Source organism: Pocillopora verrucosa, chromosome 13, assembly GCF_036669915.1.
Source record: "Pocillopora verrucosa isolate sample1 chromosome 13, ASM3666991v2, whole genome shotgun sequence".
NCBI lineage: Eukaryota > Metazoa > Cnidaria > Anthozoa > Scleractinia > Pocilloporidae > Pocillopora > Pocillopora verrucosa.
In genome coordinates, this window is record NC_089324.1 from 3,473,607 (window position 1) to 3,601,699 (window position 128,093).

General features: G+C 38.0%; 9 protein-coding genes across 14 annotated transcripts; 5 read left to right on the forward strand and 4 right to left on the reverse strand.

The window, feature by feature from the left end:
- Nucleotides 1-32,186: 32,186 nt before the first annotated feature.
- Nucleotides 32,187-46,092, reverse strand: LOC131768406 (ATP-binding cassette sub-family C member 4). 3 transcript variants are annotated; one of them, XM_066160515.1, is made up of 8 exons: nucleotides 45,838-46,092; nucleotides 43,897-44,159; nucleotides 39,503-40,075; nucleotides 38,520-38,902; nucleotides 36,867-38,191; nucleotides 36,156-36,726; nucleotides 35,430-35,566; nucleotides 32,187-35,075 (listed from the first exon to the last, which is right to left on the reverse strand). In XM_066160515.1, exons 3-8 carry the CDS (start codon nucleotides 40,043-40,045, stop codon nucleotides 34,219-34,221), a joined length of 3,816 nt encoding a protein of 1,271 aa, XP_066016612.1. In that variant the 5' UTR covers nucleotides 40,046-40,075; nucleotides 43,897-44,159; nucleotides 45,838-46,092; the 3' UTR covers nucleotides 32,187-34,218. The 3 variants fall into 3 exon arrangements, with proteins under 3 accessions (XP_066016612.1, XP_058940125.2, XP_066016613.1); XM_059084142.2 differs by lacking the exons at nucleotides 43,897-44,159; nucleotides 45,838-46,092 and adding an exon at nucleotides 42,181-42,324; XM_066160516.1 differs by lacking the exons at nucleotides 43,897-44,159; nucleotides 45,838-46,092 and adding an exon at nucleotides 42,185-42,315.
- A 157-nt stretch (nucleotides 46,093-46,249) lies between these two features.
- LOC131768404 (uncharacterized) lies at nucleotides 46,250-47,524 on the forward strand. The gene has a single exon (XM_059084140.2). It carries the CDS (start codon nucleotides 46,471-46,473, stop codon nucleotides 47,107-47,109), a length of 639 nt encoding a protein of 212 aa, XP_058940123.2. The 5' UTR covers nucleotides 46,250-46,470; the 3' UTR covers nucleotides 47,110-47,524.
- Nucleotides 47,525-47,779: 255 nt separating this feature from the next.
- Nucleotides 47,780-51,854, reverse strand: LOC131768405 (uncharacterized). Its single transcript, XM_059084141.2, has 2 exons — nucleotides 51,734-51,854; nucleotides 47,780-49,113 (listed from the first exon to the last, which is right to left on the reverse strand). Exons 1-2 carry the CDS (start codon nucleotides 51,816-51,818, stop codon nucleotides 48,749-48,751), a joined length of 450 nt encoding a protein of 149 aa, XP_058940124.1. The 5' UTR covers nucleotides 51,819-51,854; the 3' UTR covers nucleotides 47,780-48,748.
- A 41-nt stretch (nucleotides 51,855-51,895) lies between these two features.
- Nucleotides 51,896-71,744, forward strand: LOC131768393 (ankyrin repeat and IBR domain-containing protein 1). 2 transcript variants are annotated; one of them, XM_059084130.2, is made up of 25 exons: nucleotides 51,896-52,660; nucleotides 54,588-54,644; nucleotides 55,577-55,702; nucleotides 57,250-57,309; nucleotides 58,103-58,183; nucleotides 58,556-58,595; nucleotides 58,793-58,876; nucleotides 59,601-59,671; nucleotides 60,079-60,173; nucleotides 61,230-61,311; nucleotides 61,760-61,822; nucleotides 62,435-62,607; nucleotides 62,921-63,021; nucleotides 63,651-63,732; nucleotides 64,635-64,683; nucleotides 64,943-65,016; nucleotides 65,629-65,689; nucleotides 66,345-66,431; nucleotides 66,640-66,709; nucleotides 66,824-66,975; nucleotides 67,258-67,448; nucleotides 67,540-67,579; nucleotides 68,161-68,413; nucleotides 68,985-69,254; nucleotides 70,294-71,744. In XM_059084130.2, the coding sequence occupies exons 1-25, from the start codon at nucleotides 52,277-52,279 to the stop codon at nucleotides 70,470-70,472; spliced, it is 2,925 nt and encodes a 974-aa protein (XP_058940113.2). In that variant the 5' UTR covers nucleotides 51,896-52,276; the 3' UTR covers nucleotides 70,473-71,744. The 2 variants fall into 2 exon arrangements, with proteins under 2 accessions (XP_058940113.2, XP_066016614.1); XM_066160517.1 differs by having other exon boundaries at nucleotides 67,543-67,579.
- A 1,331-nt stretch (nucleotides 71,745-73,075) lies between these two features.
- On the reverse strand, nucleotides 73,076-78,721 carry LOC131768356 (uncharacterized). Its single transcript, XM_059084093.2, has 2 exons — nucleotides 78,450-78,721; nucleotides 73,076-75,243 (listed from the first exon to the last, which is right to left on the reverse strand). The coding sequence occupies exons 1-2, from the start codon at nucleotides 78,639-78,641 to the stop codon at nucleotides 74,776-74,778; spliced, it is 660 nt and encodes a 219-aa protein (XP_058940076.2). The 5' UTR covers nucleotides 78,642-78,721; the 3' UTR covers nucleotides 73,076-74,775.
- A 302-nt stretch (nucleotides 78,722-79,023) lies between these two features.
- LOC131768372 (la-related protein 7) lies at nucleotides 79,024-97,759 on the forward strand. Of its 2 annotated transcripts, none has more exons than XM_059084112.2 (13): nucleotides 79,024-79,061; nucleotides 79,562-79,711; nucleotides 80,880-80,958; nucleotides 81,319-81,419; nucleotides 81,625-81,705; nucleotides 83,147-83,223; nucleotides 83,739-83,826; nucleotides 84,289-84,929; nucleotides 85,304-85,583; nucleotides 86,108-86,167; nucleotides 86,494-86,587; nucleotides 87,121-87,212; nucleotides 96,425-97,759. In XM_059084112.2, exons 2-13 carry the CDS (start codon nucleotides 79,613-79,615, stop codon nucleotides 96,506-96,508), a joined length of 1,776 nt encoding a protein of 591 aa, XP_058940095.2. In that variant the 5' UTR covers nucleotides 79,024-79,061; nucleotides 79,562-79,612; the 3' UTR covers nucleotides 96,509-97,759. The 2 variants fall into 2 exon arrangements, with proteins under 2 accessions (XP_058940095.2, XP_066016384.1); XM_066160287.1 differs by having other exon boundaries at nucleotides 79,027-79,061; nucleotides 79,577-79,711.
- Nucleotides 89,910-93,814, forward strand: LOC131768369 (protein NLRC3-like). The gene has a single exon (XM_059084106.2). The coding sequence runs from the start codon at nucleotides 90,000-90,002 to the stop codon at nucleotides 93,531-93,533; it is 3,534 nt and encodes a 1,177-aa protein (XP_058940089.2). The 5' UTR covers nucleotides 89,910-89,999; the 3' UTR covers nucleotides 93,534-93,814.
- Nucleotides 97,359-99,560, reverse strand: LOC131768371 (pituitary tumor-transforming gene 1 protein-interacting protein-like). The gene is made up of 2 exons (XM_059084111.2): nucleotides 99,257-99,560; nucleotides 97,359-97,570 (listed from the first exon to the last, which is right to left on the reverse strand). The coding sequence occupies exons 1-2, from the start codon at nucleotides 99,558-99,560 to the stop codon at nucleotides 97,359-97,361; spliced, it is 516 nt and encodes a 171-aa protein (XP_058940094.2).
- A 2,401-nt stretch (nucleotides 99,561-101,961) lies between these two features.
- On the forward strand, nucleotides 101,962-111,090 carry LOC131768370 (NF-kappa-B essential modulator-like). 2 transcript variants are annotated; one of them, XM_059084107.2, is made up of 7 exons: nucleotides 101,962-102,057; nucleotides 102,304-102,597; nucleotides 107,017-107,411; nucleotides 107,881-107,992; nucleotides 108,359-108,493; nucleotides 109,013-109,168; nucleotides 109,934-111,090. In XM_059084107.2, exons 2-7 carry the CDS (start codon nucleotides 102,385-102,387, stop codon nucleotides 110,054-110,056), a joined length of 1,134 nt encoding a protein of 377 aa, XP_058940090.1. In that variant the 5' UTR covers nucleotides 101,962-102,057; nucleotides 102,304-102,384; the 3' UTR covers nucleotides 110,057-111,090. The 2 variants fall into 2 exon arrangements, with proteins under 2 accessions (XP_058940090.1, XP_058940091.1); XM_059084108.2 differs by lacking the exons at nucleotides 101,962-102,057; nucleotides 102,304-102,597 and adding an exon at nucleotides 105,639-105,793.
- The last annotated feature ends 17,003 nt before the right edge of the window (nucleotides 111,091-128,093 follow it).

Here is a 128,093-nt window from a genome sequence, read left to right on the forward strand (position 1 = left end):
GGCGTTACCATATCAACATTCCTCTGTGTCAGTGGAATTGCTCTGTGTGCAGTCTTAATCACGTTCGTCGTTCTACATGAAGAGTGCCCAAGCTGTCCTTCCTTCGTTTCTGAAGATCCGAAGTCGGTTTGGATTTTCACGGGAGTTGCTTCCTCTTTGTTAATATCTGGAGGATGTATCATTGTGATACTAACTTTCCAAGATCGGCGAATAAACAGCCCCGACAGTTCATTTCCAGAAGAAGTTGAAATCCCTTCTACGATTCTGGCACAAGATCCTGAAAATTCCTCCGCATTTGTTTTGCCCCACCCTCTGATCTGGCCAGTAGTTTTACCCGATTACTTTACTGCTGTTCAAAATGACATTGAAACTGTCCCATCGGCATACTGTGTAAACTGTCCTGAATCACAGCCACCAAGCTACGAAGAAGCAGTTTCATTGGTAAATTTCCGTACCATATGATTGTCGCCTCTTGGATGTTCGAATTCACTGTCTCAGACGTAACATTTAGCTACCATCTATGGATTTTCAAACTCTGCAGACTTCTTCGAAACCGGATAAATCGTAATCCCAGACTACATAAATGCAAACACTCTATATTGTTTTGTATGGTTAAACTGGCCTTGATGTATATAATTTGAAGCAAACAATATTATCGCAATTAAAACGTTTCTAAAACCAGTGAATTGTTATCACGACAGATTTTTAAAACTATCGTTGTTTGATTAAAAAGTCGTCAAAAACCGATTTACAAGACAAAGGATAAATTCTCACTCGTAAGATTGTTATTTCAATTTCGTTTCTGTGGCTTAAAAATGAGCAAGCGTCAAAGCTGAAAATGAAGGTGAAAAAAATTCCTCCACGAGGTTCATATTACGGAATGTAAGTAAACTTTCATAATGACACAAATTTTGAACTGTATTTTCTTGACAGTCAAGATTGCAACCTCGAGGAAGACGTTGATTGAAAAATGAATTTAAATTTTTCTTGTGAGTTTTGTGTATGTCTGGATGTGTTTACCGACTCTTACCGCTCCACGCCTCAACTTCAGGATAACGAATGCGAGCAGCGCTGAGTTCCAAATGGAAGTTTAAATATTTTGCCTTCAGGATTCTGTTCTCGAACCACGTAAAGTTTAGTGATTCCACGTTTTTTTCTCGCAGAGGATTGCTTAGAAATTTTCGAAGCTTTAAACCACTCGAGCTGAACTTATTGATCTGCTTAATAGATCTTTTGTTTTGCGGCGTCCTCATTGTTATGGCCGTCGCTAATAGAAGTTCCTAGCTTGTAACAAACAGATTTCATGGTGCCGTGCTTCTCTTCAGTAATATATCACAGATGACTTAAATATGTGGTAAGAGCAAAAAAGTGGCGCAGCCAAGTGAGTCAATGATGTTTTTACCATATTTTGACATCTTCTGTGAGCTATTAATGAACAGCGCTACGGCAACATTAAACCTATTTGTTTTGTCTTATGAATAAGCAAAATGTAGTTGATGGTGGCGTTATCTATGCGTCTGCTTCCAATAGATCTGAAATAGGAACAATCACAATGCCTGCTTAATTTAGCGTGTAACCATCATGCTGTAAATATAAATATGGAACAAGATATTTAGAGCGAGTTGGCGCAGGAGGTTTAAGTTTTCTTTAAATCTTAAGTTGTGAGAAATTACGGAATTTTGTTTGATTCAAACGCACAAATTTTTTTGAAGTGAGTGATATGAAAGCACTGGATTACCACAAATTACCACGTTCTTCGATCTTTAGGAAGTTGGAACCACAACTGTCACGGCAAAAGAAAAACCTCACGACAAAAAGAATAACATTACGGCAAAAGTGAAAGACTCACGGCAAAAAAAATAACATTGTCCTCACGGCATAAAAGAGAGCATGGGGGGCTGGGACGAGTTGCCGAGGTGCACCATGGAATAAGAAAATGCAGCAAAGGGTTCAGCGGCTGATCATCACTTCCCGCCATCTTGGAACATTTGAAGGGGGTCAGCAGAAAGATGTTTTGCTGTAACTGTGGGCAAAAAGTTTCAGATGACGTCAACTACTGTTCAAGCTTTGGAAAAGGTAAGGTTTTTATAATGTACTATATTTTCTTCTACTTTTTTACAGACAAAAAAGCAGTCTAACTGAGGCCCACAACTGTCACGGCAAAATAAATAACCTCGCGGTAAAGGAAAAAAGACTCGCGGCAAAAGAAAAAACCTCAAAGTGATTCCAGTTTTAAAGTCCAGATAATCAAGAGTAAAGAGAATCTAAAATCAATTAAAGCTACTGAGAAGAAACAAGTTCAAGTGGTGATACTTGAAATTTAATCAGCTGCACGAAGGACACTTTATTTTACTCGCGCACTCAAAAAGTACGTGCCGTTCAGTTGATGAACGTGACCTCAGTAATATTCCAAATATAATTTCTTACGTAAGTAAAACCAAACAAAGTAGCAAAAATATCGTTTAGATGGCCGGGAATGTTCTTTAACGTCTGGTATACGGAGAAATTTACTTTGCCCTGAATGCAGTTCTCCAAACTTCTTCGTGGCATTCATTTACTGGGGTGCCGCCAATTTTTTTGCTTTCCATTGGAGTGGCAACACTTATGATGTTAATTCATTTAAGAAAGACAGGAACCATTTCTAATTTTCAAGCTGTAACATCTCGGGTTCCTACGGCAGACTTGAATCAGAATCATATTCTGCAACGTCCAAATAACATGTGAGCTGTACCTCATTATAAGGTAAGCAACTAGTTCGGTTTATCATCCTCTTCGCCAATGAGGGCAAAACAGTTTCGTTTTACGTCAGTACCGGCTTATTCCAACCTATCAACCGATTATGACAAAGAAAAGTCAAGATGCGTCGTTGTTTTCAAAGTGTAATGAAAAGTTCCTGTTAACAGCAACGGTTGGTTTGGTAATTTTCTGTTTCAAGGCGACTATCACCGCTCTGGTTCCTGTCTTTCAGGTTGTTTTACTTTGCCCTGACCGCAGTTCGCCAGACTCCTTGGTAACATCCATTTACTAGGGTGCCGCAATTTTTTTGCTTTCCACTGGAGTGGCAACACTCTTGATGTTAGTTTATTTAAGAAAGACAGGAACCATTTCTAATCTTCACGCTGTAACATCTCGGGCCCCAACTGCTGACTAAGAAAAATCTCCGTCTCCAGTCTTGATAATAATAATCATATTCCGCAACGTCGGCCGCGTGATGGTCCTTCCCCGTCAATAGATTTGCCGGATTATTTCACCGCTATTCAAGTTAATTGCGAGATCAATTCAACCGTAGACGTGGACGATGCGTTGCTGGAAGAATTCCCCAGAACGCTACCATATTGTTACGAAAAGGCGCTCGAACTAGCGGCCTTGGCTCAAAGCCAACCATCTGCAAGTAACACACAAGACATTTAAACAGCTTGGAGACGATCAGTGTTCATAAGCCGACGAATTATTCGTGAAACACTGAACACTAATAATCAAGAAGAAGCCTGAAAACGCGACTGAAAGACAGCATGTACAGAATACAAATGAGCTGAGTTTCGAAATAAATCCGGGATTGCGTTGATATGGTTTTGCTTTATTGACACCTTGCGCAGACCTATGGATTATCATCCAATCATGGTCAATAGATTCTCAAGGTGAACCAAACAAGCCAAATAACAAAAATTAGTAGAAAAACCGCATGAATCAGCAAAACCACAAGAACTTCACTTCACAACAATTGGTCAAGAAAATTGGCGCCACCTTCTCAACCAATCAGATTATATTTTGGTCGCCTGCGTTTTCCCGCGCTTGACACAAGTAGTATGCTTGTTTCCATTGAAATTATATTTTCATCGTTCTGATTTCATGGCCGCTGTGATAACTATGGTTTTGTATTTTTTTTTTTACATGGGGAAATTGCTAGAGAACTCAACAAGAAATAGTGAAAAACCCCACATATTGCCTTTGTTATCGAATCGCTTCCTGTGGGCATAATAACAGATTTGAGCACAGACGAGGCTTTCTTATTCAGAAAGTGTTCCGTATCTACATAGCGCCACTTCTGCTCAATGAGCATATGGAGCCTTATTCTTCATTTGTAACCCTTTAAACCCTAACATCAGTATGCATATTCTCTATACTGTTCTCTTTACATTTCCTAAGGTGCTGACAAGGAGAATTTGTTTAACAATCAAGAGCTTCATCAGTTGACGATCATTTTTTTTATTCTCATGACCTTCATGTGTGATTCTGGCGTGATATTGTAAGGAGAAATTTCATGCTAATCACTTTTGGGGGCCAAAGGGTTAGGAGAATTTCTACAAGTGAATGAATCAATAAATAACTTTTGACGGTAAATGTCAGCGCAGGGTTAAATTCAGTTAAATGAACAAATAATTTCATGTGCTGATCACATACGGTGGTATCTGGAAGTCGCATGTTTAAGGGAAAGGAATGTTTCACGAACACAACATCCGCTATTTGTCAAGTAAAGGTAACAAAAGTATAGTCATTAACATACATCACATGGTTTCTTTTTTCACTTGATTATATTTTGTTACAAAATTGATTTATCCAACCGGTGCTGCTGGTAATCCTAGATGGGCGAGCGTTCGTCCAGATGCAGGCCATCACATCTGAAATAGAATTGCAATTATTTGTTGTATCTTCAAAAATCATCGTAAATCCAAAGGTAAACTTTACGTACAATAAAGCAGGGTCAACAAACATTTAAGAAGAGAGAATTACCTAGGAAGTGTAGATAAAAAGATGACACCAACTGCATGAGTGACCAAGACAGAATTTCTCCTAACAATATCAATACAACGTCAAGCAGACAAGTGATGAGAATAAAGAAAAAAATAATTTTGGGGATTATTAGTTGATCCAATGCAAATTCTCCGAACTAACATCATAAGAACTGGGACAGTATGGTAGAAAGTAAGGAGAATTGCAGATGAGATCTTGTGATGAAAGGATTAAAGAGGTTTTTGCTTTTGTGCCTCTTGGTACGCGATGGGCACATAACATCATTGATCGACGTATTCATCTGATGATTTGATATGAACTTTAAACCCTACAATGAGTCATATGATTTGATATGCGTTCATAACGACATTTGCCCCGACGAAGGCGAACGCTTGAAACGCCAGCTATAAAAACTCTCTTCTGTTGCCAATTGACATCATTAACTCAGTTAGTAAAACCAAATAATCTTGACAAACCCCTAGCGACGCAGCACTACAGTTTCAGTCTTAAGAGACAGAGCCGCGTTTATTTTCCTGAACTGAACTGAACCCTTAAATAAAGCAAGGATTTTGTCTTCAAGTGAATCGCTTGCCTTGGCGTTATTGTTTTTTTTAAGACTTGTAAAATAATATAGGAATTAAACAGCACACACACTTTTTGCTGGCGAGCCTTAGTGATTTGTTTGATCTGCAAATTCCACCCTGTACGCACTTCACACAGCACGTGTTGCTCGCAGTTCGAGATCGATCTTGGCAGTGTTACTGGCGGTTCGAGTTATTGTTCTCTATTCTTGATTGCCTTGCATCGTATTTCACATTCACACAGAAGGATACGCTGTAATCTCCAGGATCACGAAGGCAACATTTACGCTGATCATCACTTCTTGATGTATATGCAAATCGGAAAAGTGTGACCTTTCATTTGAGACTTTAAACCTGAATTTTGTAGAATTTGCCATTAAGTTCAAAGTAATGAATAGAAGACAGTCCCCTAAAGGACATGAGCTTACTGGTCAGTAATGAATAGCAAACCGAGTTACAGTGTTCGCCATTAACCATGGTGGAAGAAGTTCAAAATATTTTGCCTTATTGCTCTCTTCGATCGTAACGCGTAGTGGAATCAAGAGTTTGTTTACATTTGCTTGTCCTCCAGTTCGCAAAGTCATGTGATGTGACGTAACGCTTGAAATGGGTCTCTTGTTGAAATGTTATTTGTAGTGTTTTAAAAGAAATCGAAATTAAATACTGTGATTACCTTTGGGACTTTTCAAAACAAATAGGCAGTTTTTGTTAGGGTGCCGATATTTAGGGAAAGGGTGTAAGATATCTGGAAGGTATTTTTCAGAAATAAGTTGTAGTTGTCTGTAAGTGCCAACAAGAGCCGAATCGTGCGTTTGCTATCTGACGCCATTAGAGGCCCATCATGGAAAATCGCGCCAGGGCGCAACATTATTGTGTGTCATGCATTTGGTAGAAAAAAAAGGTGAAAAAAGAAACGTTCGAAGTAAAAAAGAAACTCGAAATGGGTCAGCTAGAGGTATGGAACCAGCGACCTTCAGCTTCAATTTACAATGACCGGCGCAGTTCGTGGGACCTTATTCACTTAATTACTTACTAAGCTCTGCTGGCTTTAAACCACTAAGTGAGCGAACAAAATGCAAAGGCAACGTAATTAACCTGCGAAAGTTGTTCCTAAAATATTTTCAACTTATTTAAGTATTCCCTTGTAAACCATTAAGACTTATTGCAATAACATACCAAATAATTATTGCCCAATTTTCGTCCCTTGAAACCTTACATGAGAATGCATTCGTTTTCAGCCTCTAAGAAGCGCGTAATATTTTCATGTACATTGTGAACTCAATTATTGTGAACTAAGTAGGTCATCGAATGAAGACCAAAAATGCTATTCGCCGGTTTTCACGACAGTGGGACATAGAAAATACATAAATCCCTAAGGAGGAAACGAAACTCAAACCTTTGAGACATTGTTATCTTAAGAATGCGGAAATTACGGGTATGTTGCCCAAGGGTTAAAAAAAGAAAAGGCTGATACGGGAACTCTCGGAAAGTGAAAGAAAGCATAACATTCCCACGGCATAAAAGTTCCATCAGTCATTAAGAGAAACTGTGAAGATGATTGCTAATAGTAAAGAGCAAAAAGGTTCACGATCATCGAGGCGTATTGGACGCCGAACTTGCCTAGCTGGCGTAACCATATCGTTATTTCTGTGTATCAGTGGAATTGCTCTGTGTGCAGTCTTAATCACGTTCGTCGCTCTACGCAGAGAGTGCCCAAGCTGTCCTTCCTTCGTTTCTGAAGATCTGAAGTCGGTATGGATTTTCATGGGAGTTGCTTACTTGTTATTAATTTCTGGAGGATTTACTATTATGATATTAACGTTCCGAGATAGGCGAATAAACAGTCCCGACGGTTCATTTCCGGAAGAAGTTGAAATCCCTTCTACGATTCTGGCACAAGATCCAGAAAGTTCCTCCGCACTTGTTTTGCCACCTCCACCAATCTGGCCAGTAGTTTTACCCGATTTCTTTACTGCTTTAATGACATTGAAGCTGTCCCATCGTCATACTGTGTAAACTGTCCTGAATCACAGCCGCCAAGCTACGAAGAAGGAGTTTCATTGGCAAATTTCCGTACCATATGATTGTCGCCTCTTGGATGTTCAAATTCATTGTCTCAGACGTAACATTTAGCTACCATCCATGGATTTTCAAACTCTGCAGACTTCTTCGAAACCGGATCAATCGTAATCCCAGACTACATAAATGCAAACTCTGTATACTGTTTTGTATGGTTAAACTGGACCTGATATATATTGAAGCAAACAATATAATTACAATTAAAACTTTACTAAAAACCAGTGAATTGTTATCACCACAAATGTTTTAAACTATCGTGTTTTACTAAAAATATAGTCGTCAAAAACCAATTTACAAGACATAGGATAAATTCTTAGTCGTACGATTATCATTTCAGCCGACTATCACTTTCATTGCTGTGGCTTAAAAATGAGCAAGTTTCAAAGCTGAAAATAAAGGTGAAAAAAATTCCTGTACATGGTTCATCATACAGAATGTAAACTTCCATAACGACACAAATCTTAAACTGTATTTTCTTGGCCGTCAGGACAGCAACCTCGAGGAAGAGTTTAAAATGAATTTGCATTTTTCTTTTGAGTTTCGTAAATGTCTGGATGTGTTTACCGACTCTTACCGCGCCACGCCTCAACTTCAGGATAACGAATGTGAGTAGCGTTAAGTTCCAAATGGAAAGTTAAATAATTTGCCGTCGGGATTCTGTTCTCGAGCCACGCAAAGTTTAGTGATTCCACTTTTTTTTCTCGCAGAGGATTGCCTAGAAATTTTCGAAGTTTTAAAACGCTCGAGCTGAACTTATTGATCTGCTTAATTGATCTTTTATTTTGCGGCGTCTTCATTGTTATGGCCGTCGCTTATAGAAGTTCCTAGCTTGTAACAAACAGATTTCATGGTGCCGTGCTTCTCTTCAGTAATATATCACAGATGACTTAAATATGTGGTAATAGCAAAAAAGTGGCGCAGCCAAGTGAGTCACTGATGTTTTTGCCATATTTTAACATCTTCTGTAAGCTATTAATGAACAGCCCTACGGCAACATGGAATCTATTTGCTTTGTCTGATGAATAAGCAAAATGTAGTTGATGGTGGCGTTATCTATGCATCTTCTTCCAATAGATCTGAAATAGAGGCAAAGCGTGCTTAATTTAGCGTGTAACCATATCCGTATAAATAGAAACATGGAACAAGACATTTAGGGCGAGTTGGGGCAGGAGTGATCGAAAGGTGTAGGAAATTACAGAATTTTGTTTAATTCGAACCCCCATTTTTTTGGAGAGAGTGGTAAAGCATTGAAGCGCGAAATCCGAAGATCTTCGGTTGGAGTCTTCTAGAAGACTCAAATTTTTCCTCTGTTGCATGTTTGCGACAAACAGATTACCAAGTTCTTTGACCTTTAGAAAGTTGGAACATTCTATAACAGCATCCAAAGTGATGCTAGTTTTAAAGTCCGCATAATCAAGAGTAAAGAGCATCTAAAAGTTGAATCAATTAAAGCTACTGAGAAGAAACAAGTTTAAGTGGCGATACTTGAAATTTAATCAGCTGCATAACGGACACTTAAATTTCCACGCGCACTCAAGAATCACGTGCCGTTCATTTGATGAACGTGACTTCAGTAATTTTCCAAATATAATTTCTTACGTAGGTAAAACCAAACAGAGCAGCAAAAATATCGTTTAGATGGCCGGGAATGTTCTTTAACGTCTGGTATACAGAGCAATATAATAATTTTTGGTGTATAGTGCCCGAAAATTTGCCAAAACTTTTAATGAGCCCCATGCGCGTAACGTTCACAGTGGAGGTCTGCAAACAGCCCACGAGAGTCCGTCAAATAACAAGAACAAAATAGAGGCATATGTAATATCGAAAAGTAGTGAACAATACCGTTTCAAAATGGCAGATGATCCACAGGTAGCGAATGAAGCACAGGAATCCACGAGAGAATCGATCACAGCAAAGAAGGGATCCTTGACTCTCGCGTTCCTCGCTCTTCTTTGTTTTGGAGCTGGGGTGTTCATCTTTGGAGCAGTGATTTTCCTAATCATTCGAGAAAGGTGTAATGATTGCAAGCAGAGCTCATTGGGAAAAATTTTGTCTATTGTTGCCTTTTCGTTGATTGTCTTCGGTTTTGGCTTCCTGGGAGGTTATTGCAAGAGATCCAAAAAGTACTTCACCCGTCCAGTTGCTGAGTTAGTTGTTGTCTCTGCGATTCCAGCAGAAAATCTGGAAAAATCGCCTGCTCCTGTTCTGCAAGATAACCATGTTTCCCCACGTCATTTGAACATGAGTTCAGCCTCAGATTTGCCTGATTATTTTACTGTTATCAGAAATATTGATGGTTTATATTCAACTGCAGAAGCCGAAGTTTCGTCGGAAGATATCCCCAAAACCCCGCCACCGTGTTATGAAGAAGCGCTTAAAATGCCTGCTTCAGCTAATACGACAATCTAAAAGGATACGAGCAATTTCAAAGAAGGAGTCATCGAAAGTGAAGAAATAAGCCTGGGATAACTCTTATCTCTTCATTTCACCTCTTCATATTATATTTTGACCGTCCTACTTTGTAGATTTTTATCAATTTTCGCGTGACTTATGTTTTTTTTTATTTGCGTACCAAACATGCTAGGTCAAAGGTTAGCAAAAAAAGGTTAAAAAAAATCAAGTATTGACAAAAAGGTGATTGAATAGGCTTGCGGTTAGCACGCGCACAAAGGTGCACTTACTAATGATTATTTTTTTAATTCCAAAGAACGGTTCGCGCGTTTAAAAACGTGGAACTTGTCTCTTTGTAAATGGTCCGAACTGTTCCCTGACGTACTGGAACCAAGCACCAGGATAAAGTCGATGAGGGACTATGGATACAGAGATACTTCGCAACGAAGCAATGATATCCATTTTCTATTAATTTATCATCCACGTTAGGATAACTGAGTAACATGCACTCTTCTGTTTTAAGATGAACGCATGTTAAGTTGTGTCTCAGCACAGGTAACCCACACTCGCACAATGAGCCTCTTTAAATATGTAAATATATCTTAGGATTTGTATCCGAATGAACGGCCCCATTATCAAGCCAAAAACTGAACTTATTTTGAATATAAACGAGGTAGCCTCCTTTTTGTGCATTTTGTAAGTTTTGGGCTGATTTACGACAGTTTACCTCGAGAGTTTTAAGTCCCCGTTTTTTTCTCTATACATAAAACTTTGATATTTTCATTTTCATATTTTTCGGAGGCTCAAAGTGCAAGCATGGGCTTGCTGTGGTCGCACGAAGTTGAAACTATTAATAAAGTTTAAACTCGAAGTCTTTCTTTCTTGACGTGACGTCACACTTTGATTCACGGATGACTTCCTGTTTGATTTCAAAGCAAACAAAGTCTCAATTAAATGAAATAAATTTTATTTGGACCTTACGATAATTTAAAAAAAAACCCATTGAAATGATCCCGACAGGATCAATTAAACTTCTTGCAGAATAAAAAGCCAAAACGAAAAAAAAAAAAAAAGCAAAACAAAAAAGGCCTAGACGATGTTTTGGCCTGTACCGGATCAATGTCAATATCTAAACAACTGTGTACCTACCTTCCCTTAATACAACAACGTCAACTGGAAATAAGTTATGGTTACTGTTGGCCGTTATGGGAGGGGCAGGCGTGCAGTTGCTCCCGCAACTCCGATCCTAAGTATTAGTTTGGTGCTAATACGAGCTAAGTTTCGAAGCCACAGACGTAGAGTGGTGCCAATTGCCCCCCCCCCACCCCCCCCAAAAAAAATAAAAAATGGCTCGTCCACTTCCGGCTAGATATTTTTTTTTTAGCTGCAAGCACAAGAATATCGATACATTTTACATCGGAATACATTTAGAGAAATTTCAATGGAGTGTCGTAAAACCCAAACCAAATTTATCTTAACACTTAAACTCCCATGAGCGACCAAGACAGAATTTCTCCTTACAATATCATTACAACATCAAGCAGACAAGTGATGAGAATAAAGAAAAATATTGATTAGGGGATTATAAGTTGATCTGATCCTAAATTCTCCAAACTAACATCCCAAGAACTGTATGGCAGACAGTAAGGAGAATTACTAATGAGATCTGGGGAGTTAAAGGTTAACGACCAATCAGAAGAAAGTACCCGTAAGAGCCAATAAAAAATCAAATTAAAAACAAGAAATATTACGTAAATCACGGGCGATCAATTCGTCATTGGTTTTCGTTGGACATTTGATTGGTTGAGAAAGGGGTGCAAGTTTTCTGGATCAATCTCATGTCTGATTAAAGCAAAACCATGCAGAGCCCAAACGTATTACTATTGTGGGTAAACCCATCACTGTAGTGTAATATCTGTTATATAATTCATTATAATATATTCAAATGGCTTCCTAGCTTGAACGGAGGAAAATCGTTTAAAACGTTTCCCCTAGAAACGACCCAACTTAACGTGAGGTAATATTAAAACAAGTTTCAGATCTCTTAAACCTTCAAAACGTTTCAGTGGTTTAAACTATTACTAGCAGTAGCATGTGAGATTCGTAGTGACAAACTGCTTCATGAGCTTGATAAAAGTCTGACCCTGTCTGATATGTAGTCTTGCTCGGAACTTTTGACATGCTAATTAGATATATGCGTTGTGGTTAAATTTCTACGAAGAAAATTTATCAGAGTGTTGTTTCCTCTCCAGCTCTAAATTCTACTAAAGACATCGGCGAGCTTTCCTCACCGGTTATAAAAGCCAGTTTGAGAGCATCATCGTAACATGGTGGTGGAGTTTCTGGAAACCTTTTTATCCAAACTGCATCTTCCTCGGATAAATATATTCCATCAATATTCTGGACAGCAGTAAAATAATCTGGCAAGTCCATCGAAGAGGCCCTAACAGACAGAAGACGGCGAGGAATATGGCTGTGAGGAAGAATAGGAGCCGGAGAAGTCGCCAAAACTTCCACAGGAATCGTCGAGATCGTAGCCTGAGAATCATTTGATAGTCTCTTGGGTCGTACCAACACTATCAATGCTAATCCAACAACCAGGAGTACTGAGGCAATGATTGCAAATCTAACAGTTGAGTTTTTATAGGACAGATCGGAAATGGCGAATACGAACAGAATAAGGCTTCCAGCGAAACAAACAAGAGTGAGAACTGTAACCACGAAAGAAACTTTTTTCCTGTTCCTTGATAACCTCGCGTTTTCTCGTCCCACAGAATCATTTGTACTTGTCATTTTCGAAGAATTGGAATGACAAAGTAAAACTGATGATATCTTCAAAGCGTAAATTCAGCAATCGTTGAATAAAAGGGAGATGCGCTTTATGAAAAGCCGTTGCTTCTGCAAATATAGGTTGATCCCTCGTCAACAGAAGTGTAACTACAGGCAGTAGTAGCAATGTGCCTTAGGCGCTGGAAAATGCAAATCGCATGCCACATCCTCCAGCATCCTGAATCATGTTATCAAAATAACTTATTGACGCAAATTATACTATCGTTTTCACTTCCAAGTGGCTTTCGGAAACTTCCACATAACAGTTGACTTATGTTGAAATGAGGATGTAACAGTAACTTTCAGATCAGTCCTTATACAAAGTAAAAGGAGATAGTCGTACAAATGAATACATTTACAGTTTCGATAGAAAACCTGCGTCTATTTTTTTAAAAAATCGGTTCCCACAGGAAGTTAACTGCACGCAGATACGACTGTCAGTAGGAGGTCCAGTATACCTTCCTCTAGGCCTCTGAAGTTATAAACGGTACAGACAAAAAATGTACGTATAGCAAGCGCCAGGGGAAAAGAAAAAAGCTTATTTCAGTATTTTACGTTTTATCGTTTTTATTTGCCATTACATATAAAAATATTTCTACAACTTAGAACAATTTGTAAATAAATCAAACAAACAGGAGGGGGGGAGGGGGGACTTGCTGAAAACCATTAAGGTTTTTAGGCTTAGGTCCCCTTAAAAGTACTACAAGAGAAGCAAATCTAAACAACAGATATAGCAAATAACGTGCTGACAAGCCATATAACAGTTCAGTTGTTGAGGAAAGATATTTTAAGATTTTTCCAAAAGGATGCTAGAGCCGGAAGAGCCAGTGATCTCAGAGGAAAGAGAGTTGAAAAACTCTCAACTTCTGGCCGCCTTGCACGTCTCGAAAACGTCTGCACTTAGGGTTCTTTTTCGAATTAAATATTCGTTGCTGTGGAGATGACACTAAACAGCGTCCATTTTACTGTTTCTGTGGACGTAACCAGGAAGAGTCAATGTATAAAACATGCTTTCGTGTGATAAATAGAAAATATTCTGAGGAGCTTCGATTCTTCGTTCTTGATATTCAACTTTTCCCGGAAGCCGTTAGAAGTTGAGGATAGCTTTTGTCTTCAGTTTTTCCAAAAAGGTAAAAGCACGACCAGAAAGTCACGTTTTGAACTGAAGAATAAAATGATTCAAAAGTGACGTTCAACCGCTATTTACAAAACAATGAAAATCACGGCATAAATCATCCATGCATGGTAATTATCATTACTTGAAGTTGTTTTTACTAATTTTAATTTAATTGCCATATTTTCAAACACTCTACTTCAACAAATTTGCAGAAGCAAATTAATTAATAATAATGGTTCTATTTACAATAAGAACGCATGAAGATTCAAACGGATCACGTTCTCAGTTTTCCACGCTGTTAGGTATATTACCGACCTCGTGAAGCCACGTCTGAGCTGCCAAAGATACGAGTGCGATTGAGATCCATGCTGGACGCCCTTGCTCTCCAGCACGAGCGAAGACGGCCTAATCTCGTGACATTCCTCTGAAGTTTTCCTTTTCTTCTAATTCCTCTTTGCTCTCACGAAACGCCAACGCGGCACTCGAAAGGTCAGCTTTGAAACCCCTTACGTGATCAGTTTACATTATCATTTCAGTTGACAAAACCAAATTACTTTGTCAGTAATACCTCCCACCGATGCAGAAACCACAGTTTATGCAGAAACTTACCCTCTTTTTGTAAACATTGTATTTGTCTACGTTCACAAATATATTGTGTTGCCATAAATAATATTAAGATAAATTATTTCATTGTTTTAAATACTATCATTGTCCAAATTATTTTTATTGTCATTATCAATATCATTATGATCCTACACCATGTTATGTTGCTAAAAATGAACTCAAGAAGAATAGCAATAAATACGGTGATATTGGTGTTGCGTCGATTTTTCTTGCGATTTGGCGGTGTTTTAATACTTTTGTGCTTTATTATTTTTGCGATATCGTGATATTCAGAGCCCCTTAATGCCCCTTTCATATGTGCAACCTTGATGAGTGATCCCGATTTACCTAAAAACGTGATGTGCTCTTCATGAACACGTGGCCATTTGAACGTGAACTTGGCTCTTAAGAAAAACACGTGTTTTTGGACGATGACCGCCACCAGTCTCATTGTAATATTATTTTGCTCACGTAAGACCATTGAAGCAACATAGCTCTTAAAAGCCAAGTGGACAAAGCAATGGAATAATTTATTGCTCTGATGGTGTCCTGACCAAAAGGTACAAAGCGGAGGTTTGCAAAAAGCCCATGACAATTCTGACGAGAACTTCCGTTAAGATAACAAGTACAGGCGACGCACAAGAGAGTCGCACTATACGAAGAAAGAGCGGCCGCAAAAACACCGTATTACTATGGCAGATGATGTTCAAGTAACAAACCAAACTCAGGAATCCATGAGAGTGTTAAGCACATCGCGTAAGTGTTCCCTAGTCCTATTGATCTTCGCTCTCCTCTGTTTTGGAGCTGGTGTGTTTAACTTTGGAATTGTGATTGTACTAATGGCTCAGGCAAGTTGTAGTGACTGCAAGCAGAGTTCAGTGAGTAAAAGTGACCCAAACACATTAATACAGATTTTGTCGACTGTTGGTCTTTCATTGTTTGTTCTCGGTTTTGGCTTGCTGGGAGGATATTTTAGAAGATCAAAAAAGTGCTGCGCCCGTCAAGTTGCAGAGTCAGTCGTTATTTCTACGATCCCAGCAGAAGATTTGGAAAAATCGCCTGCTCCTGATCTTCAACATAATGACATTTCTTCGAGTCATCTGTTTTTTAGTACAACCTCAGATTTGCCTGATTACTTTACTGCTGTTGCGAACGCTGACAATCTTTATTCAACTGTGGACGCCGGAGTCTGGACGGAAGATGTCCCCAATCTTCCACCACCGAGTTATGAAAGAGCTCTCGAAATGGCTGCTTTAGCTTTTACGACAAACGAGGCACATACAAACAATTTTAAGGAAGAAGATAGTGTCAGTAGGATTACAGTGGTGTAACAGCTGTAGGTTTTTTCGTTTTCCCGCGTGTTCATTCATGCTAAGACATTTTAACAATCCTTGTAAAATTGGCAAATTTAAGTAACATTTTGATCATTTATTTCGCTGTCCCTTTTCTCGTTCGTGCAATTTGCGTGTTGGATATTCCGCAAGTTAAGTGGTATACGAAAATAATTTAACCAAACTAAAAAATAAACGTGATCAGACTTCCGGTTGTACGCATGAAGGGTTTTTTTGTAAATAAAAATAAATTTATTAAGAAATTGTGTAAGGTTTGTTAGGGATTTGCATCAAGAGCATACGAAAGATAATGGACGAGGAACTATCAACACAGCTATAGGACGCATTTCTACTTATTTATTTATTTATTTTTTTTTTTGCGAGTTGGAGTTTGCAGATGCGCGTTCGTTAATTATAGTCGCAGGAAGTCGAAACTGTTAGATTATTCTCAAGAAGTCCCTCTATAGGCGTGACGTCAAGGTTTAATCGACGACTTCTTGTAAGGATTTCTGGCCGGTGTCACCCTTAGGCGCTACTACTAACCAAAACGTGAAGACCACATGAATCTGTGCGACAAATATTTGAGTCAAGTGTTTAAATGCCTTCGAAAGGTATGTTGCAGTGTTTTTGTCAAAGTTCTACAAATGTAGCTGCAAAGATATACTTTTAATGATTTCAGAAGACTTTAAGAAACGCTCCAGCCGAATCAGTAGAGTTTCAGACGACTTTTGAATTATTGAAGCGATAACGAGCGATGACGTTAGTATTTTTGGAAAGTTCTGTTTTTCAATTAGTTTCGCGTCCACAAGAGATCATAATGCTAGCTTTCATCCACTCTGTAAAACATTTTGAAAAGCTCTGTTTTGGGCAGAAATTTATTTAAATTTGTATGAATGAAAAGCCAAAGCACATTTCTGATAGCAAAGTGACATTTTCAACTTGATCCGTTGGACTGCTTAGGCCTTACGTCAGAGTATCTGAATTTATTCCTGCCTGATATAATGACGTCAAAAAAAATCCTAAACTTGGTCTTCAGTATTTTAACTCCCTTGTACAAGTTGCGCCACAATATCGAGCTTTAGGCGAATTCTCTGATAAAAGCGTTGTTACCACGAGTTGCTCACGTATTAACCAACAAAGCGCGGAGATCATTTGTTGATCCAATACCGAATTCTCCGAACTAACATCATAATTATTTCATGGCAGACAGTAAAGAAAATTGCTAATGAGATCTGGGAGTTAAAAGGGTTATGAGTGTAATTCAAGACGTGATCAGAGGGAACTAAATGATAACACGAAACAAGGCCTGAGGAAATAAAGGTTTCATGTGCAAGTATTTAAGTCTTCAATATTAGTCTTGTGACGTACAGAGCTTCAATCAAATAGCATTACATCATTTGAAAATGATAGAGGAGCTCAAAAAGAAACTTTTTCCTACGGGATATCCAAAAAGCGAACGCGTAATATCGTGTTCTGTTGCTTCGAACCGCTAATACAGATCCTAAACATCGCAAATTTTTCAATGCAAATGTGGTCACGCTGAATTCAATCCTAATAAGCTCAAATACCCCCAGGTGCTTTAAACACATTACATAAGGATAAAATGACTTTTAATAACCGCGGGGGTTAAAATTCTATTCAGTGTTGTTGTGTTATCTATCATAACAATGTAAAACGTGATTCCTATAGCAGTTGTTTTCATCCTATATTTTTTATCAGCAAAGCCTTCGTTTTAACTTTCATCTTGTTTGGAAAATTGCTGAAGATTACTGAGCAATAAAATTAGTTGTACCGCAAACCATTTGACGAAGAACTTTCGCGCTGTCCAAACGTGTCTATGCATGTCCTTAACTTATAACTCGCGCGGTAGCATGTGGTTCGTAGTTACAGAATAGTTCATAAGTTTGATCATTGATCTTCAGAGTTTTGCGTTTTATCCTTCTCCCGATAGCGAAAAAGAATGTGACTTGTTTTCTTGACTAGTTATGGAGGCCATTTTAAGTGCCTCTTCGTAGCTTGGTGGTGGAGCGTCATCCGTATCAAATGCAGCATCCACAGATGAATAAACTTCATTTAAATCCTGGACAGCAGTAAAATAATCCGGCAAATCTATCGAAGAGGCCCCAACGAATGGCTGACGGCGAGGAGCAGAAATCGCAAATATTTCAACTTGGACGGCGGAAAATTTTGATCCTTTTTTGAGTTGCACACGTACTAACAATACCAAAGTCACTCCAAATATCATCATCACCGTGGCACTGGTTCCTTTGCTAATGGCTGAGTTTAAGTTTTTAGTAAACAACTCAAAAATGGTGAATATGAAGAGAAGGAGGCTTGTTACGATTAAAATATAACCAAGGGCTGCAATCAGTAAACAAACGCCCGCTTTGCTCCTTGACAACCTTGAGTTTTCTTGCTCCTCCGAATGATTCGTCATGTTCGAAGCCGTAGAATGCCTGAATAAAACAAGTGATATCTTCAGGGCGTAAAGAAGAGTTATTTGAAGAGCTTGCGGAAGGAAAGGAAACAACTATTATAATGTCTCCCCTTCTAGAGCTATTAATAAGTATTGCCTGTTAATGTTTACCCGCGTTAATAGGCTAAAATAGACGTTGGTTTACGAAAGCGAAACTGCGCGGCATTTTGTGGCAACACACCTCAGGCGCGTTCCGTAATTGAATACTTGTTGACGTAAGTTGCATCCTCGTTAACACTGATCAGCGGCCTTTACGTCCTTCTGGAAAAACAGTTATTTTCAGGGAAATTTAGCTGTAATAACAGCACCATGGCTCCTGATACTAGCTAGAAACTGAAAGAGTGACGTTTTTAAGAAGGAAGTTTAAGTAGCAATACCTTTTTATTTCGCTCACAAAGACGAAAAAACGGCTGAGAGAGCATTGTTGTGATTTGAAGTATGTTTTAAAAGTGGTTAGCTGCTACTCAAATCACGTCAAAAATCAAAACAAAATCCTCCGTGCATGAGTAAGTCTAAATAATGGCCATTATTTGGAGTGGTTATTGACTGATGTGAATCTAATTTCCTTATTTTTCAATGCTACGCCTCGACGAATACGAATAACCTCTTAAGCGCGATAGTCTGTAACTTTCGAACTTTCGTCGGCCACTTCGTTCCATCGATTTGGCTGAGATTTGGCATAAAGTCTTCCTTTAGGGTCCTAATCACGAAGTGAATATTAAAAAGCTCCAGTTATTTTTGCTTGGCAAAAAAACGGGAAAGTGCACTTGGTCTGCCCATACTTGCCCGCCAATATGACGGATCGAAAGTGATCTTTTGAATTCAACTCGAGTCCTATCGTAAATATTTCTCAAGCTCTCGTGCTATCCGTGAAACGATCTTCCCCTTCCTCTTAACATTAATTTACAAAAATATAGAAAATATCTGGTTTTTACAATATATGATCCCAACGTTCAAATGTCGCTTCAGGGCGCCTTGAACAGAGAAAAATTTACCCCAACTTAGAAACCGAATATCTCCGGTGTTACCTCGATCCAGAAGTTGCCATTTACTGTGAATAACGTTTATTCGTAGATGAAGAGATTTTCTAAATTAAAAAATGGGGGAATTGAAACGGTCAAGGAAAAAAAATTATCAACCCGTACCTGGTCCTAGAAGCTCTTATATCAATTCACGATCAGAAGAAAACGGTTAAAGTATATTTATCATCCAGAAAGTTTCTTAATGGTATGGAAATATCTTTCCATTTAACATAAACGTGATGATATTCAAGCAAAATTGTTGCAACGGGATAATTTTAGGTAACTAATTGAATTTAAACAATCCACGCGCAACAGATCACCTTCTTTTAAATTTATTTACAATTAGAATATGATCTTAATTCTACCTAAGGTCACTTTTCGGGACGTAAAGCTAAATTCATTATTCAAACCCTTGTGACAACTAGTTACAACTGTTACACGACACAACAAACCACCTACACGGCCTTAGATGAGCCCTTTGTTCCCAGAGTTTCCAAATAGGAAACTTGGAAGATCTGTGGATGGACTTATTCCTTTGTGCCAAGAGTCAAAATTCTACCTAGAACATTCAGTAAAAGAAAGTTAAAACTTAGATTTACCTTTGAAAAGTTCTTTCATCGAGAAAACAATTTGATTCTTACAAAAGTAAGGTTGTATCACGTCGGCAGGCAACTGAAACGCTTAGTTTCTAAACAATGAAACTTATCCGATTTTTATTTTGAACTTAAGAACATGGATGCTGGAAACCAAGTTAACAGATGGGTCATAGTCACGCATTGAGCTCTCTATTGGTCCAGATAAAACCCAACCCATCCTTGTATGTAAAGCTGTTGGACCACTTTCTCCTCTTCTTACTTCCCCTGTTACGTTTGCCAGTATTAATCTGATCCAATTAGTATGTCCCCTTCTGCTGCCTCTGCTCCTTTTGAGTAATCGGCAAGGTGAATTCCATTGAGGTGCTTGTACATGTGCCTCGCCAGGGCTACTGACTGACCAGTAAATGGCTCACAGATAAGTGGTACAGAGTAGGCTGACAACTTCATATCTGTTCTATTAGGTAGTTCAACACCAAAGTAAACAGCATCACAAGTCTGCACCTTCTCGTCTTGTGACCCAAAGGTTTTGATTAGAATTGTCTCTTGACATTCAGCTGGTAAACTTAGCTCATCATATCATCTTTGACATGTGAGTGCTGGCTTCTATTTTTGGAGAAATGGCGGCCAGCGTTTTATCTAATCCGGCAAGAACCAATTCTACGTGACTGCAGAATTGATCAGTTTCTTCAATTTCGCTGTCAATTTCTTCCTCCGTTGATAAATCGAGAATCTTTTTATCCAGTCCCTGGATAACGCCCAACATTTCCTTTAGAGAGGACTTGTAGAAGATTAGTGTTGCCCTTGTTTTGAAACACTCGACGCGTCATCACCCAAAGAATTAAGAATTTCATTCGTACTCTCCAATTTCCTTTCGGCGGAATTTCGATGTCCAGCTCTCAAGCCTTTTTTCTTTGTCAGTTCCCAAGAAATTGTTGAGGTTTCGTCGCTTGTAGACTTGACGTTGCTTAAAGACTTGACAGACACTTGTGATGTACTCTTCCTTCCGTTCTTTTTCCCGCCCGCCGAGAGTAATCGAGAGCAGAATATCTCCCCTTTGAAGGTTTTCAGGATTTCAAGATTTCAGGATTTCATCTAGTTCGCATCCGGCTCGAAGGACCAATGTTAGAAAGTTATTTTAGGTCCATTCAAGGTTCCAATATGAACATTTTAATCTTACAACTCGGGACTGTACTTACAAACACAACAAAAGCCAAGATTCCTTTCAAAGAAGACGGAAGCGCGAGATCGCACAGCCCATAAGGCTAGGCGCGCGTACATCAGTGCGTCACGCCTAGTCACGCTTAGTCACGCTCACAAATTCTAACAGAAATCATTCTGGCCCGTGCCATCCTTAGGCGCTACTACTAAACAAAACGTAAAGAGCACATGAATCTGTGCGGAAAATATTTAAGTCAAGTGCTTGAGTGCCTTCGAAAAGTATGTTGCAGTGTTTCTGTCAAAGTTCTACAAATGTAGCTGCAAAGGTATACTTTTAATGATTTTAGAAGACTTTAAGAAATGCTCTGGCCGAATCATCAGAGTTTCAGAACACTTCCGAAGTATTGAAGCTATAACGTGCGGTGACGTTAGCATTTTTAGAAACTTGAAGTTTTGTTCTCAATTAGTTTCTCATCCACAAGAAATCATAAAGCCACCTTTTATCCACTCTGTTAGAAAGCTCTGTTTTGGGCAGAAATTTATTTAAATTTGTATGAATGAATGAATGAAAAGTCAAAGCACATATCTGATAGTAAAGTGACATTTTTAACTTGATCCGTTTGACTGTTTAGGCCTTACGTCGAAGTATCTGAATTTATTCCTGCCTGATATAATGACGTCAAAAAAATCCTTATACTGGTCTTCAGTATCTTATTTAGGAGAATTCTCTGATAAAAGCTTTGTTACCACGAGTTGCACACGCGTACTGACCAATAAAACGCGGTTCGCAAACACCATGCCTTTTAGTGTAATTTTATCCTAATTGAAATGGGAAAGAGAGAAGCAAGACTTCGTTGGGACGAGAGCATGGCCTTATTGAATCTTGTATAACCGCTAGGCGGCTAGGCGGCTAAGCAAGATTCAATATAGCGCTGTCCGTAGTCGAATTTTTCACGCATGTGAGGAGGATTTTTGAAAGGCTTCATCAATTACTCTTTGGAATCTTAAATGCAGTCACATCATGTATACTCTTTAATGGTAGAGATTTTGTTTCTGAAACATATATAATTATCCTTTAAACTTATACTCCCGTGCGTGACCAAGACAGAAGTTCTTGTTACAATACCAACACAATACCAGACAGACAAGTGATAAGAATAAAGAAAAATATCAATAAGGGGATCATTTGTTGATCCAATACCGAATTCTTCGGACTAACATCATAATTATCTCATGCATGGCAGACAGTAAAGAGAATTACTAACGAGATCTGAGACTGGCTGACTACAAATAAATTGACTTTGAATACAAAAAAATCAAATCTCGTAATTCTTCGCCCAGACAAAAGAATATCCGTTATCTTCCACAAATAAGTATATCTGCTAGTAAAAAAATAGAAGAGTCAGCTTGGAGTTGCATCAAATATTTAGGTGTTTTGATCGATGAAAATCTTTCTTGGAAAAACCATCTGGACTGTGTTATCACTAGAATAAATAAGACCATAGGAATGATTGCTAAGCTGAGACACTTTGTTCCATCATCTGCACTCACAAATATTTATAAATCCTTAATTTTGCCTTATTTAACTTATGGACTCGTTGCTTGGGGTAATACGTCTAAAAACTATCTAAACAAAATTGTTGTTCTCCAAAAGCGAGTATTACGCCTAATCTACTTTGTTGATAGAAAAGAACATGCAATCCCCTTGTTTGAAAATGCGAAAATTCTGCCTTTTACCTTCTTATATTATGAAGCTGTATGTAAATGAATGCTCGATGTTCATAACGACAGTGCACCTTCTGATATCATGAAACCTTTTGCGAGAACTTCAAACATCTATACATGCACTACTCGCTCCTCAACGTCACAACTCTATGGCGTTTAGTACTCTAGGCTTAAAATGCAAAAAAAAAGCCTTTTCGTGCGTTGGTGTCAAAGTCTGGAATGAAAAAGTTAATGAATACTAAAATTTGTCAAAGAAATCCTTCAAAAAAGAAACAAAAAGAGCTCTTCTCAATATTCTAGAAACCGAAGATTTTTATAGGGAGCCTGATGAGATAATGCTAAAATTCAAACACAGCAAAATTGAATCAAATTCAACCCTTTCTTCAATATTTTTCGTACACTTAGAAACGCTGGGACTTTTTCTCCTTTACAATCAACATCTGTCATTTTCCTTTTTTTCTTTTTTGCGTATCTTTTTGCCCTTTTATGTTATATTTCTTAATTTCCGTTTCATTTTCCAGTGTAATTAAATTAAGTCAGTAAAGAAAAAAAATTTTATCAATTTTATAAACAAATTTGACCCGCCTCGATTAGCATTTGCTATCTGCGGGTTAAAGAAATATCTGGTAAATATGAAAGAAAATGAAAAAAAAAGTGTGAAGTGAAAAGTGTGAAGTGTGAAGTGTGAAAGGGTTAAGAGCATAATTCAAGACGTGATCAGAGGGAACTAAATGATCATAGCAAACAAGGCCTGAGGAAATAAAGGTTTCACGTGCAAAAAATTATCTAAGTCTTCAATATTAGTCAATATATTGTGACGTATAGAGCTTCAATCAAATAGAATTACATCATTTGAAAATGCTGGAGGAAGCTCTAAAAGAAACTTTTTCCTACGGGATACCCAAAAAGCAAACGCGCAACATCGTGTTATGTTGCTTCGAACAGCTAATACAGATCCTAAACATCGAAAATATTTCAATGCAAATGTTGTCACGCTGAACTCAATCCTAATAAGCTCAGATACCCCCAGGTGCTTTAAACACATTAAATAAGGATAAAATGACTTTTAATGACCTCGGGGTTAAACTTCTATTCAGTGTTCTTGTGATCATAACAATGCAAAACGTTATGCCTATAGCAGTTGTTTTCAATCTATATTTTTTATCAGCAAAGCTTTCGTTTTAACTCTTATCTTGTTTGGAAAATTGCTGAAAATTACTGAGCAATAAAAATTAGATATACCGCAAACCATTTCACGAAGAACTTTCGCGCTGTCCAAACGTGTCTATGCATGTTTTTAAATTATAACTCGCGCGGTAGCATGTGGTGTTTCGTAGTTACAGAATAGTTTATAAGTTTGATGACAGCTTTTTTCCTGTCTCACATCGTCTAGCGTGGTAGTTCCGGGTGTAACTCTTCCAAATTGTTTACTTGAAAAATCTTCAGAGTTTTGTGTTTTCTCCGTCTCCAGATTGCGACAAGGAATGTGGCTTGTTTTCTTGACTAGTTATGGAGGCCATTTTAAGTGCTTCTTCGTAACTTGGTGGTGGAGCGAACGGCTCCGAAAAATCATCTGTACAAACTCCAGCGTTCACAGATGAATAAACTTCATTTGAATCCTGGACAGCAGTAAAATAATCCGGCAAATCTAACGAAGAGGCCCCAACGAATGGCTGACGGCGAGGAGTATGGTAATACGAAAGTGTAGGGACCGGAGATTTTGTCAAATCTTCCGCAGGAATCGTAGATATTACAACTTGGACGGCAGAAGTTTTTGATCCTCTTTTGAGGCGTATATGTACTAACAATACCAAAATCATTCCAAAAATCAACATCACTGTGGCAGTGGTTGCACTTCTAATGGCTAAGTTTGAGTTTTCAGTAAACAACACAAAAATAGCGAAAGTGAAGAGAACGAGGCTTGTTACGATTAAAATATAACCAAGGGCTGCAACCAGGAAACAAACAATTTCTCTGCTCCTTGACAACCTTGCGTTTTCTTGCTCCTCAGAATGATTCGTCATTTTCGAAGCCGTAGAATGCCTGAGTAAAATAAGCGATATCTTCAGGGCGTCAAGAAGAGTTCTTTGAAGAGCTTGCCTCTGTGGAAGGAAGTGAAACAACTGTTATCTTGTTTCGCCTTCTAGAGCTATTAATAAGTATTGTCTGTTAAATTTTTACGCACGTTAATAGGCCAATACATGCGTCGGTTAACGGAAGTGAAACTACTGGGCATTTTGTAGCAATACACCTCAGGTGCGCGTGATTCCAAATTGCACGATTCATATCCAAGTCACGTTCCGTAATTGAATACTTATTGACCTTAGTTGCATCGTCGTTTATACTGATCGGCAGCCTTTACGTTCTTCTGGAAAAACAATTATTTTCAGGGAAATTTGGCAGTAATAAACGCACTCGTTGATGATCGACTTAAGGAAACCTTTTCAATTGGAACTCTGTTTTTGCAAGAAGTTTCCAGATAATAGCTAGAAACCGAAAGAGTGACGTTTTTAAGAAGGAAGTTTAAGTATCAATACCTTTTTATTTCGCTCACAAAGACGAAAAAACGGCTAAGAAGGCATTGTTGTGATTTGAAAGATGTTTTTAAAGTGGCTTTCAGCTGTTACTCAAATCACGTCAAAAATCATAACAAAATCCTCCGTGCGTGAGGAAGTCTGAATAAGGCCGATTATTTGGAGTTGTTATTGACTGATGTGAATCTAATCTCCTTATTTTTTATGCTACGCCTCGGTGAATAACCACGTGCTTTTCACGATAGGACTAATTCACGATAAAAAAAAGATCAGAAAACAGATGGAGCGTAGAAGTGGAAGGGGGGGGGCATTTTCTTTACAGAATTTCGAGTAGGGCTGTGTCGCCAAAAGCCTTAAACCCTAATTCTCTCTAAAACAAACGGACATTTTGAAATCGATTTACACATCGATGTCTGAAGCGAATCACACAAATGTCTGGGACTGTCGAAAAAATTTGAAAAAATATCGCTCCGTTTCTACGGGTGAAGTTCCGTGCGCTTTCCGAAGATTTTTCAACCCCAAGCCCCCGCGTAACTCGCTCCAGTTCTCACCGTTTTCAAAATGGCCGTCACAAGAACAAACTCACGACGTGCGAAGTAAGAATCTTTTTTTCGAGTAAAAAAAATAAATAAATAAATAATCAGGTTTGAGAGCTTACCTTTTCCAGATTAAAGTATAATGTCTTCGTTTCGGTAGCTCGATATTGACGTGGCTGATCTCTACAGTTTTGACCTCTGATCGCTACACTAGCAAGGCAAGACTGGAGTCGGAGATTTTTCTGGTGTTTGGTGTCTGGTGTTGGAACCCGAGATATTACTGCTTGAAGATTAGAAATGGTTCCTGTCTTTCTTAAATAAACTAAAATTACCAGTGTTGTCACTCCAATACAAAGCAGAAAACGGCGGCACCCCAGTAAATGGATGCAACAAAGGAGTCTGGCGAACTGCATTCAGGGCAAGGTAACACAAATATAATAAACACAGCGGTGGTAGTCGCTGTGAAACAGAAAATTACCAAACCAACCGTAGCTGTTAACAGGAACTTTCCGTGACACGTTGAAAACACTGACGCATCTTGACTTCTTCCTGTCATAATCGTTCGGTAGGTTGAAATAAGCCGGTACTGACCTCGAATGAAAATATTCTGCTTTCAGAAGGTCAGTGAATGATAAACTGATTTGCTTGAATGGGATACAGCTCATCTACTATTGAGGACTTCTTTTACTATTGTACTTCCGACCCCATGAAGAGGTTCACGTGTAGGTCGAATTGAAACACATCAATCTTTTTGTTGGCGCCCTAAAACCCATGGCCAAGGGAACTGATCATTATTTGTCGCCAAGTGGGGTGGGGGTGGGGGGGTGTCGGATTTTGGTTGTGTTGCTATATAGCTAATATATAATTATAAATTTTGAAATAACAAAAGAAGACAAGAGTATAATTTAACGTGAATGGAGTCGACCGTTACACTGTAATATTTGTACTTTTTGTCTGCATGACAATGTCAAAAATATAATGAGAGGGACATTTGTTTTTTTGTTGAGAAGGTGTAATTAAATTTGACGAGCCTCTGACAGTTGGAATTACAATCATAGAATGAGAATGGAATTTACACAAACAGTGGGCCTGGAAATGGCATTTGGGAAACATTTGGCCAGAGACTGGGACTTACATCCCTCCCCCATAAAGGCTGCAAAGCGGTGAGGTAAAATCCACCGCTGACCACTGATACTGAGGTAAATAGCTGTTTTCGTACATGCTTAAACAGCGAGAAAATATAGCACAAAAAGATGATTTTAACTCATTTATTCCAGCAAAGATTACAACACTTTCTGGCGCAAAACCCGAGCGAGCTTATCAGAGGTGAATACCAAAGGATGTTCGGAGTTTGAATAGCTAATCAGAGTGCACTATCAACGTCAGAGGGATTGACGAAGGACTAACGCTCGAAACGTCAGCCTTTTAACTCTTTACGATGGCCAATTTACGTTATCAACTCAGTTGATATAACTAAATTGCCCTATTATATTCTCCCACCGACGCAGCGCCACAGTTTCTTTAGAAACTTATCCCTTTATTCATTTATCTTATAGTCGTGTTCCTCGATCATCGCAAACCTTCGGGTTCTCAGAGGTATATTCCTGACTAATTTGCGGTTATTCAACCTATTGATAAAAACTTTTCATTTTATTTGTGGACGTTATGAGCTGGACAGGATATTTCACCGAACAACACTACCTTCCTAAGTTAAGGCGGTTGAAATAACGAGCGGTTATCGCATTAAGCTTTTGGTAAAAACTGAACGAATATAGACCAGGACACAGGGGACGCGTTCAAACCTCAGGCGGACGCGTTCAAACCTCAATAGGACGCGTTTGTTACAGCTCCGAAGTAGAGTGTCTACAATAATACTTAGAAATGGCTGTGCCATTTTTCTCTTTCTCAAAAACACTTTATGAATATCGACACAAGTATCTTTGAGAAGAGGTGGTATTTGAAAGCAGATTCTCGTTAATGAATTGAACAATTTCCATTTGTCTAAGAAAAGATGCTCGATCTTTCAGAAGACACAAAAACTTAGCGAGAGCTTGTGCTGAGAGCTAGGAATGTCTAATATTGAATTGAACAACAGATCACCTTCTTTTAAATTTATTTACAATTAGAATACGATCTTAATTCCACCTATGGTGACTTTTCGGGACGTACAGCTAAATTGACTGTTCAAACCCTCGTGACAAAATAAAAATAAAACTTATTTATTTTTATTTTTAACTTAAGACAATCGACCAATCGCCGAAGTTAAGGATGATGGGAGAAAAACATTGAAAAGTTCAAACTGCAGCGCTTTGTCGGAGCAAAATACACGCACGATCAACCGTTCTTTCGAAATTGACTACTTTGCTTGATCAAAAAAAGTTTTATTTACGATTGTCACTCATGTTTAATGCACACACGAGTTAATGATTTACGCCTTGTAGCCTTGTTTGTGTCTGGAGAAGACAAAAGATTGCACATGTATTTGCGTAACCTTGCAGGTCATCACTTTCATTCGCTGCAAAGGAAACAGTTCAGGCTTTTTTCAATCTCGTTCCGTTCGAGAAACTTTATACAAAAGCCCTTTATTTTTTGTGTCTTCAGCTTCAGTAATGGGATCCGGTGCGGTTTGTGATTGTTTCCTTGTTTCCGCGTAAATAGTTCGGATCTACGTGCACCTGCGGAAATAAGTCGACTGACGATCACGTTTCGTTGTATCAACCGAGTTAATGATTGTATTCAGTGGACATCGTAAAGAAATTCTAATGCTGACGTTAACCGAGTTAATGATTGTATTCAGTGGACATCGTAAAGAAATTCTAATGCTGACGTTAACCGAGTTAATGATTGTATTCAGTGGACATCGTAAAGAAATTCTAAAGCTGACTTTTCGAACGTTAGCCCTTCGTCGGGATTTTTTCACATTACCAGTTCAGTTGTTAAATTCCAAATTATCTCGTAGTACACGCGCTGACGCAGCGCCACACTTTCTTGGAAATTGACGTCACGACTTCGACATTGACTTCCTCTCATTCAAGACTCGTACGACATCAGTCTTTTCAGGAGTTCCCTCGACGAACGATTTCTCCTTTCGACTACGACAATTTCTAGAAATTATTTCTCATAAGGAAAATAATGAGAACGCACTACGAAGAAGAAAATTCCACCATATCATCAAAGTGCACCGGACACCTTGTTAGTGTATTCGGCATTGGGGTGTCATCGCTTTTTTGCCTTTCTGGCATTTCTCTGAGTGCAGTTTTGGTCACATTTGTGATTTTGACTGAAGCATGCTCTAGCTGTCGATCCTTTCTCACCGATGGCCCGGATTCAGTCTGGATTTTTGCAATTACTGCAACGGCACTGTTAATAGTTGGCGGCTGTATAATTGTGGCATTAGTGTTCCGCGGGCGGAGACTGAAGACTCGACACATTCCATTTTCCAGAGAAGCTGTAATCTCAGAGAATCTTGCGGATGATCTGGAAAATTCCTCCATTCCTATCCTAGCTTATAATCATGTGCCTCACCAGATTTGGAGCGGTTTGCCAGACTACTTCACTGCTGTTCAAAATATTACCGCAGTTTGTTCATCTTCAGACACAGCCGCAATCCAGACGGACAGTTTCCCCGAAACTCCTCCACCTTCTTACGAGCAAGCGCTTGAAATGATGAACAGGCATTAAGGTGACTGCGTAAAAGGCAGATCGCATCCATAGAGCGTACCGCGAAAGACTACCAGACTCTGAAACTGCCGTAGTTATCCATTTCGCGCTTCAAGACTTGCAAAATGAAAGACTCCTAGCGCACATAGGTACACTACTCAAATTAATCCCTAGAAATATTTGTATTGGTAATAACATGATTTTGAGAGAGCAATTTGGTGTTAATAAGCACAAGTCAATTTTTCAAAGACAACGCAATTGGACGAGCCCATTGGGCAAGTACACTTTGTAGTCTCTACAAGTGCTTAATTTCGGCTAATCAAATGCGCGTAATTTTTTCATGCACATTATTAAGTTAATTAACTAAATAAGCTCTTGGACTGCGTCTACTCGAAGAAATAGGCCTTTCCAGCGGTTCTACCATCGGTGATGGTTACATTTTTAAATTTATCTCTCTCACTGGATTCAAGGAACTGGAACATATTATAGAAAATTTCGCTGGCTGACAAGTGAATTCTACGTTAAATTTCACGCGAAAAACCGATATCGCACAAATCGCGAAGCGATGAGTGCGATATCGGTTTTTCAAGTAAAATTTAACGCGGAATTCACTCGTCAGCCAGTGAATTTTTCTTGAATCGCGTAAATGAATAAAAATAAGAAAAAAAGAAAACAGTAATAAAATTGTTTGTTTTTATCCTGAGTGCTTCTTAGAAAGCCGTTCTAAAGTCAACTGTCAGAACTGTCATTGCGTTAGCGAATAGGCCAAGGTCAGTCGTGCACGACGTCGAAAACTTTATTTGGACCTTATGCTTGTTTTTACATTTGTTTTCAAACTTTTCAAACGAGCTTCACACTATCTTAAAGGACAAAAGTGGTATTTCACTGAATTCACAAGCCGTTTCTCTTTAACATCTTTTTTCAAATTTCCAAATCATTTGCTCGAGAAGGAAAATAATTTACACCTTTTACCTCTTTGGTGGCAAAACGGAAAGACATGAAGTGTCCAAGTGAAAGCAATGAAAGTTTAATATAGTGATTAAAGGTATTTATTTCTTCTTCTGTATATATGACAATCGACCCTGGCACTTCTTTCGTTGTTGCTTCTTCGTCTTGTTTGGTTGAACTTTCGCTTGCCATTTCCTGGGCCGTGTTCACAGGATTTTCTCGCTTTGATACGGAACTTGAGCACAAACGTTGTTGAGTCGCGGAAGGCAGCCGGAAGCTGGAAAGTTTGGTTTGAAATGCTAAGAAAAAGACCTTCCAGCTTATCCACTGGCGTTAAAGCGAGCCAGAATTAATTCATTTAATCTTCCTGTGGCTATCCGTGTCTCAAAAAGGTCACTGCTTCAAGTTAATGGTAGGTTCGAGTGGATGACTTCGAAATATAGTTAGCTGTTTCCGAAAGGATTCATTTTGCTGGTACTTGCGCGCGCATCGCTGACATAGCTGCACGAACGAATTGTATCGAACACTGAAATGATTTTAAACCATTGTTTCGCGTCCCTATGCGACGTGTACAACTGCATTTAGGCCATAGTAACGTTAAATGTAAATCCGCGAATCTGCGAGGTTTTCTGTTGCTATCGTTTAGTGTAACTAGAAGAACTTACATTCAACGGAAAGGTTTATTATCCTTTGGTTATTAACAACTTGTAGCATTACATCGTGTAGCAAAAAGTGAGTTTGTCTTTTTTAACCTTGGGTTCAAACTACTTTGAAAATTTCCAAAGTCAGACGTCTTGTTACATTTTTTAGTATCTCAGGATGAAATCTCTACTGCAGCCAAACTCGTGATCACACTTTGCACTGTATTTGGCTTTTCACTTTGTTCTGCAGAGGGTATGTCTTTTTCGTGAAAACAAGCTCTTGTTTGGTAGTTCGAAAAATGAGCCCTCAGCCATAATTCTACTTTTTCCGAGGATCGGAGAGTGGTGGACAAATCTCGTTCGATGTAAGGTGCAAGCCACCCTTGATGATATCTTTTTCCGGCTTGATCGATGAATGGCTTTGAGGCCTCATTGATATCTGCGTTTGGCCATAGTTCGACTTTTTCCGAAGATCTTAGAAGCAAAGGGATGTCGTGTCCAATTTTATATTCTTGCAGTAGCTGACAATTTTCAGGTTCTTCGGTCGAGAGTTTTCCGTTTCCGTTGATTCCCGTAGCATCTTCGTAAATAGCCGAGCCCTGAGGGTCACTCATATTCTGCGGCGATTTTCAGTTGGCAAGTAATTTTTCATTTCATCAACGAGACTATACTTCGAGCACTTTTAAATGGAAATACAGCATAGAGTTACCGAGCCAGTTTTTGTGGTGCTTCGTCACAATAATCAAACAAAGATCGTTACATGCGTGAGCATTGCAAGTGTCGTAATAATCATTCGTGACTACATGACAGCGAAGTAAGAACATAACGACTAAACACGACGTAATTCCTTGGATCTTGCTGTGTGGTCTTAAGATTGAGGGGACGTATTTCGTAAGATAGTACGGCATTTGAACGGAAGTCTTATTCAGAGGCAATTAACTCAGTCCAAAATTGTCACTCGGCACTGATGGAATACTTTGGCCCGGCGTGTCGGTGGCTAGTGTTGGATATTTATTAAACCGTGAGGCTCCACATCGGTGAAAAGTTGTTAAATATTGCAAAATTTATCTGATAGCTTCGGTCCTTACGTGTTTACTGCTCTTCTGATAACATACCCTAATCTTTAATGTTTTTATTTAAATAATTATTTGCCTAAGGCGAAGGAAGTCGGGACTGAAAGAGTTATGCTTCATAACATTTAATCAATCACACACCAAGGTTTCCCACAAGGACAAAGGTCAAACAACCTTGCACGGCTTTAAAACGATTTTTACAACATAATACTGCTTTGTGATATTATGGTCTGGCTCACTGTAGAGTCTGTGGCTCAGTGAGAGCATCGGAGCACAGAACCCGAAAGACTGACGTTCAATTTCTTAACCCTTTAACTCCCAGATCAATTTCTTAATTGTCCTTGCTGTCAACCATACAATTCTTATAGTGATAGATCAGAGAATTAGTATTGGATCAACTAATTATCCCCAAATTGATATTTTTCTTTATTCTCATCGCTTATCTGGTTGATATTGTATTGATCTTGTAAGGAGAAATTCTGTCTTGGTCACTCATGGGAGTTAAAGAGTTAAGGGAACTCAGCTTTTTTTTGTCCTACGTTCGTGAAGAGACGAACAAAATACATCTTTCTTAAAGATTCGTTCTGTCAGCCGGGAAATGTCTTTGCAACTCTTTGAATACTTGTTGATTTACTCATGACACGCCTCAAAGTCAACATCGCGTGATTTCTGGCGTTTGGTCTTTTTTCGATTATTTTCAGCATTTTATTTTAGTTTTGCCGGTCAACAGCTTTGTTTCATTCGTGGAATAGTTCAAATTTGAAATGGAACCGGAAATGTGCGAGAGAAACACGCCGTTTTATCTAAAAGAGCGCAAACTTACGCTAATATTCAATCATATCAAAGCATAAACATGTTTTAAAGCTCTTTTGTTAAACTCGATTTGAAATTGTTTTCTACATGGAAGCTGCTTAAAACCGATATTTGTCGACATTAAATTTAACACACTTAAAATACAAGTTAGTGACTACTTGAAACCTATGGAAAATTCAGTTTTTAAGTTCTCTGTTTCTCATTTTCACTGGGTAAAACCCGTTTTAACTAAATTTGTTTTGCTGGTGTGAATGGGGTACAAGATTAAATTTTAAAAAAAATGTAGTCAAGGTATGGAGTTTCTCATCCACCCTAAAAAGCTTTTCTTTACTCGATTGCTTTACTTGGACTCCACTAAAGATGTCCATCGGTCAAACACAATCTCTTTCCATAACGTGGATCAGGGAGAAGCGTGTCATGGCTCCGATAGAATCCTTATTTCCCTGCTTCTTTCGAATTCGCGTGTGTAGTTGAAACGGTTCATTGCTTCCGTCAAATTGAATTGAAAAAAAAGAAAAGAAAAAAACCCGATCTACAGAGGTGAAAGCGAACACTCGATATTTTTTTCTCATCCACGATATTTTCATCTCATCCACAAAATCAAGAGCGCAAACTTCAGCCAAAACTTGATTTACTGTAGTTTATAATGGTAGTATGACCGAGTGGAGCACAATTCGGTCTGTAATCATACGAGTGATTTACAAAATCGGACGACCGCGAAGAGGGAGTCCGATTTGTTTATCACGAGTATGATTTCCGACAGAATTGGACGACAAGAAATCCTGTTACCAATTAATCGTAACCATTTCAATTTCCGAAAAGACAAATACACCTAGAACAAATATATCCAGTAAGAACAATGTCTTTAGTTAAATATTCCTCCATTTTGGAAATTGCCTTGTTTTTCTTTGGATAGATGGTTGTTGCTATGGTTATTGTGATCAATTCTGCGATTGGTGGATTTAGCTGAGTGGACGTAGAATGATTGGCTACTTCAACTGTCCGATTACAGGTGTCCGATTACAGCAAACTGTCTGATTACAACTGTAAAGAGTGATTAGTGAAAAATGAAGCAGCTGATGCACCAATAACATTTGAGGAAATTGTAATGGTTATGATTAACGATGAAAAAAATACTAGCATCTAAAAGTTATACTCGCAGTGAAAAAAGTGGCCAAACGTTCGCGGTTTTAATCCACCTAAGAAAACGGTCGTGGAAAATTGATTTTAATGATTTGCACTCGAGGAAAAAATAAAATCAAGAGCTGTATCATAAGGAAAACAGTTCCTTGCGAAGAAATCCTTCATTTACTAATTTTTAATCAAGTTTTTCAAACTCGTACTAGTTTGTCCAATGTATACCTTCCTTTAGGTTCACAGCGACTCAAATTTATCAAATCCATCAACCTCTCCATCTTTGAAAACCAAAATCTTTTCACAGTCTCTAATGGTGTTCAAACGGTGTGCTATAGTAATGACAGTGAAGTCCTTCAGTTTATCGCGCACTACTTTCCAGATGGTTTGTTCCGTTTCTGGATCCACATGGGCAGTAGGTTCGTCTAATATGACGATCCTGCTTTTCTGCAGCAACACACGAGCCAAGCAAATCAACTGCCGCTCCCCAACACTGACATTTGCTCCATCTTCCATCAACTCGTGCTCCAACTGTCCTTTCAAATTTTCTACAAAATCTTTCAGCTGCACATCCTCTAGAGCTTGCAAAAGATCAGCGTCTTGATAATGCTCCAACACATCCAGATTACTTCTCAACGATCCACTGAAAAGGACAGGATTTTGGCCAAGAACAGAGATGCATCGCCGGGCCTCTTGGATGTTCATCTCGTTTATTGGGACATTATCAATCATGATTTCTCCATCAGCATCAGGCATGCGCAAAAGAGCTGCTACAAACGATGACTTTCCTGCACCTGTGCGGCCAGCAACGCCGATTTTTTCTCCCCCTTTGATGCTTAAATTTATATTCTTTAGCACTTGAGGTCCCCCTGGATAGTAAATCAATGATACATCTCTAAATGTGATACTCCCTTCATTTGGCCAGTCTTCCCGGGGGAGTCGCTTCACTTCGTATCCAGGCTCAGAGTCAAGCCTGGTGTAGGTGATGATTCTTTCAACTGAGGTCATATAATTCTCCACATCAGAGGTTGTTCTGACACAGTATTGAAGCCAGGTCAGCGACTGAATGGCGTAAACAAAGGAAAGCCCAGCAAAAGCTATAAAGGAAACATTAACCCTTTAACTCCCAAGATCTCATTAGTAATTCTCCTTACTGTCTGCCATACAATTCTTGTAATGTTGGTTCAGAGAATTTGGTATCGGATCAACTAATAATTCCTTAATTGATATTTGTCTCTATTCTCATCACTTATCTGCTTGATATTGTATTGATCTTGTATAGAGAAATTCTTTCTTGATCACTGGGCGTTAAAAGGTTAAGAAAGTAAAGAAAAAGAAGTAAAGAAGCATTTAAAGTTGAAAATATGAAATAATTGATCCCAGGGAAAACATAATTCAAGTTGATTAATCGAGAACTACGTGTAGAAAGCAATAATATTTGTTTAGCTTACCGGCATTTTGAGCTGTTAACGCGCCTGCTACAGTGGCTGCACCAACCAAACAGGTAGCCATAAGATCAAGGCGTACACCGAGCCATCTGCCGCTCGCCTTCACCAAAATATATGACTGGTTATGAATATCTTGATATCTGCGGAGGACAATACGAATATTTCACTCAGTTCTGATCAGCTGCAGGCCTGAGTCAATTTGGAACGTGATTCGGGTAATCAAACTTTAGATCGAAGTGGTGTTCCCAGTGGTACTTGGCTTTCAAATACATATTCAGAAAACAGAAATGAGAAAGGAAGACGTCCAAGTAAATGGGTAAATGGGATAATAATAATTAATTAATAATTAATTAATTATAATAATAAATGGGATAAATTTAAAGCCAGGGTAAATGGAAGAGAAGAAATAGCCTGCTTTCAAGCTTTTGTTTTACACTGGGTACAAAGCAAGCCACGAGGGATTTAGGAAAAAACATCACGCATCCTGTTCTGAAGACGTTAGCTCTATCCTTCTTTCTTATATCAAGGCTTGCTCGCAAAGAGGACCGAGCAAAAAGCTGAATGTTCGGCAAGGACTCCAATAAAGAAAATTTTAATCTCCCTTTTTCCTTTAACTTTCCTTAACACAAAGGCGTCCTCTTGCATTTAAATCTAATTTTTAACTAGCACTCTCTTCACTGACCCTCCTACAAGCAACATTGCCTACAACAAAACCCAGTCACCAAATACCTGTAAAATGTATCAATAAAATCACTCTGTCTTCCTCTTGTCCGAATTGTGCTCAGTCCTCTCACTGTCTCTGAGAAATGAGAAAAGACTGGACTGCGGCATATTGACTCCAAACGTTTCAGTTCTCTGGCACTCTTCATGTAATACTTCGAAATGTACACGAATAACACGGTCAGCGGAATAGCAACTAACAGAAGCCAGGGATTTGACGCAATTGGTATGAGTACAGCAGCACACATCAGCAAGAGAATTTCCACCGCCAACAGAAATGTTTTGGGTAACAGTTCGTCCGCACAGCCTATGTCATTAGAAAAGCGATTTAGGATTCTTCCGGCGGGATTTGAATCAAAGAACAGAACCGGAGCTTGTAAAATTGCCACAACCATTTTGTCGTGAAGACGATCAGCGCATCTCAGACACACCATAAGGAATCCGTATGCTCGAACGACAGCAAATATAAAGCATGCAGCCACCAGCATTCCATAGATAGCCAGATTTGTCTCATCTCTCTGCTCATCTGGGGTTTGCTTTATGAGAAAAGGAAGCCACAGATCAGGAGCAGCTATCACAACTAAAATAGATGCAAAACAGAAGGATGTTAGAGGATGAGTTACCTTTAACAGATGGAACCCAAGCCATTGCGATCACCATGAGGTAACAAACACGTAATAACAAAGTTTTTGGTAGTTGATCAATATCATCACGACTTACCTTGCGTGATAATACAGAAACAGAGCACTACAATAATAACTAAGGGATGTAGTCCACTTCTTAAGTAGTCCCAGTAGAGCTTGAATGTCACCACTCCAACTGCACGATCTTCTTTGGACATTTGGAGACACTTTCCTTCATTGAAAAGAGGTGCTCTTCTTCCACGCTTTCCAGTATTTACCGAACTTGAATCACTATCCCAGCCAAGGCTCTCGTTCAAGTCACTATTGTCATTTAGGGATGTTTTATGGAGCGGGTTGATGGTTGAACTAATAATGCCTTTTTCTTGCAGCTCATTGAAACGTCCCTTTCCCAGCAAGCGCCCTTTGTATATCACAATCACTTCATCGGCATCTTTCATGTGTTGTTCATGATGAGAAGTCAATAAACGGGTTTTGTCCCTTAGCAGCTCTTTGATGCATTTGTCAAAAATATGTTGTCCTACTTTCGAGTCAACAGCACTCAGCGGATCATCTAATAGATAAAGATCTCCGTCAGCGTAAACTGCACGAGCTAAACTCACTCTCGCCTGCTGCCCTCCACTCAGTACCTCGCCACGTTCTCCTACAACTGTTAGGTCACCGTCAGGAAAGTGCTGAATGTCTTTCCTGAGAGCGCAGGCCTCGAGTACGCAGGCGTACTTGGTTTCTACGTATGGCTGGCCAAATAAAATGTTTTCTCGTATAGTTCCAGAAAAAATCCATGCGGTCTGTGGCAAATAGACGATCTTTGCTCGATTGGTTATCGTTCCACTTGTTTCTGAGATTTCTCCGGCGATCACTGACAGAAGAGTGGACTTTCCACTACCCACTGGCCCGGTGATAACTGTTAAACTTTTTGACGGTGTGATGAACTCGATGTCCTGGAGAATGAATTTATGTTCACGATCAGTTCCTTTGTATGTTAAGTCTGATACTAAAAGTGGTGATGGCCTTTCCATATCTTTTAATTCGACAGCAGAGAAATCAAGGTCCGTATTCTCTTTTCGTTTGACAGAGTTAATCTCGGGGTCATATCTGTCCTCTTCATGTTCATCTTCGGAATTTCCAGGCAGTTGGTCTAAAAGAAGAAAGTCTTCGATTCTGCCTAAAGAAACATAGGCATCGTTTGCTAAGAGGAAACCAATAGCCATCTCATTGCAAGTACTTCGCCTGAGAATACCGACATAAGAAAGGAGCACAAAAACATTCACAGGTGTGATGGTCTGACCAGTCAGCATCATAGTGAGGACTGATACCAAGGTTGCCATAGCCTGTACACTGAACAGCAAGCCATCAACAGTTGACTGAAGAGCATTCTTCAGATGAATGGCGCTAATCTCACGCCTAAAAATAATAATTATATAATGGTTAGTCCAAGTTAGTAGGAGCTTAAAGTTTATGTCTGGGCTTTGGGACCCCTTAGTACCCGGTACAAATTTTGATGCACACTGTAACATATAAGGCGCAGAGATCAAAATTTTCGTAGGACGCCTTAAAAAAAATGAAGCCCATTTCCAAAAGAAAATGTAGAAGGCTTATATGTCAATACCTTGTTACTCTAATTCAGTCACCACGTAAATAAGCTGAAAATCTCGATAGTACAACCACTAACTTAGTTTAAGAGATTCAACGAAGGAAAGGCTTTTTTTTTCTTTCAGTGCTCTGCCCTTACTTTCGTATGTCGCGAATTTTTTCTTGGAATTTATCCTCCCACGCATGCGTTTTTATGGCACGTATCCCTGCAACCACCTGACTCATCAGCGAAATGCGTCGATCGGACACAGCCGCTGTACGCAGACGCACTGCAGCGCTGGCATAGGATAACTCAGCGAAATATGGAACAAGTAAGAGGAGGAAAATGGCTGCCACGATGGCTTGCCAGCCAATCATGAAACCAAGAAGAGGCACTACCACCACAATTTCGAGGACGTTGAACGGTAATCCAAAAAAATGTGGGAAAGTTTGATTCTCCATTCTTTTAACATCATTAGATATCAGGTCTAGGACGTGCCCTGTCGTAAATTTCTGAAGTGTTTCTTTGTTTAGAAGAAGGCTCTGCAAGAAAAGAAAGAAACCCAACATTTTAATAAACTGAAAATGACTCTGGCAAGCTAAGCTAGTGGTTTTGGCGAAAATGAGGTCACTTAGTTTCCTTCACCTAGTATCAATGAATTTTGGAATACCCCGCGTTTATAAAAATTTTATGTTTTTCACATCAACGCACTGAAGCTCAGTTTATATTGTCGAATATTAGGTTTTTTCTTTCGAAATATGGTATTTTGAATACATTTGTGCTACTTCCAATTGACCCAAAATGTCACTGACAACAGGGAAAAGTCTATGATATAAATTACTGTTGGACAGGAGAAAAAGCTGATAAAGCGTACCACATCTTTCCCTCTTTATTATCTGTGATCAAACAATCACCACAGCTACATGCCAACTCTGCTAAATTTTAATAACAACAGAGATAACTCTCTCCCTTCTTTGCTCTAGAATTTCTTCAAGCTCTGGATTTGCCTTTTTCATCTAAGCCTCTTAATCTAGTGTATGCTAGTAAATACTCTGTTGGTAAGTGTGTGTGATACGAGTGACTAACCTAAGTTGTCATAGTGAAAACGAAATTGAACAGAATGTTTGCCGGAGTGTACTTACCGTACGGTACACCAAACCTCTTAAGGCACTGCTAATTCGGATCCCAAACAGCTCAGACCTGTAACCTTTATGATGTAAACCGAAAGTTCCAACCAAAGAAATGAAACATAAACCCAATGCGCAGATATAGTAAAGAGGATTTTTTTCTGTTTCAGGTGACATTAAACTGGAAACAAGATATCCAAGAAACAATGGATAAAGTAGAAGATAAGTTGAACATAAGCCTTGCCCGAACACAATAACCAAGAGATCGTCAACGGAGAGCATCTTGAATAAGCATTTCCAAAGCTTAGGTCTTTTTCCATTTTTCTTGCTTTTATCTCTCTCCTCGTTCCAAATTGCCTGAAGTTTGTTGGTCAAGAAGAAGGCCGAGTCATCCTTCGTCAAGGGTAAAAAGTCCTCCTGATATAAAGGTCGTTGAGCACCTGTCTTGAAGATACTGTTCATCCATTGATAGAGAAGAGCGGACAGATAGCCGGCTTCTTGGGATTTTTCTTCATTTTCGACTCTGGAGTTTTTCCTGTATCCACTTCTCTGTGTCATTGGGATCTAATCACCACAAAATCCAACCACCTAAAAGATAGGAGTGTCTAACGTCACTTCCGGTTTGCGACATCATCTTTATATATCGAACATGCATCTTTACATCGCACATTGTGTGATGAATCACACATGTTTCAGCAAAACGGAAAGTTCTTTCGTTTTAAATGTCTTTCAGGCCCAGATCAGACGTCGTGCTACTGCGGTGTCGAAGTTGATTCAGAAATGAAGTTCAAGAAAAGCACGGCGTCTGTTTTAACCTCATCGGCAAGCTCTGCCGTGTTACACGACTCTGGCGCGACAGCGATTCAAACGTCCTGCCTTGTAAAACCACGCCGTGAAGAGAAAAACGCTTACTCAATATTTGTCACGCAATATACGGCTTCGTCTAACTGCGTTGGCCTTTAGTTTCAATTTTCAGCAATCGTCAAGAGTGACTTTTGACCAAAAGATAATCTGCGGCAGGTATAGTAAAGCACCCAGTGATTCTGTGTGATAATTGAGTTGAAAATCCGCCTGGCTTAATTACAATTGGCCATTTTTTGTCCCCGTTGCACGTAACAACGTTATCTGTTCCAAATATTTTTATTATCTCTCCCTTGAAAGCTTATTTCGATTACATTACAAAGCCATTTGTTACAGTAAATAAAATTTTCTTTATAGGACCTCATTGCTGTCCTTATTCTGTTAGAAAAATTGTCGCTGCCTAAATTTAAATAACGCTACCTGAGTAAGAATTTAGAGACCCACAGTACAGTACTAAGTTTACGCAACGTTACACTTGGGGATGTAAGCGTCTTGTGGGCTGTTTTGACTTTTTGTAAAATGAGTAGGATAAAGGTTAGATAAGAATCTAGCACCAAACAAAGTATGTCACTGTAAGGACAACGTTCACAGTGAGAGCAATTCGATGAAGCCGTATCTTGCGTGACAAATTCTGAGTAACTACGGGCGCTTAATTTGCATAAATGTATGACGTCAGCTGCAAACCAGCAATTGCATAAAGTCATAATTTATGCATCGTGTTTTATTCGGCATTTTACATGCCTCTGCCATGGCTAATAAAATTCATAAGTTATGTTTATATATTTTAGCGGTATTTCGTTCTTACGGGAAATTACGGGTTGCGTTTTCAGTACGACAATTTTGGCTAGATAAAGTTGGAAAAGTCCGGAAATTCAGTGAAAACAGTTCGTCTTGAGTTTTGCGAGTTAAGAATACACGCTGTTTTCATCAGAGAAAACAAGCGATTGTTATCTAGACTATATGACCGGAAATTCACGCCAAGTTATAATACCACGTTACATACCTATAACTTGTCCTGGTAAATGCCGCAACCGATCGCATCGCGCGTAGTGACAGACGCCTGCCATGTTACTTACCAGACGCTCTTGTCGTGGCTCAGTTTGCCTCGTGGTTTATTAAAGTTCGGAAAATGGCTGACGACTTCAATAATGCTTCCCGTTTTTACCGATTTACCATCCCTACGCATCGGTGAGGACCACACTTATTTCATGACACTGGCGTACAGAACCGGTTCAGCCAATACAGCCAATTAATCGCCACTGCATTTTATGCCGCATGTTTCTCCCGTGCCAAGTTCCGAGGCGCGCACAGGTGAAAGCAGCTCAACATTAATCGGTGACCAGATTGGTCCGAAAATCAGCACAAGAGAGGTCATCAAGAACGCTTCGTCTCCCACAATTTTTGAAATGTGCGCGCTTTTGTAATTTGAATTGTCTGAGTCAGCGGGTTAAATTTTGGGTCAAATTTTCTGGTGAAAACAGATGCAAATATTGGTCTGTAAACAAACGCCTATAAAGAATGTTCAGCCAGTTAATCGGCCTAGTGAAAAACGCAATCACGAAAACAAATCCCGAATTTTGAACGACTCCGGCTCGTCTGAATTAGAGTCCTGCCTCTACCGTGCCAAGGTCGAAGCTAATTCCAATAAGTCCGGTTTGGCAAAAGCACTTGGTCTGAACTGGGCCTCAGTTTTACTGAACATCTTTAGTTTTATAGATGTCTTCAGCTTCATCAGACATATTGAACTGTATCCTCGAAATACGCGCATTTTATATTTGTCCAAAAAGGGCCTCCATATTGATCAGTGCCGCGTAAAGATATAGTTTACCTACCTACATTTTAACTTGAGGACAGACAACAAGCAATTGCAGCTGAACAAATTGCGTCGAAACGATTGTGCATGATAGATGTTCAGGCCAGCAAGATTTGTATCATAATTAGGTCACCCTTAGCCTCACTCCTGTTCAAAGGCTTGGCAACCAAGCACACGACTGCAAAATGGACTATTGTGCATTAATTAATTTATTAATCACGCACTACTTTCCAGATGGTTTGTTCCATGTCTAGATCTACATGCGCAGTGCGTTCGTCTGATATGACGATTTTACTTTTCTGCAACAACACACGACCTAACTCGAGTTGGTTTCTTTATTTCCACTTGCTCTAGGTTGGTATCTGGAACAACCTCAGAAAATAAATTATGAAATATAGGGTTAAAACAGCTTGCGTCAGACCAAATGGTCAGCAACTGCATGACAGTTTTAAGTGAGTGAAAATGAAGTGTATATATTTTTTCCACTGCCGGTTGTTTTCAGTTTGCGTGTATAGTTCAAACGTTTGATTGCTTGTGTGGCGCCAAGCAATATAAGCTATAAAAACAGATCTGATGAAGAGAAACTGAAAATTCGATATTCATGCCCCATTCGCGCTCTTTTAATTACTAAGCGAAATCGCGCACTTGAACTTTACTGTAATTATGATAATTATGTAATTATGATAATAATAATTCATAATGATCAAACCCCAGTACGTAAAGCAAACAGGGATAAAAATAGCCATTATTAGCGTTTTCAATCCACATCAGCATAGTCTGATGGGGACAATTCGCAGAAAACCTTTTTTGACGCGAAGTTGTAGGACACAACGCTTTAATCCAGATCAACTCGTGATTGTGTACAACATTCAGATTACAAACATGTCCACCCTTCCACCATGTGTTGTCTCAAATTGATTTACGCACAGGCGCCCAAGCTCCAGCTGTGAGATGATCATCTTGCGAAATAAAAGTGATGGCGAAATTATAAGAGTTTGTGTGGGAATATTTACGACCGCTCTTATGAATAAAAAAGAGAAGCTTCTCTTATGTAAATTTAGAAATAGTAACTCGCTAAAATGGGCTCTATTCAACATAGTAAGCGGTCAGATAGCAAGTGATAAACTGTGGAAGTAAGGTGAGGTATTTTTATTGAGAATTTGACATTTTTTTAATTCTTAAGAGCGGTCTTGAATATTCCCATATAGACTCATAATTTCGCCATGACTCCTATTTCGCAAGATGATCATCCCACAGCTGGAGCTTGGGCCGCCTGTGATCTACGCCTACGGTAAAAACTGAACAAAGAAAACCTACATTGACAACACATCGGGGTAAAAGGAAATTGCAAACCTCACACTTACACATTCTGTGCGATAAACGTGAGAAAAGTAACAAAAACTGTAACAAACAAACATAGAAATCGCAGTCCCCGACACGAAACTACTTCTTAGACAAAAACCATGTACTATTGAGCCACGTGACCTAATCAATATCAGTTCGTTCATTCGGCCGCTTGTCGGCCCCAACATAGTTAATTATCTATTCTACTAACTTTGATCCAGCAACGTCTCTAGAAAAGTAAATAGAACAGTGTGCATCTACTAAAAATTAAATGAAGAGTCTACCGAGGAAATAACAATTCCTTGCTAACATTTTCTTTTTTTCTGCGATGTTCATAGTCCTGTTACCCAGATTTTGAAACTAGAGCTATTTAATAAGAAGAATCTAATACCTCTCCATCTTTGAAAACCAAAATTATTTCACAGTCTCTAACGATACATCTCTGAATGTGATACTTTCATCGTCTGACCAGTTTTCCGGGGGAAGTACGTCATTCCACTTTGTATCCAGGCTCAGAGTCAAGCTTAGTGTGGGTGATAACTCTTTCAACTGACTTCATGTATTTCTCCACATCAGACAGCGACACTTTTCTGACGGAGTACTGAAGTATGGTCGCAGACTGAATGACATAAACAAGTGACAGTCGAGCAAAAACTGAAAAGAAAACATTTGAAACAATATTTCCTATTGATTAGGAAGATGCTGAAGACCAGAAGTACAAAAACCGCCAAAGATATAACTTTTAATCATTATGGAAGGTTGCTGTTTTAGAATTGTGATCGGTTATCAGCTGATTTACTTTGCACTTTCAAGGCAGCTTACTCGTCGTTCCTGTGTTATTGGACGAGTCCTTTGCATGCAATGTTGGATGCACTGACTTGACATCCATAAGCTGAATGGAAATCAAACCCGTTTATTTGAGCACAGTCAAAGCAGTTGGGCTGAAATTACAAAAACATTGATGCGGAAGTAAACTGAATTCGTTGTCGGTTGTTGTACGGATCTAGAAAGAGTGTTTTAGAGTTGAAGGATTTTAAAGTATCAAGTCTCGTGAGCCTAGTGTCTCATAAGCGCGAACGAAGGCGGGACGAAGGCTTCGTCGTGGTGGTGCTAGTCTCTCGCGACACTGTGACCGTGCATCTTTCTAATTTTAGTCCATACATTGAAAAATAAATATTGCCTCCGAATCTCTTCCTGTCAAACGGTTTTACTGAAAGATGAATTTTCACAAGAATTTGAATATTTTTTACAGAAAAACAGCCCAAGGGGTACTGCTAAGATTTTCCGGTGGGGTGGAGGAGAGAGATCGCAGTTTATAGAGTTTCTGCGCACCCTCCATGGATTTTTTTACATCGCTGCTCTAAATGACTCTCCCCTCTATCCCCTCTGTCTCCCGCCCCCCTCCCCCCTCCCCCCCATGGTCCTACCACCTATGAGGAAAATAAGCTTTCAAAGGGCTCTCAAACTTCATTTTAATGTCGTGGCTCTTCTTTCAAATCTTTATTGTTGTTGCCACTTTCTCTTTAACGTATGCAGTTAGACAGCATTTCATTATGGTATTAGTGCAAGTTTTGATCAAAGGATTTGACTTACTTAGTGGCAGTATTTCCCTAATCGAACTCGTGATCAAAAGTATTTTGCGGAACCAGTTCTTTGTCTGACTAAACTATTGCACTAATAAAACTAATTACAAAAAATTGAATCGATGATTGTACCATATACAAAGCCTTAATACCTTGCGCTCTCAGGAAGTTAACAAAAATAACAGGAATAGGATGTCAGCGTTGTGTTTGATAAGCCTTTTGTGATCGTCTCAAAAGAAAACAGTTAATCTTTTCAAATTAAATGACACGAGTCGGGTTTAGCACGAAATATGATGCTGGTTAAAATCGAATTTAACCGCAATTAACCTCATACGTGATCCTTTTCTGAGGAAATAAAAACATTTTGAAATAAATCTTAGAATATGTAGTGAGATAAAATTCAAGTACTGAAGCCTTATGGTATCCTCAATATGAACATATCCACCGTCATGATATGTTTTGTTCTTCCCTCCCCTTTCATAGAACTTCGCTCACGCTGGAGAAGATTGCCCTCAGACAGCGAAGTAAGTCAGCTGGGTTAGACCATATTTCAAAGGATACCGATATCATTTAGTCTTTCCTGAATAAGTCAAAATTCCGATAAACTATCTGCAGGAAATCTATTTTCGGTAAAAGTCAGTTTCTTCTGGAAATTTCTAACGAGTTCCTTTCCTCAAATTTTCGCTTGTAATGAGTGTAAGTGGTGCTTGACTTTTTTCAGCAACGACGAACAGCAAAAACAAACTTACGTATTGTTCTTGGTTTCCCTAAAATCCTTCATTCAACCAAGCAGAAAAATTACAGTTGCCATTTCCCAATCATTGCAAATATTATAGTTGGGCGTGAAACCTGCTTACAGTCGACAGCAGTAATATCATTTTTAGCCGTTTCCTGTAAATGTCTAATCCTATCTTCTTCTAAAACGTGCAATTATGTAGCCACTAAAACTAAACTCATAGATAAACAACCTCGTGCTCGTTCAAGATGAGTGATCAACTTTGTTCACATCAGTTCGAGATTGACAGCACAGTAAGTGGAATTAGGAAAAAAAAAATAAGTTAGTCAGTCTGAGAGAACGGTTAATTCCTCGAAGCTATTACATCCATGTTTTCTAACATATGCAATTCGTTTTATCATTTGCGGTATGAGTTAATTGTGGGCCTTTATTGAGTACTCAAGGTATTTCGCAAGTTCTACGTGAGGACGCGCATGAGTGGGTTTTACGTCAATGACAGGATTACCTGACACTTCCGACAACGGTTCACTTCAGAATTTGTTTATGATCACGTAACGTCAATGCGAACAAATTTTGGCCATAAAATTTTTCCAAGAAGGAAAGAACACAAGGACAATACAGTTCTGTTAACTATTAGCCTCAAGTCATGTCTGAGACAAGTCCGAGTCGACGATCGAGACTTCTACAGGTTTTTCGTAAGCCAAAATTCTTAAAAGGACTTCACATCTTGGCAATAGTTCTCGGTTTTCTATGCATTGGCGGCTGTTTTGTGCTTGCAAGTCTCACGTACATTTTATTTGGAGACTGTGATGGCTGTGAGATGGAATCAGACGATAAAGCTATGGTAAAAGTGTTGAGGATTCTAGCTACCGCTTCTTTCCTATTAGGAATTCTCTCAATTGCTTTGTCACTGTGCTGTAAAGGAACACCTAGTAACAGTCTTACTCCTCAAGTTGTGGTTTCGCAGATACCCGAAGCAGATTTAGAGAAATCGCCAGCTCCTGTGCTAGCTTATAATCACATTCCTCATCGGCAAGCGTTTGATGCCGAAGATTCGGCGATGAGTTACAATTTGACTGAATTTGTAGCAAATACGGATAATATAGACGAACAAGGTGCGTATAATTCAGCAAATGCGGGATTTTGGACGGAAGAAATTGATGGACCTGTTACACCGCCGCCAACTTACGAGGAAGCTCTTGTTATGAAATGGCCGGTTGTAACTGTTAAGGAAAACAGTTCACAGAACTCAGAGGAAACGGTCTCTTTCAACACGGGATTGTAGAGGAAAATATTCAAATTTACAGACATGAGAGAACAAAAGCTCGCAAACCAAAGCTCATTAATCTCAACACATTGACAGTTTGATAAAGGTTACTCACGATGGTTTCACGCGATAAATATAATTGTTCCCTTTGTCATCTATTTTTTATGTTCTTTGTAAATATTATAACTCTATTTAATTATCATCTAGCAGTCGATGTTAAAATACCGCGTGAATTTCTTGTACAGTTTGAAAATATAATTATTTTTGTTAAGGTCGCAATTTTGCTTCGTTCACACACATACAAAAATGTATATATACATATTACCTTATGCTATTGCGTGGCTAATATCATGCTTTTGATATTGTGTATACATACTTAGTATGAATCGCGAAAATTGTTCAACAAAGAAATAAATGTTATATAATAATTCGACATTTCTTGGTTTATTTCATCACAGACAGAGCTCACGAAACTGCAACTCAAACAATTCAACAAGACAGCTTTCATATAATTTTTCAGAAATCAATAGAGCAATACCAGATAAGTAGAAACTGAAACTGAAAGAGCTCTTCAGATAAAAAAAATCAACAGAGCAGCAGAGACTAGATAAAGTACAAAGTACATTATTTTCATTTGGGAGTGGAAACCACAACATCACTGAGTGAAACAATACAACTCCTTTTACCATCAATTAGAACCTTTTCAGTTGTAATGCAAACAATCCTCACCATTACACCTTACCTAAATTGGACTTTTACGTATCCATATAAGAAATATTGGTCTTAATAGCAAGCCAGTATGTTGGACCGCAAATAAGTTACGAACAATAAAATATAAATGATGAATTGAACTGTCCACCACATCCTAAACACCAATTAATAGACAGACTACACAAGACACTAGAATGTCTGATGAACAGTTAATGAAGGAACACTTCTTGTAAAATCCAGATGTGTCAAATTTTAGGATTACTTTGAATTTATTAAACCCTTATGCTCTAACAGGGAGAATTGGTTCAACAATCAAGAGCTTGTTTAGTTGGTGGTCAATTTCTTTATTCTCATGATCTAAGTATATGATTTACAGGAGACAAATTAAGGAGAAATTAGAAGCTAATCACTATTAGGGATTGCAGGGTCAAAGTTTGAAAACCATTGCCTGGAAAACAAGAGTACTGTTTCTCATATCATAACTCAAAAACAACACAGGAGTAAAAACAGAAAATATCAGACCTATGCATTGTGATTTTCAAGCCACTGGCAAAATATGCAGAAAAAAAGATGAAATCATCAGTTTCCAAGGAAACCTTTGAATCTTACACGCCCCTTAAAATTTTTTTTCCAATATAAGGGGAATTTGGCTGAATCTTTTCAATTTTTACGCACTCAGGATGTTATGTATGCCCTTGACTGGATAAGTACTAATTCACCCAGTATATGATGTTGGCATGTAACAGGAAATAATCATTACGTATACAGAAACGCATTTGAAAGGCACTTGAGATTACAAACCCTTATACCACTAGCCCTTCTGCAATACCTTTACAAACAAAGAAACAATTCTTAAGTTTCACTCCTTCTCACCACACAAAAAAAAAAAAATCTTGCTGTTACTAGGCAACACTAGGGTCTCCCATAACAGCGACAAAGAGTCAATTTACCATGTTGCCTTCTGCACACTAGCCATCAAACCTTTGTCAGCATAGTGACGGAACATCATTCTTGAAACACGATATCGTCCAACAAGAGCCCTCCCTCTATCAGTCAAAACACAACGATTGCGAACTCTTGAGATTGAGCTGTCCCTTGGCAGTTTTTTCAGATCTTCAGCAGCTTTCTTGCGAATAACAGAAGGTAAAATATCATTTTTCTTTATATATCTCAAGTTGGTGCGTTCCATCTCATACTCTGCGTACAACTCTCTTCTCCTCATGTCTCTCCTTCCCCATTTCTTGAGGTAGTTTGGTTTCAAATAAAATTTATCCAGAGGTGTTGAAGTCTTGAATGACCTTGCCCAAAGACCTTCAGAAAAGAGCCAGATAACAAAAAAGAGAAGTTAGTCCTGCTTTTAACCCTTTAACTCCTAAGATCTGATTGTTAATTCTCCCTTCTAGCTGCTAGACATTTCCTTGTAAGTAAGTTGCAAGAGTTTGGTGTAAGATCAAGATAACAACTTTAACCTGATAAGTTTGAATATTCTCATGACCTGTTTGCTGGATAATGTTTAGATATTATAGGGAGAAGTTACATAGTAATCAATTTTGGTAGTTAAAGGGTTTATCAACAAAAATCAATACTATTTTATTGAAGGATATTGATAAGTGAAACTTAACAATGAAAAAAAAACACTGACCCACTGATATGCTCTAATCGTATTCATCATTATAAACCCTTTAACTCATAGCATGTACATTCTCCCAAAAAATATCCATATAGTATCCAGCAAACAGATAATGAGAATACTCAAAGGTAGAAGTTGTAAAAATTGATCTTACATGAAATTCTTGTCACTGGTTGACAAGATAATGTGTAGCAGTTAGAGGGGAATCAACAATTATATCTTGGGAGTTAAAGATTGAAATCTATAGATAATCAAAAGCAGATTGTGAAAAAGTAAAACTCAGGCATTCATTAGATTTGATTCTAGCAGACACCAATGGTGCTAAGTCAAAACAGAATGCGATAATTTCACTTTTCTGCATCAAAGAATATCACCACTATCCCCTTTCTGTTTAATCTTTCCACAACAAACAGATCCTTTCCAATTGAAAAGAAATAGTGAAGAGCTATGTGTGTCCAAGGAAAAAGGAGAATCAAGGAATCCATTAACTTTTCACACCCTATAATCAGTATGCATATTCTCCATACTGTTCTCTATATATTTCCTAGGGTGCAGACAAGGAGAATTTCTTTCTGAATCCAGGGCTTCTTTAGCTGGTGATCATTTCCTTTATTCTTGTAACTTTAATGTTTGACTCTGGGGTGGTAATGTGAGGAGAAATTAGATGCTATTCACTCTTAGGAGTCCAACAGTTAACCCTTTCACTCCCAAAATCTAATCATCAATTCTTTGCACTGTCTAATGTAAATTCCCTGTAATAATATACATGAAAAAAATTATGCACTTCTGATTGACTGAAAATTAGTGCATTCTCATGTAACACAAGTGCAAATTACGAATAGTGTTTGGGCATTTTAAAAATTGTCTATCTTGGCCTACTGTAATTATTTTTTTGTGTACATTATTGACAAATAATAAAATGATTTTGAATGCAATTTGGTGTAATAAGCACTTGTAAATTTTTCAAAGACTACAAATTGCACTCATCTGACAGGCTCATGCAGTTTTGTTGTCTTTGAAAAATTTACTATAGCTAACTAACACCAAATTGCACTCAAAATCATGTTATTACCTATAACTATTCTGACACTTAAATCTAATGAGTTGCCAGTACCATATCTACCCTTGTTTTTAACCAAATTTTTCAGAAAGAAAGTTTTCACCACAAAAAAGACAAGTCAAATCTTTGTACAATTATTTATTAAGACAACAAGAACAAGAAATATACTATACCATTAACACTGATATCTTTTGCTACTTAGTTATTTATAACCAATATCGAAGCTCAGCAAAAATCTACATTGTATTTACAAAAAATCTAGTCTGCTCTGCAAACTGGATAATTCTGAGCTTTTCAGAAATGGTGTAGCTTCGACATATAACCATGATAAGTTTTGTTGCCATATCAAATTTATAATTGCTTGTGATTACAATAATATGGTGTGATTGTGATGTCTATCTACATAGCTGTTTGTTATACTCTACTAGATTTTTTTCATGGATTGAAATTGCAAATTTTTCATAGGTAGATTATTTGAATCAAGCTAAAAAAGACCGGTTCCTATGAAACTTTTGTTACTTTCTTTGTTGTCCTTTTAACATATACAAATTAGGATGCACCTGACAAATAACAGAATCCATGTATAACAAGCACCACAATGTTGATGGTTATTTTTATAGAAATAAAGTGCGTATTATACACAGGTAAATACAGTAATCAGACCTTTGTGTTGTGTGCAGAAGGGGCAAACATTGCAAGTTGCTATAGGGAAAATATATGGCAAAAGAGTTGTTTTAACATCCAAAAAATTAAACATTTTGATGAGAGATCAACACTTTTCCACTGCTGCTTTATCAGAAATGGAATTAAGCAATGTTGATATGAGGGAATTGGAGGTAAATATCCACCACTTTTACTGAAACCAGGGTGAATAATTGTTTTAGTATATACCACCAAAAAATTAGTTTATTTCTGGCAATATACCAAAAAAGTGGTTGGATATTAAACATTTGACTCGCAATTTTTCTCTTTGGCTGCTCGGAAGTGAATAGCATTTGCTAATTACTTCCGAACTGACCAATCAGCTCATGCAAAAGGCATTATTTACCTGTGTGGTATATACTTAATTTTTAAACCGGTAAAGCAATACTTTTACATGTTGAATTTTCAAGAATTCCAAGCAATGTTAACCGGTAATAAGAGGTACTACAGGCGGTAAATGTTACCGGTTATTGCCTGAAAAGGAAAACACTGGTTAAAGTTGTCTTTGTTATTAGGGTCTTAAATGGATATTTACTTACCTCCAGAAAGGACCGATTGACATACTTTAGGAAAACTGTACAAATTTCCAACCAAATTCAAGCGACTACACAAAAACGCCGCCATTTTGATTTCAAGAAGAGTGGACTAGTGAAATCGAGGCTGTTATTGCATATTCATTTTGTATCAGCGGTAGCCTTTTAAAGAGAAGACACGAGTCTTCCAAAACAAGACAGTGTTCCGTGTTATGTTGACGAAATGTTATAGTTGTTGTGACTGAGTTATCTCGATAACTAGACAAAAGTTTTCTTAGAAAGAGACAAGGATCATTTTTTTTCCAAAAGAAAGTGGACAAGGAGGGTTGGAGAAGAAAATGAGAACGCTAAATCGAACGATTTGCTTCGTTTACGCGGCCGGAGATGCCATGATTTTTTCATGCTGACCGTGGTCTGAAGGGTTTCGCTTTGTTAATAATTTTACTCTTGATATCCTAAAGAAACCCGCTTAGCTTGTGTACAAGGCTTGGAAACTTTTGAATTTTATTTTATTGTTTGTTTGTTTTCCTTCGCTGTTTTAATTTATCCATGGGAAGTTCTACTTCAAAGTTCCGCAAAGCTCTTCAACGTGGTGAAGGAGTCGAGGCTATGCACATTTACCTCAAGAACCCTGAAATTAAAAGAAATCTTGATCCGAACTGCAGCTTCGGAGTGAATCATGGCCGAAACACTGCACTGCATTATGCCGCAATGCATGCGATGAAAGCTTTTATACGCGAGTTCCTGGAGGAAAAAGCTGACCCGAACATTACGAACGCGATAGGGCAAAATGCCTTGCACTGTGTTAGCTTGAGTTTCCGAGGAGTCGAATCGTCCGTCGATAAAGCGCGAGCCGACTGCATGTCGATACTTCTAGGATGGAGTTCAAATCTTCCGGAGGGAACAGGGCTTGAGATCGATGCACGCGATCAGGTAGGAAAAACAACCGTGTGTTAAATAAATGTGTAAATATTTCTGCGGAAATGTATCTAACCTCTTTCACCACTACCATTTTACCCATGAACAATTTCGTATCATAATCTCTAAAGCAAGTACGTCTTTTGTTTTTTTTTCTTGCAGTAATGAAAAGTAAATGAAAAACCATTTCTTTCAGACACATTAATTCTTCAGTTCTGACCTAACATGTATTACTAAAAGCTGGCAACGTCTTAATTACGAGACGCGACACAATTTTAACAGATAAACGAAAATGCCATGAACCCTTAATATTGTGATTAGCATTTCTTCTCTGACTGTTTTTTTTGAAACCGTTAGAAAACCCGTTAGTTGTTTAGGCTGTTAGATAATACGAAATTTTTAATCCTATGCGAAACAGAGTACTTCGAATTCACTTCCAACTTGTTGTCGTGACAAATGAATGGAAACCGAGGCGTACAGGTGTTCTGAATGAAACTGAAAAAAAAAAATAAAATAAGCAAAAGCTTGCTGTTCTTGAAAAGCTGAAATATATTTTCCCCAGAAACAATCTATTTTAAGGTACTGGAAACCTTTCTTTTTTTACTCTTGGTCTTTTGATATTAAAATGTTTTTGAAGACAGCGAAGTAAAGTAATACAAACCATTGTGGTTCATAAGACACTGCTTCCGACTGTTTTTCTCAGCGTTTCTAATTATGTCAAAAATAGGAGTGCATTCAAAGAGCTTAAGGTGGCAAATTATGATGAATGTGATAAATTATTAAACTGTACGCAAAAAAACCTTTTTGTCAGACAAATGACATGCAATTCCTTTAATATTCCAATTGTAATTTAAAATATTGCTATCACTATAATGAAAAATCGTTTTCATAATTTTTTCGTCTTCCCTCAGCAGACATGCCTTCTAGTCAAACTCAAATGTAGTTGACAAAAATCTTATTAAAATTTTGTTTTTTGTTAGAGCTGAGGTCAAGGGTTTGATTAAATGTTTTAAATAATTTGGCACCACAAACTTATATGATGAAATTTTTAATTGAAACTTAGATATTACAGACAGCTGTCTCCCACATTAAAATTATTAATTTTTTAAATTAAAAATTTATTTTAGGTTTCACATATTAAAAAATATCCAGAGATGCATCGTGTCAATGTTCTGTACACATCTGCCCTAACATCTTCTTTTAATTGTTTTAGTATTACACTTATTCTTAATAATTAATATAAATGGACAATTTGATTGGTAATTGCTAAGTGTACTTAACCCTCAAACTCCCATGAGTGATCAAGACAGACTTTCTCCTTACAATTTAAATACAATGTCAAGCAGACAAGTGATGAGAATAAAGAAAAATGTCAATTGGGAGATTATTAGATGATCATGATCTAATACCAAATTCTCAGAACAAACATCATAAGAATTGTGTGGCAGACAGTAAGGAGAATTTCTAAAGAGATCTTGAGAGTGAAAGGTTTAAGTAACCATATGGACAGGGGAAGGGCTGGCAAATTGTCACTTTAATGAAACAGAAGATTCCTATACTAAGATTCCTATACTAATTATTTTAAAATTCAAATCTTGCAAGGTGGAATGGATTGCATTACAATGTACCTATAAGAAATTTTGAATTCTCTCATAAATTCAGGACTTTTTTCCTTTTATAATGGAAGTCACTCATTTTTCTTTTTCTTTTCTTGTATACATTTTAATGTGTTTATTTCCTTATCATTTCTGTATTATTTCTGAATTCTGTCTGCAATATTGATTTTTAGCATAGTTTAACTGGTAAGTTGATAAGTGATACCCTTTGACTAACATCTCCTACCTGCAGGTCAATTAAATGTTTATGATTAAAATGAGAAAAATCAAGTGTTAAGTGTAAGTTTGTAATGTGACCTTCTCACCCTGATGAATGAATGTTTTAGACTGGAAATACTCCGCTGCACTATGCTGCAAGCTCAGGACTATATCAATGTGTTCAGGTATGTACTCTGTCAAAAAAAACTTTTATAAACTACCTGAGATACAAAGGGTCCTGACTGGGAAACAACCTATTGTTTATTGCACTGGTAAATGCATAGAAAATGGAAACATCCTGTGTTTTTACAACAGGTTTTATCAACATGATGCTAATGACATTGCTGTCACCCTAGCAGTGAACAAGACACATGCCTTACATGAACTTTGTGATGGGCCTCACTCATTATGAAGTCTCTGTGGCCAAGTCCCCAATTCTTCATGGGGACTTAGAATTTGTTCTTTGTCCTGTGCCCTCCGATATTCTTTTTACAAAATCCTGTGTTTTTTTAAGTTTATTTTATAAATTAAAGCAATAGACCCCTAGCTACTCTCTATTGGTTTCTTGGTGTTATAACCCACATGAGATGTTCAGAGAACAAGAGAAAAGTTTGTAAATCATGCGCTGGAGGACAGTGATTTCCACGTTTTTGATTGGAAAGTGCTATATAAAGTGCAGACTATTGCTTAAATAAGTTTTGACTTCTCTTGTAAGCCACTTGGTCTTTCACCCCTGGAGTTGAATAACTCCCAAAAGTCATCAAAATTTTACTTAAATGTAGCTCTTCCACCGCAAAAAACCAGCATATTTTTCCTTTTCCTGAATAGCAAACTTGGGACTATTTAGGATACTAAGTTTAAACAACTTCAAGTTTACTCTTAACCCTTTAACTATAGAAATCTGATTGACAATTCTCCCCTCTAGCTGCTACACATCTCCATGAGAATAACTGAAAGAATTTGGTGTTAGATCAAGATAAAAACTTTTACCTGATCGGTTCAAGTATTCTCATTATTTGTTTGTTGGACAATATGTGGGTCTTATAGGGAGATGTTACATGTTAATCACTTCTGGGAGTTAAAGAGTTAATCTTAATCTTATTCTTTTATTCTTAAGTTGTTGGTTGCTAATGGAGCATCACTTTATGAAGAAAACAAAAATGGGGAAACTGCATGTGACTTTGCCATCAAAAGTGGATTTAACTCCATTGCAGCTTTTCTGGAATCAAGGATGGTTTTCTCTGTAAGTACAGCATATGTTATGGTTGAACCCCTAAAAACCCTTAGAGTGACCAGCATCTAATTTCTCCATACAGTTATACTGCTGAAGCATTCATTAAGGTTATGAGTATATAGTTATTGATCACCAACCAAGGAAGGTTTGATTGTTAAGCAAATTCTCCTTGTCAGTATTAAAGGAGATGTATAGAGAAGAGTATGAAGAATCTAGATACTGATGTTGTGGTGTAAAAAGTTAAAGGAGAAGATTTCATGGTTGGAGTAATAGTTGATTGTGTGATGTGGTTAACCCTTTAACTCTCAAGATCTTATTGTTAATTCTCCCCTCTAGCTGCTACACACATCCTTGTAAATTAGGTATGAGAATTTGGTATAAGATCAAGATAACAACTTCTACAGTTGAACCTCGATTATCCGGACCCCGATTATCCGGACTATTCAATAATCCGGACTTTCTTCTCTGGTCCCAAGTTTCCCATGAATATTAATTAGTTTTGATCTTGAAAACTCAAAGTCGCAAAAAGCCCAATAATCCTTTCAAAAGACTGTTGAAACAGCGTGTTATCCTATGCGCTTTTCAAAATTCGAAAGTGTGACAAGTCAAAGAAGTATTCTGATGCGTTCAGCTGATATATGGTTAGCTCAATTGTTTTGTTGCCAAGGGAATTTCATGCTTGATTAGTTCCTTCTGCGTGGGTTATGTAAACACACGAGCGATTGATCGTAAACTCAAATCAAGAACATGCCCACGAAGCGAAAGCTTGCCGTTCTATTGATTAAAGATAAGCAGATAATTATTTCACATTTCTATCTCATTAATATTCATATTTTCGATTATCCGGACTCTCGATTATCCGGACTATTTACCGAGGTCCCGATGAGTCAGGATAATCGAGGTTTGACTGTACCTGATAATTTTGAATATTCTCATTAGCTGTTTGCTGGATAATGTAAGGATATTTATAAGGAGAAGTTTTCATGTTGATCACTTCTGGGAGTTAAAGGGCTAAGGTTTTTATCAAGGTATGAAGTAGTGGTCAGGGTTGTAGCTAAGAAATTACATTGGGCTGCTGGCTGAAATTTTGAACGTGATGGCTCATAGATAGTGTTAGATTTTTAAGCATTGTAAGTGTGTAACCTCAGAATTACTAGCTTTTTCTTCTGGCAAATTTCACAAAAAGCCTGAGTGCGAGAAAGAAACATGAGACTGACTGATAAAACAGCTTGCCTGAGCTGCGTCAAAAATTATTCAGAAGTGATCGTGATTTTGCAAGAGAATTATAGATAGAGGCTGGAGAATTCTCCAATCTCCAATATCCATAAATGTGCTGGGTGATTCAACAGATGAGGATACACTACCTCCTGTTTCCATGTTTTTGGAGTCAGTGACAATTTTCTTAACAAGAATGTGAGTGGTCTTTTGCTGCTTGCAGGGCACTCCAACAGGTTCAAGGGTACAGATCTGTGAATTTGCAGGAGACTTGATGTCCACTGAATAATTTTTCATGCTCTTTACTTTTCTGAAACTTTCCAATCTTTTTTCTTTATCAGCAAGAATCTCCAAGTGCCAATGCAGTTGAGGAGCCTGTTTTTATTGACAGAGATGACCAGGTATGCATTGCATAGAATTGAATTTGTTTATATCCTTCATGTGCTTATGCAATATCCTCAAATGCAGAAAAAGTTGTTTGGAAATATTTTTTAGAAGTTTTCCTTTAAAATGGCAAGTACATGCTACAACCTCAGTTAAGTTTTGTTAATTTTTTGGTTACTGACATTAAGGAGGATTATTTCAACAATACAATAGTTGTAACACTTAAGAATTAGATGTACCTTGTGCAGAAAAAAAAATATTTACACCATTGTGTCAGTTACTGCATTGTTCAACTTGAAGACAGATGCAAAATATTGGTTCAGAAAGATAGAAAACACAGTGATAATCCAAGAAACAACAATTAACTCGTTAACTTCCAAGATCTGATTGTTAATTCTCCCCTCCAGTTGCTACATATTTCGCTGTAACTTAGTTATGAGAATTTGGTGTCAGATCAAGACAACAACCTGTACCTGATAAGTTTGAGAATTCTTATTATCTCTTTGCAGGATAAGGATTGGATATTATAGGGAGAATTTATGTGTTAATCTCTCCTGGGAGTTAAAGGGTTAAAATTAAGCATAGAGAGAATTGGTGTAAAAAAAAGATTGCAAATGATGAACTTGAAAACTTTAGGCTTGAGTTTTAGAGATTTAAATTTATTTTGATATTTGAGTGAACGTGACCTCACATATTGAAGGGCTATGTTTAGAGAGTTTTAAAATTTAGAACCAGGACATAATTATGCAATATTAAGTGACTTTACCATGTTAAATCACTGTGCAAATTGGCTTCTTTTCTGAATGCTAGAAGCAATACAGAGGTCTTTGTGCGCAAGATCTTCAAGAAGCAAAGGATCAGATGCTTGTAGAAACCGCAGATATGCTCAGGGTAAGCTTAATGTCCACTCAATTTTCGGAATGGTTAGACACTTTTTATTTTCCTTTTACACTTTCCAGATTGGTCACAATGGCCAGCCAGAGTAATCATAAGGGATCATAAGCAAACCATGATGGTGACGGCAATGAGGACGTGGCAAAATAAAATATAAAATGGGCAGCACTATAGCACAACATGAGTATTTTAAAACTTTGAGCTGTCTTCCTACAAAACAGCATTATGAAATGACCAAAATTTGTGTGGTACGAGAACAAAACTCTGATGGCAAATTATCTAAGTTTCCATTTGGAACTCAATGCTGCTCCTACATTTGTTATTATATTTTTTCGATTTGTAAATCTAATGCATGTGTTTGTGACGTAGGTTCCCTTATTCACTGCTGAAGGTCTGCTTCGGAATCACGGTTAGTCACCTAAAACATATTTACAATAAAATTTGTTGAAGAAGTAACTTGATATGTTACTGTACTTTTAATTAATAATTGTAAATTAGTTTTCATCACACTTCATTTTTCATGGAATTTTGCTCTGTGGGGGTAAGTCAACAAGCAATATTTAATAATTGGTTTGTAATAGTTACCCAACTGTCTTGTTACTACAGAGTGGTCTAAAGAATCTCTGATTGAAGCATGGATGGAAGATCCTGTTGCAGCTTGTGAGAAAGCTGGAGTTACTCTCCCAGAGAGTGAGTTTTAAACTGTACACACAGTATTATTCTTAAGTTTCTTGTTTGTTTTGTTTTGTTTTGTTTTTTTTTATTACCTTCACGTTGTTTTTGTTTTTAAGTTCCTAACTAAAAATTGAGAAAGTCAGTTAGGAAGTCTGAACTGAAAACTCAGAATTGATTTCTTTCACTCATGGTTGAAGAATTTTGACCAAATGTCAGTGCTAAATTGTTAAATTTGTTAAATTTCTAAGAAAGTTGGAAAACAGTTAGATGTTTTGAACAGGCAAAAAAATTTCCTAAAAATGTGCCTTTACAACTTTTACGTAATGTCTTACTTCACTTACTGTTCTGCTATTTGGCACAATAATTGTACTGACTGATAATTTTTTGTGATTTTCTTATACTTTTCCTCATCAACCTGAGTTGAAGTAAAGTTACTTACTAACTTACTTAACCCTTTAACTCCTAAGATCTGATTGTTAATTCTCCCCTCTAGCTGCCTTACCTTTCCTTGTAAACTAGTTATAAGAATTTAGAGTTAGATCAAGACATTCTATTGGACAATTTTGATTATTCTCCTTAACTGTTTTATTGATAATGTATGGATGCTTTAGGGAGAAATTACTTGTTAATCACTTCTGGGAGTTAAAAGGTTAAATGCATCCTGACTTGATGAAATTTCTTGATTTCTTTCATTGCAATATCCTTAGGACTAACAGTTTTCTATATTTTCATCCACTAGATCACACCACAGGCAATGTAGAACTTGAAGAGAAAACTAAACTTGCAATAAAAAGCAACTATGGAGCATCTGTAAGTATCTGGCTAAAAAAAAACTTTGTCACTCCTAGTGGTAAATGACATGAAAACTTATTGGAAAGCAATTGATTACGATACACTTCATTATTTATATTAATGTTCTCCATACTGTTCCCTCAATATTTCCTTTAGGACTGATAAGCAGAATTTTTTTTTTTTTAAATTGGGCAGTTTAGGAATTTCTGAAGATTTTCTTTAGATTTATGACCTTGTTATTTGACAGTTTGAAAGGGGTGGGGAGGGTGTTAATGTAAGGAGGAATGAGAAGCCAATCACTCTCAAGTGTAAGGGTGAAATGGTGTGATAAGTACACTAGGTAGCTGGTAGCTGTTGACAAGCCTTCCTATGGTTTTGGTATTATAATCTTTTAACATCTTGGTCCTCATATATTTTAATTTCAGGAAGTTTGTTCTATCTGTGAAGATCAAATAGTGTATGAAGATGTTCCTCTGTCTCTTTCTTGTAACCATGAATTCTGTCGCTCTTGCTGGGAAAGGTAAATTTAGGAGCCTTGTATATTGAGTATTAAACAATTATTTACCTAAGCGGGGATAAATATCCACCACTTACAGTTGCGCTGAGGTTAATAATTGTTTTTAGTGTATACTACACAGAAACCAAAAGATCATTTTATTTCTGTCACTACTCTGAAAATGGTCAGAGGTTAAACTCCAGGCCCCGGTTGTTTAAAGATTGGATAACACTATCCACTGGATAAATCTCTATCCAGTAGATAACACTATATCTTTTGCTATCACTTATTCACTGGATAGCAATTTATTCATTGGATAGTGTTATCCACCCTTTATATAACTGGGCCCTCATGCACAATTTTGCCTCTTTGGCTGGTGTAAGGTGAATAGCACTTGCTAATCACTTCCAAACTGGCCAATCATTGAATGCAAATAGCATTATTTACTTATTATGTGGTATATACTTACTGATGATGTTGTTGTATTGGGTAAGGGGCTAAGCAATTAGTGCCAGACTCTGATGTAACATGTTCTTGGGCAAGACAACTTACTCTTAAAGAGTATATCTCTGATTAGAAGGACAGAGGGACACTAAAGAACTCTCTGAAATCCTGACAGCTTGCAAGGTGTTAGCTGCCACAACCAAATGCCCTATCCAGTAAAAGTAGTTATACTCCTTTTGGTTTTGTGGGATCTGGAAATGAGAAAAAACTGACCATGGGCTATGTGGCTTGTAAGACTCTATTGTATGTTGTTACTCGTTAGTTGCAAGGCAAGTGTCTGTCTGGATTCTCAATTATGGAGGCAGCACGGTCAAGTGGTGGGGGTGTTGGACTTGTAATCTGATGGTCCTGGGCCCAAGTCCTCTACCTTGCCATTCGATGGATTTGTTCTCAGTTGCTTCACTGCGCGGTGTAAATAGCCAATAGGTCTGCCTCCAGTCAGTTTGGAATTTTCAAGTGCTTTGTGTTTATTTCAGTCATTGTAAAGCACAATTGGATAGCAATATAAACAGCACTATATAAATAAAGTATTGTTAATATTAATTCATTGTCACTCTCTGATTCGTGTTTACTCAGTTACCTGAATGTGAAGATCAAAGAAGGCAAGGCTCATAACATACAGTGTCCTGCATTTGATTGCAGTGCTCTTGTGCCTGTGGTAAGTAAGCTTTAAACACTTAACACCTTGAGACTCTCTGAAAATGAACAAAGAAGCATCTTACATGGATGAAGACACTTCCTGAGCAAAAGTCTCTCTAGATTTATTTCCTAGAAGCTCAAAGTTAATGGTAGCTATGAAATTTTCCACTCCAAATATTATGACTAATTCACTCAAACTCCAGTTATTAGCTCACCTTGTGAGGTAATGCATTTTGCTAATGGTTGCAGAGCTCAAAATGCTCCAAGTATTTAGAAAAAACTAAGATTAATAATGATGATATTGTTTAGCATTTAAAATGGCAATGAATTTTATATTCAATATGTAGTACACAGTCACTATAAGTATTATTATTTGTGTCTACTTTAGACACTGCTTCTTCAACAAATGCCTTCTCCATCTTGTTGTTAACTCATCTGGTCTATGTTCAATGTTTTTTTTCTTCCAGGAAACTATTGAAAGTCTTGTATCAAGAGAAATGGCAAGAAGATATCTTCAGTTTGATATAAAGGTAAGGACTTTAGAAACTGGCCAGTCATCTCAAAAGGATCCTAGGCGACCATACCCCTGTTTTTGATTACTGATATAGGAAAGCATGAAAATCCTCTGATGATGAATGACACAAATCAGTTAAAAATGTGAGTCAAAACAAAGCAATGATGAGGCTAAAAGGCAAATGCAATGATGAAAATTAAAATAGAAGATAAGATGGACAGCTAAAGATTTAGAACCGCTGGTAATAAAGTCCAAACATTCTGGCTATAAATAAGGTAGAGTCCTGGTAAAGCAGCGGTTTCCATAAAAGGTTGGTATCATTGTTAGTCTTCTTCTTATAAAACCTCTCACTGCTGTCTGTTTAGCCTGCAAGCAGGCTCAAGATTGTGTTAGGGTTTTACCCAACCACCCCTTTTCTGGGAACACCCAATTATGGAAAAAGTTATTTAAACCACTGGGTAAAGGCACTTAGTTCATCAGATTGTGGCCACAAAGTACTCATGGTAAGGAAGGTGTCACTTAAACTCATGGTGGATGTTAAGAAAGAGTTGATTGTATGTTACAAAGTTTTCCACTTACGCAAGTGTTTGTAAGGAAAAAGCCTTATCTTCTTACAAATATTTTTCAGGCTTTTGTAGAGAGTAATCCTACTTTGAAATGGTGTCCGTCACCTGGATGTGGCCGAGCAGTGAGGCTGCCATCAAGCATGCTACCCTCACTGAATGTTTCTGTAGAAGCAAGCTCTTTAGGGGAGACAGAGCCAATGACTGTAGATTGTGGCAGTGGTCATTTCTTTTGTTGGTGAGTACACAGTAGGTAGATCATAGTAAGCAGAGGTGATTGGTTCATAATGCCAACAGATTTCTTGGTTATTGGGTTTTATTAGTTGTTTTGGACCTCACAATGCACAACTTTTAAACACGCGGTTTGCATGCGACAGGTTTCACTGTCAGGAATTATAATTTTTGTCAGCACTGCATACACACTAAAATGATAAAGAGGGTTGTGTGCCAAAGTCTCTAAAATTTCTTTTTTGTCATAGATTGGGCAAATTTAATGTGCATTTCATTAATTACACTTCAAATGTCAATATTACTGTACATCTGATCCACAGGCATTGTTTAAAGGAAGCTCATCTGCCCTGTACATGTGAACTTTGGAGTAGATGGATGGAAAAAATAGCTGAAATGTTACCAAAGATTCCTACAACAGAAGGTTGTTAAAATTTGATTCATGGTAGACCCAGTAGCTTATTTTATAGTACGCTATTGGTAAGGTTACGTCCGTACTGAAGCCTATTGGCCCGCCCAAGCAGAACTTATCCTGGTTTCCAAGTAGCATGAAGCAACTAGGAGTATTACCACTCCCCCCTGATGGTCAGTGCTATGAACTCCGGGTTGAGAGGTCCTGGGTCGAGAGGTCTGGCACATTGACCTCGCCGGGTCAATGTGTTGTGCTCTTGGACAAGACACTACTCTCATTGCACTGGCCGTCAGGCCACTGCATCTCATACCTTAGCCTATGGCTGGTTACCACCACCCATCCACCCACACACCCACACCCCCTCCCCCCCCCCTCGCATTTTGTTAAGTTTACTTGAATCCATCCAAGTGAACAAATACGTACTGGTGAACTGCTGACGTGTTATATTATATATAATTACATTGTATATATTTTATATATTGTGATACCCCACCGACGCAGCACCACAGTTTCTGTAGAAACTTACGTCCCCCTCCTCCGCCTTAATACCAAAAGGATTACCGGTCTTCTAAGTTTTTATTTTCAAAGTCTTGTTGAAGGTTTGAAAATTAAAAGCTCTAAATCTTCCTCTCTTTTGACAGACATTTCTGAGTGTCCTGAAACAGAAGCAGTCGCCAACACTCTTTGGCTCGTGACAAACTCGAAATCCTGCCCCAACTGCAAGTAAGTGGTCGATCTATACAAGACATATATGTGTGCGTTACGTTTTGCATAACTGAGTACCTGGTTTGTGTTACATGCAATCATGCCTGTAATCCATCCCACAACAACACTAAAAGAACGTGTTAATGGTATAAAAACTGTAAGATCTACCAATTATGCCAAGGTCCAACGTCACTACTTGCGTATCTGAAAATATTCAGTCTAAGTCCTTCATTATCAAGCAGTCTTAGAGATCCAGTGTATAGAAATAGGATACGCTTCCTCTCTTACTATGTTGCCTTGGCTCTCTGCCAAAAAATGAAAATTGGAATCAGTAACTTTTTGTTTAGAGGAATTTTCAATTAAGTGTCGAGAGAAATCTGGGATTGTTTTGATTTTGCTATACTTCGCTCAATGATTGGTTCAGAAAACTCGCGCCTCTCTCTTAACCAATCAGATGCAAAACTTTAACCAATCACGACTTGGTCGCCCGCTTTTTCCCGCGCTTTAAACAGTTTGTTTGTTTTTGCTGTGAGTTCTCATTGGTTCTTAAAGGTATTTTTCTTCTTTTTGATTGGCCGTTGTGATAACTTCGGTCTTGGTTTTACGACACTCACCATAGGTGAAGTGTTAACGCAATAGAACATACAGCTTATTACTGATCTGTTATAGTGAATAAATTGACTTAACCCTCGAAGAAACTCTTAAAATCTTTGTTCAAAACTAGAAAGAAAAAAACCGGGAGGTTGTACATATTACATATTACGGCAAAATATTAGCGATTGGTAGGATTAGATTTGATGGAAAAGCTTGATCGACCGTCTCACTTTCTACAAAGTGCCACAAAAGCGCGTTGAAATTAAGAATTTGTAACGATTGTCAATGTTTCTCGAATGAATCTAATGGGAGATTTTACTCTTCAGATCACCCATTCAGAAAAATGAGGGATGCAACCACATGAAGTGTACAAAGGTGTTTATAAAGCTTATTTACTTGTTATGAGTTTTAGAAGGAACGGCACGAAAGATACACACTTGTACAGTTGTAAAACTTCTTTGTAATACTTGCGGTTCTCGTTTGTACAATACTTCGTAAAACAAAAAAATATATATATAAAAGAGTGAGTCACTACGTGTGAATTTTGTTGAGTGTATTCCTGCACATGAAGAAGTCCCGTAATGAAATTCTACGGACATTTATTATCATTGTCTTTTTAATGTTTCTTTTACAGTGTAAACACGAGTTCTGCTGGGTTTGTCTGGAACAGTGGAAAAAACACAGTTCTGCTACAGGAGGATATTTTAGGTTAGTGGAACTGAGTTGAAAATTGTCATGAATACTTGTCCTTTGTGACTAAAATACTATTAGTAGGGAGAGATTTCATAGAGCTGTACACAAATTTGCTACGCACGCGTTCACAGCCTTTGTTATATTTGGGCTGAGTGGAGTCCAATTCGGTTTGTAATCATACAAATGATAAGAAAATTGGAAGACTGTGAAGCGGGAATGTTATTCACAAGTATAATTATAGACAGAGTTGGAAGACACGAAGTCCTGTTACCAATTACTCATAACCAATACAATTTCCAAAAAAAAAATTCATCTAGGACAAATGTCTTCACAGGAGACAATATCTAAAGTTGAAAATTCCTACATTTGGAAATTTACCAGTGTTTCTTAAGATGATTGGTTGCTGCTATGGTTATTGTGATCAATTCTGTGATTGGTGGATTTAGCTGAGTGGACAGTACGATTGGCTGCTTCAATTGTCCAATTACAGGTGTCCAATTACAGCCAACTATCCTATTACACGGTCCGATTACAACTCTACAAAATAATTAGTGAAAAAGGAAATAGTTAGTGCACCAACCACATGTAAGGAAATTGTAATGGCTATGATTAAATCTCTTTTTCCAGGTGTAATCGATTTGAGATTGTTCAAAAAGTTGAATCAGAGTCAGCCAAGATAGTAACAGAGGTAAGGTGAAGCCTGTTTACGAAACTGACTCGATTAGCTGCTTGAATTCCATCAAATGAAGCGATTGAAAGTGTTTCTGCTCCCCTTGGCTGGTATGCCGGTCCGATGCAGTTAAACACCACACCCCCATGTCAGTATTTTGTCCGGCTTCCTTAACGGTTCACTAATACTCATTTCTACTCCTGGGTGAAGAGCAGCTTTTATGAGCGTGAAGTGTCTTACTCAGGAACAATGCACAAAGCATGAAGCACCAGGACCCCCCTTGGAATTGAAAATTTACCATCACTGGGTAAAGGTCAAACTACCAGCATGATGTTTTAACCCTCTGACTAGCATCTAATTTCTCCTTACAGTATTACTCCTGAATGAAACATTATAGTCACGAGAATAAAGGAAATGATCACCAACTTAAGAAGCTCTTGATTGTTATACAACAATAGCGTCTTATGGAAATGTACAGAGAACAGTATGGAGAATATGCATTCTGATGTTAGGGTGTAAAGGGTTAAATGAAACTCGGTGCTATTAATAGCTCTGACCGATTGAAAGTTGAAAAGGACTCTAATGAGGGGAAAGTCGTTTTCAAGTGTATTTTATGAAATTTTATGTTCGTTTTTAATGCTCGATTTTTTTTTTCCGAATTTTTTTTTACCAGATTAACACAAAGAATGACGAAATCACGCAGTTAAATTGTTTTCTACATTATTACTCACGCTTTAAGAACCATGAAAATAGTTACAAGGTAAGAACATAAGATTTTTAAAGAGAAAGTAGGAAGTTATCTTAACAGATGATTGGAACGTTCGGTATTGTGGGCAGTATGAGGGGGAAATGCGTTTTTCTTGCGATTACGTACAAAAGGAGAAGCACACAGTGCGAATTTTCTTTGCTGATGAGGAATAATGATCCATAAAGTAAAGTTTGATCAAAATTTTTTTTATCTTTAATAGTTTGAAGAACCTTTATTAAGTACAGCTAAGGATAAAATGTCTGCACTGGCTGTTGCAGCCATGGAAACAGGTCAGTTCTCCCTTTTCCTATCAGCTATACGACCGATATCACTAAAACGGATTTTTTTCCTTTATATCTAAGTGTGAGTCTGTACTGTGTACTGAAGATTGTTTCTGTGTTCAGCTGCAACTTCAGTGGAAAATGCTGACACATCATTCATCGAAGACGCCGTTCACGGACTACTTAATTCAAGAAGAGTTCTCCGAGCCTCATATGCTTATGGCTTCTTTCTCACTGGTAACAAAGACAAGAGAGTAATCTTTGAATCAATGCAGGCGAGTGTTAAAGCAATTTTTAACTGCGTGTCTAAAGTAATCCAGGGTTAACTTTGCTCTCTGATTGGTTCTGAAAACGCCACTCTATCAACCAATCAAATGCAAAATTAAAACAAATTTTCACTTGTTCACCCGCGTTTTCCCGCGCTTCAGCAGTTTGCTTGTTTAGTTAATTTTCCATAGCCGGTATTCCCCTTTTTTTACTTTGATGTAGGTCTTATCAAACTTAATAAAAAAATGACTCTGACACGAACAGTTGCACCATCTGTGTTTTCTCTCCAGACCGAAGTTGAAGAAGCAACAGAGACACTATCACAGATGGTAGCCCGACCTTACTTGAGGACACCGCGGGCTCAGATCATCCAAACCACACAGCTGTTACACCGGAAGCGAGATGACTTCCTGTTGGCTCTGTCACGTGGTCTTATACCGGATGACGACGAACTTCCGGAACCTAACAGCCTCATGCCAAGGTAAGTGTTGTTAGTAATGTTATTTCAAAGTTCTGTTTCGTAACTTTTGCTTCTAAGGATTTCTTTTCTTAATAGCTTTTTCATTTTATAGCAGGTTCCTCTCTTCATCCAGAGGAAGTCAAGATAGCGAGGTACCATTGAAATTCTATAAATGACCGTATAGTGTTATCATGTATCAGTAGCTCGCGATATACAGTTAAATATCTTCCTATGCATTGAAAGACCGGTTGGTTCCTCTTTAACGGCATTCTATCTCAGATCCAACTGTTATGGAGCCAGCCTGGTTGGGATTTTTGTGTTTTAATCCTTTAACCCTTAAGAGTGACTAGCATCTAATTTCTCCATACGATATCACTACTGAATCACAAATTGATGCCGTGAGAATAAAGGAAATGATCACCAACTAAAAAATCTCTTGATTGTTCGACAAATTCTCCTTGTCAGCACCTTAGTAAATGTACAGAGAACTGTATGGAGAATATGGTTACTGATGTTAGGGTGTAAAGGGTTAAAAGCTCTCATGCAAGACAAGCAACACTCTCAGTGTCTCCAAGTAGTAGCATTGAATCGTCAGTTATCATATGTTGTAGCCTGGTATTTTTTGTCTGTATCTGAGCAGAACCACAGCAGCCCGAAGCTGCCAAGTTCCCAATTCCTTAACAGAGCGAATATTCATACTACAATCGAAAAATTAATTTTTTGTGTTTTGTAGTCTGACGAAGATGAAGACAATTATGACGAAGTTCGCAGCGCAATTGAACACTCCATCATCAAGGAACGTTTGAATCGGCTGGCAGCGTTTGGATCTACTGATTCATGCCCACTTAGTGAAGATGTCTTTGAAGAACAAGCCGCTGCCAAGGAAAAAGTAACCTGTGAGGCGATTCACAAGAGATTTAACCTTTCCTCTTGTTACTTGTGCAAATATGGAAAAACGAAAGAAAAAGGGGCGGGAAGGAGAAGAAGTATGTAACAAAGTGGTCTTATTCATGCATCATAGCTCTGAACGACAAAGTTCTTGATAGCGAAACCCTTCTTGTGGACGTATAGAGAAGTGAAAGAAAAATGGCTGGAAGGAAAGATATCTATGTAGCGAAATGGTTCTTGTTCATGTTTCATAGCTCGGGACAATTAACGATAAATTTAGCACTACTTGTGCTAGCCTGCGTAAAGGCCTGGTTATTAGCGCTGAAAGACGTGCGTTTCTCCGCCCCGGGAACTTTAGAGACGAGTCGGGTAAAGGTTTATCGGGAGTCTGGCACTAAAAGTCAGTGCCAGACCCCTTGCAGACCTCTTCTCAAGGCCTCATACTTTCCTGCGGCGAAAAGACACTCGTGCTCAAGCTATAATGATCAGGGCCCGCTCACAGGCTATGAAGGTGCAAAAGATGGAAAACGCAAAAGAAAAGGGGGCGGATAACCAAGGTCATTTGTTACAAGTCTGTACGATAAAGCCCTTAACACTGAAAGTTATGTCTAAAAAAAAATTTTTAAAGCAAAAATAACAACAAAATAATGGTGGAATCTTTTTGTTAAGGGCGCCAGCGACGAAGCAAACCAGCGGAGACTGAAGACGAAATAGATGTTGATGTGATGCGAGCGATACATTTGTCACTGATGCAACGTAGTACACAAACCAATCAGAGAAGCCGACAATCAAGCTCATCCAGCAGTTCGACCAGCTCTTACAGAGACCAAGCACATGGGGTGCAGGCGCCCCAGGACATGTCTTACCTCTCTGCCGTGGATGGGGCTTCTCTTCAGAAAGCTATAGAGCTGTCACTTCGAGATTCTGCTGTTGGAGGAGGTAATATTCGGTTGTTTTTATTAGTAAAGCTTAAAACACAAGGGTGTCATTTTTTAAGTAAAAAGTGAACCGGGTATCACGTGAAAGTACTCCTTACAATACAATACAATACAATTTATTTTATGTCGGTAACGTAGGGGGTGGTTACCCAATCCCCCGAGCCTAATGGCTCATGTTGAAAACGCTCAACAGTTAAAATACAGATGTGTATATAAATATATGTACCAGTTAAATATATGTATATATGACGAAAAAAAGAAACGCAAAAATATCACTTAGCCCCCTACCCCTACCCCTAGTCCTAATCCTGAACCTCCCCTGAAACCCTACCAGCCCTAATCACCTAACTTGTAGCCCTAACCCTGAAGCCTAATTACCAATTCATAACCCTACCCCTACAATTGTATACTAATACATTTATTACACTAACCTTGAAAGCAAGGGTTTTGTCCATGAACTTACACACCCTGTACAGCAAAATAAACAGTACCATTTGAAAGTACTGCTCATTAGCTTTTATATGAACGGTCACATGCCAGGGTTTTAACCACAGACTGAAAATTTAGAACCACTTTGTACAGTGTGGTTAACAGAACTTCTTGGAAGTGCTGCTCCGTAGCCATCACTTTAATGGCCATAGACTAACAAATCAGAACCACATTATACAGCACCACGAACAGTACCACTGAAAATACTGCCCCGTAGCTTTCACTTTTGATGGTCGCATACCGATGTTTCATCCACAGACCAGCAGTGAGAACCACTTTGTACAGCACAATGAATAGTGCTGCATGAAAGTACTACTCAGTAGCTTCCCTCTGAATGGTCAAACACAAGGGTTTATCAACCAACTTAAAAGTTAGAACCTGACCATCTTTTACATCATAATAAACGATATTCAATGATTATTACACATATGCATGTTTAACAGCAAATACTGCACAAACAGCCAAACAATTGTTTTTTTTAAAGACACACATAACTTTTCTGTAGATTTGCTTTTGCTGAAAAGTGATAGACATGTGTTTTATATTTTCAGAACTGTCCTCTTCTCCCGATGATGACCTTAAACAAGCCATCAAACTATCTCTGCAGGACAGTGGTCTTCCCCAGGAGGGAACTGATGGCATTGGATGCGCAGACAGTTCACCACAACACCCACAAACGAAAGAACAAGACGACGCTGACAGTGATATTGAATTCGATATTTGTCTTTAAATTGTAATAGCTCAATTAAAATTTTAAATTGTAAACATTTTTATACGGCATAATTCCAAGTGTGTGTGTGTGTGTGTCATAGACAAACTAAAAAATTAGAATCACCCTGGACAGCTTCATAAATTGTGGTACATGAATGTACTGCTCAGAAGCTTTCATTCGAATGGTCATTCATTAGGTTCTGAACCACAAACTCGAATGTTAAAACCAACGTTTGCAATGTAGTGAACGGTACCCAAAGTGGTACTCAAGAGGCTCACAAAGTAAATTCAGCGGTCAAACATCTGCGCATGTGCGAACGTTTTAATACCTAGGAGGCGTGTTTTCAGGCTGTCGATTTTTTTCTCAAGTTTTGGGCGGGAAATTGGCGCGAGGCTGTCAATAATTGTTCCCCATGCACATTTCCGACGTTTGACCACTGTGTTCACATCGTAGGGTTTTCATTATCAGTAGTCTTGAAAGCTAGAAAAAACCTCTTAAAGCGTAATAAACATTGCCACGTAAAAAAAGCGACCTTAAAGCTCTCGTTTGAATGGTCATACACTATGGTTTCATTCACAGGATTCAGTAGTTAGAACCGCTTGGTATTTTTCAATTGATGGTCAAATTCACTCGGTAATAATCCCTAGACTCGAAGTCAAGATTACCGTGTACAGTATAGGAAACAATAACACGTTAGGGTATTGTTAACTAGCTAAATTATGTAAAAATGGTAAGTTCTTAATGTTATTTTGTGCAGGGGTAGTTTTATGCTTCATTTTAATTTAAGCGTGCTATACCAGTGCACAATAATAAAAGTGGTATTCGTAGGATATAGTTGCAGTTTTCTATGTATTTTTATGTAAGAATGAGTGATGAAGACAGTAGCTGAGGTTTTAATTTAATACATGCATTTTAATGGTGCAAATCGTAACATTTTATTCCATCAGTAATGTATTTTGCACAATGCATAAAATGATGCAAACTGTTAACCTTTTGGCGTTGAAGGGTGACCAGCATCTAATTTCTCCTTACAATATCACCCCTGAATCAAACATTAAGGTCACGAGAATAGTGGAAACGATCACTAATCAAATAAGCTCCTGATTGTTAGCCAAATTCTCCTCTTCAGGATCGGTGGAAATGTCTAGAGAGCAGTGTAGAGAATATGAATGCTTATGTTAGGGTGTGAAGAGTTAAAATGACAATTTAGTCATCAGTTTAGATAGTTTGTAGAAATACTCGTTATTTAGAAGCTTACTTGTAAAATAAAATATAAATAAGTTGTTATTAGTTTGTTTGTGTTGATTGTTTATGTAAGGCGGATCACATAAGCTTTCCCTTTAAAGGGCAAACGTTAGGCCTTAATACTGTGGCATTTGCTAGGTGAAATACCGTTGTGCTGGAAATTTTTGACAAACTACTGTCATATTGAAGACATGAAAATCTGAAATGTCAAGGGTTTTCCTTTGGAATAGCGGTCTACATTTCACACATCGCTAGTTAGCCAGTTTGGTTCCCTGAAATCATATACTCTTGCCAATACTAAAAAGATTGTGGTACCTTTCTATTACTTGTTATTTACGTTTGAAAGCACTCCAGATTACTTTATTAAACTTCTATTTCCGTTTAGATTTCGAGTGAAAGAGAAAGGCATCGTTAGTTAACATCGTCATCGTTCGCGTCATTAATGCTCCAAGAGTACTTTGCACGTCATGCTTTCCTACTTCATTTCCATTGCGTGACCCTGCAAGATATGAACATGTTTTTGTTCGAGGTCGCTATGTGAGCTTGGACCATAATTTGATGATTAAAAACGGGAAACTTATCCTGAAACGGCTATTGAACAGAAAAATATAGAAACCTTGATTAAAATTTAATCCTGGGTTAACACTAACTGGCCTTAAAACAACTGGGCCTGGGTTTTAATCCTCATGGGTTGTAGGAGATTCAACATCATCACTCATTATGCCAGTTGGTGCATAAGGCCATCACATTGTCTGCCCAACCTCCCTGTCACATGCCACCATCTTGGCCACATTCCAGCTCTTCCACCCTGCTTTGCCTCTGTCTCTTTTGACAGTCCTTCCCCAAGTGGTCTTTGGTCTCCCTCCTACCCCTCCATCTTCTGGTGTCCACCCTAATACCATAAAACAGTTGTTCACACCCTCTCTCCTGAGTTCATGTCCTAACCAGTTCCACTTTCTTCTTTGCATCTTGAAGCATTGATCTCTACCATTTCTGCCATTGCAAGAGTTTCCCACTAAACACATAAATAGGTGCATTAATACACTACTCTCATCACATAAAGTGGAAAACCTATTTTTAATTTGCTCATATTACAGTCTAGGACTGAATATCAACTTGAATGTTTTCTGTTTAGTTTTGTTGTTTTTTTTTCTGTCATTGTTGTTTTTTCCTTTCTTGTTTTCTTTTGTATCTTGTCTTTAATTCCTCCAATTAAACTAAGAAAACCATGAACACAGGAAACTAATTTCAGGAATGTGCTTGGGTTGAAAAGAAGCAGCAAATAAATTATGATCATAACAATTAATAATAATATAATAATTTTATACACTCCAAGTGATGATCAGTTTTAGATTAGTCAAATGTTCACAGAAGTCCAGATTTGACAGTAATATTTTATTTTCAAAATTGTTTACTAGAGATGAACTACTATCATAATTAGAATGGATGGAGAACAAAAACAAAGAGGATTACTAACATCCTCTAGAAATCTACCCCATACAAAATAATGATCTGCCTCCCATTGTTTTAAGGGTGGATAATGCTATCCACTAGATTAAATCTCTTTCCATTGGATTGCACAGTATATTCTGTTAGCACTTATCCACTGGATGGAGATTTATTTGGAGGGTGGGTATCCCCCTTTGGAATAACTGAGCCTAGAATTCAGGAGTGATTGTAGCAACTGGGGCTTACAAGACATTCAACATTCCACAAAAAGTGAACTACAAGTAAATTTGGTTGTAAGTTTTGTCTTCAGCCAAGTAATTGCAACAAAATTTAGTCTAACATACCAAAAAAGTTTCTTCATTATTCCTTCTTTTTCCATATTAAACAATTCTTCACCAATGGGGTACGATTGTCTGGTCAAATAATCCTTAGGACGAATTTGGAGGGATTCTATTCACTGGGCCTGAGGACAGTATGACAATACAATCACCCAAGTTACTATTAGAGAAAAACTTTTGTCCATGATTTCATCTGTCTCCTTCATAGAAATATTGAGAAATCATACATCACCCAGTTTGAAAATTAGTGCTTCTGAATCCTGGTCACCAATGTTGTAAAGGGTAATTTAACCCTTTCACTCCCACAAGTGACCAAGACAGAATTTCTCCTTACAATATCAACACAATATCAAGCAGGTAGGTGATGAGAATAGAGAAGAATATCAATTATGGGATTATTAGTTGATCCAATACCAAATTCTCTGAACTAACATCATAAGAATTATATGGCAGATAGTAAGGAGAATTACTAATTAGACCTTGGGAGTAAAAGGGTTAAAGAAGATATGAACCCAGTCTTTAACCAATAAGAATGTAAAAACCTTAAGCAAGACAAGACCATAATAGATCCGAGACAAATTTTTATCCACGACCCTCACTGTATTTCCGTTTTTGTTTGTTGGTGGTAGGCAACAGAAACCTTCTAACTTTCAGACCATTTTGTGCTGGCTACTTTGTGAATTGCAGATATATAGTTAGTTTTTTCAGCTCTAAACCAAACAAGATATATTATTCTAGCTGTTTTGATCTGAAATGGTTTGGATCAAGATGATCAAGCATAAAACCCAACCAAAAACTCAGAGGATCATCTTTTCTTAACTCTTTACACCCTAACATCAGTATGCATATTCTCCATACTGTTCTTTATACATTTCCTAAGGTGCTGAAAAGGAGAATTTGTTTACCGATCAAAAGCTTCTTTCATTGGTGACCATTTCCTTTATTCTCATGACCTCAATGTGCAATGCAGGGCTGATATTGTGGGGAGAAATTAGATGCTGATCACTCTAAGGGTTTATATTTTTAGCCAATTGTCAATAATCTGTGATTAGAATTTCCAAATAAAGATTTCAATGCGAGAAATATCCAAATATTAGGATCTACTCCTAGAAAATATAATACAAGTTGAATTATTTGCAATTAAAATAATTTCTATTTATAATCTTTATAATAATTATGATCATCTAAATTGTTGCTTTATGTTGAAATCAATTGCCAACTTTGATACAAAAAAAAAAAACCAGACATTTCAGTAATTCCCCAGAATTTTGTGATAAGTGTCCACATTCTCAAAAAAGAACACAACAGTTTCTTTCTCCTGCTTGTGAGGCTTCATTTACTTCGACCACCTTTCCTTTTCCTTCTGAAGTTCCAGAGTTCTGTCCTGGCATGTCAAGTTCTTTTCTTATTTTTGCCAATTGCACTTCATGAACTTTTGTAATTGTTTGTGTAAAGGCTTCTTCGACATTTGTAGCATCCAAAGCTGATGCCTCAATGAATGACAATCCTGCGTCATTGGCATATTTCTTGGCATCTTCTGTAAGAACTGCTCGCAGGTGTTTCAAATCACATTTGTTTCCAACAAGCATGGTGACAATGGAGGACTCTGCATGTTCACGTACTTCCAAAAGCCAGCGTGCCACATTCTCAAAAGTTTTCTGTTTTGATAAATCATAGACCAATACAGCACCAACAGCTCCGCGGTAATAGGCACTTGTAATTGCACGGTAACGTTCCTGGCCAGCTGTATCCCAAACCTTACATGGCAAAATAGAATATTAAACAACAAGAAGTCAAACAGAGAAAGACATTTTTTATCTTCCCACAAGTAAGGAACAAAGAACAAATTCTAATTCCCCATAAGGAATTGAACCCCAGACCTTTGGATTCCATGCTCCAATGCTCTACCACTGAGCCACAGAGACTCTATAGCGAGCAAGGCCCATTATGAAGTTCATGCACGACAAGCGTCCTGCATACTGTTAGGATTGAACATTCTGAAATTCCTGATACCTAATTTTTTGGTTTTGTATTCTCCAATAAATCTCTCCAGTGCACTTCCCCCTCACTTTTTCACAGTCATGTTTTTTCGAGGTGTTTCCAAGAACAAAGGAAGTACTTCCTTGTATATCAGTCACAACTCAAAATTTAACCCTTTCACTTCCAAGGGAGACCAAAAAATAGAGTTCCTCTAAGCAATTTAAATGTATTTTTAACACAGAGGAAGGAATATATGATGACTATGAAATTTTGTATGATTTACCACCAAATAAATCTCAGTGATAAAATAATAATTATAAATATACAAGGTCAAAGGAAGACTGTCACAGTAATAAATACTGAGGAAAAAAATAATAAATAAAAAGAGTTCTTCACCCTTTAACTCCCAAGATGGGATTGTCAATTCTCCCCTCTAGCTTCTTACATTTTCTTGTAAATTAGTTATGAGAATTTGGTGTTAGATCAAGATAAAGGGCTTACATGTGTCAGAAACATTGTGCCCTTACCAAAAACAATATGCACTAAAAAATGTTTACCGGATAAGGGTAAATTTTACCTGAATTGACCAATCAAAAGACCTTTGTTTCCTTACATTTCCTGCTGGATAAAGTTTACCCGAATGGAGTAAATTTTTTACCGCATGCAATTCCCTAAATAGAACACTTAGAAATAGTTTTCTAGTAGACTTCTCCTGTAGAAGTACGAAAAATATTATTCCATAGGAAGTGACCAATAACTGTTGGACTGAATCTTCAAATACTCGTTCTGAAGGGACTAAGCTTCAGGTCCTGCAAAGATTTACTTCTAGTGGCACGATCATGGTTCCCAGAAACAGAAGACAGTGCAAAAGAAGATGATTTTTTCATTGTTGTTTAAGGTGCAATTCCTCTTCTCCTCTCTTACACTTATATTATTTTGTATTGTTTTTGTTTTCCTGTATGTAATTTTTAACTTAAAGGACATCTTAACCCTTTAACTCCCATGAGTGACCAAGACAGAGTTTCTCCTTACAATATCAATGAAATATTAAGCAGACAAGTGATGAGAATAAAGGAAGATATTCATTAGGGCATTATTAATTGATTCAATACCAAATTCTCCCAACTAATATCACAAGAACAGGGCCGGAAATTGCGCCTAATACAGGCGCCAATGCGACTAAATTTTTTACTTTGGCGACCAAATCCTGAAAATTAGACGCCAAATTGGCGACTAGAACGTTTCATCATAACCTTACTTAGAGATATAGTAAATTAAAAAGATTTGCAAAGATAAATCCAAAGCAAACTTCCTTGTTAAGTTTGTTTCCAAAACACAGCACAGGCATCAAGATCGATAACTAGACGCCATCTTGGATTTAGGTGAGCTTGAACGTTGCATATCATCCATCTTAGTGTCTACTTTATAGCACGTTAAAGATCTTTTCCCTAACTTAATTTCTAGAACAATGACAGCGTAAATAAAAAGGGTTTGTTTGTCTTTGAAAATGGCAACCAACTTCTTTTGAATTGGCTACCACTTTGAAGAATTTAGGAGCCAAGTGGCTATCAGGAAAAAAAATTAATTTCACGCCCTGAAGAACTATATGGCAGACAGTAAGGAGAATTACTAATGAGATCTTGGGAGTTAAAGGCTTAATAGCTTGCCATGTTATTCCCTTCTCCATTTTCTTTCTCTTCTTGGTAATTGTTCAAAAGGTTGTTGAAATCGAGGAAATAAAAAATATGAATACAAATAAATAAGAAACGTATGGTAGATAGTATTGTAAATAACTTTTTGGACCTTGCGAATGAAAGGGTTAATGATTATTTCCTCTTGTTTATCCTACTGAAAGGATGTTGTACTGTAATTATTTTGCTTTAGCACCCAGGGTGCTTATTTTTTTATGGTACCTTTGGGGGGTGGGGAGTGCTTGTTCAAAACAGAGTGCTTATTTCTTTCATGGGAAACAGCAGAATGTGGTAAAAAAAAAGCTTTAATGCTTATTTGAAAAGGAACGATATCAAAAACTGTAAAAGTAAAAAAAATACAGTGAACATTCACATAATAATGGTAGGGAGAGTACTCTAGCTGTGCTATCTCTGAACCAAAATAGGGAAGCTTATTGGAATGAGGGTGCTTACATCCTCTAAACAAACAACTATTTTGAAAGGGGGCGCTTACTAGAGAGGGGGTGCTTTTTAGAAGGAGGATGCTAAATTGAACCCTTTTGTAAGGTTCATTTAGCACCATGTTGCATAAGGTTATCTTGCAAGGATATCATAATTAACATTTAACATAACAAGATTGCATCATTTCACCATACCTCTCTGTATTATATCAGAGATAATGTCTCTTGGCAAGAAAACAGATGATTTCAGCCAGGAAAAAAACAAAAATATTCCTGACAAAATTCATGGCGAACTTTGGTCAAATCACGCTCTTAAGACAAGCCCCACAAAGCAAATGGCATGTGAAGATTATGGAAAGACATCAAATCTTTTCCGTTTTGTAAGCGTTTCTTTGCATTTTCAAAATTCCCCGTTGTTCTAAATCAAGACATCGTTAACTCGAAGAATACAAGCCTCTGATCGATATGGACACTCGACATGATCAATCATTCATGCAGCGATTGTACTTTAAACTAAAAGGGATCATGCCAAAATGTATTGTTAATGAACAAAGGATTAACAATATGTTAATATTTCAGTTTAAACTTTAACGACTTAACTCCTTGTTAATCTAGCAACCTCGCATGGAGGAATTTTATTTATTCCTGAATTATCAAATTAAGCTTATTTCCGCTTTTAAGCCCTACTAGCGCAAAGAAAAATTTAGACAAAATAATCGAATGTAATATTTTTAAACAGCTTGATACTCACCTACATTTCAACACAAAACATGCAGAGCATTTAACACTCCTCTTCACTCAAACGCAAGAAGGGATTTTTTTCATCTGAAAATAGAGCCAAGTACGACATACCTGTGCTTTGATCACTTTGCCATCTACTTGAATACTTCGTGTGGCAAATTCAACACCGATGGTTGATTTCGACTCAAGGTCGAATTCGTTTCGCGTGAAACGAGATAGAAGGGAAGATTTTCCAACGCCAGAATCGCCAATCAAGACAATCTTGTAGAGATAGTCATAATGATCGTATCTTCCGCCGGCCATGCCTTTAGTACAAAAACCCGAGAGGGCCGCAAAATTAGGAGATCAAACTCACTGGGCGAGCATCCACCTCTATAGCTATGCAGGGTATGTACCACGTGACTATCCGCGGGAATGCTAGTGAGGGTCGTCACGCAACGATTCTTCTTAGCGTTGCGTGACGAGTTGTCTAGCTGGACTAAAATGTACTCTGCTCAGATGTTCAGGCATTTCGCCCCAGATCTCTGGTTTATTCAAAATTAAATTAGTGCTTATTTATTTATCCTTATTTTTCGACAGTTCAAGTTACGATTTTTGAACAGTTAGCATATCCATATACCAAATAAAGGTCCAATCGTTGTCCGCGAGAGACCATGGGGTACTGGACATGACAACATAGTAGCCCGGCCTCCAATGGTGGACATTCGAGAAGCCCTTATCCAGGTAAATTTTTCTAAATTATTATTTGTATTTAAACCTGGTAAGTTCAGAAAATTTTTGAACATTATAAATCGAGGGGTTTTCAAACTTTTATATGGTTTTTTTTAGCTTAAAATTATCCCTCTATTGAGTCTCGCAAGGAGTCTGAAAAATTAAACAGCCGAAATCTGCAAACTTAACGGTCGTAGGAAGAGGTCTAGAGAATTTTTCTGAACATCCTTCAGTAATTACTTAATTGGCGGGTGAAATGTTCGCCAGAAAGTCGAGTTTTATTTCCTGCTCTTTTCAAAATTTTTGATAGATTTTAATGACTCCTTTCGTTCTCACAGTACAACTCGCTTGAAGTGAAATTTCTAATGGCGGTTTCAATTAACTTTAACTAGACCCTGTGAGCAGGGTAACTGGGATAACTGGATGGTACTGGATCCTTGGAATCAAGTGTAGTATTTGTCCGCTGTTTTTTAAAATAGCATCATAATGATTGATTTTTCTGTAATTTTTAGCCATCCCTTTTGCAGCAGTAAACTTAACGAAAGGTTAGTTGCACAGCAACCATGGATTCTCAAGATCCGCTAAGGATCTCAGCTGACAATGAAACACACAAGAAACAGAGGAAAAGAACCAAGAAAATTATTGGGCAACTTCAAGAACAGGTTGAAAATATTTGTTTCACAGAACAATAGCAAGCGATTAGAGATGAAGCCCTTTCACTCCCAAAAAGGCAGCCAAAAGGAATTTCTTTTTTCAACAGCTATACAATTTTAAGTAAAGTGACAAGGCAGAGGAAAAAATTGGTGTTGATTTCACACCGAATTCCCAGAACTGAATTTAAAAGATTTGTGTGGTGATCAATGAGGAGAATTAAAGGGTTAATCATGCTTGTAGAGCTCCTTCATCTCATGCACGAGTCTCACAGATACAAATTCATCTTATACTCTCATGCTGGAGTTTTTATTTCTCATGCATTTCATGCATCTTGTTTTAAATTTGTTTTTTAGTATGCAAACTGTACCTATAAAATGATTTATCCTTTTAAGTATAATTTGATTACTTCTTGTTCTCTTTATACCCAAACACTTTCCAACTGTTCAAATTTTCATGCACTCATACCCATATATCTGCCCATAAAGGTGATGCCAGGGACATCACAGTCAAGGCTATGCAGTCAAAAGTCTCACTCTTTGCCAGCAAATTAAGTTGAGAGCTCTGTGCTTGGAAGTGACAAATTCTATCAGAATGCACTCTTTTGACCCGAAAAAAAAGCCAGTGTATTAAATAAAAATAATCTGATTTCCAAGTGAATACCCACCCCTGGGTAATTTTCTTGTTATGAGAAACAGAGCATTTCTTTTGTTTTAACCCTTTACACCCTAACATCAGAATGCATATTCTCCATACTGTTCTCTATACATTTCCTTACAATAAATAGGTGCTGATGAGGAGAATTTGTTTAACAATCAAGAACTCCTGTAGTTGATGATCATTTTCTCTATTCTTGTGACCTAAATGGTTTGATTCAGGGGGATAATGTAAGGAGAAATTGGATGCTGGTCACTCTTAGGGGTCAAGGTTAAACACTATCATTATAAGAATCACAAAGAAAACATCTATTTGATATATTTTTTTGATTTGGGTATTTTTCAAAAGCCAAACTCAAGCTTGTTTAAGAGAATTAAAATAAATTATTTTTAAATTAAGTTATAGTTCACCTACAAAAAACTACACAAAATCATCAGAGTCCAAGAAAACTGTCTTCAAAATGTGCTTAAGCTGGTTATGTGCAATGCTCTTTAAGTGAAACATTTGTTTGCTTATAAACAGATTGAGTTTTACTTTGGAGATTCTAACCTCCAAAAGGACCGTTTTATGAAACAGGAGATAAACAAACACCCAGAAGGATGTGAGTATTTTGTTTTAAGTTTAAATTAAAAGAGTCATGTTTTCTTATAATCACAGATAACATCTAATCTCCATCCTTTTGGTTTTCTCCAAAGTTGTTGAAGTTTATTGTAGGAAATGTCAATGTTGTTGTTTGGCACCCTAAAGCATTGTTATAATAAAGTGAGGTAAATAGAGAAAAATGTGTTTTGTCTTGTCACGAGCATGGGACAAATAAAAAACTTCTGAGTCTCCATGAGGAATTGGACCTCAGGCCTTCACATTCTGCACTCTGATGCTCTACCACTGAGCCACAGAGACTCTACGGTGGTTGAGGCTTATTACCCTTCTCTAAGAACCTCTCATGATTGTTTTCTTTCAGATCTCAATATCTCAACCATTGCCAGTTTCAACAGAATGAAACAGATTACAAATGATTTAAACCTTGTGGTTAAAGCAATGAAAACATCTTCAATGCTTGAGGTTGGTTTTACAAACTGTTTTAAAAAAAATATATTGTAGGCTTGCACTGTTGAAAGTATTTTTCAATGTGATTTGTAGCAGATACAAAATGAATTGAGGTCAAACCAAAGGAAAATACCTCTTGAAAGGGCTCTTGATATCATTGGAAAAAAATTCTTGCTGAAATTGAGGGTTTTTTCTGTTATTTATTTTTAATGGATTTTAGGTCAGTGGTGATGACTCAATGGTCAGGCGAAAGACTCCTGTTCCTGAACCACGGAATGTAGATAAAGAGACTATTTATGTTGTAAGTATTTTAACACTGGCAAAAAAAACAAGATCACTAATGCCATTATTTTTTCAACTGGTACAAGAAAGGTGCAATTTTACATAATGTGCTCAAACATGACTCAACAAAATTACAAGTTGCAATCAAATTTAAGTCAATGAAACAATCCTTACCCACTGATTTAGAACCACTAGATCTTGATTTTAAAATCTTGCAATATATACCGCTTACTACCAGAGTTTGAGGTCTGTAGTAAAAGTTACAGCCAGATTTAATCCTTTAACTCCCAGAAGTGATAAAACTGTAACTTCACCCTATTATATCCATTCATTATCCAGCAAACAGGTAACGAGAATACTCAAACATATCAGGAAGAAGTTGTTGTCTTTCAAGATCTAACACCAAATTCTCAAAACTAATTTAAAAAGAAATGGGTAACATCTGGGAGGGGAGAATTAACACTGGGATTTTGGGAGTGAAAGGGTTAAGGCCTGAGCGGGACAGGAGTGGGCCATATATTCAATTATAAAATAAAGGTTTGGGCTGGAAAAATAAGGTTAGTAAGATATTTATTATATCTTTGGGTTCAATCAGAGGGGGAGGATTTCCATTCAAACATATTTTTTTTAATTTAGCAGGCTGTACAGTGAAATATGGCCTGCTAAATTGACCAATCATCACGCATGTACTGACTAAGAAATACAATAAGACTGTAAACTCAGAATGAGCTAAGAAAAAATGCTTTTTTTTTAATTTGTAAACCAGGCAAATTAACATATGATTCTAGGCAAAAGCTGTTTAGAAAATGAAGGTCTGTCCTAGGCATCATTAATTCTCCTGCTACACTAGGAGATGACAGGAAGGGCTGTTTTTCTGTGACTTTGTTGGCATGATCTTGTGGAAAAGGTTCCTGGGAACTCCACCTTTTATTATAATTCTTTACACCCTAACATCAGTAAGGATATTCTCCATACTGTTCTCTATACATTTTCAATGTTATTGACAAGGAGAATTTGTTTAACAATCAAGAGCTTCTTTAGTTGGTGATCATTTTATTTATTCTCATGACCTAAAATATTTTATTCTGGGGGTGATATTGTCAGGAGAAATTAGATCTTAGTCACTTTTAAGGGTAAAGGGTTATTGCCCATGAGTGATTTATGGTTTGTAAGAAATGATTTTATTAATAGCTTGAGAAAGATGGTTACATTTTGAGCTTGTTGATGGAGAAGAGAAAGATGTCTTTTTGTCCTGTTATGAGTGTGGGACAATGGAAAAAGTTTCAGTCCTCATGAGGATTCAAACCAAAGACCTTGGGATCATCAGAGTGCAGAATCTGAAGATCTAAGGTTCGATTCCTTAAGGTGACTTAGAATTTTTTTCTCTGTTCCAAGCTCATGAGAAGACAAAGAAACATCTTTTTCCAGTTATAATGCTCTTTATCATTATCTTAATGTAGGAAAGACTTCCTCCATATGCTGATCATGACTGGGTCAAAGAAATTTTCAGCAAGTATGGAAAAGTAGTTTACATTAGGTAGGTGCTGAGATCTTATTAGAAATTCTCATTACTGTCAGCCATACAATTCTTATGATGCTAGTGGGGAGAATTTGACATCTGATCAACTTATGATCCTTAATTGGTATTTTTCTTTATTGTCTTTTGTTGCTTAATGTTGTACTGGTTTTGTAAGGGGAAATTCTGTCTTGGTCAGGATTAACGACAGTTGAGTTGGCCAAACTTTTTTAAAAGCCTGGCTTGCAGTCTGGATTGCTTATCAGGTAGAAATTGTTATCTTGATCTCTAACCAAATTCTTTTAACTAATTTGCAAGGAAATGTGTAGCAGCTAGAGGAGAAAATTAACTATCACGTCAGGAGTCATGATAATTTTGCTATTCGATCAACAATTTCCCCTTACCGTAATTGATATTTTTCTTTATTCTTGTCAGTTGTCTGCGTGATATTGTATTAATATTCTGAGTAGAAATTCTGTCTCAGTCACTAATGGAGGGTAATGTGTTAATTTTTTTTTCTGTCAATGATCTTTTAGCATCCCAAGATTCAAACAGACTGGAGACATTAAAGGATTTGCCTTTGTAGAATTTGAATCTGCTAAGGTGGCTCAAGAAGCAGTTGAGGTACTTGTTTTTTTTTTTCCTCCAATAATTGAACATGATTTATTTCATTCAGTCGAGTTTTCCCGCGCTTTCTGGTAGTACAATTTTGAATCCTCATTGTTTCCTTGTCATATTTTTCTTTGGTCTGCAGTGTTCTCCTTTTCAGGCAGTAACCGGTAACATTTACCGCCTGTAGTACCTCTTAATACCGTTTAAAATTGTTTGGAATTCTTGAAAATTCGACAAGTAAAAGGATTGCTTTACCTGTTTGAAAACTTTTTTTGACCTGTCATGCTTAAAATAAGGGAGAACCCTGGGTCTGATTGGCTGTTATGATACTTTTTCTTTCGATGTTTAAAGCGCTTGAAAACAGGTTTCCTGTATTCAAGTCTTAAGATTAGCTAAAACTGGAATTTATGATCACCTGTTGGGATAAATGGTTTATAGATAAGAAGATTTTAAGGTTGGAATAACATTTTGCAGGTTTTTAACAAAGAAGGAAGAATCAAACAAAGTAGTGAACCAGAAAAGAGTGAAAATGGTGTCAATGCCGAACAGTCAAATGAACAACACAAGGTGACGAAACCAAAACGAAAACGCTCTCATAGCGAGTCAGAAGTGGACGGACAAAAAACCAGCCGTGAAAGGAAGAGGAAGAGAACTACAAGTGAATCTTCGGTAGACTCTGAGGCCAACGAGCCGCTGATAGATGTGAGGCCGAGTGATGGAGGCAAAAGAAAAGGTAAAGAATATAAGACGACTGAACAAGATGGCGGTAAGGGGACAGAAAATGGGGAGAAGGGAGGGAAAGACGCGGACGGAAAGGACAAAAAGGGAAAGAAGTTTGTTCGGTGGCAGGAAGGTGATGAACAACGGAGCAGCGATAAAACTGAGAGCGGAGAAAAATCTCGTAAAAGATCCCATGATGATTCTACAAGCGGCGAAGAGAGCGTGGAGCAGAAACGACAGAAGATGATTGACAAGTCGGATATGACCTCGAAAAAGGCTTCTGAGGAGAGTGGCGAAGATGAAACTGTTGAGGGAGACAAGAAACACAAGAAAAGGAAGAGGAAAAAGAAGGAGAAGAAAGAAAATAAATTACCACACTTAAGAGTAATCTCTAAGTAAGTTAGTTTACATTCTGTTCTGTTCATAACATAAATTCTCTTTAGTTTTTTTCGGCTGATTTCATGTGATATATTTGGGAGAGTTGAATGTTGACCACGACACTTTTTATGCTGTTCTAATCAAACTTTTTCCTTTTACAAAGAAAAATCAAGGGAATGATTAATCATTCCGAATTAAGTGAATTCGCAAAGTTTTTTGGGAATAATTTATGAGGATTTAGAACAGAGTTCCATGACATTTGGCATATTTACCTGATTCGAGAAAGTTCGAAGGAAAAACTCTCTAATGACTGAAATTGTCAATTTTTTGCTGAATGCTGAGTGGCACTGAGTGGAATTAAGAGTTCATTATTTTTTTGTTTGTTCTGAAGGTTAGAATGGCTCGAGCTGAAAAAGGAGTATAAAACCCTGCAACGCGAAGCCATGAAGAACTTGAAAAAACAACTGCAAGAAAAAATTCCCGTCAACTCCAGTCAAGCTGGAAACAAACCTCTAAAGTCAACACAAAACAGAGCTGATGCGTCATATAAGGAGACCGAAGAAAAATCCTCACAAGATGGTGGCGCAACTGTAAAGACGCTATCGTACACTCCAGGAGTTTTGTTAAAGTTCCATTGTCAAGGTCGTGGAATGACCAAAAAAGAGTTGAGGGTGAGAGGAAATAAGATTGCCTAGCGAAACGCAGCGGTCAAACTTCTGTGCATGTGCGACATTGTAATGACTAGGTGGCGTGCTTTCAGGCTTCCAGAGCCAAGTTGTTTCACACGAGTTTCAAACAGCCGCATAAGCTAGTAAGTCACGGTGTTCTAAAAGTGTGTTACTTTTTTGATAAAGCTCAAAACACGATGGGGGGTTTTGCTTGAAAAGCAGTTGTTTCTTATGCTTCCCATTGAAAGTTTGCGCGGGAAATCAGCGTGCGGCCGGTAAAAGTTTATCTCCTTGCACATGCCTCTCTCGTTTGACCGCTGTGTTCATTTAATCAGACCTGGATGACTTGATACAGTACCTGTGCGGATATCGCACATGTCGCTGGTTCAAATATAAGCGGAGCACTTTGTTATAAATATTTAGGGCGAAAAATGCATGTTGTTTTTCTTTTTTGTACTCGCTTCTCCTAAACACACAAGGTCATGGATAAATTATGAGCGTTTCCTTTTTCCAATTTGTAATCGTAGGAGAAAATTTCATGGTCTGCTCCCGTGGCGTATTTAGATCTAGAAGAAGGCAGTGTTGAGGTAAGGTAAATCTTTCCTAAATAACCGTGACATGATTATATTGACATGGTTTACACAATTCCCTCTAACATCATCACTTTTTGACATTTCTTTTTTATTTCCTTGGTTTGCTGCTGGGCCGAGCATTCATGCAGTATGTAAGAGGGAAGGCGCAAAATTTCAAATTACGTCATGCCATGTACAATAGCGCGACTGCTCTTCCAGTTAGGTTCTTTAAGTAACCGCTGTTTGGGAGCCCGCGCTCCCTCCCACCCCAGCATATTTCTAGCCAAGAATCTGTTTAATGTAAGATCATTATTGAAACACATTTTTTTTAATTTTCGCAGGGTTATGTTCGTTTTCATACGGCAGAAAATTGTAACTTGGTGCTGAAAAAAATGTCATCTGCAAACGATGAACTGCAGCTCAACAAACTGACGGGTAATTTTAATTAGCTTCCTAGAGGTCTGGAGAAATAAAACCTTCAAGTTTCGATGGAAAGTTGGGGAAAATGAAAATTTGAAAGCACCCGCGTGTGTTCTCGCACGCGCGCGTTAGTCCTGCTCTCGCCGCGCGCCTACTATACGTCTCGCGCGTCTCGCGTAGTTCAGACTACGGTATGAAAGGCCTGAAAAGCTTTTTTCGGGAAATTGAACGAAAAAGACTGTTTGCTGGTAGAATGGACGGCTGTAAGGTGATATCAGACGCCACTCGTACATGTTCAATGAACAATTTTGATTAATTATGCGAGAGAAACTTTATCTCTATAAGGAAAAGTCAAGGAACTTTGAAACCGAAGTATGTGGTAACAAGATGATTACATAATGACAGATTGAAGAGAAAAAGGGTTTACCTCATATTATAGAATTCTCTCAGTTATTGCAAGCAGACTCTCAAATGTTTCCATCTTGTATTTACGCTTATTAAAGGCAATTCTAGCCTTTTTATTTTACTTTTTATCTTTGAATTTGCAGAGAAGGAAGAAATATCATATTGGGAAAAGATAAATGCTGACCGTATGAGTAGATATAATTCTAAGAGGGAGAAAAAACGAGGGACCGAAAAGGTAAGAATTCTTGATTTAACAGGTTCTATCATGACTAGGGCGTTCGTATTCCTTTCTTTGCCCTCTATATGGGAATTTCAAATTCTAATGCAAGAACTTTATAAATTCAGCAGGGCTGAAAATTAACTCCAGTGCTTGGTGGCCAGTCGGGCAAGTTTCCTTGAATTCTTAGTGGCCAATCCCAAAATGAAGTAGCCCTTGATTTCCCATGGCTTTTAACGGAGCGTTAACTAAAAGGAAAGAACAAGCTCGTGAAATCATTGTTAAAACGGCTCGGAATTTCCACTTCAGAACTAAAAAATTCGCTAAAATTGGATGATCTTAGAGTCCAGGATAAAAACAAAGAGAAACGTAGTCCAATTAAATTACATATTGAGTTTTATTTTAACTTTGTACTTCGCATAATCTACATTACAACTTTTCGAAATTCTGTAGCATAGTTGCACATCGGGCGTTCAAAACTTAACTTTTGGTGGCCCTGGTCAGTTTAACTCGCCACTGGCGACCGTGCAACCGCCAATTATTTGCCCCGAATTTAGTGCAAGTACTTTAAGGCGCTAAGAAAAACATGCTACTTGAAGCTTCATTTTCTTTCTGTAGAGCAGCCTCTCGCAGAGGAAGATTATGCCAATGTAAACATCATAAGATCATAAGAGGTTAAGAGTTAATTATGAGATTCAATCGCTCCGACGAAGGGCTAACGCTCGAAACGTCAGCTTCTTCACTCTTTACGGTGGCCAATTTACGTTTTCAACTCAGTTGTTAACACTAAATTACCAGCTATACTCTCCCACTGACGCAGCACCACAGTTTCTTTAGAAACTTACCTCCTTTATTCATTATATATTGTTTGGCCAACCTTCTTTGCGCGACTAACTTGAAAACAGAAATCAAACATAATGAACTTTTTTGAGGTGTTGAACGGGTTCTTTCATTTTGCCTGTCAAAAAAAGTTTATGTCAAATATCCCAGCTACATGCAGCTTTCCGATGACCTTGGTAGGTCTTTTTCGTGGAAACCAAAGCCATTTTGCCCTGAGCTGCAGGAAGAACATCATCCTGTGCGTTTTTTAAATCTTCTATCGTAGCATTGTTTTCTGAAATTGCTGCTTTGCGTGAAGTGGAAACTTCATGCATCGTTTGGTCGTAGACACGTGGACTTTTTTAACCCTTTAAATCCCATGACTGACCAAAACAGAATTTCTCCTTACAATATCAATACAATATCAAACAGACAAGTGATGGGAATAAAGACAAATATTAATTATGGGATCATTAGTTGATCCAATACCTAATTCTTTAAACCAACGTAATAAGAATTGTATGACAGACAGTAGGGAGAATTACCAATGAGATCTGGAGAGTGTTAAGGTTAATGACTCAGATGTAAAGGTTGAAGTTTTTAAGATTGTTTCTATAAAAATAGCGTGACTCTAAGACTCGTCACTTTTGCTTGCCGCTCGGTTAAAAAATTAGGTAGCGAGAGAATTTGAAATGCAGACTGAACTGATATAAGTTAATGGTTTTCTGTGGTTCTATAAACTTATGAATTTTCGTAACTTACGGAGTTGTTTAGACGAGATTCATTTATAGTTGCCAATGTTTCTGTCGTTTATTTGATGGATTAATCTCGTTTGGTCTCGCCTTTTGGTCAGTGCTGAAACCCAAACAGGGTTACAAAACTGTGTAATAACAACAAATTCAACGAAGCGCTTTTGATTTGGCGGTAATTGTTGGATCACGCAGGCGGCAGCGCTTTGAGTTGGAATACAAAGCCAGCCAATCAAAACTAACCGCTGTGAGAAGCTCATTTAATTCCAAGTGACGTCAAGTCAAGTCAAAGATACATTGCTAGCACTCTGCTGATGAACAGCATCGACATGAAAGAGGGCAACCAGAATTTATTCTCACCAATGTCAAACGTAGCAGAGTCGTAACGTAATGAAAAAAGTCAGTCCAGACCCATTCCGTTCACCAGATATATTTTCTACTAACACACAGACATAATGTTTTTCTAGAAAACCCTCCGACTGACTGGGGTCACTTGTCATTGTGTCATTTAGCTTTATTTACAGGCTAAGTACACGAACATAACATAACATGTGTTATGACGAAATCTTGTGTACCTCTAGGAAAGGAACGATTCGAAGAAACATTAGTCAGGATGCTACTAGATACATTTCGCTAGAATGAGCGCAGGTCACTACAATAATAGTATCTTAACTTTCTCTTGGTCAGTCGAGCGCTAAGTTAATGCGGTTGCCGGAGGGACCCCGACAAACCCACGCATTATTTCCTAATGGTTATAAAAATAAAAAAACAATGCTGTTCTGTGATGCGTTACACTGTAACTGTGCATACGACAGCTGTGTTGATTGATTATCAGAACCAACAAAACTATGCAAATTTCAAAGGGAAATAAAGCATACTCAAGTTTCCTCTACAAATTTAGAGAAGGATTGAAGTTCTAAAACATGTTTTTAATTTCGTATTTACCGACAGTCGCTTGAATCCAAGGCTTTTGCTGATTATTCTGTGGCTTTCGAAAAATATGTAACCACTGTTATCAATGATGTAGCTGACTTTTCTTTTCTGCTATGTGAGGTGTTCTTCAGTGGTATTGGAGCAGTGGTATCTGAAATTTATCTTCATCTACGAACATGTTGGCTGAGAAGTTCCAGTCTTGTGATTACAATTTTAACATCGTCAAACTTCTTCTCGCTCGCAATTCAACGCTCTGTTACTTACGGCGGGGAGAACAACGAGGTAATTTCCATGAATAACTTGAATGGAATCGCTGAAAGATTTGGCGGTAAAGAAAAATTTGAGCAAACTCAGCTTTTTGAAATTTCTTATTTGGATCGTAGCCTGCGTTCTTCTATTTACAATCTTCATTTTAATCGAAACCGCCGACTCGAAGTCTGACATCCGCTGTGATGCAGAATTCAAAGACAAGGATGAGAAGGACCTCATCCGTGAGAAGTGTTTTGATAAATACCAGGAGGAATACAACAAATTCCCCGTGTATGGCTTCGTCCTTATTAATTGCTTCATTCTCGCAATTGTCCCTATTATTTACTCGCTTTGCCTCAAATCGAGGGTTGACGGGCTCGAAACCCCTAACCGAAATGTCGAGGGACAGCTCCAGCAAAGTAGAGTTCTTTTTACCGCGTACTGTTGTCAACTAGCCGCCACAATTGTTTTGGCGACTGTTTTTATCATCGTATTGCAGATTCACGGTTTTCGTGCGAGTACCAATTTTCCGTCGAATTTTGAATGTAATCCTTTGAAACAAGGTTCCAATTCCTCGGTATTTTCATCTTCAAACGGCTCACGGGCAAACACCGATATTTACCCGTGTCGCAATACACGAGCAAACAAGAAATTCGGTGGAAGTTTTGCCCTGACTGTTTTCAATGGAATCTGGGCCTTTCTCGCATTTATTGAACTTGTTTGGATCTTATCACGGGCTAGGAATGGTACTCAGTTCATGGATGACTCTCAATTTTATGCTGATCATTTAAGATCCAACCGTGGGCAAGAGCAGAGTGAAGAGGCAGTACCTCTTTCCTCTCTTCGATTCAGCCAAGACTCCGAGGAGGATAGCGCGAGTTCATTACCTGAACAACACCCGGTAATCGAGCCTGAACAACAAACGGAACTGCAAGCGGAATTGACACGTTTGAAGGATTGTATAAAAGAACGCACAGAGCGACTTGAAGATCTGAATCAACCTATTCGACCTCGACCAGGAGAAGGCTCAAAACCTAAAGATCAAGAGCTCGATCCAATTTTTGTTAAGTTGGTAATCCATGATCGTATAGCGAACTATGGCTTTCCTGAAGATAGACAGGAACAACTCAGAGTATTCCCGAAACCGAAATCGAATCAGTCTGAATATGTACCTTGGCAAGATATCATTGATAGTAATAACAAACATATTCTTCTTGTTGGACGTCCAGGCATTGGTAAAACAATCTTATCCACTAAGCTGCTTCGAGGGTCTGCATTCAATGAGTTCAAGTACCAGCATTTTGATGTTGCATTCCTTGTGAAATTTAGGCACTATAACTCTAGAGGAGAGGACCTTGATCTTCGTAAATTGCTGTCTTGCTCAGAAACAGTAAGCCAAGATCTGGATGATGAGGTCTGGAACTACATTATCACTAACCCAACCAAAGTTCTGTTAATTTTTGATGGAATTGACGAGTTTAATGCCAGGTCAGCGATCTCCAATGATGACTCGCGTTTCAATGACTCAGAGGAAGAGAAAATGCCTCTCCATTGTCTCTACAAAAAAATAGCCTCTGGAAAACTTCTTAAGGGTGCCACTGTTATTACCACATCACGACCAACTGCTTCCTCATGTGTTAGACAGCTGAGATTTGACAAAGTATTGGAAATTCTTGGCTTTACATCTGAAGAAATTGAAGACTATGTGACGAGGTTTACCAAAGAAGACCAGAATCCCGAAACCGAAAAGAAAGCAATATGGCAACACATCAGCACCAACTTCATTCTCTTTACTTTGTGCTATGTTCCGGTGAACTGTTTTATCATTTGTTCCTGCTTGTCATGGTGGCGTTCCCGTAGCAAAAGTTTACCTACAAAGCTTACTAAGATATACAGTACAGCGCTTAAGATTTTCTACTTCAGACATAATGATAAATATCGCATGAGTGAAGAAGCCCGTGATCAGCTTTTTTTAAAACCATTTCACGAGTTACCCACTGGATGTAAAGAGGAATTTCAAAGACTAGGAAAAATTGCTTTTGATGGAATTAAAGAAGAGAGACTGCTTTTTACTTCAGAAGAAGTTAAAGGACTAGAGGATTGTGGATTGCTCCATCGTTTACCTGACCTGCCTACCCAGGAGGGACTTGATGAGGACAAAGCTCAATACTGCTTCATTCACCTTACATTTCAGGAATTCCTTGCTGCTAAGCATGTGGTTGATACCATGACAGAAGCCCAAGCATTGGAACAATTTATCACTGATCACATCAATGAAGGTTCATGGCAATTAGTGGTACAATTTGTGGCTGGATTATTAGTTGACACTGATGAAGTTAAACAACTGCAATTTAGCAAAATTTTGATGAAGCTTCTTCCCATGTCAACTTCTAAAGTAGGAGGTCAACTGGGACTGCTAGATACAGAGTGCTTGATGACCGAAAAACCAACTGTATCAATTCGTTGGCCGCATGGTGAAAGTGAAACAAATTTAGCTGTGACCATATGTAAATGTTTATACGAGCTAGACATAAAGCAGGAATCTTCCATAACAAGTAAAATGGAAGAAATGTCTTTTGATGAGGTGTGGTTTGGTCAATGCAAACTAGCACCTGCCGACTGTACAGCAATTTTACATTTGCTTAAAAATCGTGATGAAAAATTCATGCTGTATTTGGGATTTAACCTCATGGGTGATTTAGGTTGCATGGAAATTAAAAAATGGATTGTTAAAAGTAATTGCGTGGGGTTGGACTTGACTCATAACAATATAGGAGAAAAAGGAGTAGAATACTTATGTGATACACTGAAACTTGAAAATTGTAATCTCACTGTGCTAATCCTGGATGGTAATCACATTGGAGACAAAGCAGCAGAACTCCTGAGTACTGCAATTAAAGATGGAAATTGTAAACTAACTAGGCTCAACCTGAACGGAACCAAAATTGGAGTCAAAGGAGTAGAACACCTGAAAGATGCACTAAAATGTATAAATAATAATCTCACCGAGTTAAAGTTGGCTTTTAATGACATAGGAGACGAAGGAGCAAAATACTTAAGTGACTCACTGAAATGTGAAAATTGTAAACTCACTGTGCTAAAGCTAAGACAGGATTATTTGGGAGACAAAGGAGCAGAACACCTTAGTAATGCACTAAAAGATGTAAAGTGCAAACTCTCTGCACTGAACTTAAGAGGAAACATTATAGGAGCAAAAGGAGCAGAAGTCCTGAGTGATGCACTGAAAGACAAAAATTGTTACCTCACCATGCTAGACCTGGGAGATAATAATGTAGGAGACAAAGGAGCAGAACTCTTGAAAGATTCACTAAAATGTGCAAAATGTGAACTCACTGTGTTATACCTGGATTTTAACAAGATAGGGGACATTGGAGCTAAACACCTGAGTGATGCAATTAAAGATGGAAATTGTAAACTAACTTGGCTGAACCTGGGCCAAAACAACATAGGAGACCAAGGAGTAGAATACCTGAGTAATGCACTAAAAGATAGGAATCGCAAACTCCCTAGGCTGAGGGTGAGACTGGGAGGTAACCGACTGGGTGTTGCATTTATAGACCTAGGTTGAGTTATTTTTGAAACATTAAGCATTTAGCCTCCCTTTATCTCTGTATCAGCGGCAACATCTTTACTATTTATAATTGTAGGAAATAAAAGAGGAAGATGTTGGAAACTTTACGCTTTGTTTCTTGTAACAAGAAGGAAAAGATATCTGATGGGTTTCTGTACATAGGATACACAATTTGATCAAATTCAATTACAATACAGCATAATTGGGTGAAAATATTACATTGTGTAGCAGCAAAGCCGCTGAAATTATAATGAATTGTGGTCAATGCACCCAGAACCAGCAAAACCTGAACAGACTATACCTTTTTGGATTAAAAAAAAAAAGCCACGGAATACACAGCTGCTTTGAAATAATTCAATGTTTATGCCATAAGTACAGTTTGCTTTTTACTGACTTGTCAAGTATCAAAAAACACAGTTTGTGTTATGAAGACAGATTATTAAGAAAATGCCATGAAGGGAAATGAATACTTGTTCAACATATTGGGATGTACAAGTTACTGACAGTAAAATCCCAATAAATGTATGATACCCATCCAGAGAGTTTTTGGTTCTCAATAGTGAGGATTCAAGGCATTAGAAATGACTTGGAGGAGCTGAACAACATTAGTGCATGTCACAAGTTTGGGCATGTATCCATAGCAACAGTGTATATTGATTGTGTTAAAAGTGATGATATCCTTTACCATTTAAAACTCTATGGAGCAAAAATAATTTGGTAGCTATTGATGATGAATGGCAAGAAGACATATTGACATGGTTGCAGCTTAAGCCACATAAAATGGGTGTTTGCAATTAAATAATAACAACTTACAGTTAAATTTTGACAAATGTGCAACAATAAAGCTATTGTGAGCATAGGAAATTTTGTGTCCTTGTTGAAGGACAATCTGTAATGCAAGTCTTATGCTGCACCTATCCACTTTTATCGTGAGCTGGGTAAAAGACTGCGAGTGACTGTATCAAGTGGCTGTAGATCCTCATTAAATTCCAGAGTGTACTGGGTGTTTGGTCATGGGTTGGTCTCCTGTTGGACCTGGGGTCTATTGCAAAAATCTCTCTCTGTAATGGCTGTTCATGGAAGTTGAATTAAAACTTACAATTTGGTGGATATGCTTTTACAAGACAGGAGGACAAAAAATTGGCATAAGTAACTTGGCGGATATGAAATTTGAAAAAAACTGGATGCATATTTGCATTTATTCAGGCTTTCTGTTGGAAAGAAACTTTGTTTTGAATGCCTGCAGTTACCTAATTTTTTTATGCAATTGTTTTATCCTGTAACTGTTTGTCTTGTTATGCCAGAGATGCAGGTTTCTCACATATGTATACAGAGAGTAGAAAACAGCATTTGTTATGTAGTGTGTAGAATCTTTTCTGGGATGGGGTGGGGGGAGGTAGTGCCATATATTATTGGCTGTTATTTCAATACTTATTACTAAGGATTATTTCCTTTTTTTTTCTTGTTAGTTTTGACTTGATTAAATTTTGTTTTGTGGGTTGAGGGGTTGTAGCAGGGTGAGTCATTTGCCAAATAGGCTGTCTTCTTATGTTTTCATTTTCTTGGTTAACAAAAGATTCTAGGCTGAGATAGCTTTTAATTATAAACAGCCTCAACTGTTAGGGTGATGACATTGAACCCATGCAAGAAAACCAATTGCTTATTTTTCGTATCACCAAAAGAAAACAAAAAGTTACCACTATAGCTTATTAGCAGATGAACTTTTAATTTAATGGGGTTGTTAGAATGGTTCTCATGAACCTATGAAATATACTTTGGCATATTTTGTATTATTACCCTCCAATTTGTTTGTTTCCATTTGGAGTTACAAGGCTAGTATACTTTAGCTAATACATTTTGGTTTATTGGTTAGAATAATTTTATTAAACCTGGTGAGTACTAAGTAACTGTTCGTGTTTAGGTTGATTTCCATTTTCCGTGAAACAATTTGCTACATGAGCTGATCACTCTTGCAAGAACACATCAGTTTGTAACTAGAAAACAATGTTAAATATCAGCTGGCACGATATTTTATCTTTCTTATGCTTTGATGAATTCTTTCACGACAGTTAAACTAAAATGTCGTTTTATTTAATAGTTCTTTTGCATTTACATGACAGAACTATGTAGGTGACATGGGTATACATGAAAGAATACGTGCATAGACAAATTCTCTAACCTTTCTTCTCTTGTTCCTTAAACTTTTCAAACTTCGTATTGGTATTCTGCTTGGTTCGCGATCGCGTCTACAAACACGATGCTATTTGCGTTTTTGCTTCGATTAACATTAGATAGCTCAGTTAATATAGCATGTTTCTAGATGAAAGATTCACTCACAAATGTTCGCTTATAAAGAAATCTCTCGTAAAGTTCATGAAATATTTTAGTGTGGGTCTACCGCGAACGCTGTGTGCATATTTTGTATGCGTTTTGAGCGTATTACACTCAGTATCTGTGCTGGTTCTGCACTGCAAACACTTCTCTTCTTCCGCCATTACACCATGCCATGTGCTCACCTCGTCAGTCAAAATGTTTTGTGCATGCATAAGAGTCAACACGTAGCGCATGCGTGTTAAGTACTTGACTGCTGAAATTTCAACTCGGGCGTCTGAGTAAAAACAGAAACTGCTGAAACATCATCAGTCTGGAGACCCTCTGGGCTGAGGAATGATTGACATTAACGCAAACAGCATTATCCGCTACCAGTGGGCTGCCGTTGGTGTGAATATGTGATGATCGTGTAGACTAATCAACTTTCGCCGCCCCTCCCCCCACCGTCCACTCTAGCCCTTAATCAAACGTGGCCGGTCGGATAAATGATCGCGATCTTATGAGACGCTTGCACAGAAGGCTAACTGTTGTCAACCATATTTTTATCCCATTTTTAGGTTTCAAAAAAGGCAGAAGCACTACAAGTCCAGCGACAAAGTCATATACGTTTTAAAGACAGCGATGGTGAAGAGGAAACCTAAGATCAGAAGTGAAAAGAGCCCCACATGTATCCGAGGCAAACATTTTCTCTCGTGGGCTTCGTACTTGGACTTAAAGGCCGGTGCACTTCAAATGCGACAACTTTTAAGAGCCGTGGCCATTAAATACTATTTGATTATACTAAAACACAAGGAGGGTGCGGGCCGCTTTTTCCAATACAGTGACCTATGTTGCCATACCAAATAGAGGTATTGACAGGCTCCTAGCTCGTTCTGGTCATTAAGTTAGGAAATGAGGCTACAAACTCGCGCAGTGCTAAAAAAGGAAGGTTCTTGATCTCGACGCAACCTTCAAAGTTGGAATAAGTGGCTAGAATAGGAAGCTTTATAAAATCTATACTATTCTTCATCCCCCCACCCCCCCTGTTCGCGACGATTGATCCTCCTCGGCCCCGTTCCCCCTGAAATCACCCTCAAAATGTTCCCCACCCCTCCCCTCCATAAATAATGACAGGTCCCCTAACCCTTTACCTCCCATGAGTGACTAAGAGAGAATTTCTCCTCACGATAGAAATACAATAGCAAGCAGAGAAGTGATGAGAATACGGTCAAGTTAGGGGATTATCAGTTGATCCGATACTAAATTCTCCAAATTGACATCATAAGAATTGTATGGCAGACAGTAAGGAGAATTATCAGTGAGATCTTAGGAGTTAAAGGGTGAACGAAAGCTTAGAATTGGACTAAACATGTGAGCTTGTCGATTAATCTCCCACTTTATTCTAGTACAAACTATCATGATGTCAAGATGGTCAACAACAAAAAATTTGTTATCTTGTGTTCAGCCACTGTTGGTTTAGTCTAAGATTCCTCGGCCAAAGGAAATCGTGATTTATGGTGTGTACAACAGCATGGATGAATCGTTAATTTTGTATTTATCAGCAAAGTTTTGCGCTTTGTTGCCCAGTTTCTTTGTGTGCTTCTTTTTTCTTATAAACCTTTCCTCTTGCTCAAACAATCCCTCTTTGTCCCACTCGTCGCAAAATCGCGAACTCTTTAATCGATTCCAGAGATCCCTCTTTATGCAAACGAGAACTACGAGGACTTAAAACAGATGGGAAAATATGTGAATATGAGCAGTTTTGACATAAGAATGCAGTTTCTTTCTTAAAGGATAAATCACTGTAACTGGTTTGGTTTAGGGTGAATTCGCCCCATTGCAAGCTCGCCCCTACCTCCTTTCCGGCTTCGCCCTGTAACGTAAAATAAGTTCGCCCCTACCTAAACCAGTTCGCCCCAAATAGTTTACTTTCCTCAAAACGTATTCCTACAGAAATAATGACGCTTTTACAACCAACATGCAATTTTCACAGCGAGACCATAACAAAGTGCGAACAACATGCAAATTCTGGATCAATATCAGTATCTGGGCGAATTCCCCCCTACCCCTCTCCTAACCCAACATTAACCTTAACTTGTTGTCAATTGACTGTTGTTGAGTTAGGGGAGGGGTAGGTGGGCAGTTGCTCAGATACTGATATTGTTCCCAAATTCTTAGCTGTGTCAATCCTTTAACCCCTAAGAGTGACTGGCATCTAATTTCTCTCTACCAGATCATCCCTGAATAAAACATTAAGGTCATGAGAATAAAGGAAAAGATCACCAGCTAAAGAAGCTCTTGATTGTGAAACAAATTCTCCTTTTCAGAAACCTAAGAAATGTATAGAGAAAGTATGGAGAGTATGCATATTGATGTCAGGGTGTAAATGGTTAAAACGCACGACTAATGGCAAAGCTGCTATATTACTCGTCTTTGTTTTGTTTTAGTCATATTTTGTGTGATTTAAGTACCTGAACTAAGTCTACTTTTAGAGTGAACATAAGCAGAGTCAAACCTTGAGCTCATGGCGACTAAAGAAATATTTAAAAAAAAGAGTTAAAAAGATGGGGTGGATTCGTTTTACGTTAGGGTGGCAAACTTGCAGTGGGACGATTTTGATAGTTACCGCTGGTTTTTCAGGTCTGTGGTAGATGAAAGAAAAGGCCATGTGGATAGCCAGACCATAATAAGAAAGGTCTTGGTATTCTGAAACCATACCTTATACTCACCCCCCTCCCCCCTATGATGATACTGATAATGAAATTAGTGACCTAAGCGTTTGCAAATTACGTAAGTTTAAGAAAACTTTCTACAGGAGCTGAAAATTGATGGAAATGACCAAAATTATACAAATTAGCAGCATCAGTCTATTAGGATCAGAACTGCTCTTAATTATGGATAACTTTTTCTATTTTGCCTGTAGGGTACCATAAGCGAGTTCATGTTGACAGTCCGGGCCATAAACAGTTTTTTCTATACCATGACGTCATGAAACATGGCGTTACAATCCAATTTTTAAAACCTTAGAAAACTTAAACTTTGGTTGAAATTCCTAATACAGTTTTCTTGAATTTTTAATATCCGCACAATATGTCCCCTTAATCCCTGTTGGGGCCACAGTTATTGGCGGTTGGTTTTGTAGTAAAAAGAGCCAGTCAGAGTAACGATGCATGAGTGGGAAGCGACGGAAAAGAGATAAGAGTCGCGGAACCATAAAGGGAGGGGTGGGTGGGAAAGCTTCAGCGGATGCGGAGGGAGTTGAAGAAAACAGAGAAAGGAATTTCGGGACTATACAGGGAGTGGTGGGTAGGGAAGCTTTGGAGGATGAGATAGAAGTTGAACGTCTCATTAGTAGGACTTGTCACTGCAGCTTCATAAAAAAAAAAAGAAAAACAAGAAGAAAAACTTACCAGAAATCAATACTAGCGAGGTACAACCGCTTATAATAGCTAACAGTGGGGTGTCCGTTTTCTCACAAGTCTTCCAGTTCCAATCGTCGCAGTTTTTTGTTTCATTTTTCTCGTTTTTGACTCCATAAACTTTACACAGTAGTTGTGTCTCGCACCAAAAGCATGAAGGATCTTGTACGCATCTGTTACAGTTTTCTGCGCCGCTGCAAGCCAATGTAGAGTTCGTTGTTTGACTGCAAAGAAGCCTTGATCCCAGGTAAAAAGCTGCCGAGACAGCAAGTAAAGTTTTTTGCAGGAGATTCATGGTTGGCAGACAAAAGTAAAGCTCCTTTCATTAGAAAATGTATTTTAAGCGATTTTAATTCGGGTGCAACGCATTGAATACGGTTAATTCGTCAACCTCTGAGTTTAAATCTGCGCGTGCAAGCTTAGAGTCTTATCAACGAGACAAGACATTCTTTTTTCTTATCGACGTAGCTTCAATTAATTTTGAAATCGCTCTGAAACACTAGTACCACACAGAGGAGGAAAAATAAGCCGTTTTTATTGTATTTATTTCTTAAAACTCGAGTTTTATACAGGGTTGCTAAGTTACCAACTTCTTAAGTTGTTATGCAATGTCATCTAATGTTCACAGCTTCCAATGAGGTTGGGATACCTGTGATTGCACAACGTGAGCATAATTTTTTTACCATTCCTAAACAAAGCGCATTAAAAAAGTACAGATCTGGCGAGTAAGGATGTAGTGCCCAGGGTGTTATCTCGGAAACTCGGTTGTATTGCATCAGGCCTATGTCATGTCTCCACGCATGTATAACCACGCGCATTTCCGTTATATATTGCTGACGTGGTTAATATAAACTTCCCTACGTGGCAACTTCTGCCAGGAAATTCTTGTCAAAAGCTACTTATCTAATTGGCGATAAAGATCTATTAAAAATTCCAAGCTGGCTTTCTTCCACTTGATGCAAAATATTTTTATTCCCTTCTTAAGCGAGAGTGCATCGTGTCGCAGGACCTTGCAGAAAACCTACATAAAGGTAAGATATATTGGTATAGTATTAAATCTAGATATTTTTCAGATCGTGATTCGCAATTCTTGCCAATCCTTTCCATCTTAACTCACCCTTTCTCTTTTGAGGTTAATCTTTTGTCTTTGATATTTGTCCACGCAGACAAATAATTATACAAGATTTTATCCTGATAAAGTGTGATACATACTTCAATCAACTCGTAAAACTAACAACATATGCTGGCAATCAAACTTCATCTAAGCTCTTCCCTACCCCTTTCAGTTTGTTCTTTCGTCTTTGATATTTGTCCAGGCTAGCAAGTGATTATTTTGAGATATCACTCTTTTCAAAGCGCGCTACTGTCCTCCATTAAGTAATAGAACTAACAAAATATGCTGACAAGACAAGAAAATAAATGAGAAACTTTGACAAGCTCACAACTTTACGTGCGTTAACACGAAGATAGTAACATTATAATGATCACTGGTAGCCTGAGGTCATCTGATCAGTGTGAATTTGTTGTACGTCTTGAAAAGTTGTGAACTCTGATAAATCAAACCCTCCACAAAGTATTTGGTGACGCGAACGATTGCCTTACCATCTTTACATATGCCCTCTTCAGAAATGCTAACAAACTGGATCTATGTCAAATTTTACTCTAGCTCAGTGATTTACAAACTCGTTCGACCTGATAAGCTATTGAGAATTTACCCTCTCAAAATAAAAAGGACATGAATTCGAAGAGAAAGCGCTATTTCCTTGAAGTGAATACATTGTTACGAAAGCTTCAAATAGGAATCAACTGTAAAAAAAAAAAATTATAATATCAATGAGATTTTTAGCGTAAAGAGTTGTACCGAAGCAAGTCGATATCGTGGTAAAAGCAAACGAGGGTTTGTGAAAAATATACACGTATCGCTCATCGCTTTTAGTTCATCCAACAACGGCGTGCAATTGTCATAATCTGACCATATATCATATTTTGAAAAAAAATTCGACCCTGCCAGCCTCAAACATAAAACAGAGATCTAGGACAACAGCGTATAGCAAAAATGAAATTTGTTACTGACTGTTTCAAGCCCTTCGTAATGCAGTTTGAATATATTGTTTTTGCTAACTAAGAGATATTTTGTGTTTGGAGATTAGAAGAAAATCGAGCAAAATCAGAAATACTACATGAATTTTGCTGTCCGCAGAGAATGCAAATCTTAGAAGATTCTGTCTGTCCTAGCCTATTTGCCAGTTTTCATTTGTGACTTATGCGTGTGAGCTTGGCAATGTTTTGCGATTCTCGTGGCAAATCATTTTAAATCTCTTCTAACGGGGTTCGCTTATCTTTACAACATTTCCCTGATTTTTTATGTTTTCAAAGTGTAGCTGTATTTTGTTGTAAACCAATGGGCCATCCTAGGATGATGCCTGTTTCTACCAAGCCGCACAACAACAAAATCCACTTCTATTTTAGCAAGAAGTAAAACTGACTATGCGATACACGAATCATTCTCATTTGAACCAGTCGCCACATTTAATTAAAACATTCTCGCAGTATTTGGGAGGAGTTTCGCTAAAGGAAACTGAGAGAACTTAGAAAAAGAAAAATTCAAAAAAACTTTATCGAATATTATGTGACTCATGTAAAAAAATAGACCAGCGCTGGGGATTCCCCCAAACACTAGCAGCCATCAATTATAAACCAGCCGCCACAAGAACCAATTTCCATATCACATTACTGGTCGCTTGCACGGGGATCTTTCCCTTACGATTTTTCTTGGCTTTTCAAAAGAGAGGGTAAGTTTGAAATAGTTTGTTGATCATTCAAGTGTGTAAAAACGCTCGAAAAGTATTGAAAATGTCGTGCTTTGACGTATAAAACGCATCAAGCACTCAAACTAATTCTATTCAAAATGGCGGAATTTGTGCTTCGTACAGCATGTTTTTCATGCTTTTCTCGGAATCAAATGGACGAAATATGTCTTCATTAGAAAGACAGGAACATGTTCTATAAACTTTACTTCCAATTTTTTCTTTAATTAGCGGAAAATCTCGCTTCTTGCGCCAATTTGTATCGAGCGGATCGATGAAGCGAACTCAAAACCGTGGACAAAGACAGAGCATATGGAAGCGAACGACACGCCATGTCAGCAAGTTGCTGAACTACAAAGGGAATACGAGCGACTCTCTTTGGAGAAACACCAGTACCTTCAGACCTTAAACAACAGCGAAGCGTTGAAATTGCAACTACGCGAAACTCGAAAAGATGCTAAGCATTTATCAAAACAGAAGAAGAAATTGCAAGCCATGACGGATATTGGGAAGTCGAGCGAAGAGGTAATGCAGTGGGTGATGGTATTGATATTGTTAAAGCAGTATTTCTTAACCCTACTTAGTGAATGAAAATGTGAAACTGGGATAAAAAAAACAGAAAAAAAATCAACGAGACACATCATAGTTTGGTTCAGAAACTCCATCCTGTCAATCAACCGTGATTTTAGAGAGAAAATGATTAGAATAAGCTAATTCAACGAGTTTATTCATGCGAAAACAAAAAAATCTCTATTTTCATTGTAAACAGCTGTGTAACTACCTTATGAACTTGGCCACCAAAAATTTCTCTAAGAAATTCCGTGAAGGGTAGATTGTTAAAATCGATTCTGATGGTTTCCGGCATCCTTATTCATGGAATTACGCCATGTTTAAAGAAAACTGGCGGCTAGTGAATCCAGTCCGAACGGGAAAATAATTTTCTTTGTTCTTCACAGCCGTATCCCACGCAAATATTTAGAAGTTCAATTCCAACGTGATAAAGCAACCAACTAGTTTTAACCAACTTAATTTTAAGGCATGGCATCCTTGACAGGTCCTGACCCTTTGTCGGTCATGTGAGAAGCTTAGAGAGATCTCATCACCGGTGGAAATAAACTGGAATTGAAAGCGCGGGGGTTCCCTTGCGGACTAAGCTTTTTTGTTTACCACGCATACAATTATAAATTGCCTACACTATGCTTGTAAAATCAAGTGGTTTTAAGCGTAACGCAAATGTGAAGCAAAGCTTTATCTTCAATCACCTTTGTAAAAGAATGCTGGCTTGAAACCAAAACTATTGAAATTGAAAACGGTAAGTTCGTGATCATGGATTATTCCAAGTTTTTACTTTCATTTATTAAATTTTTTTCTTAAAGAAGCACACCACATTTGCCATGGTGTGCACTGTTGCCACGGAGGTGCACCATGGAAACCAATATAATCTACCTAATTCAAATTCGTTAAACTGCCCACACAGTATCGTCACCAACTAATTAGTTATATCTCGTCGGCGTCCGTCGAAGCTTAATATTATTCGCCGTAATCCTTTTGAAATTTGCGTCGGCGAGAAAACAATAGATGTAAACTCGATTACAATTTGCCAGAAGTGCCTTTCCAGTTTAGTCACCAAAACTTTTAAGGGTGCTCTGTACGTTATAAAGCGATCAGACTCCTAAACTAAGTCAAAGTCGATAAACTAACTTATATTAACCTGTAGAATTGATCCAGTCCAATTTAAGAAATATTATTTATATAGCATCTGATATGAACGGGATTTTTTTCTAATTAAGGATTTGACAAATCCTCGATGTTTGTTTGTGTTGCCAAAGAATCTCTAATTTCATGTTTTCATTCATAAGTAAAAATTTAAACATGGCATGAAGTATTGAATAGTGGAATTTAAATCAAGGAAATTTTGTGTCACCGAAATTCTGGCCTCGGCTAGAATGAAGAATATTTACCAAAGAAGTGTGAAAAAGCACAAGTAATATGCAAACGGTCAAATTTGTTACTTTTGCTACCAGGGGAAAAAAGGAGGCTCTGTAGACTTTCTGCAAATTTCATTCTTTATAAGTTCAATTTTCCGTGATAAACAAATACACCTCTTCTAAAAGTATCGCTTCTGAAGTTATTTTTAGCCTCACATAAAAAATAAAACTAAACAAAAACAAAACAGTTGAGTCTTCGGTCACTGGGAGTGGCTAGACGGGGATAAAAATATGGGTGAAGCCGATGGGAACTTCACCAAAGGAAACAACTCCCAAAAGAATCGCAAAGCTCTATTTGGGTCATTTTTTGTTCACACACTCTCTCTTCGGGCTTTTCCCCCATCAAGTTAACAACATGTTTCAGTTTAAGCGGCGAACGGCTTGGCGCAGCCATTTTAACATATGGCTGGCAATGCTTTCAAATTTTGTTTTGAGACCGTTTATAGGCGATGATAAGTCAGACTTTCTACCCGTTACTGGCAAGCAATGTTTCAAATTTCAATACTTGATACACTCCAAACTGTTTTACGTTCGGGTTTTGCTGGAGTTACATTTTGCGTTTGTTAAGTTCTTGCGAATTTTTTCTCCTAACTGAATAAATGATTATCTTGATCATTTACAATTTTGGTCAAACTTTATCCGCTTTTAAAATCCAGATGAGGCAGTACCAATATTTGTCAACGTAGCGTGGTCGACAGAAATGCGGAAATGCTAAAAATAACTCGTTTACTTAAAAAACTAGCTTCGAACCCTCTATAACTTCTGTCGTGATATTCTTAAACTGAAAAGTGTTAAACTCTGTGGTCTGCAGTTTTTAGTTCCTGTGGAACTCAAATTAATCAGTGTTGGAAATTTTTGTTGCATGTTGGTTAAAGAACTCCGAACCTGTAACTAAATCCACATGAAGCGTACTTCCCCTTAGCGAAGCTATGTTTACTTATTGGCAGAACAGTATGGCACATGAACTTCTTTTTGGCAGGAAATTTACATTCAAGAACGTGGTGTTTGATACTTAAAACATCAAGACTGAAAGTGATACTGGGTGTAAATTATAACCTAGCTGATCCTAGAAAATATTGAGTCGTGGAATATGTTTGTATAGTTTCCTGTGGAGAGCGCTTTGCAGGAAAAGTGTCGCGTTAATTTTCATAGAGGTACGAACCTGCAGTTGTGATTGAAACAAACTTGAACATGAAGTTTTTGGAAAGTGAAATAATTCCGCAAAGATTGTGTGAAGTGCGAGAGGTTCACCATATCGTATCACAAACAAAGAGTGTGATAATCCTTTAGTTACACCTCTTTCCGGCGACCCTGGAAAAACTCCATTTTTGGTAAAAATCAGGCTGGTTTTGCATTCAGTTGGTTTTAAGTAGAGCGAAGCATCGCGCTATAAGAGTTTTATTGTTTTCAGTATCTTAACAATAGTTCTGTTTGTTCTTATTGACATAAATCTAAATATTTCACTTCCGCTCCGTGCATTGTTCCTTAAATATTCCCCGCTTTCGTTTCACAAATTTCCCCGAACAAACCGAAATTTTGATAACACTAAATTTAGTCAGATGACACCCCGTTTCACGAGGCTAGCAAAGTTTACGATCATTTTAGAAGTTGTCTCTGTGTATAAATTCGGCAAGCTGGCGTTTCGATACATTTATTACCTCAACTTCACTTCGATCGAGTTACGCTGATAAGATGTCATGGATTTATCAGTCTCTTCAAAGTGGACGCTAGTGGTAATACTTTTTTCCTTCTTTTTTTATTTTTATGCGGTTACCTCGATCGGCGATCTATTTCCGATCTTTTCTAAGTTTAGATGAATCGACTTATTTCGGCCGTTTCTTGTGACGTACAAATTTCCTTACTGTTATAATATGTTCCACATGAAGGAAACTGTAGAATGTTGGTGCGATAAGCCGATTGACAGAGACCTATCAGCAAATGATCGAGCGAGACGAGGACAGACTAGTGGTTTGCCTGTATGGTAAGGTACAAAACTGACGCAAGAAAAATTGACACAGATTGAAAATGACGATCTCCGAATGGCCATGACGGTTCCTTTAATTTACAGCCGAAAAATGTCTTCTCTGCCTCTAAAATGAATCATGACATCATCCTTTCATTTCAACAGTATCTAAATTTTAACCAGTAGCCTTGAACGGCTCTGTTGAACTTGAAAAGTTTATCTTTTGCAAAGCATATGTTTTCACTTTTCTACTGAACCCAAAATTCGAATGATTTGTAACATGACTGCATGTGTAACCAGGGCATATCGTTTTCGAAAGAGAGTCATTCTTTTCCGCCAGAATACCGTGACAGTCTTGGCATACATACTTGATTCCATCACTAGAGAAACAACGAAGTAGGGAGATTCTCAATCACCGATTCTCTTTATTTCCTCACAAATTTTATTCTAGAAAACGAAATTTATAAGACGTGTCTTTTATTTTTTGCAAAAAGTATCGTAAAACTATTCAAATTGCTTTGATAAAAACAAACTTCCAACAATTAATGATATATCGGTTTATTGAAATTATGTATACGTATTAGTTTCATTATCCATTAGATCGTGTTAAATGTTTCTGGTCTAAGGCGCGAAATAAAATCCTACTGAGTTATTTCCTACAGTGGGCTTCGAAAATAAGAATAAGTTAATCTTTCAACCTCTAGAAGTGATTAACATGTAACTTCTCCCTATGATTTTCACACATTATCCAGCAAAAAGGCATTGAGAATACTCAAACTTATCAGGTAGAAGTTGCTTACTTAATCTGACACCAAATTATCGTAATTAATTTACGATAAACTGTTCAGCAGCTAGAGGGGAGAAATAACGATCAGATCTTGGGAACTGGGCTGCCTGTGCTTAAATGCGTGGCTAGGCTGTGGTGGTGCTAACCTCTTTTGATTTATACTGTTTGGTATGACTGTAATCCAATTTTTTTTCTATTTTTGCCAGACATCAGAACAGCCTCCTGAAGACCGGAATCCTCGACCAGAAAATCGCTTTGCTCTAGAGCCGATTCACATTGCACCGGAAGAAACATTTCTTTCTCGAGAACAAACATACTCTCTTCCATCACAAGAAAGTTTCTCTCCTCCGTCATCCCCACAGGATTCAGAAATGAATGGTCACATCTCCCCAGTCCTCCCTAGTTCTAACGGGTCTGCTAAGGTTGAAAAGTCCCCCGATTGGGGCACCCTGGATGCCAAAACTGAAGCTAACGCTTTAAGGATTGAAAACCGAGATTTGGTCAGGATGAAGAGGAAACTGGAAGAACAGGTTCGAAACCTGTTTCAGGAGGTTGCTACTGTGGGAACGAGATGTAAAGAACTTGAGAGTATTGCTCAGCGGTAAGTTACTTTTCGTGGATGCTCACGCGCACTCGATATGGCTAAATTCTGATATCAAAAGATATTTACCATCTGAATGACAGCAAATGGTACAGGAAAGATTCTTACTTCATCCTTAACATACTATTCAAGGGAATTATAAACTAAAGACAAATTTTCAGAACAAGCTTACTGCTAGACTTTTGTGAGCTAATCATGGTTCCATGTTTTCCAGCGCGTCGCGTCGGTGCCTTTTTTTCCCGCTTAGTGCCGGTTCCGACGCCGGCTCCATATTTTTCCGCGCTTGAGACTAGCTCCATGCTTTCCCGCGCATGGTATCGACTCCGTGTTTGCTGGTCCACTTTGGCTTTGGCGACCTCCATTTTCTCTCTCCTTCGTTGAAGTACAAATTGTACTTAGTTCTTGACATACTAAGTCCTTTCTGAGCCTTCTACGCGTGAATAACTAAAACTTTTCCTTCTTATTATAGCCTTGAAGCCGAAAACCGACGCCTTTCTCATCAATTGGGTCTTGCACATAGCAGTGTGCAGAGAGGTCATCAGTATGGTCCAAATGAAGAAGTCCAACTGTTGAGAGCGCAGGTATAATTCGATATTTCTAATTTTTTTTCTTTTGCAGAAGAAACTGAAAACACAGAGGCTTGCCTCTTGTCGGTCATGGCACCGAGTACGATGACAACAACCTTAGTTAACTCCCAAGTTCTTGAAATTTATTTTCCCTTCTTGTTGCTGGAAAATCTCTCGTAAATTGTTCACATGACTCGTTTGTTGGGAAAAGTAATGATCATCACCATATTGTTCTCTATACATTTCCTAAGTTGCTGACAATGAGAATTTGTTTAACAATCAGAGGCATTTTAAATTGGTGTTAGTTTCCTTTAGAACTAGTATGTTTATCGCATCTGGGATTTTAGAGTTTAATATAATCAACCACATCTTTCTTCACAGCTGAAATTGTATGAGGATGATTTCAAGAAAGAGCGATTGGAAAAAGAACAGTTGATCACTCAAAAAGAACGCCTCAAGAGAGAGCTGAGCGACTCCAACGCAACTGTTGCTGGTCTGCAACGTCAGCTAAAACAGGTAGATACGATAAATTAAAATACCATTTTTATACAGCTGAAGGTGTAATGTTTGTTTGGGCACATAAAAGAACAAAATCCCCGGCGTGTGCAGTTTGTATTCAACTAACGTGATTGCCGACCATCGTTCTTTCCCTTTTGCCACTTGTAATGAATATGAAATGTTGGGGACATAGTTATCCTTTGAACAAGCTCAAAGGCTATGCGTTGAACGTCCGCTCGCAATACTAGACCCACAATCAAACAGCTCTTATTTTCTGCAATGGAAAATCTGTAGAGCATCAACTGCTTACTGGACCTGGGATATGCGTTCTAGTGGTTAACACGTTAGACTCTGGATCGAGTCCATGGTCGAGAACTCTGGCTAAGAAATTGTTTTGTATTCTTGGCCAAGACGCGTTACTCTCACAGTGACTCAACTTTACCTTTACCTACTGAATAAAACTGTCAATGTTTGCAGTGTGCTGTTTTCTGAGCTTCGTGTATTTCTTAACATCAAAATAAACCTTTGAATTTCTAGGCTCTCAATGGCGAGGGTGGATATGGTGATCCACGTGGTGCACGAATGCCAATCATGAGCGAGCCTTACGTCGATCCCTACACTCTGAGGCATCCTTTGGATTATGGGATGACTCGTACATACTCGGGAGGATACATTGGTCCTGGAGCAAGCAATGTAAGTACTGACTTCCTACCTCTGATTATGCTAGCTACGTACTCCTCAAGGTTTACTCCCTCTGTCTGCTACCCCTCTTCTACTTCATTCTGTCCTTCTTATTCTGCATCTCCTCCTCCATGTTCTTTTTCTTCATTTTCTCCCTCTTTCCTTCCTTCTCCCTCCTTCCTCCCGTTCTATTTTTCCTTTCCTTTTCATCTTTCTCCCTTCCCCTTGTGTTCGTTTTTCTTTCTCGTTCTTTTCCTCTTTCTCCTTCCTCTCATTCTCTGTTGTTCCTGTTTCCTTCATCCCTCCTGCTCATCCTTATTTCCTTTTCCTTTCTTCTCCCTTCCCTTTTACTTTCTTACTTTTGTTTTCTTTCTTTTCCCTTCCCTCTTGCTCCTTCTTCTCGTTATCTTTCCCATGTCCTCTTCACCCCATTCCCACCTCCAATTCCCCCTCCGTTTCCTCTTTCCCATCTTTCTCCTCTTTCACTTTCCTCTTTTTCCTTCCCTCTGCATTCCTCCCACTCCTCCCATCCCCTTTCCTTCTCATCTCTTCCTCAGTCCTCCTCCTCACATCCTCTTTATGCCTGTACTTTTATCTCCTCTTTTCCTTCCTCTCCTTGCTTTTCTTTCTAACCACTTTTCCTCCTTTTTTCCGTCTCCTCATCCTCCACCTCCCTTCCTCTTCATTTCACTTGTTCTCCTTCTCGATCCTTATTTTCCTCCTTCCAGTCAACGAGTTTGACCATTTCATAATTATGGCTCTCTTTTTAATTTCCAGACTGTGCTTCGACGCGGACAGACACCATACGTCAAGAAGGCGTTCCTGTCACCAGACATGACAGCCGTCATAGATCGTGACGTTGTAGATGGTCCACGCACGGGACCCCCAAAAAGCATTTAGCAAGGAGTTAACCTTGTTTAGAGTTTTCCTTGCCGGCTTGCTTTATTTACAAGCTCCATAACATGCGCAATTCATCACGTAACAAATTGATCATATTTCATCAGTTCTTGGAGCGAATTGTGGGAGAGGGTTTATTTTGCGGGTGTTTTTCGAACATTTGCGAATTGGGTTCGTTGTGTCGAGATTCTAACGAAATTAAGGGAAGAGTGTTTGTAATGATATGTGATAAACATGAGTGTATTCAAACTAATCCGTGCTTTTTTTTCATCTCAATTATATCTTATAAAGCTATTTTCCCATTTATGATAAGCTTAATAATACTCTTTTTTTTTAATTCAGTTGTAAGCATTGGGGTGACATTATGTCTCAATTCTTTCATTCATCGCCACTCGTTAGTCAAGATTCGTTTTATTTTTTTCTGTTAGAAAAATTGGAAACGTTCCCCAGTTGTTTAACACTCTGTTTTTTTCTCCCCATTACGACATTGTCTCTGTGAAGTTATTTTCTCCCTGGAAGTAAATTCGTTTTAAAAAGAGACCTGTTGATTAAGTTTCAATAAATTGTCTAAACTGAGTTTTTGTAGAGCACGCAGGTCCATAAGATGTTTTTTCCTAAAATTTAACAAAGCTTTTCGCCGCAATTATTTTTAGTTTCATGATTTTAAGTAGCTGCTAGCTTCCTATAAATTCCCATAAATTCTTTGTCTAAGAGATTAAGAAAGCGCATGCTTAACGTTGAGTTACCTGTGGCTACAAACATGGCTTGCTTGCAGAAGTCGATCGAGGCAAGATTAATCGTTTCAAAACTTAGATGAACGTGGCATCCAAGCGTTTCTAAACAAGCTTTCAATGAGCCAGAGGTTGAGCGTTAAGTTTTTATATGGAAGACACCTTACCGCTATACAATAAAATCTTGCCTGGGTTATATATCTAGCAATCACTGTGGACAACAATTTTCCACTTTTCATTTACCTCAAAAAGTGAGTGTTTATTTTAAAGAAGCCAAAAAAATTAATAAAATTTCTCAAAATGTCATGTTTTTTGGTTTGATTTACTTTCCTCTCAGATTATTTACATCGTCTGCATATACAAATACTTTTAACATAGGCAAACCATGTCAGTATCTGAGCAAATGCGTACCTACCCCCCCCCCCCTTACGACATGAACCCGGACCCGAATGGTGCCAGATTAGGGAGGGGTACGTGCGCACTCGGCAGTGGCTCAGATGCTAACATTGATATGAAATGATTAACGATTTTTTTTCAGCCTGTGTAACTACGACTGTCGGTCGATATATTACGACTTACTGAAAGCTTTTTGATACAAAAAGGAGCGTTAGGAAAAACGATACAAACACTCATGAGAAATTTACACCATGATATATCAGTACGAAATCAGTCTTACATGTTAAATTTTTCTTCTATATATATACAAAAGGTTCTAAATTTTAGAATATATTTTCATCATTGCTAAAAGCTCTATGAAATAAATTATTTTGTTGTCAAGTTTAAATTCGTAATGCTTCTATGGTGGTATACAATGTTATACTATGAAAAAATTTTGCGAATGTTTGTTAGTCTAAATTTCGATTATAAAAAATACTGATCTCCGAGTTAAATACATTTACGTTTTTCTTTTTCTTCGCCCGTAATTCCTTCTTGCTCGAGAGAGATCTGACGGCTGATCATTTACAAAACTTCTCTGAGTGATATCTCCGTGCGCGCGAAGATTTAACCGTGTATCGATACTACGCGTCCTCCAGATCTCTCCCGTTCAACAAAGAGATAAAACGCGCGAAATAGAGTCTAACGTTTACAAAACTAAGCTTTTTCTTTTATTGTCCGCAACAATCCCGAAGATAATCTTCGGCATCGGTCGGCTGATTAAGTTCTGTTCGTAGGTTTCTATCGCTTCACCGACGAACACCGACACCTCTTGCTGTACGTGTATTTGTGTTTCCTGAACTTGACCGAAAGTGACGGGCATCGAAGTGTGACAGTTTTCGTGAAGGTGCGCTGTGGCAGACAGCTGGCGCAAGTATTAAACAGGGGTAGGGGAGACTCGTGACTGGGTATGTACAACGAATTACACTGGCCGTAACAATAGTTGTTCTTGACAGTGACTGGTAAACAGCCGTCGACTTTGATGGTTTGCTTGAATGGAAGTGTTTTGCACCAGCCGTTTTTCAGTTCAGATTTCTTCATGATAAAGACGTCATGTTCGTCTTGCGACTTGAGCCCGTCTTCTTCAATTTTAGACGGGCGCGCAGCGGTTGTTGTGATGAATAAACAAAGAATGATGAGTATCTTTGAGATCATTGTTATTCTGAAATAAAAAGAGGGGAAAGTTAAACTCTTTCCAAGGTCTTAGTGTCAGCATTATGTTCTAAAGAGTTTCAGTGGTTGCTGTCTTACACCTAGCGTTAATTATGAAAGCAAGATAGTTTTGTAAAGTAAAAGTATTTATTTTATCATAACAGCACCGGTAATGCTATATTTTTGGTAGCTTTAGAATTGCGATAGAAATGTTTTTTGTATACGAAATATTGTCATAGCTCATTATTAGTGCAAATCAATTGACGTCAAGAACTCAAAATAGAACTTTCCGTATAATTCTAGTTTTGTCAAAGTAAAAACAAGTGTACTGCCAGGAGCGTAGGAAATTGCTATCCCTTTTGAATCTGATTGGTTGAGAAAGTGGCGTGAGTTTTCTACACCAATCACAAGGCAGAGAGAAGCAAAATTAATACACGCGCAGGTTACTCCCGTCATTCACTTGAAAAAAATGGAATCAATACGAAAAGGATTACAGTTGTGGTCTATCAGTGATGCCATTCAACCCTAACACCAATCAATAAGTTTTCAATTCATCCTTACAGCATCATCTCCAAGACAAACATCAAGGTGATGGGAATGAAGGAAATAATTGTTAACTAGATTCTACTAACAGTACCATAGGAAATATAAAGAGAATGGTTTGAAAATAAGAAAAAAGGCGTGTCATTCATTTCTGAAAGGGCTAAATCTTTGTCTACCCTTAGGCGGTCTGATATCAAATTTATCTCTCGAGCAAGCAAGATATTGCCCTAAATATCACTAATGTCAACTAGTCTGATATCTTATACGTAATAGGACTAATATGACTGCCCGATGCATGACTCATATCTGATCCCAAATAAGAAAAAAAACTGAATCGTCACGATTACATGGGAAGTTAATGGGAAAAACAATTTTTTAACAGGAAAAACGAGCTTAAAGGAACAACTGGTAAAAAACTCAAATTTTACGATTCCAATTCGGACCAATCGCCAATAGAGTTCTTATTTTTTGATAAAGTTCATCTATTCATTAATTGGTGATTATTTGTGTGTTTGCTTTTATTTGGTTTTGTTTGTTTTTTTTTTTTTTTGTCAAATTGCCCGTAACATCCTTTTTGAAATATCTCATCCTGTACAAAGAAACAGTTTTCAAGTCGAGGTTGGGCTCAACTCCAATAAACAAGTTTTTAATGAAAGAAGGAAACTGGTCTTTAAGGAGGGAAATGAAATACAAAACGCGAACAAAAAATTGAAATTTTGCCAGATATTTTTCTTTTGAAGAAAATCCATCAAAGGGGATAAAATTAAACATGGTAGAGGTTACGTATAAAAAATCGACTGCTGTTTTTTCTTCCCGAAATTTTCCTCTAAAAGACAAACCTTTCGCAAAGGCTAGTAGGAAATAACTGCCGAATTCTTTTAGTTGAACGTTTATCAGTCTAGTTGTAAATATAAAAAAGCTATTAACCGCTCTTTTTATTTTTACTCAGCCCTAAGGGATCGGAGGTTTGCCTTCCAAACAGAAATATCGGATCTGACGTATGGGTTATAGTTTCTTTTGACTGATATTTTTCGTTTACACTGATTCGATTCTTTTAGCTCTACCGCATGATATAATATAAATGTACGTTTTGAGGGAGCAGATTGTCAATAAGGCAATAATTTGCACAGTTTTTACCCAAACAAAGCCCTCATCAATGTAATTCATCTAATTAAAACTCTTACCTCTGTTAAAAACTGATAAAAAGTTCCGTTTTGCTCGGATTACACCAAAATTTAACAACCAGGATAAAAACGCCTTGAAAAATCCTCAAAATTTTCTTCAGACGTTTACTAGTTCTGACTTCAAATGTTTGTTGTACAAAAACAACTTGATTTTCAGCAACTTATAGTGTTACTTGTAGTCACGTGTCAATGAAGGGCATGACGTCATTGTTGTTATTGACGTCACATATCATCGTCCAATGCGCATTAAGCATTACTGCAATGTTTAAGATCAAATTTCTCAAAATAAGCCGTGTTTTTGTTGTCTTGATGTGAATACTTCAAGAAATTTCGTTCCATCCGAACATAGGAAACTCCTAGGTTCTGTTGCTTCATTTGTTGAAAAGCTATGCGGTTTTAAAAGTACACGGAAAAGGAACGCAAGACGTCTTACAGTCAAGATTCTGAAGAGGCCACTTTGTACAGTGACTGCATATAACGCCCGTGAATACATCATCCTCTCGACACCGCATCAATTAATCCACCAATTTACCTCAGTAATGTATAAATCCTTTTTCTACATCAACATAAATAATCTAGCAGTTTCTACTTGAGCAATTCAGTTCCTAAAGTTTTGATTCGTATTACCACAAAAGGCGTAAATAGAAACAAAACATCTTTCCTTTTCGCTCAAACCACAAACCCTGACGTAAAAGTTGCTTAATGGTTTGTTTTGATAGAATCACCACTTAAGTGACTTGTAATATTTTCCGTTGAATCTCAAAAATAGCTGATTTATTGACCATTAAAGGGAGTTGCCGGAAACACGCTTAGGAGCTTAACTTTTGTTTTGGTAAGCCAGAAGGTCATGTAAATGTTTGAAGATTAATTTCGTTTTTGGATTGAATTTACTGTTTCTTTAGTTCCAGAGCTTTCAACAAAAGCGGGTTATCGGCCGTCTACCGCCGCCCGCTATGAGATCTCTTACCGCTGTCTGTTTAGCCCGCGAGACGACTCCCGTGTTTGGCTTTCACCTTACGGCCCCTTTCTGGGCACAGTCTTCTATTACACCATAAACAGCCGCTTATGGAAAAAGTTATGAAAACGTGTGAGTTCTGCAATAAAAGCGATGTCATGGTGTGCTGTTTAAATAGTTTAGCAACAATTGTTAACAACTCAACTGTTGTTTTGTTATATAACTGTATCACGAACCAGTGAACTGCAGAATTAAAAAAATCATTAGTGGTCTTCTACATGATACAGAGAAAATTATTTCACTGTTATCTCCCGTAACATGCTTTGTGATGTGTTGAAAGCTTTACATAATTCCGAATATCCTATTATCTGCGATTACAACAGAAGCGTAAACACAAAAGCCCGCCAGAAAATTCGAAAATTTAATTCCTCGCAAACTTAGCTCTTTGTTATTAAAAGTTATTCTTAGATCAAAAACTATGCAAAATCTAAGTGAAATACATTCATTTCTGAGAGTTTTACTTCAATGCTAAATCTCTCTTAAGGGCAGGCGTCTGATCTAAGATACGCACGATTTTCAAGCTTGCGACAACTATCTTTACCCAAAAATGATCACTTGACACCTGATAGGTTTAAAAACTTATAGAAACATTATAATCACAATTTAATTATAGTTTTTGTTCACTTTTTATTCCTTTTGTAATCCCGACAGCCCCCTTTATGGCGCCTGAAGACAATTCCCTTCACAGACAAATGAAAATTAAGAATGACGAGTGCATTCCGCTTAGCGACGCAATACGTGTGTAACAGAAAAGCGATCTTTAGAACAAGTAGGAACAGCAGCTAATTGAGGAGTGCTAATGACTTCAACGCATTTTTGCCACTGACGCGTTAATCTCTATTAACGAGATATTTATTTAGATAAAAGCCGTTTTCTGCTCCTGATGGTGTCATTGTAAACAGCCTTGTTTTCGCTGCGGGACATTTATTGTTTGAGATTTTTCCTGCTGTTATTTAAGCACGCGACACAATTTTGCTCCTTTTGGAAATACGACCACTATGTTTTACTAACGGTCTAACGCACCATAGCTCTCTTAATTGCAATTGCTTTGCCTGCTAGTCTACTTCCTAAAGGTAACCATCTAATACTAAAATCCATCAATCAATTCCTCAAGTTATTGAATTACAGTTTTCCTTAAGTTGTCCTTAATTTAACCGGGATGATCGCTGTTGATCTCTCGTCATTAAAGACTGATTAGACAACTCTAAAGGAAGAGAGAAGCTCTTGTGACTCTGTGAAGATTCTACGCAATCAATTCACTACCTTTGGTGGAGGTAACGGAACAAGTAAATAATTTGTCCTTAACCTCTCATTAATACACGTCATTTTAAGCTAATTGAAAAGTTTCAAGGCTCTTAGTAATTACAGTTAAGCGCAATTAGTTAGACCTGTTGAAATTCTGAAATAAGTTAATGATTAAACATGAGCGATACTTGCTTTAAAAAACCTTCTGAGTGAGACTTTTACGTGTTGACTAGTGTATCGTTAACTAGACATTGACAAATGATGAATCATTTGCTTAACATGTTCGGCAAAACTTCGATCAGAAAAGTTTGGTTTCATTAATTAAGTTGATAGTGTGAATTGCCGGCCACCGCAAAGAGATACAAAAGCTGACTCTTCGAGTGCTAGCCCTTCGTCAGAGCCATTCAACACCTCCCACCGACGTAGCACCATAGTTTCTTTGGAAACTCACCCCCTTTAATCTGTCAGATAGCTTTGTTTCGAATTCTGGTCTCTAATTCACGCTTTTTTAGATTGAAAGCATTGTATTAATCGCAACAAGGCCGGTAGTTTAGGACTAGAAAGCTGATAATTTGCTTGCGCAATGTTGGCAAAGTCTGATTGAGTTCACTTCTTGTCAAGTTCGTAAACCGTGGAGTAAATTGTTCTCTACGTTCTCTTGCACTAAGTGCGCAATGCTGACAAATTGATAATTAAGGTATCTCTTTTAAAACTCCAACTCTGTTGATGAAAGACCTTTTTGTGCTCTTTCCGACATGTGCGCGATAGAATAGACCGATGTTCCAAACGCGCAAAAATATTGCCTAGAGAGAGAAGATCTTTTTCCCTGAGTTCACTCGTGCAACAATTGAACTAAACCCCATGTTAAATCATCTTTATAACGCGCTCAAATTCAATGACTCAAAGTTAATGGAGACTTGACACTGACTAAACTTTCAGCCGATTCAAGCAGAAAGGTTGGCTAGACTACATTTTGACGTGGTTACTCAAATTGGACTAAGAACGCAGGTTTTTGTCAAGCCTTTAAGCAGGAAGTGACATAGTGTAAGAAATCAAGTGAAGCCATTATCTTACCATGCCGAAGGCTAAAGAAATATTTACTATGGCGACCCTTACCTGTAAAGATTTCCTAGCTCCGTCTAGAGTTGTTACCAGGTCGGAATCGTGTCTCAAGTGGCTCAGTCAGATAGTCTACTCTAACAAAATAGACAGAAGGCGGGTATTTTTGGTCTGAGTGTAGTTAAAATGCAGTTAATTAACATCAAGAGGCGGTAAATCTTTTGACGTTGTTGTGTTTCTTTGTGATTGGATCGCAGTATGTTATTACAAACCAAGATAGTGTTTAAACCCGCGTCAACCAGACTGCTATCGGAACACACATCAAATTGGACCGCTGGGCATAGGTTGAATCGCAACTCGCTTTTACATCTGCTGCGCAATAATCTTAAAACGCGTGAAAAACTTTGCTTACACCGAAAAACCCTTAACCTTCTAACCACAAGTTGTCATCGCCATTTTCGCTGATGGTAAAGTTTGTCTTACGGAGCGTTTAAAGGGTTTGTGGCGAGATGCTTGCGCTCAGTTGTATCTATTATAGTTAATATTAGTCATTAATGCGTTGTAATGGAAATGTAATCTATTGCCTCGGTTGGCGCCGTGAAGACTACAGGAGTGCCTTGGGTAAAGCCACCTCTAATGCAGGTAAGGTCCATGACGGCAATTTAATTGTTACTAAGTTATAAATCAACTAAAAAATAGAGCCATGAAAGGAAATACAATAGAAAGTGTGCAAATGAAGGCCTTTTTGAAAGTATGTGGAATATGAGATAGTGGTCAAGCGTTATCTCGTATCGACCATGAGGTTCCTCGTCGCTTAGTCTGTTTGAGGCTACAACGGAATGATGGTTCAGATACCGCATTGTTTTGTTCCATTTAGTCCCCAGGATTAAGATAAAATACTGATGAATTTATCCGTGGAGATAAATTCTTCAGTATTGTAAATAGATTTGATTTAAGTGGATTTTTTTTGTTACAATTTTTCATGCTATGTTGGGTTTATGTTGTGTACAAATAATCACATATAAATTTATGGTCAAACTTTGCATTCATGCAATTAACTGTATATACTTCGAGTCACTTAAAAGCGCAAAAATCCATGACCCATGATGGCAAACCATGAGTATCTACCTCACAGATGTAATTAGCAGCATGACGTAGAGGGTTTGTAAGATTTTAAAATTTCGTGTGATAGCCTCGTCGTCACACGCAGATGAGTCACGCAAGATGGCATGCGAGCGGATTCCTGGTCTTCTGGTCGCCATGAGCTATTGTGAAATGGAGACATAAAGACTGAAGGATTCACGGACAAGTGAACAGTCTTCGTCATTGCTCGAGGCAGCGGATGTCGTCTCAGTTCATCAGCAGTCTCTCAGGTGCCAGCCTCGATCAGGAAATTAGCTTCAGAAGGTCGCGTAAGAAATAAAATTCGCGTGAGGTACACGCGAGCATGGATGCGCGGTAACCGGGCTTGATCACAATGGAGGATTTTTTCTTCATTCCTTTTGCATAATAAGATAAGAGAAAATGAAAATAAAAGTGATCTTATTTGGAGGAAAAGCCATTTCTCTTGTGTTTTCTAGGGAGAGAAATTGTTTTTCTCTCCTCATCTTCCGACAGTGTCCTCTTCCAATTTTTACGTTTTATTGAGAAATATTTCTTCTCGGATTGCTAATTTTATAAACGGTATTAACTAACGAAGGTATGAGTAACTCCTTGAATCAGAGGAGTGTCGTCTTCATCCAGACCTCGGTATGGACGAGGTACGTTTTTGTTTGTTGATATCAAAGAATTTGGAAGGTTTCGTGCCGGAATCTGCGGTAAAAGCCATGAGGAAAGTCTATATGTATCATCTGGGTCAGTTTTTCAACTCTAGCGCTAAGGCAAGTCAGGGGGTCTCCGTATGGGAACTTGCCGGCTAAATTAATAAACTTGCATTTGCTGTTACTTGCTATGATTGGTACAAAGATGTTAGCCCTTTAAACCCTACGATTAGTAAGCATATTCTCCATACCGTTCTCTGTATATTTCCTAAGTTGCTGACAAGGAGAACTGATTTAACAATCAAGAGCTCTTTGAGCTGGAGATCATATCCTCAACTCTCGTGACCTTAACATATGATCCAGGGGTGATACTGTAAAGAGAAATTAGATGCTAGTCACTCTTAGGAGTTTAAGGGGTCAAAGAAAGGTAGTGTCCTGTTGTCAGTTATACGACTTTATTTCGCCCAAAATTGATAAAAGAAACACAAGCTTCGTGTTAGTAAGCGCGCGATTGTTTAACTTTCTGGTCATGTTAGAGAACTTTATTAAGGAAAACAAAAAATGCTCATAAGTGTTTAGCTTTTTGCGCTATAGGTTTTATGCGATTTTTAATTTCACATCCTTTCCAACTCGGATTTTCAAAACTTTATCGCATATGGTACTTGTTAGAACACTTGGGCTTACCACGAAACCAAGCGCTAATTGGGTGCGGAAATTGCCATCTTTTTCGTCTATTTGCTGGTCAGAAAAATAGCAACATAACAGCACTGAGGAAATTGTCTTGTCAGTTGTGTCTAGTGCGCAATTTCAACTGACTACACACTTCCTTTCAACAACAATCTCTGTATGTCATTGCGCTGCGCATCTGTTGGTGACATTGCTCTAAAAAGGTTTCATTAAAGAATCATTGTAAAACTCTTTAACAATGCAGGAATGTTAACATGGCATTGTCGTTCATCCTTGTTTGTTTGATTTCAGGTTCTTTGCGCAAACAACTGGCAGTGTATTGTGTTTGCACTGTGTTCATTTGTGGTCGTTATTAAACATTCTATGCTCGTCTATTGTAATCTTATTATCACCTCATCGACATTAGTCAAATACTTGTGACATACCATGAATTACACAATTGTTTAGGTTTGTCTTTTTTACTAAACCACGGAAATGTAAATATTGTATTTCTTCCGACAAAACTCTCTCGGTGGTTTGATTTCTTACTCGCAGACATAGATCGCCCAGGGTTTGGCGACATAGACTAGACTCTGCTTTTCAACGAAGTCTCTCCTGCGAGTCAGAAAAATAGAGTGGTAACAGCGCACCGCGCGGAACTCTGGGAATGAGGCGCACGAAAAGTAGGGCGCTGTGACATGATTAGGTCGTCTGCACGTCTGTTGCCATGGCAGGATAGGGTAGCCCGTGCTACAAATAGCCTAAAGGCGCTCGGTTCGAGGAGACGAGTAGCGGCAAAGCAGGACGAGCGAAAGAACTAGTAAAGTAGACTAGGAACCCTCTTCTCAGATCTAAACCGTTTATCGCGAATACTTCTTTCGGCCATCGCCACTGACCAAGTGTCTGACGCTGTCTGCTAACAATTTGGTCCAAGTAGTTACTCGCATCTTCAATCTCATCTCATAGCGCACCTCTCTCTGGAAAGACGGCCCTGAGACCGAACATGTCAAGACAGAGCTCGATAGACCATAGAAAGAAAAAGTTCTGCAAAAAGAGTTGTAAGGTGCAAGATAGCCTACGTGTAACCGTACCCTCCCCCTAAGGTGAAATGGGAGCGAGGGGAGGGGGAGGGTACGGCTACACGTAGTCTGTGAGTGAGACGTTTCGGCTCTGCTATTTTTTGATGGAAAATCAAGTAGTGATCGTTAAGTAAAGCTTAAAATGTGCGGTGAAGATTTAAAATGAAAAACTTATGTGTGTGTGCTCGCCTTGTGCTTAGATTGAACTTAAGGAACATTCCCTTTCGAGTTCGTTACGTCTTTTTCCGCCGCAGGCTTAACGATACAAAGAGAAAAAAAAACTGGACTGTCCCTTTCTTGTTTTTCGTCGGCCATGGTAAGTGAAAAATGAAAATAAAAGTGAGGGTTTGGCGTTATGAACGGTTGTTATGCATGTGTTCCCAACCAATTAGATGTCACGAAAACTGTGAATTTAGTGACCAGTCTCTCCCAATCCAATTCTTCGGTCACATCTCTGTTTAACACTCTGCGCTCGTTCGCTCTCGTGACGCACAGAACGCGTTGCATGACGGGTCTGAACAATGGTTGCTAAGGAGATTGGTGCCCCTACCACTGATGTCATTCCTAAAGCGCAAGTGGAACAAACAACAGAGTAAATTCTTGTTGATCTGTTCTACTGCCCTCGCCAGAAAAAAATTCTGAAATACAATCTGTAGTTTGTTGCTTCGTTTACAACTGAGAAAGTCAATATACATTGTACAAGTTTCTTTGGAGGAGTATTACGTCGGAATTGCTGGATTGTCTGTTATTTTATGGGTGAATCAATCCCTAATAGTTATTTGGAGGTTTCGCCCCTTCTAAATTCACCCTCTATCAGTTCACCCACGGGTTCGCCCATCAGGTATAACAAGTTCGCCCTCGCATTTATTAGTTCGCCCCCAAATCTCTAACTCGTTTCCTTCCAGCAGAGGAAAATGCGCCTACCTTGCTGATGTGGGGGCGAAAAGGAGGCCGGGGCGAACTGGCAATAACCGAAATCTCCAGATACTGCAGAGCATGATGAGCAGAAGACGAGATTTTCAGCGAACTTAAGCTGTATTTCGAGTTCTCGACTTTGTTAAATTTGCCATAAAAATAATAATTTGTTTCGTTTTGTTTTGTTATTGTTTTTTTTTTCTCCATAATTTTCTTTGGTTTGCTTTGAGTTTGATTTGACGGGAGATATTATATTTTGCTGCGAGTGAAAGTTTGTTTAGTCTTACGTAAGGTTAATGGAACATGCCCTGAATAATTTTACAAAGTGGTTATTTTTCCTTTTGGACTGAGATAGTCCTGATTTGAAGTTATTCTTATTTTTTGCACCGTTTGTTCGACAAAATTTTGTCCAATTTTTTAACAGATACGAATTTTAGGAAACATACAACTCTTATATTTCAACAGCTATCCTCAGGAGATATTGGTAATTTCTCTCTCAAGCCCATACTAGCACAATGCTAGAAGATGATTTGTTTTTTCCTGAAATGGCTGTCGCTTACAGTAATAGCCAGCGTTGACTTGATGATTTATTTGCTGCTGACGCACCTTAAATTATTCTTCGTTTCAGTAGTGTTTGTCATTACTTGAGAAATGAAATGATAAATCACGATAAATCACCTTCAATTGCATTATTTATATCACCGTCTGTGTACCAAAATATATTCCAAAGCAACTTCTAGTATTTTCACATATTGATTACCGAACATTTGAAGTTTTTATCTCGTTCCCAATCTGTGGAAGTCTCTTTTCTTTGAGTAGAAGCGTTTCACCTTCGATAAAGGTTTCTGAAATAAAATTTTCACACTCCAGTTTGCTGAGAAAGGGGAACAAAATGAAAGAAAGCGCGCCATCGTGATATTCTTGCAGTTCTCGATTGTTATTCATGCAAATCTGGTCACATCCCTGTTTGAAGCGCAGAAGTTGTAAGTTATGGAAATGTGTAAAGTCTGCTCAGCAGAATATTGATATTTTAATTTCAATATTTACGAAGAGCAGATTTTTTTCTTCACCAACAATTTTTGCCGCGTAACGTAAAGAACAGCTGTGTTGTAAACTGATTGACGGACTGGTCTTTACTGTGATTGGTTAGCGGGACGGAAGTCGTAACTGCGGCTGTAACGCAAGAAACAGATCGTGTTTAGTTCGTCTTCGCTTCGGATCGCCGCTTGTTCGTCTAATCAGTTCTTGACATGACTACACAATAGTTATAAGCTCGAGGGAGGTCATCGCGATACAAGCTGTAAACTATGATTTTACGACGATAGAAGCTGCACTCTAAAGCATCTCTTCGCTTTTGCTATGTGTTATGTTGCCTTGGCGAGTTTGCCACTGTGGGTTTTCTCGATTTGAATTGAAATGGCGACTTCTCGCATCTCTTGGGACGTTTACGTCCCTAACTTGCTTGAAACAGGGACACTACTGACCAGATGGGAAGAGGTATATCAAACAACCTGTGTGTAGAACTCTTGCATGGTTCTGTAGAACGAAAAGTCAAAATGACAGGGTTGCTTGCGGTTAACAGATCGAATACCCAACAAGTGTGCTTTCGCACCAGGGAGCTTGTTGCAGACTGTCATCTTCATGATTGCATCTTGATTATCTGATGCTTGATTCGTTTCGTTTTCCAGATCCAACTCAAGTCAAGGGCTGTTTTTCTGTGTCGACAAATATGGCTTCTTTTGGGCTGGAGAGAAGAGGATAAGGTAGTTTGCGGGATTGTTTTCACTTGCCGCAGCAATTGTGAGAAATTCTGCTAGCTTTCCCTCTATAGAAATTCGTTTCCTACAGAGCGTGCAATGTTTTGGCAAATCCTTACTCACCTCAATGAAATTTTAGGATTCTTGTCACAGACTCTGGTGGTTCAACCTTTTCCTCCTTTTCTCGGTATATTTAGGAAGGGAATTGTCTGGATCTTTGCCATGTGAGCGAAGTAAGAACCGGGTGTATACCAAAGGTTCGTATGTTTTTGTATTTAACAAAGCTCGTTTAGAAATGTTTATTCGTCGCAAATGATCATTTGATTGTGGGATTACTCAGCAAACATTTTTTCTTAGTGCTTTTAATTATTTTTCGTAAGATTTCGATTTTAGAATTTTTAGCAGATTTTCTTACACAACCCTGAAGATTATTCTTGTTTTCGAAATGAAGAGATGGGAAAAGCCCATATGTGCATTTAGTGGCGGTCGAAAGAAAACTTGTGTAATGTTTCACACACGTAAAATGTTTGATGGGTAACGTTCGTATCCGGGTGAAATTGTTTGTACGTTTGGATCTGTGCTCTCGATCATGAACGAATTGGTGGTTCGCTCTAATATCATTAAATCGCGAAGATTAACATTCTAAGCGTAGGTACACTTTATTGCGTTTTTGGAACCACAATTGTATTCCATCCGAGCAATTTATTTGGTTCTGTTCGAAATAGTCTCGTTGGATTTAATTTTTTTTGATTTGATCGTGTAAAAATTCCTGAAATCAAGTTTGCAGTTCCTTTATAATATTCACGTTATTTTGGCAAGCATCGTTCCTCTTTGGTATCGAAGGAATTCAATGGTTGAAGTGCGCATCTCTAACACCTTTGTTTACATTTCAAAAATTCGGAAACCCCGCGAATAAATTTATCTACATTCGTGTTATGGTCCTCCTCCTTATTGGGCTTCTTTAAGAATTCAGTCGGAAGAATTTTCTTTCTTTCTCAAAAAATATTATCTATTGGGAACAGACATAGTTTTTTATTGTCCACCGATGTTTGAATATTGTTTTTTACTCAGAAAGCGCAATGCTTGAAGATTCGTGAGAGTGCAATTATCAATATACTTGTTTCCGCAACTGAGAGATTTAATTTATCTCGGCGAGGTTAACCACTGGCTTCGTAGCACAAAATTAGGAAATGAGAGTCCAGAGAGGATGAAAAATTCGATCTGTGCGGGCGATATTTGGTTAGTTTCGTTTTCGGTTTTCAGTAGAATTAGTAGTTGTCCTGGCTGATCAACTGAACGAGCATGCGACTGAGGAAACCTTAAGATCGAAATGAAAGCAAAATGCATTTCTAAGTTGCAGCTGATGTCAACTACGACATAAAGATATAACAATTTTGACGTCTATCGTAAATGGCTGTCAAGTTTGTGTGCAATTCGTGTTTGGATTAAATATTTTTTAGTATCATCAGCAACGTGAAATAACAAAAAGTAAGTTTCAATATCGACCGGTTGAGTATTTTTTTATTATGAATTAAGCAGAGCCGGTGCGTGAATTTTCTTTGGGTAATTAGTTTTCAAGGGTGTTTTTTTGTCGCATGAATCACGCAAAAGCGGTCAAATAATTTGGAACAGAAACCAATACCTGCATGTAACATCACTCTGATTGAAGGCGACCGTTTGCAGGTTTAATAAATCGTGAACATTCTGCTTTATAGATAACAAATATCTTCTTAACAGCTGAGTGCATTAGGGTTCCTGACAACTTTGTGTGGGTTTTAATTTAGCCATATTTAGAGGTTGTTTTTTTTTTTTTCGGTGTACCTTTTTCATGAAAAACATTACCTGCGAAAATATTATCGAGTTTGTTAAGAGAGCGTTTGAACTGAAAAATAAATTTAGTGTTCGATATCATCAAATTGAATTATCGGGTTGTAAACAAGTTGAGTATCCGTGAATTTAGATGGATTTATGTTTTTTCTTTATCTGCCATCTTGTAGGCATTTTGAAATACTTCCTCATCCGTACAGTTTGCATGTCACTCACGACTAACTGTGCGAGTTAGATATGCTTTCACGTAACACTTCCAGCCTAAGTTTAGTAACATCTTAATACTACAAAGTTCCTTTTTTGGATCAACTCATTGAAAATAAATGGCAACCAAAATTTAAAAACATTGTTGGAAAAATTGCTCTGCTTCTTAGTACTAGGTCAAGTATTGGGTTCTGAAAATCTAATCTGAGACAAATTTGCTTCCTGAATTTGTTTAGTACCACAGCGTTTGGGTGCTAGAGATATCAGTGGCATTTTCCCAATATTGCACACGTCTGTACCTTTTTAAATTTAATTTACGTTTTCTTGGTCGAATAGTAGCTGGTTAAATGAAACTCGATACATTTTTAACCAAAAAAAAGAATACTTACTTTGGTGCCTGCACAATAAGTTTTTATGTAGTGTAACATTTAAATTTCAGTTGCTATGTTTGAGAATTATATTTTTCATTTATGACTTATTCATTTTGGTGAGCAGAGATCCTGCTTTAATTACCAACTTGGTAATTTTCCAGAAGTTATGTCTACCAGACAAATTACAAACTATACAAAAAGGTAGTCCATGTCATTTTCCCTCGCAAATCAAAACAAATCAGAGAGATATTTTTACTTAAAAGTGATATTTGCGTATCGATTTATTTATTGGCTAAATTTTGATGGCCTGAGCCATTTTTCTTTATTCAGATTCAGAGAAGTTAGGTCTTATACTGGCCTGTTATTATGATATTCTGCATCCCTACATGAAAACCTTACTTAAATGATTTCTTGCAAATGTATGAAATGGCTGGTTGATTTTTTTTGCTATCTCAAACCAAATCTTGGGTCATAGCAAGGAGGCTCACAAGTTTGCTTTGCAGCTTGTGTTTTCCCTTAATGTAAGCATGACAGGTGAAATACATTTTCAAACTGGTAGAGCAATCCTTTACCAGTGAAATTTTCATGAATCCCAAGCAATTTAGGTGTCAATGAGATGTACTAGAGGCCACGAGCTTTAATGGTTACCCCTAAAAAAAATTCTCGTCATCAATGAAGTTTTAGATAAGGCAAAAATTCAGGTTTTTCATTCCTCTGAGTAAGCTCTAAACATTTTTTGTACTCTTTAATCATTTGGTATTATTTAAATCAAACACTGATTTTTTTTTTTACAGATAGGGCTCTTATTTTATTCCAAGTTACCAGATTATGTCATGCTGAAAAAATTTGCACCTGTCTTCGTCTAAATTATCTTCAAAGAGTTTTTGTGGCTCTTTAGAATTGATTGTCCGGTTCGTGATGTCTAAGGTCAAAATCAAGTTTTCATTGTGATGAAAAGTCTTCTTTAATTAAACATTGTTCACATTATGGTCTGTTGTTATGGAAACTTGGAAATCTCAGTAGATTTGTCATGTGTGTCACTTAAAGAAAAAACCAAATCACTAAGTGGGTGATTCGCCACAAAGGCAATGTTTTAAAATTTTAATATTTATTCATGACTTCCAAGGGGCTTTAGATACTGAAAATTAATGCTTTTTTATCAATAATTTATCACAAAGAATTGTGGTACATGTAACTCATTTCCAAATGATTGTTAAAATTTTTTTCCTTAATGGATAAGTGTTAGGATAATGACATTTTGCATAAGAATGATTTGCCTACAGAAAAGTTTAAGAGGATGACACCTCCTCATTTATTTGCTATATGTGTTACTGTTCTGCACATATTAATTGAAAGTGTTCAGTTAACTGCTCGAGGCATTGAATTCAGTTTTTTGTTGCTGTTAAAGGATGCCAAATTGAGAGAAACACTGCAAAGTGAAGGAGAGGGATCCTTGGAAGACAGGTCATTTACTGTTGTCTTTGGTCAAAATCTTGTGGATGTCACCTACTTGCATTTAACAGCACCATCATGTAAAATTGCAAAGGTAAGAGTAATGATGTGTTGAAGATGCATATAACCCTTAACACCCTAACACCAGTGTGCATATTCTCCGCACTGTTCTCTATACATCTCTACAGGTGTTGACGAGGAGAATTTGTTTTACAATCAAGAGCTTAGTTGGTAATCATATCCTTAATTTTTGATGTTGTAAGGAGAAATTAGATGCTGGTCACTACCAGGGGTTAAAAGGTTGATTCTTTGAGTCTTAGGAGTGATACTTTATCCAGCGAAAAGGTGGTGAAAACTGGCTTCACTGTCTGGTAGAGGATGCAATCTTTTAAACAACACCAAATGTAATGTAATTCAGCTGTAACACTTTAGCCTCTAAGGGTAACCAGCATCTCATTTCTCATAAAATTTCACTGATGAATCAAACATTAGGATCAAGTGCATAAGGGAAATGATCCTTAACAAATCAGCTCTTGATTGTTGAACAAATTCTCCTTACCACTAACAAAGGAAATTTATAGACGTCAGTATGGAGAGTATACATGCTGATGCCAGGGTGTGTAGGGATAAGAAGAAAAAGGTATC

What these genes read in the sequence shown, in the direction of transcription:
- LOC131768405 (XM_059084141.2), bottom strand. Translation starts at nt 51,818, where the DNA reads ATGGCGGCGTTTTTGTGTAGTCGCTTGAATTTGGTTGGAAATTTGTAC. An exon ending in TCAATCGGTCCTTTCTGGAG is followed by an intron (nt 49,114 to 51,733) that starts GTAAGTAAATAT and finishes TCTTTTCTGAAG; the next exon opens with GTCTTTGGGCAAGGTCATTC.
- LOC131768371 (XM_059084111.2), bottom strand. Translation starts at nt 99,560, where the DNA reads ATGAATCTCCTGCAAAAAACTTTACTTGCTGTCTCGGCAGCTTTTTAC. An exon ending in CTCGCTAGTATTGATTTCTG is followed by an intron (nt 97,571 to 99,256) that starts GTAAGTTTTTCT and finishes ATCTGTTTTAAG; the next exon opens with TCCTCGTAGTTCTCGTTTGC.
- LOC131768356 (XM_059084093.2), bottom strand. Translation starts at nt 78,641, where the DNA reads ATGGCCGGCGGAAGATACGATCATTATGACTATCTCTACAAGATTGTC. An exon ending in GCAAAGTGATCAAAGCACAG is followed by an intron (nt 75,244 to 78,449) that starts GTATGTCGTACT and finishes TTGCCATGTAAG; the next exon opens with GTTTGGGATACAGCTGGCCA.
- LOC131768369 (XM_059084106.2), top strand. Translation starts at nt 90,000, where the DNA reads ATGGAATCGCTGAAAGATTTGGCGGTAAAGAAAAATTTGAGCAAACTC.
- LOC131768370 (XM_059084107.2), top strand. Translation starts at nt 102,385, where the DNA reads ATGGAAGCGAACGACACGCCATGTCAGCAAGTTGCTGAACTACAAAGG. An exon ending in CTTGAGAGTATTGCTCAGCG is followed by an intron (nt 107,412 to 107,880) that starts GTAAGTTACTTT and finishes TTCTTATTATAG; the next exon opens with CCTTGAAGCCGAAAACCGAC. An exon ending in TTGGTCCTGGAGCAAGCAAT is followed by an intron (nt 109,169 to 109,933) that starts GTAAGTACTGAC and finishes TTTAATTTCCAG; the next exon opens with ACTGTGCTTCGACGCGGACA.
- LOC131768404 (XM_059084140.2), top strand. Translation starts at nt 46,471, where the DNA reads ATGTCTGAGACAAGTCCGAGTCGACGATCGAGACTTCTACAGGTTTTT.
- LOC131768406 (XM_066160515.1), bottom strand. Translation starts at nt 40,045, where the DNA reads ATGACACAGAGAAGTGGATACAGGAAAAACTCCAGAGTCGAAAATGAA. An exon ending in TTTATTGATACATTTTACAG is followed by an intron (nt 35,567 to 36,155) that starts GTATTTGGTGAC and finishes TGTCCTCCGCAG; the next exon opens with ATATCAAGATATTCATAACC. An exon ending in GTTAACAGCTCAAAATGCCG is followed by an intron (nt 35,076 to 35,429) that starts GTAAGCTAAACA and finishes TTTCCTTTATAG; the next exon opens with CTTTTGCTGGGCTTTCCTTT.
- LOC131768372 (XM_059084112.2), top strand. Translation starts at nt 79,613, where the DNA reads ATGGATTCTCAAGATCCGCTAAGGATCTCAGCTGACAATGAAACACAC. An exon ending in AAACAAACACCCAGAAGGAT is followed by an intron (nt 80,959 to 81,318) that starts GTGAGTATTTTG and finishes GTTTTCTTTCAG; the next exon opens with ATCTCAATATCTCAACCATT. An exon ending in GGAAAAGTAGTTTACATTAG is followed by an intron (nt 83,224 to 83,738) that starts GTAGGTGCTGAG and finishes ATGATCTTTTAG; the next exon opens with CATCCCAAGATTCAAACAGA.
- LOC131768393 (XM_059084130.2), top strand. Translation starts at nt 52,277, where the DNA reads ATGGGAAGTTCTACTTCAAAGTTCCGCAAAGCTCTTCAACGTGGTGAA. An exon ending in GCAGTGCTCTTGTGCCTGTG is followed by an intron (nt 61,312 to 61,759) that starts GTAAGTAAGCTT and finishes TTTTTCTTCCAG; the next exon opens with GAAACTATTGAAAGTCTTGT. An exon ending in ACCACATGAAGTGTACAAAG is followed by an intron (nt 64,684 to 64,942) that starts GTGTTTATAAAG and finishes TTTCTTTTACAG; the next exon opens with TGTAAACACGAGTTCTGCTG.